The 101,056-nt window shown below is 41.0% G+C and overlaps 6 protein-coding genes, 2 long non-coding RNA genes and 2 other non-coding genes across 28 annotated transcripts; 6 read left to right on the top strand and 4 right to left on the bottom strand.

Annotated features, from left to right (window-relative positions):
• Nucleotides 1-2,675: 2,675 nt before the first annotated feature.
• Nucleotides 2,676-11,444, top strand: LOC111946283 (uncharacterized). 3 transcript variants are annotated; one of them, XM_023949635.2, is made up of 11 exons: nucleotides 2,676-2,819; nucleotides 4,164-4,269; nucleotides 4,573-4,674; nucleotides 6,157-7,693; nucleotides 7,790-8,143; nucleotides 8,226-8,297; nucleotides 8,369-8,440; nucleotides 9,231-9,290; nucleotides 10,148-10,210; nucleotides 10,526-10,579; nucleotides 10,876-11,444. In XM_023949635.2, the coding sequence occupies exons 1-11, from the start codon at nucleotides 2,809-2,811 to the stop codon at nucleotides 11,094-11,096; spliced, it is 2,652 nt and encodes an 883-aa protein (XP_023805403.1). In that variant the 5' UTR covers nucleotides 2,676-2,808; the 3' UTR covers nucleotides 11,097-11,444. The 3 variants fall into 3 exon arrangements, with proteins under 3 accessions (XP_023805403.1, XP_023805402.1, XP_023805401.1); XM_023949634.2 differs by having other exon boundaries at nucleotides 4,167-4,269; nucleotides 6,157-8,143; XM_023949633.2 differs by having other exon boundaries at nucleotides 6,157-8,143.
• Nucleotides 11,445-20,325: 8,881 nt separating this feature from the next.
• On the top strand, nucleotides 20,326-28,959 carry LOC144987892 (uncharacterized). Of its 5 annotated transcripts, XM_078937672.1 has the most exons (8): nucleotides 20,326-20,469; nucleotides 21,764-21,869; nucleotides 22,096-22,179; nucleotides 22,469-22,570; nucleotides 24,091-24,209; nucleotides 24,350-24,417; nucleotides 27,195-27,264; nucleotides 27,939-28,959. In XM_078937672.1, exons 1-7 carry the CDS (start codon nucleotides 20,459-20,461, stop codon nucleotides 27,224-27,226), a joined length of 522 nt encoding a protein of 173 aa, XP_078793798.1. In that variant the 5' UTR covers nucleotides 20,326-20,458; the 3' UTR covers nucleotides 27,227-27,264; nucleotides 27,939-28,959. The 5 variants fall into 5 exon arrangements, 4 of the variants coding, with proteins under 4 accessions (XP_078793798.1, XP_078793797.1, XP_078793799.1 ...); XR_013651579.1 differs by lacking the exon at nucleotides 24,091-24,209; XM_078937671.1 differs by having other exon boundaries at nucleotides 27,195-28,959.
• A 9,567-nt stretch (nucleotides 28,960-38,526) lies between these two features.
• Nucleotides 38,527-48,799, top strand: LOC101161116 (cerebellar degeneration-related protein 2). The gene is made up of 6 exons (XM_004084986.5): nucleotides 38,527-40,127; nucleotides 40,627-40,739; nucleotides 44,829-44,977; nucleotides 45,067-45,231; nucleotides 46,595-46,817; nucleotides 47,222-48,799. Exons 1-6 carry the CDS (start codon nucleotides 40,046-40,048, stop codon nucleotides 47,780-47,782), a joined length of 1,293 nt encoding a protein of 430 aa, XP_004085034.1. The 5' UTR covers nucleotides 38,527-40,045; the 3' UTR covers nucleotides 47,783-48,799.
• A 2,152-nt stretch (nucleotides 48,800-50,951) lies between these two features.
• On the bottom strand, nucleotides 50,952-61,734 carry polr3e (polymerase (RNA) III (DNA directed) polypeptide E). Of its 3 annotated transcripts, none has more exons than XM_011488307.4 (21): nucleotides 61,556-61,734; nucleotides 60,450-60,535; nucleotides 59,343-59,393; nucleotides 58,770-58,847; nucleotides 57,758-57,873; nucleotides 57,594-57,676; nucleotides 57,330-57,437; nucleotides 56,996-57,045; nucleotides 56,773-56,892; nucleotides 56,595-56,680; nucleotides 55,559-55,603; nucleotides 55,390-55,481; nucleotides 55,189-55,309; nucleotides 55,029-55,110; nucleotides 54,863-54,922; nucleotides 54,566-54,723; nucleotides 54,421-54,482; nucleotides 53,887-54,338; nucleotides 52,093-52,170; nucleotides 51,758-51,880; nucleotides 50,952-51,676 (listed from the first exon to the last, which is right to left on the bottom strand). In XM_011488307.4, the coding sequence occupies exons 2-21, from the start codon at nucleotides 60,486-60,488 to the stop codon at nucleotides 51,620-51,622; spliced, it is 2,061 nt and encodes a 686-aa protein (XP_011486609.1). In that variant the 5' UTR covers nucleotides 60,489-60,535; nucleotides 61,556-61,734; the 3' UTR covers nucleotides 50,952-51,619. The 3 variants fall into 3 exon arrangements, with proteins under 3 accessions (XP_011486609.1, XP_011486607.1, XP_004080514.1); XM_011488305.4 differs by having other exon boundaries at nucleotides 61,480-61,618; XM_004080466.4 differs by lacking the exon at nucleotides 61,556-61,734 and adding an exon at nucleotides 61,258-61,446.
• Nucleotides 61,569-61,650, bottom strand: trnal-aag (transfer RNA leucine (anticodon AAG)). The gene has a single exon. It is a non-coding gene; the product is annotated as a tRNA-Leu (tRNA).
• A 2,071-nt stretch (nucleotides 61,735-63,805) lies between the features above and the next one.
• Nucleotides 63,806-75,150, bottom strand: eef2k (eukaryotic elongation factor 2 kinase). Of its 11 annotated transcripts, none has more exons than XM_023949264.2 (20): nucleotides 75,011-75,150; nucleotides 74,485-74,738; nucleotides 74,024-74,071; nucleotides 73,108-73,208; nucleotides 71,850-71,910; nucleotides 71,733-71,770; nucleotides 71,030-71,201; nucleotides 70,279-70,428; nucleotides 70,067-70,199; nucleotides 69,861-69,988; nucleotides 69,573-69,768; nucleotides 69,432-69,496; nucleotides 67,779-67,856; nucleotides 67,382-67,438; nucleotides 67,173-67,238; nucleotides 66,577-66,708; nucleotides 65,498-65,686; nucleotides 65,304-65,428; nucleotides 64,544-64,722; nucleotides 63,806-64,331 (listed from the first exon to the last, which is right to left on the bottom strand). In XM_023949264.2, exons 2-20 carry the CDS (start codon nucleotides 74,731-74,733, stop codon nucleotides 64,222-64,224), a joined length of 2,277 nt encoding a protein of 758 aa, XP_023805032.1. In that variant the 5' UTR covers nucleotides 74,734-74,738; nucleotides 75,011-75,150; the 3' UTR covers nucleotides 63,806-64,221. The 11 variants fall into 11 exon arrangements, with proteins under 11 accessions (XP_023805032.1, XP_023805037.1, XP_023805033.1 ...); XM_023949269.2 differs by having other exon boundaries at nucleotides 74,563-74,738; XM_023949265.2 differs by having other exon boundaries at nucleotides 74,485-74,792; nucleotides 75,011-75,148.
• A 78-nt stretch (nucleotides 75,151-75,228) lies between these two features.
• Nucleotides 75,229-77,796, top strand: LOC110017218 (uncharacterized). Its single transcript, XR_002292543.3, has 2 exons — nucleotides 75,229-75,370; nucleotides 76,680-77,796. It is a non-coding gene; the product is annotated as an uncharacterized LOC110017218 (long non-coding RNA).
• trnal-uag (transfer RNA leucine (anticodon UAG)) lies at nucleotides 75,946-76,027 on the top strand. The gene has a single exon. It is a non-coding gene; the product is annotated as a tRNA-Leu (tRNA).
• Nucleotides 76,458-78,776, bottom strand: tha1 (threonine aldolase 1). Its single transcript, XM_004080467.4, has 7 exons — nucleotides 78,380-78,776; nucleotides 78,014-78,097; nucleotides 77,846-77,934; nucleotides 77,573-77,758; nucleotides 77,304-77,441; nucleotides 77,038-77,230; nucleotides 76,458-76,959 (listed from the first exon to the last, which is right to left on the bottom strand). Exons 1-7 carry the CDS (start codon nucleotides 78,672-78,674, stop codon nucleotides 76,658-76,660), a joined length of 1,287 nt encoding a protein of 428 aa, XP_004080515.1. The 5' UTR covers nucleotides 78,675-78,776; the 3' UTR covers nucleotides 76,458-76,657.
• Nucleotides 77,854-80,372, top strand: LOC105356572 (uncharacterized). Its single transcript, XR_910684.3, has 2 exons — nucleotides 77,854-77,975; nucleotides 78,704-80,372. It is a non-coding gene; the product is annotated as an uncharacterized LOC105356572 (long non-coding RNA).
• Nucleotides 80,373-101,056: the final 20,684 nt, after the last annotated feature.

The raw sequence follows: 101,056 nt of genomic DNA, 5'->3' as shown, positions 1-101,056 counted from the left end.
CAATGATTTGTGATCTTCACTGGTGTCCATGGATTACATGAAATCTTTCCACCTTTATCCACCTTTGTCATGGTAGGGAGAAGAGGTCAATGTAAGGGTGGGGTCATCTTAGATAGCACAAGGGTTAAACCTCCGACCGCTAGTTGGCACCTAGCCTCTTTGGGCAGCTGTGATGGTGTGGCTCTACACCCCACCAAACAATGAAAAGATCTCAGTGAGAAGCAACTTGTTTTTATGAGACATGCACCACGTTGACCACAGTCAACGTCACCCCCTAAGACGATGACATCACGGCCAGCGATCCCGTCAAAAAAATTAATGGGCCGAAAATCGTGTATTTCACACACAAAAAGATTAGTCTGAAACTGACGTCGAAATGTTCGTCTTCCCGAGGCCACCAAATCATTAAAGGGTTGCTATGGAGATAAAATCAACAGAAAAGCCGCCATTTTGAAAAATGTGGATTTTTTTAATCATGTGATGACATATAGCTCTCACCAATGGAGCAATGTCTTTTTCTGAGTCAGTTGATGATACTGATCCCTAAGCTAGCACTTTTAGCCACATTAGCATAACTGGCATTGTTAGCTTAATTAACATTTTGAGCAATGTGTTTTTCAGACAGAGGTGATGGTGCTGATCGCTATGCTTGCACTTTTTGCCACATTAGCGTAGCTAGCTTAGTTAGCATAATTAGCATTTTGAGCAATGTGTTTTTCTTAGAGAATTGATGATGGTGATCGCAATGCTAGCACTTTTAGCCATATTGGCATAGCTAGTATAGTTAGCATAATTAGCATATGCAGCTTTGACTAGCCTTGATCAAAGGTGGGTGGTGAGGGCGGTGAGGCTGGGGAGGGCGGTAAGAGCGGCGGTTGTGCTTAGAGTTGGGCTTGGAAGGCAGATTGCGTCTGCTATACAACGCTATACAACGCTGGTTGCGGCTTTAATTTTTACTTAGGATGGGCACCAAACCCATCCTACCATTGCAACAACACATCATCAGTAGGGTGGTTTGGGGACCACAGGATTTCCTCTCTGCTCTGTGCACATGATGTTGTCCTGTTGGCTTCATCGAGCCAGGACCTACAGCATGCATTGGGGTGGTTTGTGGCCGAGTGTGAAGCGGCTGGGATGAGGGTCAGCACCGCCAAACCTAAAGCCATAGATCTCGACCGGAGAAAGGTAGTTTGCCATCTCTCGGTGGGTGGAGTGTCGCTGCCCCAGGTGGAGGAGTTTAAACATCTTGGGGTCTTGTTTACGAGTGAGGGAAGATCGGAGTGTAAGATTGATTGGCAGATCAGAGCAGCGTCCGTAGTTATGTGGTCGCTGTATCAGTCTGAAGAGAGAGTTAAGCCAAAGAGCAAAGCTCTTAATTTACTCGTCGATCTTCATTCCAATACTCACTTATGGTCATGAGCTCTGGGTCATGACCCAAAGAACCAGGGCCCGAATACAAGTGGCTGAAATGAGCTTCCTCCGTGGGGTGGCTGAGCGCTCACTTAGAGATGGGGTGAGAAGCTTGGTCACCTGCGGAGAGCTCGGAGTATAACCGCTTCTCCTCCACATTGAAGGAAGCCAGTTGAGGTGGCTCATGCGTGTAGTCCGAATGCTTCCTGGACGCCTCCCTGGGGAGGTGTTCCGGACATGAATCACTGGGCGGAGGCTCCTGCCCTCGTGACCCGATCCCGGATAAGCGGAGGAGGATGGATGGATGGATTGATTGATGGATGGATACATACCGAACCGAAACTCTGTGCCATGTTGCTGCCAGTATCAAATAAAAACACAAACTGGGGATAAGAACGGGTGGAGCAGAGCCTCGGACCAGCAAATGCACGGAGCATCATCCAAAATGCTGTTGGCAAAGCCGGTCAAAGTGCAGACTGTCACGTAAATAAAGGATCTTAGGCACATTAAAGCACTCTCCTTCATCCTGTCATGCTGCCTCATCATCACACTTTTTTTTTTTCTGGAAAGAATTTATGTTTTTATTTTCCTTTATTTTTGAAGCACCGTTCAGGCTCCTGAACCGTTTAAAAGTAACAAACTAAATTAAGCAACGTTGAAAATAAACAGCATTTATTTCCTCAATCAGCCTTTTAGGGCCTTATTGGTTTAGCAACATCCATTCCATTTTTATTCTTACCATTTTTATTCTTTCTTAAAGAAGAATATTTTGTTTTGGAAATCAAACAATGTTGACTGTGCCCTTTATATATTTTAAGTTACCAAAATAAAAGCACTATGAATTTGCTTGGGTAAGAGCAACTTATATATTATATACAGTTGCAGGGCTTAACATTATGCTAATCAAATAAATTGAATTTTACACTTTTATTCTAATGAAAGATGTATTACTCTTGTTTATCTGCTTATTTAATATAACAATATCCTATTTTCTATTTGCGATTATGTAGGATTTGCTGTGTAAATTAGGGTTCTTAATTACTCTTTCATTTTACCCCCCACCTTAGTAGCTGGCATAACACATGAATTCTTCCCTGTGAGATTATTTAAGTTTGATTTATGCATTTATTTATAAACAAAACAAACTTTTTAATGATCACACAAGTGAATATAGGTGCTGTAGTACAGCTGAGGCACCCATATATTAAATAGTTGCCAGTTCCTGACTTTTCGGGTTCCCACCGTGACTATCCCCCTCCCCCACCAAGACTGAGAGAAGGGGGAGCAGAGCAAAGCCACACCCGTTCAGCTCCTCAGGTGCATGATCGTCTCCCTCTCAGCTCAGGCAGCAGTGCAGACAGCTAACCGACTGGAGTTTCACAACGGGAACGATTTTTCATGGAATCTAGGTAAGTCCCAGCAAAACTTTTAAAAAACAGACACTAAATGACTTTGAGACATATTTAGTCTGTCTAGGCATGCTTTTCTCTGGTGAAAAATGCTCGAGAGCCGAGCACATGGCGATGCTAGCTAGCTCGGTCCTTTGAAGCTAACGCAGCATGTGCTTGTGGGGAAGCTAGCTTTACAAATGATTTAAGGGAGGCTGTTACAGATCCTAAAGACGTTTTAAATTTAATTTATTGAAGTGTGGCCTTAAATGTGTTATTTTTATCTTAAATCCTGGGACTTGACCCCCCCCCCCCCCCCCTTCCTTCGCGCTGCGGCAAATTTGCTGTTGCCGTTTTTCTGTGCAAAAGTGTGTTGATAATCTTGATGCTCCTACAAAAGCATCTGTAGTCACGTCTGCATGTCTGGGATCATTACATCGTTTAGATATTCTTCGTACCGGGATCAAAGCTGGAGCCGGAGCTCCGTCTGAGTCACGTGACCCAGTCTCACTGTCCCGCATTAACCCGAGAGGGTAAAACTAGAATGGTTAGAGGATCTCATTTTTTTTCCTATTGATGAAATAATAAAATATCAAAGTTTAGGAGGCCCGACGGAAATGTTATGCTTCATCAGTTTGACATTTTCTTACATTAATGTTTGTATGTATGCCTGCTTAGATTAAACATGATGTTCATTGTCTTTGTAAATATGATTTATATATTTTAAAATGATCTTAAAAAGGTCTTAAAGTTTTAAATTTAACATTTTAAAATCTGTAACCATCTTGGCAGTGTTTATGTATTTTTTTTCATTTAAATATGCTTACCAATTTGATTTACTTAGTTTTTGTTTGTTTGTTTTAAAACCAGGATCAGCTCAGTATTTTGTGGTCTTGTTCTTTAGAGCTGAACAAAAAAATGTATAAAACAATGGTGCCCTGTTGTACGGTGGTCAAGTGATTTTGAAAAGTATTTCTGGTTCCAACATTTAGTAATATTGTGATCATGTCTTTTGTTTAAAACTCAGACCCTGCTTACATGTTTTTATACTTTTGCTTCATGGTTGGTTCACAGTGCAGTAGTAAATAATTGAGCAGATTCGGTAATGAGCATGTGTCTAAATACTTTAAATTAAAGGGTTAATTTAAAGTATTTAGACACATGCTCATTATTCAGGAAGGTCCAAAGCTAACGTTCAGTTTGTGAACCTCATCTGCAAAGACCCACTGCTGTGTCATGATTAGGATAATGGTGTATCGTAAACTGTGTTTATATAATAGTTTATTAGGAAGGACATTTTTTTAAGCTGAGTCTGTCTTTCATCTGAGTGTTTAATCAAAAAAACTTTCTGTGTTTGATTCGTAGCAGAACCTGCAGGTTTAAAAAGCGTCTGAAGATGCTTAGGGAGCATCACAAAAGGTGCCAGAAGAGGTACACAGAGGGCCTGAAGACCAAACATCTACCTGTGCAGGTAAAGTTTTTTTTCCACTGTTTTCAGTATAATAAATAAATGGTATTCTACTATTTATTGGGATCAAGTAACTTATATATTGTAGATTTCTTCTTTGTAACAAGATGATTCAAAAAAAGTCACATTGCAAAATAATTTATCCTCTCCTTTTTAATAATGTAATATCTATTAGTTTTAATTAATCAGTTAAATATGTTAAAATGTAGATATGTAATTTATTGAAAAGTTAAATCCAACATGTGATTAAACTTGTGTTGAACAAGTGTATCTTTTAATTTTAAAAAGTACAAATAATGTTTGAAGGAATTGGAACCAGACACCAACACCATTGCCTGTGTCCAAAGAGAAGAGTCAGATGCAGATGAGCCAGAGGTTCCTCCCCTGACAAGAACAGACAGTGTATTTGTAAGTATTTATCATGGAATCCAGCCAATATCAAACACTTTTGTCAATTTTTTATCAATAGGGCTCAGAATCTTTAGCATCAAACTTCACTTTAGACCAGGGGTGGGCAAAATTATTATTTAATTATTTAATTCTCACTCCTCGCATCTGCTCCTGGACCAGGAGCAGATGCGAGGAGTATTAAATAATATGAAATGTGGATGAAAACACTTTTCAAACAAAATTATATTTTAAAACATTTTAGAGTTTTTAAGTGAAATATTTTGTTTTCACTTAAGAGCCAATTACACCAACAGCTTAATGTATGTAGTGAAAAATTAGAGAAATGTTGCATTCATGTGGTGTTTGAATGATCGTAAGAATGAAAAACACCAAATCTTCCAACACCACATGGATGATAGAGCTGAGCCCCCAAACTTTTTCTTGTAAGGGCCACAATAAGTCTTTTTCTTTAAAACTTTAAACTTCTTTTATCTTTCTTTTATTGTGAAGCCCTATAATAAAGTTTTATTAATTCACGATCATTTTCATACAACAAATAACACTATTTATGAAATAAAAAATAACCAAATTACTCTCTCTGCGATTTTCAAAGACAAAAAGTCAGGAAACGATGTCATGATACATTAAAAAGAAAAAAACAATAAATAGTGGACCCCCCCCTCTTCATCTCGCTGAGACTTTGAGGCCTGCAGCTCCTGACACGTCTCACAGTTTGAGCATGTGTGGTGTGTCCTGCACGTCTGTTTCTCATCCAGTAATAAAGAAAAAAGAAAATTGCTATGTCTTCTGCTGCAGCTACGCATATGTCTGTTACCTCTTCACCAGTACAGAGTCCCTCATTTATTGCAGCAAGAGTTTCATTCTAAAAATAACCCGTCACCTGTGAAATCCATGGAGTTTGATTATTTACAGACGTTTTTTTTTATGACAGTAAAACGCCTCACTGACTAATTCTCAAACCTTCATAGAAATTTGGTCCAGGCAGGGTCTTAGAATGAAAACAAAGATTTCTGTAGATCTGAAGAGCTCCGCCTTTCTGTACAGGGAGACACGGAGGAGATTGATTGACAAGGTCTCCAGCCAATCAGGACACAGAACAGGGTGTGCTGTTTAAAAAACGCAGCATAATCGCTCTGAAAGAATGAGCTAAAAAGGGAAAGATTAACTGTTACCTAGAAAGGAAAAACTGTCTTCTGTTCTGTCTGACAGAGATTTTAGAGGGTTTCAAGTTGAAGTACAGACTGCAAAAGGGGGGAAAAAATGTCACGTTCTTGATAATATGGGCAGATAAAAAATAAATAAACATGTGTCTCTGATTTTGTTCAGAGGGCCGGACCAAACATGGAGGCGGGCCGGATTCAGCCCGCGGGAAATAGTTTGCCCACCCCTGCTTTAGACTGAACTCTTAACTTTTATAAAATATTATTTATGAAGTAGTGTATACCAATTTAAAATGAAAAACTTGTTTCTTTTCTCCAGCTCACTAAAGACTACTGTACCAAGCATGCCATCGTTCAAGATCTGTCAGACGTCCCCTCAAGCTGCATAGAAACAACAGGTGATGACGATGAGTACCTCCCACCAAAGATGCAGCACAGTAGTTCTGACGAATCAATAGATTTTCCAACAAAAATTCCATCTAAAAGGAGGCGGGGGAAAGCTCAGAAGTCATACAAAAGGCAAAAGCAGAGTCGTACCCCTTCTGATGACTCTAACCACTCAGAACATGAGGAGCCATCTTTGAACTCGGAAAAGGTTTCTGTATTGAAACTGAAAAAAAAAGGAAATGGTGGTAGAGTCTATAATAAACGACATTATTGTCTTTATTGTCCTGTTAGCTGCTATAAAATGGCAAGACATTTGGTCAGAAAGCACAGCTCCGAGATTGATGTGGCAAAAGCCATAAGTTTTCCTCTAAAATCCAAGCAAAGGAAATTGCATTTGGATCTCATAAGAAACAAGGGGAACCGGGCTCACAATAATGAAGTTCTTAAATCAGGGACAGGAACACTGATTCCAGGTCAGCAGTCGTCTAACCCTGGAAAACCAAGTGACTACATGCACTGCATAAACTGCGAGGCTTTGCTAAAAAGAAAGTGTTTATGGAGGCATATGTCACGATGCAGACTTTCAAAAAAATGCAGTGGACAGAAGCCTGGGAGAAGCCGAATTCAATCGATCTGTGCATTTGCTCAACCTGCCCCAGAGGGTGTGAGCGTTAAAGTTTGGGAGCTGATTAATGCAATGCACCAGGATGAGGTCTCTCAAGTGATAAAGGGGGAAAGAACCATCATAAGGCTGGGAGAGCTTTTATTTTCAAAACACGGACATGACAAGAACAAACACGAATATATACGACAAAAAATGAGAGAAATTGGAAGACTGGTTCTTATTTCTAGAAAAGAGGGAAAACTGCAGGGACTTGAGGATTTCTTCAAGCCGTCAAATTTCAACATAGTTGTTGAGATGGTGAAGAAAGTGTCAGGCTTCAACGAAGACACTAATGCATACAAAACTCCGTCTCTGGCTCTCAAGCTGGGCCACAGCCTGAAGAAGATTTCTGACATTCTAGAATGTGAGACACAAATGTCAGAGTCAATTGATGAGGAGTTTCTGGAGAACATCAAAAGGACTCGAACTTTGTTTGAAAAAAAATGGGATGTGTGCATTTCATCCCGTGCTCTTCAGACTTTAACTGAAGCCAAATGGAATACTCCTCATCTGCTGCCATTCACAGACGACGTCAAGAAAATGCACATCTACATAGATGAATGCAGGAAAGCATCCCAAAATAACATAAAAGACAATCCAAATAAAAAGACCTGGACAAGACTTGCTAATGTCACTTTATGTGAAGTTATTCTCTTTAACCGCAGACGAGAAGGAGAAGTGTCCAAAATGCCTTTGAGTGCATTTACTCTTAGAGACACCGCTGGTGTTCCATCTGACCTGGCGACCAGTCTTACAGAGTTGGAGCAGAAACTCTGTAAACATTTCCAACGCATTGAAATTCGAGGTAAAAGAAACAGAAAGGTTCCAATCTTACTTACACCTGAGATGCTAACGTCAATGGAAACATTGGTTTCTCTTCGCCGCACATGCGGGGTGCCAGACGAGAATCCCTATTTTTTTGCAAGACCTGAAGCGGATACACATCTTAGAGGGTCGGACGCAATAAGAGAAGTTGCCCAGGCGTGTGGAGCAAAGCACCCTGAAACGTTGTCATCGACAAAACTGAGGAAGCAGGTGGCCACGCTATCAACAGTTTTGAACCTAAAGGATAATGAGATGGACACACTGGCAGACTTTCTGGGACATGACATACGAGTACACAGACAATACTACAGATTACCGGAAGGAACGATGCAGTTGGCCAAAGTCAGCAAAGTTCTAGTTGCCATGGAACAAGGCCGACTCTCACAGTTCAAGGGGATGAACATGGATCAAATTCAGATAGATCCAAATGGTAAAGAACATACACTCAAGCACAAAATGTTGTGATTAACAGTATATGTTGACTTTTATTTTTGCTTATTTATGCGTTTTAGAGAAAGTGTCCGAATGTGCAGTCAGTGACGTCTCAGAGACGGAGGGCGATTCATCTTGGTGTTCAGCTGGAGGTGGGTCAACCCCATAATTTTTTTCCTTGTTTCACTTCTAATATTGACAAATAAATGTTCCATTTCAACAGGATCCTCGAGAGCCAAGACGAGCCAGCTGTCAGCTGATGAGGACTCTGATTTAGACGGCCTTCTAAACTCAGGTATTATACATATTAATTACAGGCCTTTTATTTTTATAACAAAAGAGGGCTCAAGGGTTCCTAAATGTCATATGTCTGTGTGTGTATATATAACAACTTACTCAGTATTTTCAGTCTGAAATTCTGTGTTTATATACTAATTATAAAAAAAAAACGACACAATAAAAGTAAGCAGATATACGTAAGGATGTAGTTTTGTGTGTAGTAATATTTTTATAGTAATGCATAATTATAATAGATGAGGCAGTTTATTATAAAAAGAACAGTGACAAAGGCGTTTCATGCTATGCTGTAAACCGTACTCTGGGGGAGTATGACATTTCCAAAGCACGGCTGGGCGAATGGCGGGCCCTGGCTCGTCTACAGAACCTAAGAGGCGCGTTTGTCCGGAGGACACCGGTGCCTAAGGGGGCTTCGAATCCGTGAGCGGGAACTGCAGGCCCACTGAAGGCCCAGCAGCAGGATGGCTAGGTTAAACAGGGGACATCTTGCTCACGCTTCCTATCAAGGAGGTACACGGGCAGGCCCAGGCCTTAGCAAAAACTCCCATGGGCCAGAATGGCCCCCTGCCAGGGACCCGGCTTGCAGCCTTAGCCTGCAGAGGCTTTTGGCTGGCAGACAGATAGTGAGGATAGTTATTTACTGACAGATTCTTTTTTAAATTTTTGTATTTTTATTTTTTGTTTTTTTTCTGATGGCCTGCAATCTACCCTGCTCATTACGTTGTGATCAATATAATGAACACTCAATTTTAAATTGTTGAACACTTGTTCTATTCTGTTCTTTACAGGGACATCAACATCTTCAACCAAACATCAAATGGAGTCAAGGAGTGAAGACAGTGAATCTGGTATTTCCCCCCATCTAAATTAAATATTTTTATACAAGCGTTCCCAGTTGAGTTTTAATCATGAAATTGACGATTTTAGCCAAAATCACTAAACCTATTTTGCTTTAAAGACAAAAACTAAACCTGAGTGAGAGTAGTGTGATGTCGCACACAGGGGAGCGTCATCTTGCCCTGATAGCTAAAATCTGGCTCAAAACTGTCTGGCCAGATTGATCCAATATAGCTTCTCATTATTTTTGCCCCACTAATGTTAGCGTGAGGCTATAAGCTCTTGCTTGCACATACGGCTATCTGTGACAGGGACGGGAAGGAAGCCAGGTTGTTTTGCACTAACAGGCCCACCCATGAACCAGGATTGTATTTCTAACGAACCACCGCCTCTGGTCTTAAAATATGTCTTACAAAAGCAACACAGCTTTTAGATCTTGGCTAAAAACTTCACAATCATAATTAGATCACTTTTAACAATTTTTACAAAAGAGTCCAGATAAGACGTTTCACCTCTTATCCAAAAGGCTTTGTCAATTCTGACAAAATGCTAACCCCACTACTATGAAAGAAAAAAATGTACAGTCAGGACCATTAATATTTCGACAGAGAGACAGAGAAACGGAATAGAAAATGAATAAATGAATGTGGTAATGTACAGAAACAAGATTAGAATGTGTCTCTGTCCAAATATTTATGGTCCTGACTGTAGTTGAAGCTGGACTTTAAGAGCTGCTTCACAGCGCTTCCATGGCTGTTCTGTATCTGCCATTAGGGCATGGGTCTTTAATATTGACATTTTTCCAATTCAGGGAAGACAAAAGTGCATGATTGTCATTTTAAAATAACCATATTGGTACAATGAACAGGACTCAGAAGACTGAAGAACGGACACGGTAGTGAAAAGTCTAAAAAGCGACCCTTACAAACAGGTATGCTTCCTACATGTTACACTTTAAAAGTTTCTTAAAAATGGCACAAACTATGTTCTAACAACCACTTTTTAAGGGATGTGGGAGGGGGTTGTTTGTTTTTTATTACATTTCTTGCTTCATTGCATATGTAGTTCAAAGATAAAATTTTACTAATAATTGTCATCAAAACTGTCTAAATCAGACTTTGAAACATCTCACTGTTAACATTGAAAGACTTGAGCTTCATGAAATCATCTTATGTCAGCTTTCAATGAAAATGTGAGGTTGTGTGGTTCATTGTTGAGTTTTTAATCAGAATATTTTCAAAAACAGAGCCCATGGTTTCTACACAGCAGAGAGACTCAGGCATCGATACTGCTGAGACGGGTAACTTTGCACAATACATAATCATTTCTAACCACACCAGCAACGTGGCTCTGATACTTTATTTCCTTCTTTCAACACAAGATGAGAAAATCCATTTGTGGGGGCTTCCTTTTCTAATGAACATCTGACATTTAGTTAATACTGTTACAGGTAGTCAGTCGTTTTGCTGAGATTTTGATATATACATAGCAGCATCTCCTTAGTTTTTGTAAATAAGAAATGCTCATTACTTTGAATCAGGTCTAATCACGTCTTGTATGTTAGCGACCTATAACATTTTTTCCTCTTTTTCTAAGGAGCTTCAAAAAGAAGGACCTGGTCTTCAGTGGAGTGCCGAGCAGTGGAAAAGATTTTAGGAACCTACATTGAAGGTGGGAGGGTTCCAGGAAAAAAGGAATGTCTTTCCTGCATAGAAGCTTCGCCGAGGGAGCTGGAAGGACGAACATGGCAGGCAGTCAAGTTTTTTGTTAAGAACAAAATCACAGCACTGAGGCGGGAGAGTTCAAAAAGACGTTAATTTTGTTAGTTAGAATGATTATGTAACTCAACCTTATTTTGTTTTCTTTTCTTTAAACCAGTGCTGGTAAATTTAAGTTCCAAATTTAAGCTTCAGATACATTAACTCATTTATCTTAAAGTGACCTTTTTTTCGGAAGTACTTAATTTTCAGATGAAACGTGTATAGGTCAAAGGTGACCTTTTAATTTCTGAAGCACTTATTTTGTATTTGAAACATTTGTATAGGTCAAAGGTGACCTTTAATTTATAAAACACTTCATTTTTATTTAAAACACGTAGGTCAAAAGTGACCTTTTAATTTCTGAAGCACTTTATTTTTTATGTAAAACACGTGTATAGGTCAAAGGTGACCTTTAATTTCTGAAGCACTTAATTTGTATTTGAAGCATTTGTATAGGTCAAAGGTGACGTTTAATTTCTGAAGCACTTAATTTTTATTTAAAACACGTGTATAGGTGAAAGGTGAGGTTTAATTTCTGAAGCACTTATTTTGTATTTGAAACATTTGTATAGGTAAAAGGTGACCTTTAATTTATAAAACACTTCATTTTTATTTAAAACACGTACGTAGGTCAAAAGTGACCTTTTTAATTTTTGAAGCACTTTATTTTTTATGTAAAACACGTGTATAGGTCAAAAGTGACCTTTTAATTTCTAAAGCACTTATTTTGTATTTGAAACATTTGTATAGGTCAAAGGTGACCTTTAATTTATAAAACACTTCATTTTTATGTAAAACACGTGTATAAGTCAGAGGTGACCTTTTTTTCTGAAGCTCTTTATTTGTATTTGAAACATTTGTATAGGTCAAAGGATACCTTTAATTTCTGAAGCACTTTATTTTTTATGTAAAACACGTGTATAGGTCAAAAGTGACCTTTTAATTTCTGAAGCACTTATTTTGTATTTCAAACATTTGTATAGGTCAAAGGTGACCTTTAATTTATAAAACACTTCATTTTTATGTAAAACACGTGTATAAGTCAGAGGTGACCTTTTTTTCTGAAGCTCTTTATTTGTATTTGAAACATTTGTATAGGTCAAAGGATACCTTTAATTTCTGAAGCACTTTATTTTTTATGTAAAACACGTGTATAGGTCAAAAGTGACCTTTTAATTTCTGAAGCACTTATTTTGTATTTCAAACATTTGTATAGGTCAAAGGTGACCTTTAATTTATAAAACACTTCATTTTTATTTAAAACACATGTATAGGTCAGAGGTGACCTTTAATTTCTGAAGCACTTAATTTTTATTTAAAACACGTGTGTAGGTCAAAAGTGACTTTTTTTCTGAAGCTCTTTATTTTTTATGTTAAACACATGTATAGGTCAAAAGTAACCTTTTAATATCTGAGGCACTTAATTTTTATTTAAAACACGTGTATAAGTGAAAGGTGACGTTTAATTTCTGAAGCACTTATTTTGTATTTGAAACATTTGTATAGGTCAAAGGTGACCTTTAATTTATAAAATACTTCATTTTTATTTAAAACACGTGTATAGTTGAAAGGTGACCTTTTTTTCTGAAGGTCTTTATTTGTATTTGAAACATTTGTCTAGGTCAAAGGTGACCTTTAATGTCTGAAGCACTTAATTTTTATTTAAAACACGTGTATAGGTCAAAGGTGACTTTTTTTTTCCTGAAGCACTTGATTTAATTTTGTAATTTTTTGACAGGTCAAATGTCATTGTTTTTTATAAAGCACTTAATTTAAGTTTAATAGGTCTTTTTTTCTGCTTAAATCTGGGCTTTCGGTGTGGAACTCCAGGTCTTTCGGGTTGACGTCCTTTTGGTTTTTCAGATCCTTTTGCTCCATCACATTCTGATCCGCTGCTCCGGTGATTCCAGCCAGTTAAAAGCAGGAAAGGGAAAATGTGGGGGAGCCCCAATTTTTGTTTTCCACCATCTCCTGCTTCTGATTGACTGAACTCACCTGGCCCAGTAGATCAACATGAAGTAAAAGAAGAAAATCTGTAAAAGAAGCAGGATGTCATGCCTCCAAACCTGGAGTTCAAGAGCCCTGCAGTAAGTGTGTGATAGAATAATTGAGCTCTCAAGGACACTTTATTCTGTCCTACAGCAGTTTATTTTTAATTTTGTAGATTGCTAACTATAAATAAATTGCCCTTGTCTCTTATTTGCTGTTCGCAGTTTCCTTCATAACATACATTTTGTGACAATGAACGATGCCTTGCATGTTTGGTAAATGACTTTATTAGTCAGGAAGTGTAAAATGAGTACTACACTCACAATTGCCTTAGTTACAGAGCTGTTAACCAAAGTTAGAATAACTGCAGTTGTATGGGTGGTCCCCATGGGAAACCAAAATTCAGGTTAATTTTTCATGTTAGTGTTTTCAGTATTTGAAGTGATAACACTCCTTGAAAAAAAATTGCATTATTTTAGCAGTTAAAACCATGTCAGAAAACCTTGTAGAAAAGGTGGATCCCACCAGGAGGGTCCTAGTCAGGGGACCTCACGGGGTAAGAAATACAGGTATGTGTGTGTGTGTGTGTGTGTGTGTGTGTGTGTGTGTGTGTGTGTGTGTGTGTGTGTGTGTGGGTGGGTGTGCGTTTGTATTTCTACCCTTGTGGGATCCGGGACCTGAAATTTCACCCACCTCGTGGGTACCAATTTTTTCCGTGGGGACCGAAGCTCGGTCCCCACAGGCACAAGCATTGGAATCAATAGAAAAAAGCCTCCTGATATGCCTAGTGCTGTTTTTTTTGCAAAGTAAAATCGGTCCCCTGGAGATGACTTTTCATGACAAGGTGTGTTTCACCATGACATCCTAGTGGTCAGAGTGGGTATAGCAGTGTGTGACGTTGGACTAATGGGGACATTTTCCTGACAAAGTGTGTACTTTTTCAATATCATATTTTATGATTACAAATATTGAAATTACTTTTGGAAAGTGACAATATTTGTATTGTCAAACAGATATACTTAGTTGACACAAATTATGTCATTTTTAAAGCCAGGATAACCTGGCAATTTCTACTCAAATGTCAAAGGTAAAAAAGTGAGGCTTGAGGCCTAGTCCTGAAACAACACCTTTTGGGGTCTTGTGAGGGGAAATGTGATCGTAGGAGCATCACACTTTGTACAGTAGCTAAGTACAAGGTTTTAACCATTACTGGTAAGTTTGGTAGTTCTCACTCTAAGCAGATCTGAGAAATTAAAGAAAACACCTCATCAGGAAAATCTAGGATGAGCTTATTGTAAATGTTTGCGTCTCCCTTGGTGGCCCAGTTTACGCAAGAGACTCCAAACTCTGGATGGTGCATTAGGGTAACAGCCTGATGTAATGAAAGAAGTTTCAGCCCCCCAGGTCAAAGCATTGTTCCTGTAGCCCCCTGTACCCTTGTTTCGGCCTACTCCAATTCAAGTGTGAAATCAAGATTAAAAATGCTTCCCTTTGGCCAATAAAGCCAATCTTTGACTATGTTGTATCATTCATCCCCCTGATGCAAAATAACTTTGTTGTTTGTTGCTAGCATGATGCTAAAGCTAACTATCTAACCAGGCAAACAAGCAATCTAAAATTTGGTGAACTTATTAAGCACCCCATGAGGGGCTCTCATGTGAATTTTCTCCTGTTTTTAAACAATATTGGCCCAAGGGGGCAGCTCCAAATACCTGAAAAACAGAAGTTCCAGGGTTCACAGTTTCAAAAATATATGTCTGATTGTGGCAAAACAGACGTCTCCCAGTTTGCAAACCCCTGTACAACATGTTAAAAATGTGGGTGCACAGAAACCCCTAGATATTTTTCATCCCCAAACTCCTTGGAAGAAAAATCAGGAAGACGTACACAGTTACCCCATTCTGAAAGAAAACAGCAATTCTCAAAATGTTTTTGGATGGATTTTTCCCCCACAGGCCCATTTGAACCAGTGACCAAAGCCTGGGTTAAAAATTTGAATGTAACTTAAACACCAAAGGTGTTTTTTTTCCCCTAACAGAAGGCATTTTGTTAATATCCATCCAAAAAGGGTTTTTTGTGTAGGTACAGAACACCATCCCTCCTAATGCATTAGCATTAGCATAATGCTAATGCTTATGCTAACGACACACTGCCAGAGCTCCACAACAATATCAGCTCGCTCCAGCATAAGCACCCGGAGGCATTTTACGTGGTTGCAGGAGACTTAAACCATGTAAACCTGACAGACACTTTGTTCAAGTTCCACCAGCATGGGAAATAACACTCTGGACTGTGTCCACATCAACAAAAAAGATGCACACAGAGCTGTCCCCATCCTCATTTGGGCTTCTCCGACCACATCGCAATCGTGCTGGTTCCTGTTTACTGCCCTTTCCCCAGACGCCAGGCACCAACACAGAGGACCATCACAGTGTAGCCCAATGAGACTGCCCCAGCTAACCAAGACACAGACTGGCAGGTCTTCAGAAGGCAGCTTTGCACTAGGTGGAGGAGCACCTGGAGGATTATACATCAGGTGTCCTCAGGTACATCAGGAAGTGCATGGAGAACTTCACCTGCACCATGACTGTAACGTACTATCCCAACCAGAAACCCTGGCTGAACGCAGAAGTGTAGTCTCTACTGAAAAACAGGAATGCTCCTTTCCAGTTTGGTGACCAGGTAGCACTCAGAGTAGTGAGAAGGGATCTGCACGCTGGGGTGAACAGGGCCAAGCATACCCTCAGAGGATCCAGCAACATTTTACGTCCAATAATCCCCGTAGTATGTGGAAGGGCATTAAGTGCATCACAGACTACAACACCAGAGTTGTTCCGAAGACCCCTTTCTACAAGACGCACTCAACCTTTTGTAGCGCTGCTTTGAGCTTTGAGGACTCCAACCCTGAAGAGTGGAGAAGTGAGGAAGACCATCCAGAGAATCAATCTTCACAAAGCTTCTGGACCTGACAACATCACTGGACGGGTCCTGACAGACACCAGCTCACAGAGGTGCTAACAGACATTTTCAACACCCCCCTGAAGCAGGCAGTGTTCCCTACCTGCCTGAAGACCGTAACGATCATCCCAAACTCCAAAACATCCTCAGTGACAGGTCTGACGGACTATTGGCCAGTGATCCTAGCTCCGATGGTCATAAAATGTTTTGAAAAACTGTTCATGACCCACATCACAGAATCCATTGGTGTTACCAAGGACCTGCACCTATATGCATACAGGTCAAACCGATTCACACAAGATGTCACTAGTGGTCCACACAACACTCACCCACCTAGAGAATAAGAACTCGTGTGTTTGCCTGCCCTTTGTGGAGTTCACATCAGCCTTCAACATAATCATCCCAAATACCCTCATCCATAAACTGCACACATAGGACTGTGCTTCACTCTTTGCAACTAGGTCTTGGACTTCCTGAAAGACCATAGTCTGTGAAGATCTGTGACCCCCCCCCCCCCCCCCCCCCCCCGATCACCCTCAGCACGGGCCTCCCACAGGGCTCTGTGCTAAGCCCCGTCCTGTTCACCTTGCTCACGCATGACTTCACAGCAAGTCACTCCAGCAGTCTGATTGTGAAGTTTGTAGATAACACATCTATACTTCGACGAATCACCAACAACGATGAGTCCAACTACAGGGAGGAGGTGGAGCATTAGGAGGGCTGGTGCAGAGACAACAACCTCTGCATCAATGTGAAGAAGACCAAGGAGATGATCGTGGACTTCAGGAAGGACAGTCATGCTCCTCCTCCTCCTCTTTACATCGGTGGGGCTGAGGTGGAAGTGGTTTTTAGCCTCAGGTATTTGGGTGTGCACATCTCCAACGACCTCACCTGGAGCACCAACCCATCCTGCCTGGTGAAGAAGGCACATCAGCGCCTCTATTTCCTTATTAGGCTCAAGCGTGCTGTGATTAGAATCTCAGTCCTGACCACCAATATGTGCATAGTGGAGAGTGTCCTGACCTCCTCCATCACTGTGTGGCACGGCAACTGTTCTGTGGCAGAGAGAAAAGCTCTGCAACGGCTGGCTAAAACTGTGCAGAGGACTGTGGTTTCACCTGCAGTTCACCACTGAGATCTACAAAACTGGATGCAGGAAACGAGCCTCCTGCATCCTGAAAGACCCCAGTCAGCCCTTGCACCCTCTGTTCTCCCTGCTCTTCTCAGGCAGGTAGTGACAGAGCATTAAGAGCAGGACCACAAGACTGAGGAACAGTTTCTTCCCAAAAGCAGTAAGACTGGTGGAGATTCGGCGATATTTGTATCGATTTTAAATGCTGTCAGGCTGATAATTATTTAATTATTTATGAGCGCCCTGCAGCGTTTAACTCTTGTTTTCCATGTAACCCTTGTGCTATCTTAGGCACTTTAACATTGGGAGTTGGGTCATCTAGACCCACTACATAGTGCTCTGAACCTTTTTTCTTCAATGATTTGTGATCTTCACTGGTGTCCATGGATTACATGAAATCTTTCCACCTTTATCAACCTTTGTCATGGTAGGGAGAAGAGGTCAATGTAAGGGTGGGGTCATCTTAGAATAGCATAAGGGTTAAGCCTCCGACCGCTAGTTGGCACCGAGCCTCTTTGGGCAGCTGTGATGGTGTGGCTCTACACCCCACCCCAATGAAAAGATCTCAGTGAGAAGCAACTTGTTTTTATGAGACATGAACCACGTTGACCACAGTCAACGTCACCCCCCGAAGAGGATGACATCAAATTAATGGGCCGAAAATCGTGTATTTCACACACAAAAAGATTAGTCTGAAACTGAAGTCGAAATGTTCGTCTTCCCGAGGCAACCAAATCATTAAAGGGTTGCTATGGAGATAAAATCAACAGAAAAGCCGCCATTTTGAAAAACGTGGAATTTTTGAATCATGTGATGACATATAGCTCTCACCAATGGAGCAATGTCTTTTTCTGAGTCAGTTGATGATACTGATCCCTAAGCTAGCACTTTTAGCCACATTAGCATAACTAGCATAGTTAGCATTATTAGCATTTTGAGCAATGTGTTTTTCAGAGAGAGTTGATGATGCTGATCTCAATGCTAGCACTTTTAGCCACATTAGCATAACTGGCATTGTTAGCCTAATTAACATTTTGAGCAATGTGTTTTTCAGACAGAGGTGATGGTGCTGATCGCTATGCTTGCACTTTTTGCCACATTAGCGTAGCTAGCTTAGTTAGCATAATTAGCATTTTGAGCAATGTGTTTTTCTTAGAGAATTGATGATGGTGATCGCAATGCTAGCACTTTTAGCCATATTGGCATAGCTAGTATAGTTAGCATAATTAGCATATGCAGCTTTGACTAGCCTTGATCAAAGGTGGGTGATGAGGGCGGTGAGGCTGGGGAGGGCGGTAAGAGCGGCGGTTGTGCTTAGAGTTGGGCGTGGAAGGCAGATTGTGTCTGCTATACCATGCTATACAACGCTGGTTGCGGCTTTAATTTTTACTTAGGATGGGCACCAAACCCATCCTACCATTGCAACAACACATCATCAGTTGGGTGGTTTGGGGACCACAGGATTTCCTCTCTGCTCTGTGCACATGATATTGTCCTGTTGGCTTCATCGAGCCAGGACCTACAGCATGCATTGGGGTGGTTTGTGGCCGAGTGTGAAGCGGCTGGGATGAGGGTCAGCACCGCCAAACCAAATCCATAGATCTCGACCGGAGAAAGGTAGTTTGCCATCTCTCGGTGGGTGGAGTGTCGCTGCCCCAGGTGGAGGAGTTTAAATATCTTGGGGTCTTGTTTAAGAGTGAGGGAAGATCGGAGTGTAAGATTGATTGGCAGATCGGAGCAGCGTCCGTAGTTATGTGGTCGCTGTATCAGTCTGAAGAGAGCTAAGCCAAAGAGCAAAGCTCTTAATTTACTGGTCGATCTTCATTCCAATACTCACTTATGGTCATGAGCTCTGGGTCATGACCCAAAGAACCAGGGCCCGAATACAAGTGGCTGAAATGAGCTTCCTCTGTGGGTTCACACTGTGGGGTGAGAAGCTTGGTCACCTGCGGAGAGCAGGTGACCAAGAGTATAACCACTTCTCCTCCACATTGAAGGAAGCCAGTTGAGGTAGCTCATGCGTGTAGTCCGAATGCTTCCTGGACGCCTCCCTGGGGAGGTGTTCTGGAACTGAATCACTGGGCAGAGGCCCCGGGGAAGACCCAGGACACGTTGGAGAGACTACATCTCAATGCCGCGGGGTCCCCCCAGAGAAGCTGGAGGAAGTGAGCTCTTTGTCTGGTTATCTTTGCTTAGACTCCTGCCCTCGTGACCCGATCCCGGAAAAGAGGAGGAGGAGGATGGATGGATGGATGGATGGATGGATGGATACATACCGAACCGAAACTCTGTGCCATGTTGCTGCCAGTATCAAATAAAAACACAAATTGGGGATAAGAACGGGTGGAGCAGAGCCTCTGACCAGCAAATGCATGGAGCATCATCCAAAATGCTGTTGGCAAAGCCTGTCAAAGTGCAGACTGTCACGTAAATAAAGCATCTTAGGCACATTAAAGCACTCTCCTTCATCCTGTCATGATGCCTCATCATCACACTTTTTTTGTTTTCTGGAAAGAATTTATGTTTTTATTTTCCTTTATTTTTGAAGCACCGTTCAGGCTCCTGAACCGTTTAAAAGTAAGAAACTAAATTAAGCAATGTTGAAAATAAACAGCATTTATTTCCTCAATCAGCCTTTTAGGGCCTTATTGGTTTAGCAACATCCATTCCATTTTTATTCTTACCATTTTTATTCTTTCTTATAGAAGAATATTTTGTTTTGGAAATCAAACAATGTTGACTGTGCCCTTTATATATTTTAAGTTACCAAAATAAAAGCACTATGAATTTGCTTGGGTAAAAGCAACTTATATATTATTTACAGTTGCAGGGCTTAACATTGTGCTAATCAAATAAATTGAATTTTACACTTTTATTCTAATGAAAGATGTATTACTCTTGTTTATCTGCTTATTTAATATAATAATATCCTATTTTCTATTTGCGATTACGTAGGATTTGCTGTGTAAATTAGGGTTCTTAATTACTCTTTCATTTTACCCCCCACCTTAGTAGCTGGCATAACACATAAATTCTTCCCTGTGAGATTATTAAAGTTTGATTTCTGCATTTATTTATAAACAAAACAAACTTTTTAATGATTACACAAGTGAATATAGGTGCTGTAGTAAAGCTGAGGCACCCATATAGTAAATAGTTGCCAGTTCCTGACTTTTCGGGTTCCCACCGTGACTATCCCCCTCCCCCACCAAGACTGAGAGAAGGGTGAGCAGAGCAAAGCCACACCCGCTCAGCTCCACAGGTGCATCGTCTCCCTCTCAGCTCAGGCAGCAGTGCAGACAGCTAACCCAGTGGAGTCTCAGAACGGCAAGGATTTTTCATGGAATCTAGGTAAGTCTCATCAAAACTTTTTAAAAACAGACAGTAAATGACTTTGAGACATATTTAGTCCGTCTAGGCATGCTTTTCTCCGGTGGAAATGCTCGAGAGCCGAGCACATGGCGATGCTAGCTAGCTCGGTCCTTTGAAGCTAACGCAGCATGTGCTTGTGGGGAAGCTAGCTTTCCAAATGATTTTGGTCAGGCTGTTACAGATCCTAAATACATTTTAAATGTAATTTATTGACGTGTGGCCTTAAATGTATTAATTTGTCTTAAATTCTGTGAGTTAACCCCCCCCCTTCGCGCTGCGCCAATCTTGCTGCTTGCCGTTTGTGCAAAAGTGTTGATAATTTTGATGCTCCAGCAAAAGTATCGTAGTCACGTCTGCATGTCTGGGATCATTACATCGTTTAGATATTCTTCGTACCGGGATCAAAGCTCCCGCTGCAGGAGCTCCGTCTGAGTCATGTGACCCAGTCTCACTGTCCCGCATTAACCCGAGAGGGTAAAACTAGAATAGTTAGAGGATCTCATTTTTTTCCTCTTGATGAAAATAAGAAAAATATCAAAGTTTAGGAGGCCCGACCGAAATTTAATGCTTCATCAGTTTGACATGTTCTTACATTTAATGCTTGTATGTATGCTTGCTTAGATAAACATGATGTTCATGGTCTTTGTAAATATGATTTATATATTTTAAAATGATCTTTAAAAGGTCTTAAAGTCTTAAATTTAACTTTTTAAAATCTGTAACCATCTTGGTAGTGTTTATTTTTTTTTTCATTTGAAAATGCTTACCAATTTGATTTACTTTGGTTAATTTGTTTGTTTGTTTTAAAACCAGCATCACTTCAGTATTTTGTGGTCTTGATTTTTAGAGCTAAACAAAAAATGTATGACACCATGGTGCCCTGTTGTACGGTAATCAAGTGACTTTAAAAAGTATTTCTGGTTCCAACATTTAGTAATATTTTGATCATGTCTTTTGTTTAAAACTCGAGTCCCGCTTACATGTTTTTATACTTTTGCTTCCTGGTTGGTTTATGGTGCAGTAGTAAATAATTGAGCACATTTAGTACTGAGCATTTATCTAAATACTTTAAATCAAAAACTCAGGAAGGTCCAAAGCTAATGTTCATTTTGTGAACCTCATCTGCACAGACCCACTGCTGCGTCATCATTAAGATAATTGTGTAAAGTAAACTTTGTTTATATAATAGTTTATCAGTAAGGACATTTTTTTAGCTGAGTCTGTCTTTCATCTGAGTGTTTAATTAAACAACCTTTCTGTGTTTGATTCTTAGAAGAACCTTCAGATTTAAAAAGCGTGTGAAGATGCTTAGGGAGCAAAAGAAAAGGTGCCAGAAGAGGTACACAGAGGGCCTGAAGACCAAACATCCACCTGTGCAGGTAAAGTTTTTTTGCCACTGTTTTCAGTATACTATTTATTGGGATCAAAATACTTATTTATAGTAGATTTCTTCTTTGTAACAAGATTCTTAAAAAAATTCACATTGCAAAATAATTTATCATCTCCTTTTTAATAATGTAATATCTATTAGATGTGAAAGCATTGGTTAACACATTTCTGCTAAACTGATGTAAATGAGTAAAGTCATTTGTGTCCCCTTTATAGCCCTCTGTATCCACTGAAAGCTGCAGCTCCTTGGTTGGATCTTCAGACATCCCAGAAAGAGAAGATGCTGTTGGCAATAGCTGGGTAAGTGTCAAAAAGAACGGTGTTTTTTACCCTATGTTAACTGTTATGAAATTCCTGCTTGCCAGAAATAAATAGCCTGCTAAATTCCTTGGGTGGGGGGAAAAATAAAAATGTGGTTAAAAGTAAAACTGCAAAGATTTAACTTGTAGAGTTTTAATTCATAAATCAGTTAAATATCTTAAAATGTAGATATTTAATTTAGTGAAAAATTAAATCCAACATGTGATTAAACTTGTGCAGTTTTAATTTGTACCTTTTTAATTTTAAAAAGTAAAAATAATCTCTTAAGGAATTGGAACCAGACACCAACACCACTGCCTGTGTCCAACGAGAACAGTCAGATACAGATGAGCCAGAGGTTCCTCCCCTGACAAGAACAGACAGTGTATTTGTAAGTATTTATGATGGAATCCAGCCAATATCAAATACTTTTGTCAATGTTTTTATCAATAGGGCTCAGAATCTTTATCATCAAACTTTGCCTTAGACCAGGGGTGGGCAAACTTTCTGACTTGAGGGCCACATTGGGTTCTAAAGTTTGATAGAAGAGCCGGACCAGGAGCAGATGCCAGGAGTGAGAATGAAATAATATGGAATCTGGATGAAAGCACTTTTCAAGCAAAATTATATTTTACAACATTTTAGAGTTTTTAGGTTAAAACTTTTGTTTTCATTTTAGAGCCAATTACACTAACAGCTTGATGTATGTTGTGAAAACTCAGAGAAATGCTCCATTCATGTGGTGTTTGAATGATCATAAGAATGAAAAAAAAAACACATATTCAAACACCACATGGATGATAAAGCGGAGCCCCCAAACCTTTTCTTATGAGGGCCACAATAAGTCTTTTTTCTTTAAAACTTTAAGCTTCTTTATTTTATTGTGAAGCCCTATAATAAAGTTTTATTAATTCATGATCCTTTTAATACAACAAATAACACTATTTATGAAATAAAAAATAACCAAATTACTCTCTCTGTGATTTTCAAAGACAAAAAGTCAGGAAACAATATGCTGATACATTAAAAAGAAAAAAACAATGAATAGTGGATCCTCTCCCGTCTTCGTCCCGCTGAGACTTTGAAGCTGCAGCTCCTCACACGTCTCATAGTTTGCTCTAATACTGAGCAGCTGTGTCCTGCATGTCGTTTTCTTATCCAGTAATAATGAAAAAAGCAAATTTATCTGTCTTCTGCTGCAGCTAATCGTATATCTGCGTTACCTTTTCACCAGTACAGAGTTCTTCGTTTTTTGCAGGAGTTATGTTCTGAAAATAACCGTGATCTGTGAAATCCACGGAGTTTGGTTACTTACAGACGTTTTTTTATGGTAGTTAAACTTCTCACTGCCTTAATACACTTTTCTCACACAGACATGAACATTTTCACCTTTTCTCTTGTTTAAATTCTCAAACCTTCATAGAAATTAGGTCCAGGATCTTAGAATGAAAACAAAAATTTCTGTAGATCTAAAGCGCTCTGCCTTTCTGTACAGGAGACATGGAGATTGACTGACAGGGTCTTCAGCCAATCAGGACACAGGACAGGGTGTTTAAAAAAAGCAGCATAATCGATCTAAAAGAATGAGCTAAACTGGGAAAGATGAACTGTGACGTAGAAAGGGAAGACTGTCTTCTGCTCTATTTGACAGATTTTTAGAGGGTTTCAGGTTGGAGCTCAGACTGCAGTAGGGGGGAAGAAAATGTCACTTCTAAAATGGGCAGATAAAAAAAAACATGGGTCTCTGATATTGTTCAATGGGCCGTACCAAACATGGAGGCGGGCCGGATCCAGCCAGCGGGCCGCAGTTTGCCCACCCCTGCTTTAGACTGAACTCTTAACTTTTATAAAATATTATTTACAAAGTGGTGTATTACAATTTAAAATGAAAAACTTGTTTCTTTTCTCCAGCTCACTAAAGACTACTTTACCAAGCATGCCATGGTTCAAGATCTGTCAGACCTCCCCTCAAGCTGCATAGAAACTAAAAAAGCAGTAGCCTGCAGAGACTTTCGGCTAGCAGACAGATTGTGAGGATAATTATTTACTGACGGAGTTTTTTTAAATGTGTTTTTAGCTTTTGTTTATTTTTCTGATGGCCTGCAATCTACCCTGCTCATTACGTTAATGAGCACTCCATTTTAACACTTGTTCTATTCTGTTTTTACAGGGACTTCGGGACTTCAACATCTTCAACAAAACATCAAATGGAGTCGAGGAGTGAAGACAGTGAATCTGGTATTACACCCCCCCCCTTCTAAATTTAATCTTTTTATACAAGCGTTCCCAGTTGAGTTTTAATCGTGAAATCGACTATTTTAGCCAAAATCACTAAACCTATTTTGCTTTAAAGACAAAAACAAAACCTAACAGAGTAGTGTGATGTCGCACACAGGGAGTTCCATCTTGCCCTGATGGCTAAAATCTGGCTCAAAACTGTCTGGCAGGATTGATCCAATATTGCTTGTCATTATTTTTGCCCCACTAATATTAGCGTGAGGCTATAAGCTCGTGCTCGCACAAACGGCTATCTGTGACAGGGAGGGGAAGTAAGCCCAGTATTGTATTTCTAATGAACCACTGCCTATGGTCTTAAAAAATGTCTTAAAAAAGCAACACAGCTTTTGGATCTTGGCTAAAAACTGCACAATCATAATTAGGAGATCACTTTTAACGATTTTGACAAAAGAAAAAAAATGCATGTCTATGAAGACTCTCATTTATCCAGGTTGATTCCATTTCCACATCATAGTACAGGGTCGGGCAATTATTTTAAGTCGCATTGGGCCACATTGGGTTATAAAATTGGATAGAAGGGCCGGACCAGGAGCAGATGCGTGGAGTGAAAATGATTTAACATGGAATGTAGATGAAAACATTTGGATTGAAAATTATATTCTAAAACAGAATATTCTAGAGTTTTTAGTTTAAAACTTTTGTTCCCATTTTAGATCTCTATTTTATTGTGAAGCCCTTTGGTACCTTCAAGGAGTTGTAAAGTGTTGTATGAATAAAGTTTCATTCATTCATGATCCTTTTAAGAAAATAAATAACACTATTTATGAAATAAAACAATGACCAAACAACACTCTCTATGATTTTCAAAGACAAAAATTCAGGAAAAATATACTGACATTTAAAAACAAAAACAATAAATGATGGATCCTCTCTCGTCATAATTCCTCAGAGACTTTGAGCTCATCTTGCGTCTCACAGTTTGGGCAGCTGCGCTTTCTGTTTTCATCCAGTAATACAGAAAAAGCGAATTTATCTGTCTTCTGCTGCAACTACACATATATCTGTGTTACCTTTTCACCACTACAGAGTTCCCTCCTTTATTGCAGGAGTTTCGTTGTAAAAATAATCGGTGAAATCCACGGAGAATGATTACAGACGTTTTAAATTTATGGTAGTAAAACTCCTCACTGCCTAAATACACTTTTCGCAGACAGACATGAACATTTTCACCATTTTCTCTTGTTTAAATTCTTAAACTTTCATAGAAATTAGGTCCAGGATCTTAAAATGAAAACAAAGATCTGATCACGATCAAAGATTTCTATAGATCTGAGAGCTGCGCGTTTCTGTACAGGAGTTGAGGCACGGACTGGGGAGATTGATTGACAAGGTCTCCAGCCAATCAGGACACAGAACAGAGCGCACTGTTTAAAAAAGGCAGCATGATCGCTCAGATATAATGAGCTAAACCGGGAAAGATGAAATGCGACGTGGAAAGAGAAGACTGTCTTCTGTTCTATTTGACAGTGATTTTAAAGGTTTTCAGGTAGAACACAGACTGCAGAAGGTGGAATAAAATGTCAGATCTTGATTGTGTGGCCAGATTAAAAAAAAAGTGTGTTCGGCGGGCCGGACCAAAGATGGAGGCGGGCCGTATCCAGCCCGCGGGCCGTAGTTTGCCCACCCCTGTCATAGTAGTAGGTTTAGGGGCTGTCATCTGGACTTGGTTTTTAAAGTTAGAAAACGTTTCACCTCTTATCCAAAAGGCTTTGTCAATTCTGACAGAAAGCTAAACCTACTACTATGAAAGAAAATAAATGTACAGTCAGGACCATAAATATTTGGACAGAGACACATTTTTTTCCAATTTAGTTTCTGTACATTACCACAGTGAATTTTCAATAAAACAACTCGGATGCCATTGAAGTGCAGACTTTCAGCTTTTATTCCATGGGTTGAACAAAAAGATTGCAGAAAAATGTGAAAAACTAAAGTTTTTTTTTTAAACACCACCCCATCATTTCATGGGCTCGTTAGTCATTGGACAAATGAAATAACTGAAAACAAAATGGTCATTACTAATATTTGGTGGAAAAGCCTTTGTTGTCAATGACAGCCTGAAGTCTTGAACTCATGGACATCAGCAGATGCTGGGTTTTCTCCTTCTGAATGCTCTGCCAGGCCTTTACTGCAGCGGCAAACAGTTGCTGTTTGTTTGTGGGCCTTTCTGTCTGAAGTTTAGTCTTCAACAAGTGAAATGCTGCTCAATGGGGTTAAGATCAGGTGACTGACTTGGCCATTCAAGAATATTCCACTTCTTTGCTTTAATAAACTCCTGAGTTGCTTTGGCTGTATGTTTTAGGTCATTGTGCATCTGTATTATGAAACGCCGCCCAATCAGTTTGGCTGCATTCACCTGGAAGAGATTGTGTTTAAAAAATGCTTTCGTTTTTCACATTTTCATGCAATCTTTTTGTTCAATCTATGGAATAAAAGCTGAAAGTCTGCACTTCCATGGCATCTGAGTTGTTTTATTTAAAATTCACTGTGGTAATTGACAGAAACTAAATTAGAAAGAATGTGTCTCTGTCCAAATATTTGTGGTCCTGACTGTAGTTGAAGCTGGACTTGAAGAGCTGCTTCACAGTGCTTCCATGGCTGTTGTGTATGTGCCATTAGGGCATGGGTCTTTAATATTGACATTTTCTCAATTCAGGGAAGACAAAAAGTGTATGATTGTCATTTTAAAATAACCATATTGTTCATACAATGAACAGGACTCAAGACTGAAGAACGGACACGGCAGTGAAAAAGTCTAAAAGTCTAAGAAGCGACCCTTACAAACAGGTATGCTTCCTACATGTTACACTTTTAAAAGTTTCTTAAAAATGGCACAAACTATGTTTTCTAACAACCATTTTTAAGGGAGGGGGGTATTATTTATTATTACATTTCTTGCTTATAGCATATGTAGTTCAAAGATAAAATGTTACTAATAATTGTGCACAAGAGGTACATGTCATCAAAACTGTCTAAATCAGACTTTGAAACATCTCACTGCCAACATTGAAAGACTTGAGTTTCATGAAATTGTCTTATGTCAGCTTTCAATGAAAATGTGAGGTTGTGTGGTTCTTGTTGGGTTTTTAATTAAAATGTTTTCAAAAATGGAGCCCATGGTTTCTACACAGCAGAGAGACTAAGGCATCGATACTGCTGAGACGGGTAACTTTGCACAATACAGAATCATTTCTAACTACACCAGCAACGTGGCTCTGATACTTTATTTCCTTCTTTCAACACAAGATAAGAAAATCTATTTCTGTGGGCTTTCTTTTCTAATGAACATCTGACATTTAGTTAACACTGTTACAAGTAGTCAGACGTTTTGCTGAGCTTTTGATATATATCGTAGCATCTCCTTAGTTTTTGTAAATAAGAAATGCTCATTACCTTGAATCTGGTCTAATCACGTTTTGTACGTTGGTGACTTATAACATTTTTTCCTTTCTTTTTCTAAGGAGCTTAAAAAAAAAGGACCTGGTCTTCAGCAGAGTGCCGAGCATTGGAAAAAATTTTAGGAACCTGCATTGAAGGTGGGAGGGTACCAGGAAAAAATGTCTTTCCTGCATAGAAGCTTCGCAGAGGGAGCTGGAAGGACGAACATGGCAGGCAGTCAAGTTTTTTGTTAGGAACAAAATCACAGCACTGAGGCGGTATAGTTCAAAAAGACGTTAGTTTTTGTTAGTTAGAAAGATGTGATTCAACTTTATTTTGTTTTCTTTAATTTAAACCAGTGCTTGTAAATCTAAGTTCCAAATTTAAGCTTCAGACACATGCACTTATTTATCTTAGTGACCTTTTTTTCCGGAAGCACTTAATTTTCATTTGAAGCACGTGTATCGGTCAAAGGTGACCTTTTAATTTCTGAAGCACTTAATTTGTATTTAAAACATATGTATAGGTCAAAGGTGACCTTTAATTTCTGAAGCATTTTATTTGTATTTGAAACAATTGTATAGGTCAAAGGTGACTTTTTTTTCCTGAAGCACTTGATTTCATTTTGTAATTTTTTGACAGGTCAAATGTCACTTTGTTTTTATAAAGCACTTAATTTGAGTTCAACAGGTCTTTGTTTTCTGGTTAAATCTGTGTTTACGTTGTGGAACTCCAGGCCTTTAGGGCTGATGTCGTTTTAGTTTTCCAGATCTTTTTGCTCTACCCCCTTCCGATCCGCTGCCCCGGTGATTCCAGTCAGTTAAAAGTAGGAAAGGGAAAACGAGGGGGAGCCCTAATTTTTGTTTTCCACCAACTCCTGCTTTTGATTGACTGAGCTCACCTGGCCCAGTAGATCAACAGGAAGTAGAAGAAGAAAATCTGGAAAACAAGCAGGATGTCAACACTCCAAACCTGGAGTTCAACAGCCCTGCAGTAAGTGTGTGATAGAACGTTTAACGGGTCAAAGGGAACCTTGTTCTGTCCAACAGCAGTATATTTAGTTTTATAGATTGGTAACTATAAATAAATTGCCCATGTCTCTTATTTGCTGTTCGCAGTTTCCTTCATAACAAACATATTTTGACAGTGAATGATGCCTTGCATGTTTGGTAAATGACTTTATTAGTCAGGAAGTGTGAAATGAGTACTACAATCCCAATTGCCTTAGTTACAGAGCTGTTAACCAAAGTTAGAGTAACTACTGTTGTATGGGTGGTCCCCATGGGAAACCAAAATTCAGGTTTATTTTTCATGTTAGTGTTTTCAGTATTTGAAATGACAACACTCCTTGAAAAAAAATTACATTATTTTAGCAGTTAAAACCATCTCAGAAAACCTTGTAGAAAAGGTGGATCCCACCAGGAGGGTCCTAGTCATGGGACCTCACGGGGTAAGAAATACGGGTATGCGTGGGTGTGGGTGTGTGTGGGTGTGTGGGTGTGGGTGTGTGGGTGTGTGTGTGTGTGTGTTTTATTTATTTATTTATTTAGGAGGGGGAGGCGTTGTCACTTCCTTTGTGCCAAATTCCTGGCACAGATTTCTGCCCCAAAGGTTTAAATGAAAAGCATGAAAAAGTCTTTCTTTAGATGCATAATGGGGAAGCAGGTGTTGGGAATGAAATCCTGTACATTTCTCTATCATGGCGCAAGCAGCTGCAATGAATGATTTTTGCAGGTAAACCGCCTCTAGAGCACATGTTCCTAACGTGTCCATCAGTGGTCCCACTTATGAGGGACCCCTGCTATGATTTGTAATTGATAAAGTCCACTGATCCATGCAGGATTGAGCTACTTTTTTTGGTCAGTTTTCCATCTTCAGCTAGCAGTCATGCCAAACAGTCCAAAACCCAAAAAATATCTTATAGGAGCCATCAGTTACCTGCTATAAAGCAACCTGTCTTATAAGCTGACAGGTGGATTCTGTCTTTAAATAGTCTATGGCCACTTATGTATAGGTATATAGCAAAATAAATGCTCTTATTGGAACAGATTTTGAAATAATTGAACAATTAAGAAGAACTGTTGACTGTCCTTTAAAAGGCAAAGACAAAGCTCATCATTCATGCAGACGGCAGAGAGCATGAGCCTTCTAACAGTATTTATTGATCAGAAATGTTGTATTTGACAAATAATTTAATTAAATTTTAAATGTGTAAAAAAAGCATTCAGTAGCATACAGTGATATTTAATGTCAACCCCTTGATGCAAATAAGCATCAAACCACCTCTGCTCCAAACGTACTTTCATTTATGTAAGGGTTAATGGCCGACGAAGTGTGCGGTTACTACTTTTTAACGCACGCCGTTCGCGTCGGACGGTTGCTTCCGCGAAGTGCGTTAAAAAGTAGTAACCGCACACTTCGAAGGCCATTAACCCGCTTATACCATGGTCACTCACAAAAGCAATACATATTAACCAGGTTTTAGTCCTTAATTCTTGTTTTTTTTTTCGATTTGGATCACTTTTCCCATAAACAGCGTACTATATGTTACGTGATGCGGCGCATCGCGCCGCATCACGTAACATATAGTCCGCGTCGTGCAGCACCACCGCTGCAGTCAAGATTCGGCGATATATATATGCTGATCGTCCCGATGGGTTGAATAAAGCATCAATTCAGAGGGAAAGTTAATCGCTTACCGCTTGTTTTTGCCCAGATGATGAAGCAAAAGGTTGTTTTACAGAAGCCGGCGCAGTGATACAAATCATTTAAGCTAGCCGACCGGAACTTCTTTTTTCACCGTGCGGTTATCAGGTTTTAACGCATACCCAGCAGCCAATCAGAATCGAGTATTCAACCGGACCATGGTATAAAATGATGTAACAATTAATTGACTTAATTAATCAATCTATACTCCTAAAACAACCAGATTGACCTGTCTGAGGCAAGTTGTTAATCCAATCAGGATAAATCTACTTGCACCATTTTAAAATAATTTCAAAGTGAAATAAATCCATTATAATCAATATTGGAAAATACCATTTGTATTGAGGCACTGTAGGTTTATTTTACTGTAGCGTAAAAACGATAATCACAGCAGGCAACACACATATGATGGCAGCAAAAACTGATCCATTACAGTCCAATGTGTGGAAACACTGAATTTTGCAAAGACAGGTGACCATACAGTGTGCTAGAATATTCTAATAAAGTTCACTTTGTGTGGAAAAACAACAGTGGGCTGAACTTTATGAAAATAAAATGTCAATGGATCTGACATTAATTCTTGTTTACTTGTTTGTTTGTGCACATATTTAATTTAAACTTGATTACCTTGCAAAAAATACAAAGAATCTGGAAAACTTCACCAGGTATCTTATCTCTGAGTCACACTGGTTAAAGTTTTGGCTAAAGATGTCCTGGATCAATTGTGGGTCAGTGGATTGTATCAAACCAGATCGTTCAAAATGAACCAATATTGACTGTGAATCATATTGTCAACTATAAATTATGATGTGAATCCGGTCGTTGAAATGAACCATTACGCCCCTAATATTTTTGTTACATCCAACATCACAACACTAAAAAGCATTGATATGATGATAAACAGCATAGTTTTAGAACCAGCACCTTTGGCTCTGTCCTGTGATGTGTGGCTCAGGGATGTTGGCAGCAGATCTTTCAGATCCCGCATAATCAGCTTTGTGAGGGAACATCCAGAAGAGAAACTGGCAGCAAAGTGGATTCAGCAAAGCAGAGATCGGGATCAAAATGAAAAACTTCAAAATAAATAAAAGACAGTACAGCTTTATTACAGCCTACGATTGTTGTTTGTGTATCCAGCATGTGATGCTGATCCACAAAGAAGCCCGTCCACATCAGAGTAGATAAAGCTGTTCGCTGATGAGATGTTTTTCTTCGCTCAGCAGTTGGGCTGCAGTGCAGAAAAATAGTCAGCTCAGGCTTTTTTTTAGTGGTTATTTAATCAGATTTCAAGAAATGGAAAACCACCAAGAAAATCTACAACTAGACTAGAAGACGCTTCATTATGTTTGTGCTCTTAACATAATTTAATATGCAAACAGATGCTTTATATTTTTTATCAAACTTGTCATTTCTGCTTGTTAGTTTGTTTTGTCTTCGATTCCCTGTCTTTAAAGAAAAGTGTGTTTTTGAGACCTAACAAAACGGCAGAAGTACGTGTTTGAAATAAACTGAGTGTTATTCTACCTACAAAATTCAAAAAGAAGCAGGTCAAAAAGGTCAACATAACACCAAATAGCTTGCTATCAAAGAATTAATTGACCTACCACCTGGAATCAGCTGATTTGCACTTCACTACTTTAAGGTGTTGCATATCAGTGCAATGGTTGTAATTTTTGTATTTTGGCAGAAGCACTCCAACAGTTGTCACCTTGACCTCCAGCTTCTTGCTGATGGTAATGTAATCCATTCCAGTCTTGTGCAGGTCTACAATCTTCTCCCTAAAATCCTCTAAAAGCTCTTTAGTCTTTTCCATGTTGGAGGGTTTGGAGTCTGACTGATTCTGTGTACAGGTGTCTTTTCTACAGGTGATGAGTTCAAACAGGGGTCTGGAACCTGCAGCCCTGAAGTCACGTGTGGCTCACTGGTTAAAGAAAAATGTTTTTTTTCTTTTAAGTTTTGGATTTTAAAAAGTAACTGTAAAGTAAGAAGTAAGCAGTAACACAAAAAAAGTTAAAAAAGATAACTCAAACTTGAACTCATTGGCATACAGCTGAACTACAGTACGAAATAAAATATTTGTACAGATTTTTGTTCATGGTGCACCACAGAAAATCATTTAGGGGTCAATTAGCGCAATCACAATTAAGGCACACCGGATTAAACCTCAAGTGTTTTTTATTTTGAACAACTTGAACGATTTTAAGTGCACCGTTATGGTTCAAAAATACAGTAAGGGTCACCTAATTAGCTCTGATGTCATTTTAGTTTGTTAGATTTACACATTTCTGTCTGGGAAGTTCTACAAATTGAAACATATATTAAACTGTTGTTTTTTTAAATCACTGCTATACTACATTTGGTACATTTAGATGACCCTAAGTAATGTAAGGTGTCTTTTATTTTGAAAGGCAGTCTGTCAAAAGTTATAACTATTTCATATTTGGGGGAAAAATCCTATAGTCCCTTTATGTTTATGTTTTATCTATGCCAAAAAAGAACAATTTATTTATATTTATCAAAAGACTTTGTAGCTCCTACTGGGTTGTTGTCAGTGAGAAATCAACCTGAATGGTGTTGAAGGTTGCAAAACTAGGGGATCAACTACATATTTCTGTTAATGAAATGCAAATAAATTTACAGTAGATACATTCTTTAAAGTCGATTTTCTATCCCTCGCCGTTCAAATAAACCTTCCATTAGGATGACAGACTGTGAGTTTCTATTTAAGTGGGCAATACATCAGCAAGAGATCAAATACTTATTTCCTCCATTGTACCATTTGCTGTTGTAACCTCTGAAATAAAAGAGTTTTCATTCACTATTAGGCTCAGTTAAAAACAGTTTTACTACGTATTTCTATCTTTTATTTTTTTTAATTTTTTACCAAATATGGTCAGTTAGCTTGGTGTTTAGTGACCTCCGACAGGGAGGTAACCAAAACCAGGTGTTTGACAGAAAAAAACTTTCACTGTGTAAATTAAGGTTAAAAAGAGCAGGAAAATATACAACTACTCCACCTTAGCAGAGAACTTATAAATTGCTGATTGAGTGCATGAACACTAACATATTATTGGATCATTATTCTAAGACCTTCATTAAATTAGCTTTCTGCTTATTCTGTCACACTCCATCTGTCACAGCTCCTCTGTTCAGCAACAACACCAGAAAAAAAGAGAATCAAGCATGTTTCATTTTCATTAGCTCAGAAAAACGGATGCCTGCCCCACTATAAAATAAATGTATTGACCCAGATCAAGAACCTGCTCTTTTTGCCGTGCCGAAGCTTCATTTCCCCCAAAAATTTGAAGTACCAAGCACACAAATATCCACTTGTGAATTTTTAAGGTCCCTCTGTGATCCCCTAAAGCTGTGCGAGAGAGATTAGCTAAATTCATCTACTTCACAGAGTTTTGTTTTACCCATGAGCCCTAGGGTGGAAGATGACTTATAAAATTAACTTTTTTTTTATTTCTTTAAAGTTTCCTGCCAAAAAAAGTCTTTGATGTGGCTGTGCAGTGATAACGCGAATCCAATTTCTCCTATCCTGATCGCCATCTCCCCCGTCTGTTATCTCTTTCTGTCGGGTATCTCGATCCAAATTTTCTGTTTGTTGCTTTCGTGTCAGTTACAGGGATCTTCATCTCCCCACCCACCCCAACGTACATATGAGAGGCTGGATGAGGGATGGAGTCACAGTGATTTAGAGAAAAAAATAACAACTAATAAATGCCTTGTTGTCATGGCAACGCAGCATCTCTTCTATGAAAATGCACCTCACAGACTTGGCTGTTTTTTGTCCACAACAAAAGAATTCCAGAAAAATAATGAGAAGACAAATGTAAATTTAGAATGACTGTTGGCTCACCGCTCGCATCCCGCCTTAATTCATTTCTGCAGAGGGCCGGAGCTTTGAAGATTTATTTAAAACAAGCAATCACTTAACTAGCACTTCCTAAAATCCTGTTTTCTCAACACCCCACTGTATTTTCCCAGAAGCCCATCCTCAAAGCCAACAAAGTTTGCATGGAAACAGACCAGAAAAAAAAATCCAAATCTGTCTTTAAACGACTCATTACTAGTTTCTGCTGCACATTAATGTCACTATTTTTCACGCTATATCAGCGGGAAACTCTATTTCCACCCCAGACTGCTTCAGGGATGTGGAGGGATGCGAGGAAGAGAAGATGAGCATTGTAATCGTTTTGTGAGCATGCTGGCCTGTAATATTTCAATTTCCTTCCTCCATTTATCTGACATCCCTTCTATCACAAATCCATTATTTGGCTGCCTCCCTTCTCAGAAAACACAAGTGGAAATCTTGTCTAATCTTCTCCTTTCACGGGGGGTTATGGAAGCACACGCTGTCCCACCCTGTTGTTCCGACATTTCACAGCCCATGAAATCCAAGAGTGGATGGAGGAAACACAATGTTTTGCAGAAAAAGATCACAGCTGTTGTATCACTCTGAGAGGCTGAGGCCCCGCGGAGAGCCCTCGCTTTTTTCAGTGCTTCCCCTCATCCCGCTGACAGACAACAACAGCGAGGGGAAGGATGGACGGGGAAAGAGGAAAGACACTGAAGGTGGAGCAAAGACCATAAACATGAAAGCACAGAGGCTGAGAGTCCCCCAAAGGAAAGGTTTGATTATACTGAAACAAATCCACAATCTGGCTCAGCACTCTGGCCTGGGGTTAGCGAGCCAAAGTCTCTTCTTAAAGAGAAACAAGAGGTGGATATCTTCCCTGATCTGCTTTCACTGCAGAGGCTGTGGTGTTCCTTCATGCAGCAGACGGGTAGTTAATCAGCTGCTCGCTGCAGCCCTCCTGTGTTTGGTGTTGTTTTGTGCTCATTCATTTCATGTGGCGGGTATAGTTTGTCTGCTTTTAGGTAGCTAAAACCCACAGTCAGATGCACAAAGTACCATCTTTGTCTCAGCTTACCTACTCGTCTTTTTAGTACATAAATCATTCATAAACCCTTGAATTTTAAGATCTCTAAAGATGACTCTGTCAGAAAACAGATTTCCTTTTTACTCTCAATTGCTGATAATTCTTGTGTTTTTGTCTTGGACAAATCCCAACAATAATGTGTCTTCTTCATGTTTTTTGAAGCCGTAGGCAGTTAGTTTCATTCACTGTCTATATACGGTCAACAAATCTGATGATCTTTGAGTTACAAACACAAATATGTACATTTTTTGGTATCACATGTTGTCTTTCCAGGAGTTATTTATGACTTAAGTATGAAATTGGAATATTTACTTTGTTCCTTAATGTAAATATTAATAAAATTATGCTTTAAATGGTGTACACTTATATAACGCCTTACTACATTCTTAGAAAGTTCAAAGTGCTTTACAGTCACACAATGGCAGCTTTTCTGTTAAACCCTGGCAAGAAATATATAACCATGAGGAGCAATATGGGGGTCAATGCGTTCTCTGCAAATCTTAGCTGTTCTAAGTCTTGAACTTCACTATTTACTTTTCTTTTTTTTTTGTCTAATTTTTAGACTATTTTTCCTGTTCTTTTGCAATCTCCACATTCGATCTATTCTATTCTATTCTATTCTCTCCTGTACAGAAACCCTTGTTGTGTTCCCAGTTCATTGGAAGTGGAAAGTTTTTAGAAGTAATCCTTTACATTCCGATTAACATTCCGATTTACATTTCTCAATTGAACAGACAATTTTAACTGATGTGACTGAAAACAAGAACAATATTCTAAAGCTGAGTCAGAGAGTCGACTCATTTTAGGTGGAATGTGAACATGAAGGTTTCGTTTGTCTACCTTAGTCACTGTAGAGGTTAAATCAAAGAAACACAAAAGTTGTCGTTTTAAAACCACAACACAAAATGTCGTGGTCCTTGCAATGTTGTGATGTACCAGTAATGCGTAAATCAGCATGTAATGTATTAAACAGGGACGTGCACTCATAGGGCCCCTTAGGGTGCTTGAGCCTCTGCCCTTTCTGTCTTGTAGTAAAAAGTGCTCTGGTGCCCTCTGTTTTTTTCTTTTTGTATCAAATTTAATGAATTCATGTTAGAGATACAAGACAAAAGAACATCACAACAAAATGCCGCCAGTCTTCTACTGAAAGCCATTTTCTTGTAATTCTGGGTCGCATTGCAGCTCAACTCGGACTCAGAGCCGCCAAAGAGCAAGAGAGCGTGAGAGACAGCGAGAGAAACTGCTGCTTTTTCACTGAGTAGAGACGAGACAGTGATGCGGCTTGAATCTGTGATGGTCTTACATATGGTTTACATGTCAGAAAAACGCTCAAGGAGCCCTTTTTTACTTTTGCCAGACATCTGAACACAGCGCACCAATTCAACACAGAGCAGATCATGTTGGGACAAGAAGTTTGGTACTAAGTTCAAAATAAAACAAGGAAGGAAATTCCAGAATAAATTAACCACACTTGTAGCTTCTTATGTACATGTCTGACACTACAGCAAATTTATATGTTTAATGAAATATTTCTGATTAGATTTGCGTTCTTTCAATTCTGTATCATACAGTTTCACAATCTTTTGTCATACAATCTTGCCAATTACAACAAAAACTTGTAGAGAAGAAGATGCAAAAGAAGTGAATCCCAACATAAAAGAGGAGTCACATTGGATGCAGAGGCGTAGAAGCCAAAATGCAGGAAACTGGGCTTTGAAGGCAGAATCCTTTAATAAATAAACCTAAACAGAACAAAAAACGTGGAGAAACAAAAATGGAATAAAGCAAATTACATAACAATGTAGAACTGAAAACTGGACACTTCTACTCACTGAAGACAAAGAACAGAAAGGAAGACAGCTGTAGATGATTAACATGAACCTGGAGTGACTGATAAAGGACAAAACATGACCAAAAACATCAAACCTAAAATCCTCACAGCAACATATGATTAATTAAATATTATTAATGATGTTAGCATTTTGTGCATAAAAGTTGGAGGAAAGTTGTGACCATCTGTACACTTGATGATAGTGATGATTATGTAAGAGTTAATGGCCGACGAAGTGTGCGTTATTAGTTATTAGTTTTTAACGCACGCCGTGGAAGCCTGAACCTTTGCTTCCGCTGTGGTTTTTCTGCCCTTTTCTGACTTTGAGCCCCTCCCGCTCTAAAATCCTGTGCACAGCCCTGACTTTAAAGGTTAATTTAGGGCTAGACGAGCATTTATTTGTGTTTCCATTATATTTCTTTTATCTTAGGAACTGGTTTGGTTTTCTATCACATTTTTATCGTATCATTTGATCTGAGGTAAACAGCTTTCTGCATAATGACAGTATACTTTACTACTTAAAAATGATTAAACTATAATAAATTGAACAATAAAATAAGTTTTATGGCCAGAATTTTTAGTCTACTTTTTTTTAGAATATTTTAAAAAACAGCTGTTTTTTGTTTAATCTGAAACTGAAAATCCAACTTTGCAAAAGCTTGACTGATGGTTTCTCTGTTGTAAAGATCCTGACCTCCTTTAGCATGTTCAAAAGACTAAGAGTCACCATTTCCAAACAGGTAGAGACTCATATTTTATTCTTAACTTTTAACTTTAGTTGGGGATGACTCTAGGATTTTGAGCTGAGAATCTTACACTGCTGTCATATGCTGGATTGTCTCAGGAGTATGTTTGCACAGCCTACATCAGAGACCTGCCTGGTGAGGTAGATCCTGGCCTCTGTGTATGTAGTATTACTGTGGTGCTATGATCAGAGCTTCTTTGCAGTCTTTCCGTTTTGTTTTGTCCACTGGTGGGATTTTCCGCCACCAGCCTCTGTTTCTGTCAGCTGGGGCTGGGATTTGCTTCCATGATGGTTCCAGTCAGTAACGTCTATCTACAGCAGCGCTGAAATGCAAATCACACCAACAATTCACTCAACTGAAAAATATTTTAAAGATCACAATCAAAATAGCAAAACAAATAATAAAAAATCTACATTGCGTTTTAGAAAACAAAACAAAAGGACTTCTTTGCAGTTGGCAGATTTTATTGTTATGTATTTATTTGCATATAAATAATGTAAAGAATCTACATTAAGGAAAGTCTGCCTATTTTTTATCTATGAGATTTTTAACAACTAGTTTCATAGTTGTGAATTTAAATGTATCTTTATCTTCATGGTTGTTTCTTGCTTGTGAACTTTTTTGGCTCTGCAGCACCCTCGTGTGGCTATAACGGGAATCTGCGCTGGTGTCTTTTTTTTTTGTTTTGTTTTTTGCAATTGGAGGAAGTCAGCAGGTGTACTGATGAAAAACTGACAGCCCATTCCGGAAATTCATTCCAGATTCTTCAAAATAAAAGTCCAAGAGTAGTTCTCTCCTCTAGAAAGAACTTGTGTGGCACTACTAGGAAGAAATATTGTGCGTGTTTGTATAAAACACAACATAATAATAATAATAATAATAATAATAATACATTTTATTTATAAGGCGCCTTTCTGGGCACTCAAGGTCGCCGCACAGCATGTATACAGTATAAAATACAATAAACAGTTAAAACAACAATTTAAATAAATACACAATTAAATAAAAAATATACAAAAACATGAAAAGGTCAATGTTAAAGTGAATAGGCCAATTGGGAAAGATGAGTTTTTATCTTTGATTTGAAATGTGGGAGTGTGTCAGTGTTGCCGAGGTCAGGGGGGAGTGAGTTCCAAAGCCGGGGAGCAGAGCAACTGAATGCCCGGCTCCCCATGGTGACAAGATGGGCAGAAGGGACAGAAAACTGAACCACAAAAACATGAACCAAAAAGGCTCAAAAATACGGATCAAATCCATCTATGATTTTTTTTTTTACATTCAGTTGGTTTGTCGAGTGTGAAATAATTTATTAAATATGAGTAGTATTGTTAATAATACTCAGGCGACTTGCAAGCTCTAATAATTTAAGCTTTATTTATTTTTTCATTTACTTGAACAGAGTTTAAGTAGAGGACGAACAGCAATTCAGTTACAATAACAAACAACCAGGGGAGGTTACTTACATAAAAACATTCATGCACATTTTCTTACATCTTTAAGGCATTTAGTACACTATGATGATGTTTGATTAATTTTACATTTATGGAAATAGAATTTCACCTGAAGAATTAATTTATTATTATTATATATTATTATTATTATTATTATTATTATTATTATTATTATTATTATTATTATTATTATTATTATTATTATTTTAATCTTACAATGCTTTTTTTAGTTTCTGAAAAACAAAGTTCATTTTCTCATCTTGGGTAATGTCATGTTGCGTTAACAATCCGGGACATTTATTGTGAAAGTGCAAACCGGAAGCTCATTCAAATCGCAGGAAAGCGGAGTTTCATCAGGGCAGAGCCGGCTGCTGACTGTCTGTCCCTTCAGTGATGAGCGCACCGGCTGCTGCGGGCGGGAAGGGCGCTCACTGACTGAGCCGTTGGCTGAGGTGGTTGTGGGTTTGATCGCGGCAGCGCCGGCTGGAGTGAGTGATCGACAGGAAGATGCTGACCGACATGATTGCAGAGGAGGAATTCGAGATGAAGGAGGAGGAACCGTGGTTTGACAAGCAGGACCTTGAACGTGGTACATACACATCTCCTTCCTTTGTTTCTCTGCGCTTATTCACCTTAGCTTGACATTTAATTACAAAATTGAGGCTTTGGTTTAAATGTGCATTCATGATATTTAAAAATATTACATATTAACTTAAAATAAATGTGAAATTTGGGGATAAAATGAATGTCTACAATCAATGCAAAAAAGGTGCTGAATGATTAGGACACATGCAGGAAATGGCAAAGTCAGCAAGATGCACACATGCGGCAAAGAGGAAAAAAAAGGAGAAACCTCTGCTGTGTGACCTCACATTCACTCCATGTAATAAAAACTCCATGGATTTTGATTTTAAATTATTTAAATAAAATAAATGAATTTCTTAGAAAAAGTGGGGTTGCTGGGCTCCTGCCAGGCCCAAAATAACCCCCTCACAAAGCTGCTTGTAGGTCCTCCTTCCTCCATCTGTGACACACAACCATGATCCATGAAGGCCGCCTGGCTCCTGCTCACCCCGTCTCTCCTGCAGACCTCCAGCTGGCAGCCGAGCTGGGGAAGACCCTCCTGGAGAGGAACCGGGAGCTGGAGCAGGGCCTGCAGCAGATGTACGCCACCAACCAGGAACAAGTGCAGGAAATCGAGGTGAGGACAAGCTTCTCCTGTATTCAAAACATCACCAAAGTCGGAAACGAGTCGATCTTAAATATTTATATTTTTAAAAAGATGGTCACATTGATGGGAGAATTTTTGAAAAGTTGCTGGATTTGAACATCAAAGTAAGATTAAAAGAGGCAAATAACTTATCGAGATAGCTGTTAATGTTAAAGCAAAATAAATAGTTTTGTTGTACTCTGTCAAATACATCCCATTATGCAGACAAAAGCATAAAGGGATGTATTTTCTAGATAATTATTATCTAGAAAATAGATAATAATTATTTTCTAGATAATTATTATCTAGAAAATAATTAGAAAATTTTTAGATAATTTTCTAATTATCTAGAAAATTAACAATGTATTATTCGTTCATTTTTTTCTGCAATTAGACCACACTGCATAGAGTTTAGGATTTGACTGGGTCCAAGTCTTTGTCCGCATGTCTCTGCAGACTCCAGCAGTTAATCTCTAAAGAGCTGAACTGAAGCGGTTTACGATTGATTACCATTTTACTGCCTCTCATAGCTGCCTGATAAACACAAACCACATAAAAACCCATCTGAATGCAAGTTTAGCATTTTCTAAACGATGGGGACGAGCCAATAAAATAAAAAGTTGAAAGTGTCACAATGTTCTGAGTGTGATGACTGATTAGATAAATCGCTGACAAAGACTCAAAGATGGATTCAATACTGGAGACAAAACGCTGTAAGATCTTTTGTTGCAAGACACACACCGCTTTTGTCTCCATAAAGGGATGTATTTATAATTTTAAAAATAAAAATATTAGATAAATAAAACTTTTTTCCAGAATTTTTTTTTTTGCTCTTGAAAGTCAAAATTGTGGCATGCATTTTCAGATTTCTGTTTTCCAAGTGGCTAAATGATCTTTATAGTGGATTGTACCCTTCCAAGAAATCTAATTGATTCTAATCAATGTAACTCTTTGTCTCTTTTAAAGGCGTTTTACGTTGGCCTACACAATACATCGCTAATTTATCGTGATAGCCTGTGTGACACACGCATTTTCTTTTCCGAAAGACGATGTAGACTGCAACAAATACGTACCTTAGATGTTTACAAACACGTTAAAACAACAACCTATTGGCTTGAAATATTTAACCAATTAAGTAAAGCCTCCGATTTGACCAATCAGATGGTTTGGTGTTGCAGTGAGGCAAAGAAGTATTTATTCAGCCACAAGTTGTACAAGATCTCCCACTTAAAAATATGAAAGGACTGTAATTTTCATCATAAGTATTCCTCAACTATGAGAGACAAAATGAGAAAAAAATCCTGAAAAATCACATTGTCTGATTTTTAAAGAATTTATTTGTAAATGATGGTGGAAAATAAGTATTTGGTCAATAACAAAAATTTAATATAATACTTTTATATACTTTATGTTGGCAATGAAAGCAGTTAAATGTCTTCTGTGGTATTTTGGCCCATTCCTCCATGCAGATCTCCTCTAGAGCAGTGATGTTTTGGGACTGTTGCTGGGCAACACAGACTGTCAACTCCCTCCAGATATTTTCTATGGGGTTAACATTTGGAGACTGGCTAGGCCACTCCAGGACCTAGAAATCCTTCTTACGAAACCACTCCTTCATTACCCGAGCGAGGTTTTCACTCAAAATCTAAGGATACATGGCCTTATTCATTCTTTCCTTTACACGGATCAGTCGTCCTGGTCCTTTTGCTAAAAAACAGCCCCAAAGTATGATGCTTCCACCCCCATGCTTTAAAGTAGGTATGGTGTTCTTTAGATTCTTTCTCCTCCAAACACGACGAGTAGAGTTCTTACCAAAAAGTTCTATTTTGGTTTCATCTGACCATAGGACATTCTCCCAATCCTCTCCTGGATCCTCCTAATACTAGCAAACTTTAGACAGGCCTGCACATGTACTGACTTTAGCAGGGAGACACGTCTGGCACTGCAGGATTTGAGTCCCTGGCGGCTTGGTGTGTTACTGATGGTAGTCTTTGTTACTTTGGTCCCAGCTCTCTGCAGGTCATTCACTAGGTCCCCCCTGTGGTTCTGGGATTTTTGCTCACCGTTCTTTTGATCATTTTGACCCCACGGGGTGAAATCTTGCAGAGAGCCTCAGATGGAGGGAGATGATCAGTGGTCTTGTACGTCTTCCATTTCCTAATAACTGCTCCCACAGTTGATTTCTTCACACCAAACTGCTTACCTATTGAAGATTGAGTCTTCCCATTCTGGTGCAGGTCAACAATTTGGTTTCTGGTGTCCTTAGACAGCTCTTTGGTCTTGGCCATAGTGGAGTTTGGAGTGTGACTGTTTGAGGTTGTGGACAGGTGTCTGTTATATTCAGAAAGTTACAGATCTGTGAGAGCTAGAAATCCTGAATCCTAAATTCTTTTAAAAATTGGACAATGAGATTTTCTGGATTTCTTTTTCTCATTTTGTCTCTCATAGTTTAGGTCTACCTATGATGAAAATTACAGGCCTCAACTTTTTAAGTGGGAAAACCTGCACAATTGGTGGCTGACTAAATACTTTTTTGCCCCAGTGTATACACCCGCCTCTTGTGTTGATGAGGGTCATTTGAAATATAATTTAAGTTTATGCTGACTTTTATTCAAACAAACTGAAATAGACATAATGTATTAGTTGCTCTTTTTTGTTTTGCCATTTATTCATTTATTGCAAATCATATTGGCATCACAATATTGAACACTAATATTGTACGTCACACATTTCCCTAATGCCATACTGGCCTAGTTTAATATATATTTAAAGCCGCTGTTTTTTTTCTTTTGTGTCCACAAGAATGAGACATATTACCAGTGATTTATGTAATTAGTTTAAACACTAATTAAAAAAAAGGAATAATGCCAAAAAAATAACCTTTTTTTCTCCTAGATGACTTTGCTAGCATAAAAAAAAAACATTTCAGAAAGTGTTGTTTGGAGAAAACCAAAGGATTCTACCTACAAGTAGTTGTTAAGCATGGTGGTGGAAGATTCATAGTGGTGTGTTTTTTTGTTTATTTTGTTTTTTGGGTTTGTTGTGACTAAAATATCTTGTAGGAGAAATCTTACAGTGGATTGCTCTGTAAATACGTAAACTTTGGACAATTGATGTCCGTTCAAGAATGCGTGTTAGTAGCAAGAGGCCTGGTGCGAAATGTCAATGTGGTCCAAATCTTGTGAAATTTGCTTTTTCTATCACAGCTCTGTTCTAATATATGACTGATGATAGACTTGGTGTCATCTAGGTCTGTCTGAGCACAAATCACAATTACTAGTTTCCCCTCCATGATCAATTTTTAAACGGTTAAATTAAAGGGGATGTCATCCAAACATCGCTACCAAATCAGAGTCCCTGATTGGTCAACGTTTGACCTGGTTTAACTAGCAACATGGGTTCAGTGGCCGTGCATTCGGTACGTAGAGCCTGAAAACCTAAAAACTTGCATAGCTACACGTGAATGCGCGAGATTTGGATGGGAAGCTCGAAATGCGAATTTACTCAGACTTTTCATTGAAAGAGGCTGCTTGACGGTGCGTTGCCGAGGGCGATGTGAACGTAACTTTAGGTTTTCAATGATTCATTTGGCTTTTTTTTCTTAAATGGCTACATGTTAAAAATTGTTTACTGTTACAATGTTATTCAATTTGAAATTTCTTCCTGAAGCTACAGAAATGAGTTCTTTCTTTTCCGCTGAAGTATTTATGTGCCGATTCGTGTAAAGGACAGAATGAATGGTACCATGTGTCATCAGATTATGTGTTTTAAATTCTGTGTCTTTGCCAACTCTTTTCAATAAAATGACCTTAAATACCATTTAGCAGAGCAGGATTGTTCTTCTCACAGTGGCATAACTTTTTCCCGGGAATTTTCCAGAAATGAATAGTTGTAAATCTGTTCAACTTTCAGGAAGGTCTGGATGTTCTTTGATTTTCTAAAACGTTTTCGTTCCAGCCTGAAGCCATTGTCACTCTGCTACAGCCTCTAGCAAATATTAAACAATTTCAATTTTATTTCACGCCCACATAGTCTTCCAGAAATGACATTTGCATTAGGGTTATTTTTTTGTTTTGACAGTACCTGACCAAGCAGGTAGACCTCCTGAGGCAGGTCAACGACCAGCACGCTAAAGTGTACGAGCAGCTCGACCTGTCGGCCAGGGAGCTGGAACAGAGCAACCACAAACTGGTTCTGGACAACAAGAAGGCCCAGAAGAAGATCCAGGGGTGAGGCAATGGAAAAGGCTTTGAAATGTTTTGGAAGACTCCTTTCTTACTTTCTTCCTAACGTTGGAGGTTTGGGGGTTTCCGTACAGGCTGACGGAGACGGTGGACCTGCTGCAGACGCAGGTGGAGGAGCTGCAGCATAAGGTGGAGGAGTTGAAGCTGAGTCAGTCCCAGAAACCTCCTCCGAGACGGAGGTCTTCTGCTCGCAGCGCTCAGAGTGTTTCTTGCCTGCAGGAGCTGCAAAACACATTCGGGTGAGGATGAAAAGATGCTGACGAACCAGAACAAAATGGTACAGGACAGACTGACTCTTTTAATGCTCCAAATCGTCTATTTAACTCTCAAAGCTACTTTACTACAATTTGGAAACATTTCCTCTTAATCAGCGGGATGTATTGATCTTAATTTCCTTGTCACAGATCCAAAAGCTCTTTGGAAGCTTTAAAAAAGGATAAAGGAATCCTCAGAGCTTTAACTCCTCTCTACTAATCCCCTTTCCATGCTGCGGCCACTTCCCCTCGGATGGCGGTGGGCAGCTTTATTTACTTCCTGGGTTTAGTCTCCGTGTGTAATGCGGTTTGAGAAACTCATGCGGGCCAGCTGCACGGAGGAGTCCAGGATAACGGCGTCTGAGCTGGGTCAGAGTTCAGTCTGGGGGACGAGGTTGGAAGGAGGTCAAAGTCTGAGCTGGAAGACGGCCCATGCAGCGATAACTCTCTGAGGCTGATTGATACTAATCTAATCGCCTTTGGTCGCAGATTAGAATATTTTTCTCTTTTTTTTCCATTTGATTTTGTCCACAAATAAATAAATACATTTCAAAAAGGCTTTCAGATCTCCGTTGGTGTGTAAAAACCGAAATAACTGCTGTGATGTCACACGAGCATCCCTCTGAGGCTAAACTAGGCTGATTATCTTTGACCCTCTGAACCTCCTGTGTGTTTCCTGTCACCTTTGACTTTGTTTTCTCTTTTTTTTTAGCACATGCGTCACAGATTAGCACACAGTTAGGTAACAGTAGTGAGGAAGAGCAACAGACTGTACAGATACGGGGGGGGGGGGCAAAAAAGTATTTATTGTGTGAGAGAGGCCTGTAATTTTCAGGCATGTCATTTCTACAGCTGGTGTGACTGGAAAACTCACTGGTGAATTCAGAGACTAATGAGGTTTTATCATTTTTAAAGTGTCATTTTGGGTTTTATAAATTTTACTATTTTGTTTCCATTTTTTTCTTGAATTTTCAAATGAATTTAGATTACTCTAGAGTTAAATGACTAAAATGTTTTTGCTACTTAAAGACAAGTAGCCAAAAACGATAAAGAAATTGTGGTTTAAATAAGGGTCAAGCCTTCCTACCAAACCATAAACTACTTTATATATAACAAAGTCTAAGTTTTATTATAAATAATTTAAACAATGAAAAGAATGGTCTCTTCTGACTTGAAATAAATGCTAATTTCTCCCCTTGTTTCAAACTTGTTTGTAAATTTATAGAAGCAGAAACTAATCTCTCAAATTATATGTTCTAAACCTAACAAACCTTAAATTACCATAATGTGCTCTGAGGTCGTTTAGTTCTCCTGGTTGGGGTTTTATGCACATTTTGTGTCTCTGCAGGTCTGACTGTGATGCTGAGGAGGCCTCAATCGACCTCGAGAACTCCTCCGTCACGTCGTGGCACGAGGAAGAGCAGGCGTCGCTGCGGCAGTCCCTCCGTGCTCTCCAGGTGCAGTTTGCCACTGAGCGTGCTCGGAGGGAGGAGGCGGAGCGTGGGGCTGACCTGCTCGTGCAAGAGAACGCCGAGCTGGAGCAACAGCTGTCACAGCTGGAGGGATCCCAGGTACGTCTGTGGATTTATTGAAGGATTGTTCATGTTTGAAAGAATATGTTGAGAGGCAGAAGACTATTTATGACCCACTTTGATTAAAAATGGTGTCTTTGATGATTTTTACTTGTTTCTTGAGGCATTTTTCTAATGGAATATATATATATATATATAAATGAAGAAAATTAAGCTTAAAATTGCAGAAGACTATGTAAACAGATGGATGACGGGATGTTGGGGCAGACTTTGTGCCAACAGTTTCACCTACAGCTCCTAGGCAGAAACTAAGTCCTACAAAACTGCCAAGTTTTTTGGATTTTAATTAAGATGTCATAATCATACTTAAAAGACCCATGGGAACACTTTTAAAAATGATCAAGATGATAATTTTTTCTTCTTCTTCCTTTCGAAACCATGAGGCGAGGGTGTCCGAGCTTGAGCGAGAAGCAGAGGAGCTCCGTCAGCTTTGGAAGTTGGAATCCTCGTCAAGATCTTTAAGGCCAGATTGCATCCAAGGCTTCCTGCTGCACCCAGAAGAGGAGAGCGAAGGAGAGCCGGCGGCGAAGAGCCCATCTGTCCTGAAACGCTGGGCCAGTGAGCGGCAGATGAAGGCCACACAGGCGCCAGACACCCCCAACAGGATCTATGACCACGAGTGCTCCTGCGTGCGGCGGGCTGAGGTGGTGAAATACCGTGGGATCTCGCTGCTCAGTGAAGTTGACGCCCAGTACAGTGCCTTGCAGGTGAAGTACAACGAGCTGCTAAACCGCTGCCGCCCAGGGGTGGAGAGGGAGGAGCAGGACGGGCATCACGAGGAGGAGCAGTCTGCAGATCTGGACCCAGCCCGGCCAGCTCTGTCTCAATGGGAGGACTTGAACGACGGCTTCCACCAGCCTGAGTACAAAAAGCTCTTCAGGGAGATCTTCTCCCGCATTAAGAAAACCAAAGAAGAGCTGAGTGAAAACCGAGAGAGGCCATGATGAGCCGGCAGCTTCTACTGCGTCCAGAAATGCTAGTTTAGATTGAAACTCCAACAGGACAGTTGTCATTTGCACAGACTCTTTAACAGCACTGACTGTAGCATCACCATCACAAACCTTTCTGGGGAAACGTTTTCATCAACCGTCATTTCATTTGATCATTTCTTATAGTTTTCTAGAAGGAAAAAAGACCCTTATTTAACCCTCTGGCTATTTGGTGCTATAAAAAAACAGGTCAACTTTCTCTTAGTAAATGTTAAAAAGAATGTAAATAAAGTTTTAAGTAGGCGAATACCACTTTAAATTATTACCGTCATTAATGTGACAGTTTTTCACTTCTTAGCACTTTTAAAATTCACTGCTCGGTTCAGCTGCTGCTCCTCAGGTGATTATCTTTGATTTATGTCCAAATATTTGACAAAAAATGCACATCAAAAATATATGTATATATATGTTTTTGCTTTAAGTAGCTCTTTCTTTCAAGAAAACAAAGGGAACCCCATAAGATATAACTTTTGTATATCTGAATCTGTTTAAAAGTCTTGTCTGTATGACGAATGAACCCATGCCTGACCTTCAGAGTATGTAGGTCATGGATGTGCTTAGATTTCACTGTAAATGATTTTTGTTTTTTGATGTTCAGTCGATTGTACGGTAGGTTAGTTGGCTGTGAATGTACTAAAAGAAGGTTTGTCTGAGCATGGATCCAGTGAAGGCCTGAAAAAAGGAACTCCTAGAAGCTTCTTTTAGCTGCAGTTTGGTCGTTTCTGCTGCCTGTTGTGTGTTAAGCTTAAAGTCTGTACCACTGTTTATAAAATCACACCGAAGTGCACCAAGCGGTATCTGGTGTCCGCTTGACACCGTTTATGGGGGTGGATGGTGAAGCAACGTGGGCTCTTTAATTCACATTGTAAACGTGGATGATCTGGACACCTTGACTGGATGTTTCTGCGTGAAGCCATACAAAACAGAACAAGCTGTGCATTTCATTCATGTCTAATAAACCTCATTTGTAAATGTGTGCCTCACTGTGTTGGGATTTTTGGTAAATATTGTTTAAAAAGGGAATTGCAAATGCAGTGTTGCAGTTACCCCTTCAGCAACAAATTTGGGTTCTTGTCACATCCTTGACATGGTTACATCACACAACGTTTTTGCTTTGGACAGGCTTTTAACCTGTTTTCACCCGGCACAGTCTGTTTCACGGTAAAACAAAAATCTGACTCAAAGTTTACAAATCAAGAATTAATTTTGGAAGCTAAATGTACCATCAACTACCTCACAGACAGGCCACAGTTTGTGAGGCTGCATGACTGTGTGTCTGATGTGGTGGTCTGCAGCACGGGGGCACCTCAAGGGACTGTGCTCTCCCCATTCCTGTTTACCCTGTACACATCAGACTTCACCTACGACTCCCACCACTGTCATCTGCAGAAGTTCTCAGACGACAGTGCCATTGTAGGCTGTGTATCGGGGGGGATGAGCAGGAGTACAGGGGGGTCATCTCTGACTTTGTTAGCTGGTGTGAAGTTAACCACCTGCTGCTTAACACCAGCAAGACAAAGGAGCTGATCCTGGACTTCAGGAGGTCCTCACCATCACAGTCACCGGTGAACATCCAGGGTTCAGACATTGAGGTCGTGGACACATTTAAATATCTGGGTGTTCACCTGAACAACAGACTGGACTGGTCCAACAACACGGATGCTCTGTACAGGAGGGGCCAGAGTCGCCTTCACCTGCTGAGGAGACTGAGGTCCTTTGGCGTGTGCAGACAGCTGCTGAGGACCTTTTACGACACTGTGGTGGCCTCAGTGGTCCTTTATGGAGTTGTGTGCTGGGCGGGGGGCAGTGCAGGCAGATACTTGAAGAGGCTTAACAAACTGGTTAGGAAGGCCGGCTCTGTCCTGGGCTGCACACTTGAGTCCATCGAGGAGGTGGCGGACAGGAGGATGTTAGCTAAGCTGACATCCATCATGGATAACCCCTCCCACCCTCTGCACCAAACTGTAGAGGCACTGACCAGCTCCTTCAGCACAAGACTGTTGCACCCTCAGTGTAAGAAGGAGCGCTACCGCAGGTCATTCCTCCCCACAGCCATCAGACTGTACAACACCGTGTCAAAGTGACACTCCACGGTCCCAGGGGTGTTTTTCTGTTTAGTCATTGATTCATTTTACTTTTGTTGTAGTTGTTGTTTTTCAATTTTAAATTGTTTTTTTTGTTCCTGAACTGTTGTTTGTTTTTGTTTTTGGTGTGAACTTCATTAGTTATTTCTGTATTTTGAAAAAATTTATGTTTTCTTTTTTTTTACAGTTTACATGTTTTGCAGACCGCATGTTTTTTACACTTTTGCAGCTGTATTTATTTATTTAATATTTATTTCTTTATTTAATAAGAATCTCATTTTTGATAATAACTTTTCATAATAATTTTAGTAATATTTTAAATTATTTAATATAAATGTCATTTGTGATGTCCTTTATTGATGTTATATTATATTGATTATTTCTGAATGTCGTGTTGCTGCCACAGAAATGAAATTTCCCCATTGTGGGATTAATAAAGTCATCTATCTATAAAGTGGAGATGACAGACATTCTTCTGTCTGCAGGATCTTTTATGAACCAAGATGGAAAACAAGTGAGGCTGTTCAGTTTCTTTACAGAAAAGATTTATAGTCTCACAGAAGTTAACTAAAGATGTAGTGCTTATGCCAGATTAAGAAGGGTTTCTGCATTTTGTAATGTCTCCATTTGTAAAATCAATATGCAGTACTTTCTAAAAACTGCATACGATTCCTTGATCGTAGAGACATGTCAGATATGTCTGACACGAGACATGCCATTTGCAACATGCTATTAAAGAACAGAGTGAAAAAAATCTTTACAAATTAACAATTTTTGTCAAAACTTGTATTTGTGTAATGGGGAGAAATGAAAAGTATCCCCTTACAATGACACGTGTAATTCAAATTCAACTGTATTCAAATAGTTCAAAGAATGTCAGGCCCAATGGTTGGCCCTCACATTTCCACACAATCTGGCCCTCTTTGCAAAAGGTTTGGACACCCCTGGTCTATCGTATGCATGCTATACTTCTAATGTATAAACTTTCAAGTGTTCAATTGTTGCTGAGGGTTCTCATTCGTACATTCGAGCAGAACACATTTTCTTGATTGCATCTTTATTGATTTATGTTGAAAATCAAAACTCACTCCCAGGAACAATTTTTAAAACCTACATATGCTGGGAAAAGAAAAAAACTCATTCATTTGTTTCAAAACTGACTAAAACACAGAACTGCAGGAACATTGTTTCCTGCTTCCCTTTTGAAATGACTTTACATAAGAAACTTCTAACAGTGGAATCAATTTTTAATCTTAAACTAAAATCTGATGCAATAAAAATAGTCAAATGAACCGTATGAGTGTTATTTTTGTGGCAGACAAACGTTTTGTGTTCTCTGGGAAAATCAGGAAAAAACAAAGTGACAGCTCTTTGAGAGCGATTGGGGCTTTCAATAGTAAACACCATCCTGATTTATTAGTGAGAAAACATCTGACATGAGGTCACAAATGCCAAAGTAAACTGATAAACCGTGTATTTTCAGCAGGTCTGTGGTTTTTTTCCGATCTGCCTCTCCTGCTAAGAAGGCGTTTATCTGCGTTAGCGCCTGTGTTCAGGTCTGGAAAAGTTTCTCGTTCTGAGCACACAGCAGACGTCTTCGCCTTCTGCTCCCACAGCCGGGCTGCGATTAGTTCTCATCTCTCATTGGCCCTCCCACTGGACACTTCTGAGAGGATCTGATTGGTTGGAGGCGACGACACGCTTGTGGTCAGGATGGTACCGTTCCTTTAAGGTACCAGCAGCCTGCGTGGCTGCTGCAGCACTCCTATAATGATAGACAGCAGGTTGGAATGATGAGGCACAGCTGGTTGGAGGTGGATGCTCAGCCTCGGCCACGCCCTCTTACTTGAAGAACTCTGTCGACATCGGCCTTCGACGTGTCGCCGAGCTCCTGCGACAGCTTGGTTTGAACCATGCCCCTCCTGACCCGGAAGTTTTTGGTGAAGAGGTCGTAGAGCAGCCGACGATGCTGCAGCGGGAAAACATGTTTGACCTTAATGGTTTCACAGAGTTATCCTTCAGGAAACGGCTAAAAAGTCAACTATAAAAGATTCCCTTTAATGATTTTAGATGAGCATTTACAGCCAGAAACTTATAATCATACAAGTGTTTGAGTTCAATCGGATTTCTTCTAGAGTTTATTTAAAGCAGAAATACACAAAGAATTGAAGGTGCTCTTACCTGGTCAAAGTTGTCTCCACTCTCCCACAATCCAAACACTTTTTGTTCATCAGGAGCTGCTTTGCTTTGTGCAGGAAACTAAAACATTGAAGAAACAGACAAAAAAAAAGGTTCATTTCTGATGATTTCCATTTCTAGACACAAAACCTACTAATCTGACAAATGAGTCGAGTCATAGTTATGGGACTATACTCGATGTACCTGAGGCAGAGTTTTCAGGATGCTCATCAACAACTAGTCCAGACATCCACTGTCAAATCTAGGAGAACTGTGTAGTCAGAGTCTGGTTTATGGTGTTTCAATAGATAAAAAAAAAAGCATTTCTGCATCAATTACAGCTCATTAACTTTATTTTATGGTCAGATAGGAAGTTAGACTGTAAAGAGAACTGGATTCTCTCTCCTGACAAGAATTCAATACGGATCCATAAGTGGTTCTTTTAAAGACGCACTTCGATTAAGATGGAGTTGTTGTTTTCTCATGTTCCTGTTAAACATAAAGGACATATATTAAGAAAATTAAGCTTAAAATTGCTTTTTTTAAATATTTCTTTATTTAAATCGTTGGGAATCAGGAGCAGACAGAAAAATGCCGTTTGAAAAAGCTTTTGGGTGTGATGTAGAACCTACAATGGCAACGCTTTAAAAAATGGATCAAAAGATGATCAGAGTGGAGCTTTAAGCGATAAATAAATGATAAACTGAGGTCTTGATCTGGTTGAGTTGAAGAAGACAACCTCCTGCAGTAAAGCTACTTCAGAGCTGTAAGGAGCTTTGCTTTGGGGCTAATCACCTGTTGCATAACAGAGACGGCTTTAGGCCAGTGTCTTAAAATCCTCCAAAACAGACAGTGTAGAGAAAATAAGACCAGAGTTCTTTGTTCTCTCTGAGCCATGACCCAAAAGAGTAATAGAGTACTAGAACCGTACACCAGCGTCAGATGGCCTTGATAGACCCTGAGAGGTTTACATCACCTGAGTGAGGCTTCTTCTTTAAAAGCAACTGTTAAAAGTCGTTAGTGAGAAAAGAAAACTGATACCAGCATTTGGGGGCTTTTAGCAGCTGTGGGAATCCAGAGCAGCGGTTCTTAATCCAAGCAGAACATGATAAATGCTTTAAAACATGAGAATAAATCAGAGCTAAAATGGAAAGAGGCCATTTACACTGAAATTAGCTCTTTGTCGGTTTACATGACAAAGGAGCCAAACCACCAAGTCCTCTAATCAGTCTGAAGATCTGTTTCACAAGAAAAGACTTGAACCGACAACCAGCCTGCTCAGCAGCACTGTGGTCCAACAGCAGGAAGCCTGAGACACAAATACAAATCATCTGCAACAACATCCAGACTTACTGCAAATGCCACTTAAACTATTTTACGATTGTGACAAGAGTTTTACTTAGTAACAGATTTTGTTCAGCAGCATCAGTGGTTCAGGTCCTGTTCTTCTAAAATGTTGATGGGCGGATGTAGTCTCTGTAGTACAAGATCAGTGGTTTCTATGCTTCCTGTTGTTTTGCATTCCGTACACAAAAGCTTTCCTTCTTTGAATCATCCTGCAGCAGTGTTTTTGGTGTTTCAAACATGCTCTTACAGCATTTTTCTCAAAATGGATGACATGAAATAAAGAAAATTAAGCTAAAAATTGCATTTTTTGAGGATTTCTCTTTTCAAATTGTTGTGAATCAGGATGCATCTTAACAATAATTACTTTTTATGCACAAACAGTAAAAGTTTATTTAAATTCTAGATCATTTTATATTTAAGGAGTTAATCAAGTATAACCTCAATACTCACAGGCACCAGGATCTGTTTGCACTGGCAGAGCAGCATGGCGTCTTGCAGCAGGTGATCAGAGACAGAGTGGAAGACACTTTGTCCAGACGGTAAAGACGCCAGGTGAAGGTTAAAGAGTCGCTTTAGCTCGTTCAAGGTCAATACAAAATGCTTCCGGAAAGTCTTTTTCACAAAGTCCAGCAGTTGCGGAGGCGGCACGCTCGCGGGGCTCCCCCCGTTGACCTGATCGAAGCAGGGGGAGGAGGCGGGGTAACCGTTCATCGAGCCGTTGGGGGCAGAAGACGAGGAGGTGTCCATTGGCTCGTCCTCTCTGTCGCTACTCTGCTCCTGCTTGATGTGGACGATGTTTCCTGCATGCTTAGCATCCAGATCCTTCTGCAGGGACGACTGGTTGGCTTTCGCCCGATCCTGAGCCATCTTCAGGCGCTGGTCCCCGCTGATGTGGACGGGCTCTGGAGCAGAACACACTGATGTCAGAAAAGTAAAGACAAAATCATCACCATTTTAAAAACGCCATGTAGAGCTTGTCCTCACCAGGCTGAGGGGAATTCTTGGGCAAAAAGTCTTCTTTACAGACATTAAACACCTTTTCCAACCTTTAAGGAAACGACTGGTAACTTTTTTTTGAAGAAAAAGGCAAAAAAGGAATTTTTTTTTCAGTGGCTCGAGTTCGTCATACTTGCTCTGGATTCCGAGCCACAGCATGTTCTGTCGGTGTGCTACGTCTGGATGCTTCCTTATGAAGTCCACGTCCGTGGGCAGCAGGAACTCCCAGCCGCGGTTGACCCGAGGAACGGCCACGTGCTCCAGAAACTCCTTCACGTCCTCCGGAGGAAGCTGAAGGGGGCAGAAGAAGAAGAGAAGCTGGTTACCCCACTGGACAAAAGGGAGATTTCAAGAAGGAAAAAAAGCAACAAATCAGCACAGCACACAAAAAATGTGTTACATTTAAAATCAAGACATCATTGGTTCTTACTTTGATGATGGATGCGATCTCCTTTCTCATCACAGAACGCTCCAGAGTGAACCTCCAAATCTTGAGGAATAAAACATTAGTTTTATATGTATCATGTAAAGCCAGAGCATTCACTTTTCTTTGTATTCATGCCAACAGAAAAACACAAACGGGGTCAGCAGCTCACCACAAAGTCTCTGCCGCGACAGAGCACTTCAGCCGGAACGCCGCTGTGAGCACTGCAGGTGTTTTTTGGATACAGAACATCGCTGAGGACAAAACATTGATGTGTTAGAGCATGAAACGTCTCTGGAGGGATCTCTTTCCTTTACCTAATCTAATCTCACCTCTTTACAACCCAGTTCCCTTGAACCAACAGTGCCACCTGCTGGATGCAGCGCAGCACTGCGGTCTGGTCCACGCCAGACGCCATCAAGCCCATTAGATTGGCAAAAGGCATCACTTTGACTGTAGATAACGGAAAACAAGTGAAGAAAATGAAATCAAAGATTCAAACAAATCGATACGTTTAAAGAAGTCTAGCCCACCGTTCTTCATCAACGTCTTGACCTGCTCTGCCAGAGGAAGCGTGCGGAGCTGAGCCATGGAGAGCACGTTACTGGGCCCAGCAGGCTTTGCTCTAACACACCAGAGAGACAACGAGGATCAGGATGCATCCCTGCTCACGTCATTATGTTCGGATCATCGGGTACTTACACTTTCTCCTCAGTGAGAGGCGGCATCAGCATTGCTAAGTATTCCCTAAAATGAAACAAACACCAGATGAAGGATTTTGTTCCGTGAGCAGGAACCCATTAAGAAAAGAGATGATGATGACCGAGCACATGAGCAAACAGGAAGTTTGCATCAATTAGCAAGTGTGATTTTGCACAATTGACGGAAAATGTATCGTCATCACATAACAGGCTATGCAATATGAATATTGCAAAAGATGGCGTTACTTGCAATAAATGGATACCTTGAATGTTTACACACGAGCTAAAATGATCTTAAGGCAGCTCTAAGTATTTATCGAATCAAATGCAGTCATTTATACATTTGACTCCTTCACATCGTTGACCAATCAAATGAAGGCCTTTCATGTTAAATGCTACGTCATTTGGAGAATAATTTAGGTTTATGTTGACTTTTATTTAAATCAGACTGTTGCAGTAAAATGGAAATGATGTATTTAGTTGTTTATGTTTTGCTGTTAGTTCAGGTCATCACAGCACTGATCACTGATATCTCACATCACAGATTTTCCTGACTTTAACCATTTAATACCAAAGATGTTGCAGAGACAGGAAATAAAACATGCTCTTTGACAGTTTACCAAATTTCAGTTATCCCAACTGATTTTGATCAGTGGTTTACGTTAATTGCTGCTTTTCTATGCTTCAGAATCCGTGGGTTTGTGTTAATTGCTAAAAACACATTACTAACGTAAAGTGTTGCATATTGCTAAACTGCTTTTCTCCTCTTAAGAATCTGTTGGAATTATGGAAATGTGAACAGTTAAAGAGTTACGGTACTTCAAATAACATCAGCACTGGAGCTAAAGTCCTGCTGTTTAAGGGCTCCAGACAAAACCAGGCTAAAAACTTTTATTTTTATTTTTAAAACGTGTCCAACTAATCGCACATTCACTCCAATAATAATCAGAGCCCATCAGCTCAGATAGTGTTCCCAAAGCAGAAATCACAGGTTTCTACTTCAGAGTGTTGAACGTATTGAAATCATTGCGACTCACTTTGGCGATTTGACCAGTTCTGAGTTTTCGGAGGCGTCCACAGACGGACAGAACAGGTACTGTTTTTCATGATCTGAGCGTCCGTCCTGTGGTCAAAAACAAGGTCACCAAATGTGTCCACAGCGGCCCACAGCCTGGCATACGATGCAGATTGGGATGGTTTTTCTTGTCCTTTCACCTTCACACCGTGGTACTGCAGGTGAACCCAGGGCTCCTCTGCCTGCTTCTTCTGCAGGAACTCGTACGACTGGATCCTCCTCCGCCGGGCCTGCTCCGACTCGGGACGAGCAAACCTCACCTGACAGGAACAAAAGCAGAACGTATTTTGGGAATGATGCGTTTGGAGAGCCGCGAAGGTTTCTCTTCCTTGAGCTTCATTGTGTGTTATTGTCAGTATGTACTGTAATAGCTTTGGCCTCCTCTTCAGCTTCATCCTGGGACGAGTCGCCACCTGCAGGCAAAGGTTGCAACGATTTATCCACATTTTCATGGAGGCCTCTTTTTTTTATTGGGGGGGGGTGTCTTTATTAGAATTCACAGGGACACGTTTGTTTTTATTTTGATAATCAAATAAACATTGAATAGCATGTAGGAATCGGTTAAATGAGAAAATGCAAACAGGAGGACAAAACTCAAAGGATCTTGGTGTTTATCACATAAGAACCTCCTGACTTTCCATCACTGACCCAAAGCAAACTCATTTCTCTGAATATTACATTTGGGAGGTAAACACACCTTCGTTGGCCGCCTCGCGCTCTCTGGTTTTGTTATCGGCCTTGTCCAGATAAGAGAAGCTGGGTCTCAACTGCAAGATTCCCGTCAGAGGAGTGACATGAAGCTCGCCTGTTAGCGGCAGAAAAACACAAGCAGGAAATGACACTTTCATCTGGCTTTGCAGAGTCTGATGGGGGATTATTTTGCATTTTACTGTTAAATAATTCAAAAAGGTTATTCTTTAGATTGAGTCACTTAAGCAGCATGTGGAGCATGGAGACAGACCTTTGCGGAACACACCAGCTGCATATCTGGAGGTGTTGGTGGTGGCCTGGATGGAGGTAAAGGTCTGTTTGTCCATCATTTTCCTGAAGAGGATTAAAAGGATGAAGAACTCAGACAAGTGTCAAAGCGCTTCAGTGTGGCGATTAAAACCAAAGGAGACATACGCGGAATACGTAGTGGTTTCATCGTAGGTTGTGCCGTCCACATTGAGAGCTATTTGTTCTCCTTTACTGCGACAGTAGTTTGGACTCATGGTGTCCATGGATATGTCCACCTCCACCTGGACAAACATGTGCAGGTCAGCAAACACAGCTTGACATGAACTTCAACTAAAATCCAGCTTTCTTTAAATGTTGACACTCAACACTCAACATTAAACTAACTTGTTAAGTCGTTGTTTATGGACAAAACGACTGGATTCATATTCAAATAAACTGAGACGTAGAAATATGTGAAATTTTACTTAGACGTTGCTTCCAGTCTGCAGCAGTTTAGAGAAAGTCATACATTTAGATTCACTAAAGTTCTTCTGATGACCACAAATGAGTGAAAATGTGAGCATTGAAAGTTTAAAGTATACCTGAAGAAAGTGTTAAAACAAAACTATACGACTATATTCTTGAGATAACGACTTAAGTTGCGAGATAAACACTGCTTTCTTAAGGTAACGAAACAAAATGACAGCTCATTTTCTCGAGCAAACAAGTAATTAAGTCAAAATCTGATGAAAACGGTTTTCTGTTTTCTTGGCATCATAGGATACGTTTAATAGAAACGCTTAACAGTTTGTCACAAATATGAGAAGATCTAGGAAAAAAATAGATTTATCTTTAACCTTTAATGGATTACTTTAGTTGTGATCTAGTTGTCGATCATAAATGAATTTGAAAACAGCCATTTGAGCAGAAAAATTAGTGGTCTCCAATAATAATCTACTTTTTAAAATGCTTTCTTGAGGTATTTCATTTTAAAGTCGTGATGAAGATGTAATTTAATTCTGTTATGTCCTGAAATCCGTTCTTTTTATTCTCGTGATAATGAGTTAGTAAGACTCTACTTCAAGAAATCAAACTGGAAAAAAAATGTATATGAGCAAACATGACAAGAGTGGGACTTCTGTAATGACCAAAACAGCACATGAAGATGAAAAAAAATTGGAGTTTAGAGCTTGTTCACCCTCTGTTGTTTGGGTTTGATCTTAGCCGCCAGATGAGTGACTTTGTCATAGGTCATAATAGCCGGCCGGACAGGATACTGCACAAAAAACGAAAGATTAAACGATGAGTCAACACAACAAGCCAGAGGAGAGCTTTTTTTCAACTATCAAAGTTTAGAAAAAATACTATTTTATTAATCTGTTATTAAAGATAAATAATTAAAAGCTTAAGGAATAAATGACTAAAAAAGGAACATTTTGAAGAACAAATTTTAACAGAAACATTTCATTAAAATCAAGATAATTGAAATGGGTTTGGTGCAAGTTACACATTTTCAACAAAACATCTGAAAGGGCAGAAAAAATGCTTATTCATTATGTTTGTGGCTCTCAAAACAGAAAAAGAATAATAATTTTGAATTCAATTTTTCCTTTTTATGTGTATATTTATGTGACTAACACATTCAACTGACTTCCATTTAACAGTAAAAAAAATAAATAAAAAAATAAAAATAAAAAGCATTGACCATGAGGAAAGTAAAAGGTTTTAAGCAGAATATAAAAACAGGCACAATAATGAAGGAAATGCTTACCTGGAAAAGATAGAGCTTATCTGCGAGGCTTTTGGCGAGGTACACGTCAATCTACAGAAACACACAAATGAAAATCAGACTTTTCCACTCTGCACAAATGACTCTGAGCTTCAAGGTTTTCAACGTAATATTATATGAGTCTTAACTGCATTTCTATTCATGTAGTTATCTAAATAAAATGTCTTAAAACATAATAAATAAGAAAATTGTTAAACTAAACATTATTTGTTTAGCACTTTACATACATAACGTTGCTTCCTAAAGTGCATGAAACATAAGTACACAAAAAGTCAATTAAAAAATAGTTTTTTTGAAAACATATTAATAAACAATACCAAAAAGGTTTTTCTGCCTATGAATACATCTGCCTCTTAAACACAACAACTTCTCTTAAACAATGGCACAAAAGGCTTCCTTGGGCATTTTGTACAAACCACCTGCTAATCTACACACTAAAACTCCCACACCAAGTGTAAACTGAAGGAGACATTTCCAGTTGAAAACCCCAAAGCAGCGGCACTCCTTTTTGTACATATGGCTCAATATGCAATCCTGCAGATCAGGTTATAGGAAAAATGCTGCAAAACTCAGAGGCTCTTCTTTTTTGGGGGGGTTTCCCAAAGAAACTGATGACCCACACTCTGATGAAAATTGTTTTTTTTTTTTATGATGATGGAGGACATGTATGTGAAAATTAACCACTCTAATTAAAATGCGTTTGGAAAAACCAAACCACTTGCCTAATACTGTTAATGTTGTTTAATGTAAATATGTGACCGATTTCAGAGGCTGTCAGTAGTTTCCATTCTCTTTAGAGAAGGTCACAGTGTAAACACAGATGAATTGTTAGACAACAGCATGTTGGATTGTTTTTCAATCGACCGCAGACCACAGAAAAACGTCTTCAAATTAGCTTAAAACAAACACTAATACATGCTAGTTTAATGGGAACTACATTTACCCATAAACATGGTCATTTCCTTATTTTTGAGATCAATAAAGTTTAATTCATTCATTCAAATACATATTTCTCATGGCTCAAAGTTGCTGCATAGCAGTGATCAGAAGAGGATTGAAACTTTATTTAAATTCCAGACGTAAACATACCTCCTCTATAATTGGATCATCTTCATCTCCACTGGCCATATCTATAGGATCAGGGGAGCAGCAGTGATATATCAGAGGACTTCAACCTGGACAAAATAAATGCAAAGCAAGAATCCGTCATTGATTAACACTGCTTTTAATATGCTACAGCAGGTAATCCAAAAGAACAGAAAGGTTTAACAGAAGTCCTAGTAATCCAGATGTACATTATATTTGTAAAAAAAAAAAAAAGTGTTTCATTGGTAGTTAAACGTATAACAAGTTACATTTCTGTATCTATATGCGATCTAAACTAATCTGTGATGATGCAGCATGTCAGATGATGCTTTCACGGACCCATCACGGCGAAACTGATGTAATAGTACGCAACCATCCAAAAAATTGAAGTTTTTCACTTCCCTAAATACAAACGACGTCCAGCATCCTTGTCAATCTGTGATTTATGTTGGTTACACAATTTTCTGCAGGCCCACAGTTCAGAAAAGTCAGATAGTTCTTGCTTCGTTAGCTTCATTAGCCTAGCAAGCATCAGCTCTTTAAATTACTAGCCACAGGCCCCCACAACAGAGACACTCAAAATAACATTTCTTTACAAATACGCGCTTAAGTAGACAGAGACGAACGACACTTTTAACTGTGGAGTTTTCTGAAAATTCCAAAACTGAAGGTAGGCTGTAGCTAAGCTAACCAGAGTAATGTAGCTTAGCGTGCTAACACACACATCAGAGATTTATGATAAACAAGACAAAACATCAGATTTAGCACTTTGGACATGTGGCATCCCCATAGAAACAGCGTGAGGCCTCACCTGCTCACCCCCTGCAGTTTAAATATATAACACGTTCAAGAACAGTCCATGAGTGAACTACTAGACTTGAAGCAAACTACCGGGCTTGAGGTACCATGATGTTGACGCTGTTTCAACAGACACGTGGGGAGTTGGACGTGCTCGTGCAAATAATGCTATTCGGACCAAACTGCGGAACTGAGCACTGTCACGTGTCTTTATAACCTATTTACTTTAACTTACCTTTTATTCACTAATTCGTTCTGCATGTGTTTTCTTTAACTGTTAGATCAAGCGTTGAGGAAAAACAACGACGTACCAAAAAGAATTCTTGGCAGCGGTGGGATTCGAACCCACGCCCCCGAAGAGACTGGAGCCTTAATCCAGCGCCTTAGACCGCTCGGCCACGCTACCGTGATGCATTGCGAAGGAAAATGTGTCATCATAGTCCATAGGCAGCTGAACGCTGCCTATTCATGTTCAATTATAAATGCAACCACAAGGCTGCACGACGCATTACCTGTCCCATGTCCGGCTAAAGGACATGGGACATATATATATACGTGCCGTATATGTATATATGAATTGTGTATCACGAAACAACAAGAACCGAGACATTCGGAAAAGTTTTTTTTTTATTTGGAAATAGGTAAGTACCAATGAAGAGAAACCTTTTATACCTGGGTTACACTAAGACTGGTATAATTTACTTAAAGAATAAAGAATCAATAAATACTTCCTACATTTAACACAATTGAGTGTCAATCAGTTGTGTTAAATTTAAAACAACTCATTGTCACTCAACGTCACCCTAGTGGTATCCAGTCGAGATGCAACAATTCACTTTCTCCACGATTTTGTTCAGTTCAATGGTGAAACACACGGTTCAATTTTAAACAGGGAATTGTGAGATGGTTTGTAAATACAAAGGGTTGTGTCATGAAGGGCACCCAGTAAAACCAAAGTCAATACAGTCGTGCAAACTACAACAATAAATTTTATACTAATCGTGGCAAAGGTGTAACAACAACCACCAATGGTACAGTCATCCACAGGGTGCCAATGGAAATTGGACATGTATGAGAGGTGTGAGGCAGTGGTGAGATGGTCTTCCTTGTTTGTGTGGTGATGAACAGACTGACAGATGAAGTTAGACAGAAATCTCTGTGGACCATGATGTCTGCAAATGACATGCATTGAAAGCAGAAAGGAAGTGGAAGAACAACTAGAGAGGTGGGGGTTTGACGTGGAAAGGAGAGGACTGAAGGTCCGCTGCAGAAGATGGGGAGGATTTCCAGTCTAGAACAACAGATTGGTTGTAGAGGCATATGCAGACAGGTTGTAATGGGTGGAGGAAGGTTTAGGTATGATGTGAGACAAAAGAAAAATGTTAGCAAGAATGAAAGGAAAGGTGTAGAAGATGGTGAGAGAGCAGCCATGTTGTTGGTTTAAAGCAGAGGTCTGCAACCATCAACACTTAAAAAGCCATTTGACCTTTTATGTGTTGGAGTAGTAGGAGCCACAAAGTCTTTAGGAAAATTTGATATTTGCTTTGCATTCATTACTTTGTTATTTTTGTAATAAATATGAATTACCGGTATATTAATTTTTTGACTTGAAAAAGCACAAATACCCCTTGTGCTATCCTATGGGGTCAAGATGACCATTGACGTGTTCTCCCTACCATGACAAAGGTGGATAAAGGTGAAGAGGATTTCATGTAATCCATGGACACCAGTGAAGATCACAAATCATTGAAGAATCTTGTGGGGTCTAGATGACCCAACGCCCAATGTTAAAGTGCCTAGGATTGCACAACGGATTCAAAGAAAAACTTGCGTTTTCTCAAAATGTGAAATTGTTTTTTACTTTTCACAGAAGCTGGCATGTTTTCCTTTTAAAATAAAAGACTTCCTGTGCCAAACCGGATTATCCTGGAGCAGCTAACGGACTCCTATAAAAGGTTTAAACAATTCAAGGCAAAAAGGAAATCTTCTCTTGTTATACCGTAGGTCTATTTTGGTGAGTCGTCATTATTTTTCTTACTTACTCCTGCTGTTAACCTGAACATAAACACAACTCAATTAGTTTATGATTTGATAGAAAGAAAAAGGAAAAAATTATGCAGCCTAAGAAAATATGCGATTTAAGCTCATAAACTGAGAAATCAGAAAAATATCCAACTTTTCAATCAATATATTTTAAATCAGTGCACTCTGGAGGAAGAGTAGAACAATCAAGGCCTCAGGATGTCAGCAGGAATATAAAAACCTTTACATAGTTTATCTTCTATCGTTGCACCTCAGCTATAAATTCATAAACTTAACTAATCTAAATTAAATCAATCAAGCAGATTGAGATGGTTTGTTGAAGATTTTGGAGTCCCAGAAGATGAGCAAAACAGAAGAATTATGGATGTAGTCCATGACTTTTTTTTGTGTGCTTTGGTTTTATTGAGGAAGATGAAAAGGAGAGATTTTATAGAAAATTCAAAAGTGGCTTTGTTTCTCACAGAAACTACAAATAACTCAATTACAAATGAAGGGAATGATCACAAAGGAAGCATGGCTCATATAAACCAATGCAAACTTTATTTTTAAATTCTTGTACATATTTTGCACATACATCTTTCAGACATAAATGCATAAACGTTTATTAAAGAAAGATAAGTAAACAGTCTTCTTTGTTCCATTTTTTTTGTAAATAACCTTTTTTTTTTTACACAACCGTATTCATTTAAATTAACCAAAGACAGGAAATGAGAGAGAAAAGAGGTCAGGATGATTACTTTCACATTTGAAGAGATAAAAAAAAACAAAACAAGAATGATCATCAGCGGCTTAGCACTCACTCACACACCCAAACCGGCAACAGCAAAAATTCTGCCATAAAATTTATATTATCCAAAATCATTCAAGCGTTAAGCTAAATTAATTAAAAAATAAGCGACAAAAAGTCAAACAGAAAATATTGCCACCTCTTTAGTTACTCCTCAACTTCTGCCCAGGCCTCTTCAGCTTTCATGTAGTACTGGTTGGCCAGGCGACCTTTCATGGCCGCCATGGCGGCTTCTGCAGCCTCTGTGAACAGGTCACCTGCAGAGACACAAAGGGAGGGAAAATGTTACAGACGCAGGTCACAAGACTGACTAAATGACCATAGCTATGAGTGGAAGTCTGTACATATGAAGCTTTGCATTCACACAGTAGCAGGGTTGTAATAACGTTTATTCTGTTCCCTTCAGATTGGAAATATCAAAGTCTCTCTAGAGTTTTTGATATTCTCCCTTAACAGTCTGGGCTCAGACCTGCTCTCTGAGGGTCTGCAGCCAGGTTGTGGCCCCCCTTCTGGTACATTTCCGCTTCTCTGGCCAGCAGCAGGTATCGCGGCTCATCCTGCGTGCCGTCGAACTCCCCGCCTTCGTCAAAGTCCGACATGTTCAGCGCACTGTCGTACCAGTGAATTGCTTCAGCCCAGTCTTGTTTTCTGCAGGAAAAAACAAAAATAACTTATTACAAAAAAAAAAAAGTGTGAAAGTATAAAAATCATTAATCATAAAAACTCTACAACCCCAACAGAGGGCAGTGTTTCACCACTTCTGTAAAGCTACATTCACACGTGTCTGCTTCCACTGAAAAGTCGATGTAAACGTGCATTTCGGGCTTCCGTAGCTAGAACCATTTCAGGTCAAAACACGCGGCCATTGAACGCACATTGCAAGTTAAACCAGGTTGAACTTTGACCAATCAGAGACTCAGGTTTGGAAGTGACGTGTGGATGGCATCCCTTTTAATTTGTTTCAAAATTGATCATGGAGGAAAAATAATAGTTGTGGTTAGTGTCTGACTGGAATTGAATCTTTCATGCATTGGAATAAACATGCTTTAGTAAACACAGAAAAAGGAAGGAAAAAAAAGGAAGCCCCTCCCTGCTAGCTCAGTATGAACACTATGAGCCAGGCGCGTGTTCAAGAACGAGCTAAATATGTTCTCTTGTTTACATTCCCGGTGTGTCCGCAGCTTCGCAGGACTCTTTTTCTTGAGTTCTGAGCATAAATCCAAACTGACCTGTCAGCCGACAGATTGATTCCACTATCAAAGGCTCTGGCCACTATGATCATGGAGGATCTGTCTCCAGCTTCAGCGGCCTGCAGCAGATATTTGAAACCTTTCATCCGGTTCCCAGCGTTGTCCTGCCAACAAACCAAACCTGTCAGAGCTGTAACCCCTAACAGGAGGCCCAGCGGTAAAATTCAGCTTACCTCCAACTCCATGTCAGGCAGTATGTGATGCGGTAACCGGAGGTAACACTGTCCTAAGGCTACGATGGCCTCCAGCTCCCCACACAGCGCCGCTCTCTCCAGGTGGAACATGGCGGAGCTCTCATCCCACTGCTCGTCCTTCTCGCAGAAGCGCCCCGCTTCGTGGTACCGGACCATGGCCAGATGGACCTGAGAGGTCAAAGTAGTAAAAGGTCAAAAACACTTTCAATCAGGATTTGACACAAGACTTTCTGAACAATTTTAACAAAACGCCGATTTTAACAGCTGGGTTTTAAATTTGTTTTTCTCCCCTCAAACGTCTTTGTATCATTTATAAAAAATATTTATATAAAGAATAAGAATCAGTTTGTGTTATTAATCTTTAAATTTGAGGAATTCTACTTTCATCTGTTTCTATATTAATAGGTACATTTGTTGATTTTATTACAAGGTGTTCTGTTTGGTGAGTTTGCTGTAGATGTGTGCGTCTTTAGACATTTGCCTCCACTTGAAAAAACATTTCCCATATTTACATTTTTAGTATTTAGTTTTCTTTCTTTTACGATTTTTGTATTTCTAATTTACATGCTGTTGTTTGCACTTTATGCTATTAATTCTGATCTGCTTAATGCGTTTTACATTTATTTTTTCCACTACAGATGATGGCATAGCCTTAACTTACTGTTGTGTCGTTTAACTAAAGTAGTTGCTAGGCAACCTCATTAAAATAGTAATAAAAAAATAACATTTGTTTGAACCATGCTGTTTAAATAATGCATAAATGGAAAACATGAACTATTATTCGATGAATGCTTTACAATACAGATTTTTAACCCCAACAATCCATTTTTACTTGAAATTTCTAGAAAATTTGAGCATTTCGATGGATCTTTTGGATTTGTTTTGCAACAAAAAGTTCATTTTGTTTGAAGGAAAACATCTCAAGATGCTCTAATGACTGTATATAACTTTATTTGAGATAAAAATAGAAAAAAATGCTTCGTCTTTTATCATATATTTGTTTTTTTTTTTGCAGTAGTATTTCCATCAGAGCTAATTGATTTTTTTCAGGCTCCTACCTTTCCCAGATTTGACTGTCCAATCTTTTTCTGCAGCAGAGTGTTGAGGCGCTCCACTTCTGTCGCCACACAGGAAGGGCGGTGGACATGAGAGCGAGACGAATGGAAGAAGCTCCATTTCTCATCTGTCAGCTGGAGTGAAAACAGATGGGAGAAAAGATGGAAGAAGATTTTTTTTTAAAAAGTAATCACCCTTTTTAGTCATCAGATAATTACATCCCACTCTGGGGCACACCCATCCAGCTGGAGCTTTAACAGAGAGATGACACAACACTTCAATCATGTGACATGAAGTTGTAAGCAGCATGACGCACAAAAAACACACAAAGCTGGTACCTGTCATTAAAAATGGAAAATTTGCTCAATTTGAGGTAGATGCTGTTTCAGCTCCAAATATATTTTGGTTTCTCTGAAAATTTGAATATGTTTTTTACAAGCTACAGATTGACAAAAGCTGACAAGGAAGCAGCAGCAAATCAAAAAAATAGTGTACATCTTAATGGATTTTCCAGCAAACATAGAGCTTGAGAGGAGCAAAATGGCACAGAGCTGCTTCCAAAGCAACTACTTTTAAAAGCCTCCGTGCAAATAATCACCGCTTCATAGATGGGACTGCATGAGTTAAAGTTTGCAGAGACTCTTGGAGGAGCTACCATCTTCTTCTGGTGAGGAGAAAATGAAAAAAAATGGGGAACTAAGTTAGAAGAAAAAAAGGCTTGAGGAGGTGATGAGGAAAAAAGGAACGATAGAAAGGTGATTGATGATTATGGCCGAAGAGGGAGGAAAGATCTAAAAACTTGTTTACCCGTCTGATACTGTCCTCATCCGACTCTGAGTAAGGTCTGTGGTAGCGCTGGTGCACCTATGACAATATATGACATGCATCACAAAAAACGTCCTGCCCTTAAAGCTGGTATGAGTTAAGAACCTGGAAAAGAGTCTAAAAACTTCAAAAAGTGAAGAAAAGTTAGCCTGACACAATATATTTTGATCATGTGGAGTATTTCTACAAGTTTAAGTAAACTTTCTAAATTAATTAAAAAAAATTAGCTTTAAATATACATTTAGGCTTTTCAAATGTCTTGATAAAAACAAATTCTACCATAAAAAAAAAGAATTTCAGTGCATTTTTGAGGTTCAGCCAGTAAAACCCCAGGATTGGTTCAGCTGTAATTAAAAAAAAAGGATGCATAGATGTTTACCCCATCCATGTGGTCGCTGGAGTCTGGTTCGCTCCTCCTCTCACTAGGGTAGCCGCTGTCTCCACCGCTTTCTGATTCCTGACAAAACAAAAAATGAAATAACAACTGAGAACTTGTAAAAAAAAAAAATCAAACATAAAACCTAATTATTATTAACCTAATTGTTTTCTCCTGTTGGATTCTTGGCAACAAACTCATACACAAAGAGGCACCTGTTGTTGCCATCTTCCGCCACTTGGTGGCAGTGTTTACAATTTATTCAGATATGTTACTACATGAAGGTCACATGAAAAAGAACGATGTAGTTTGCAACTGATATTCAGTGTTTTTTTTCCCTTTACGTTCAAAACGCGCCTCAAATAACAGCTTTATGCTTTGACAGGAAAATTATAAGACAGAAAGACACCCACAAAAGTAGGTTAAAGCCCCCACCAGATAACATTTTTGCGGTAGTTTTGTGACTCAGAAAGAGATAAAAGTCACAGCAGACAGCAGATTTGTTTTGTGTGAACAAAGTGTTACACAAACCGTGCTGCTGGCTGAGAGCTTTGTCTGCAGCACTCGTGAACGCACACATTGTTGTGCTGGCCTCATGTGATGACCGCATTTCAGCAGATTAGCAGGGGGCCTGTACGTGTTGTGCAAGAAGAGCAAACTGCTTGTTGGAGGAGTGTAAACAAATGGATCTCTGTGAGCTCGACACGGGTTGAACTGCCATAACCCCTTTGTTTGAGTAGGAAAAACAATGCAAATAAGAGACCGTGAACCCAACCTGTCACAGCAACTATCATTAGAATATTGCATCAAGGAACAGATTGCAGGATCCCTCAGCAAAAAGTAGTCTATTACATGTACTACAAGTATACTTAGTCAATACTAAAAGTGAGGCAGTATTCTTAAAGTTTAGTTTTTATATTTCATTTGTAAATTTAAAATGTGCCAATTTATTCTGTATTCAGTTAGTATTTTTTCAGTAAGTATTTTTTTCTACACTACAAGCACATGATCTATAGTATACTTGCTATGGTAAAAATGTAAAGCGGTCAACCTCCCATCAGAAGATTGATGGTTCAGTTCCTGCAACATGTGTGTTGAAGTGTCCTTTGGCAGGACAACAACATTATTCCTGACGGTTTAAGGTTTGCACCAGCATGAAGTCAGTGTTTGAATATGTGTGCATGAGTGAATGGGGCTGTGATACTTAATAAAATCAACTTTAAGTGTACTACTTATTCTTACGGAATGCAGTGAAAAACTTGCATGGGATAAACCTTAATATTTTGGTTTGCTCTCACAAAACTGCTATCTAAACGCACATGAAACCATTACTGAGCTCCAGTACTTAGACAAAAACAATTAGAATCAAACATCATTACTAATATTAAACAAAAATCATAAACTGCATTAAGTCGCCTTTTACAAATCGAGGCCTGACCAACAAAAACACTTCTTAATCTGACATGAGGGCAGATAATTAGTTTATTTTCTGTGAGATTAAACATAATTTTCTGCTGGTGGTTTGTACTTCCAGGAAATTCATTTCATTTTGTGCCTCCTTTAGTTCTGTGCTGTTTGTGAATTTTGTGCTTTTTAGAGTATTTTTTTCTTTTTTTAAAACCAGCTAAAAATCTCTGCAGGTCAGTTAGAACTCACCTTGTGTTCCCCTTGGTTGTTATTGCTGAATCGTTCATGTTCATTCATTCCAGTAAAAGATAAGCCTGGAAAATGCATTAAGGATTCAAACATTTATTCTCAGCTGGATGTGCTAACGCTAAATCACATAGAGTGACTCACCCAGAGATCCGACTGCTGTGAAGGGGGGATTAAGAGGTGAACAGGGGATGGACTCGGCGTCGCTCATGCTCTCGTCTGCAGATGACGTCTCGGACAGGCGAGAGAAGAGCGGCGGCGCCCGGCTGGCAGACCAGGTCCGAACTCGGGGCGAGCCGCACTGCTCCTCGCAGCCCCTCAGCACCGTCTGTGCGCTTTTCTTAAAACCAAAAAATAAAGAGAAAGAGAATTAACAAACCTCAGAACACAACCCACTGTTCTTGCACTGAGTTTTAAAACGTTTTGAATTACAAGAAGTTTGTTGGTGCCGTCCAGCTGGGACATTTCTTCCGGGGAAAGGTCGAACGGCGTCAGGCCCATGCTCTTGCAGATCTTGTTGCACATGTGGGAGTGGAAGAACAGAGCCATGCCCCGCACACCTGGAACACAGGTCTTCTCAGATCCCATCTTCCTGGCCCACTATAGTTCAACAGCAGTTTTCCCAAACAAACGGATACCTAGATTCCCATCTCCGAAGTCAGTCCCCTTCTCCGTGTGGATCTGGGGGTCCGTGTACAAATCTCCCACTCCCTGGATGTCCACCACGATCAGCTGGTGGCCCGAGCGCTCAAAGGTGAAGTGACTGAAAGCCTGCAAGACGGAAAAAAAGGACATTTCTTTTTAAAGCAATGTCATCTGAGTTCAAATGTACCAGGAGACAGCCGCTCACCTGTGGAGTGAGTCGGATGTTGTCGTCCCTGACAAAGCCAGAGTTGGAGTTGTATTTAATGTACTTGCCCTCGATGTAATGCTCTAGGTGGAACAGAGGTTTGCCGGGTCTGTTTGTCATCTCCACCACACACATCTGCATGATGTCAACCTAAAAAAATACAAACGCATAATAAATAAAAAGGCACAGAATCTGTGGGTTGTGTTTGCTAAAAAGGTTGGCACATTCGTTTTGAATAATAAAAGCTGAAATCTCTGATCTTTAGTCTGATTATGAACAAAAAAACTGACTGATTCAGGTTTAAGCGGTTCCTAAAAAAGAACATTTTCTTCACAGTCTTTACATTCCACAGCTCAAAAATGATGAAAAACAGCAAAAAGTTACATGCAATTATGTTGATCATAATTCATGATCTTTTTGACCTTGTCTTCCCGGCAAAGAAAAACGTCAAATGACTTGACCTGTTCTACAGGATTTACAGCACAAACGTTATTTATTTTTTTTTTTTTTAAAGATCTATTCCCAGGGGCGTGATGAGCCTCATCCAGTCTGGGTCCTTGGAAAGGTCCCATCGCACTACTGCCTAACTCTGTAGCCACAAGGGGGCCCAAGTCTGGGTCTCCCTGTGCCGGTCCCCAGCCCGGATAAAAAAAGATCCCTTTTCTAATATTTCACACTACAACATTACCAAAAAGCAGCAATTTGAAGTTGATTTTGCCCTCGTAAATGAGTGGGAACATTTCTCCTCCACCTGTTTGGGAGGTCTGTGTCGATTGTACTCCTCTCCCCAGAGTTTGGCCTCCATTTGCAGCCTGACGTCCTCAAAGTAAACGTCTCTGTCCACCTCCTGCATGTAACGCTTTGCCACATAGTTGGAAGCCGACTTCCAGTTGCTGCTGTGAGAAAAATTGGACAACTTCTTCCTGCAGGGACAAAGACGTCAACATTACCATGTTTTTTGTTCATTTGCCGTCACTGTTGAACTTTAAATATAAAAAAAAAAACGAAGCTATAACAGAAATAAAGATCTGAGATGTGTTTTTCTTTTAAGTTGCAACATCAGCTTGGAGACGTGGTGATCTAGTCTTCACAGAACAATTTATGCTCCAAATCCAGATGTGTACAGTCTGTGCACGTACACTGCAGAGCAAGATATGTTTGGGCTTGTTCAAGTCGAGAGCTATTTTTGTTCTCATCTGCTCATTTTCTGCCTTTTTTATTTGTGGAAGGGAATTTTGTTTACCAAAAAAAAAAAATCCAAAAAGACTGTCAGAACAAAAGGGGTTCCCAAAATCTGCTTTACCAAAAATGTAAACATCTAAAGTGTGGATTCTAAATGAAAACATTGTTAATTTAAAGCTAAAATGAGATAATTTAGGCTTGCATTGTTATTATTGTGCAGAAATAAAGCATTTTTCTTTTTTGAGATACAGAAAATAAATACTAAAACTTACGATCGAAAGCACTCTCTCATGGCTCCCTTTCCAAACGGCTGAAAGAAATCAAACAGTGGGAACATCAGACATCAGCTGCTAGTTGAGGAAAAAACATGTACTTTTGAGTTGTAATACCTGAGAACCCATTTTAATGTGGATCTGGTCTTGATGCCATTCCCCTGTGATGGCATTGTACCTGCAGAAATATTAAGTTGTGGAAAATCTCAATTATAAATGACAAAAATACCTAAATGCTGATAATAAAAAAAGTCCTAAAAGTAACTCTCATTTGCCCAAAATACAAATGAAGAATAGAAGAAAAATTGCTTGGATGTGTAAATAGTTATAAGTGTGGAGCTCATAGTACTGCAAACCAGTACAGTATAAACAACAGCCCCCTCCATATTGTAAACCCACTCATGCGTGGGTGTCACACTGCTGACTTCCTTTCCTTTTTAAGTTCACTTTTCCACACTGAACTCCCAAACTAAAAAAAAAAGGTTCACTCCCCTTTGCCAAGAGAACAGCTTTGTCCACAGCTCTCGTTCTTTTCAGGGAGCCACATAAACCACTTTGTTTTTACCACTGAGGAAGCAGAAATGGATGAAACAAGGACCGTCTGTGTTCTCCAGTTTCTCTAAAAAAGCACAATGACTCCATCTGTGTTTTATCTGGACCGTGGTTCTGCGATTGGGCCCTAAACCAACGGTGCTGTAGATGAGCTTTAAAGTGTGTGCTGTGTTCATGCATCCTGCACGTAAACAGATGATACATGAGCGCCTTTAGACTGAGAGCACGGAGCTCATTTTCCACTCATGCGCCCCAAAAAGAACGATCCAATTTCTGACCTTTCGGTCATCTCTGCTGCAGAGTCGCCTCGGACTGGGAACACGGTGTACCGAGGCTGCAATGAAGGGGGGGGCAATGAGGGGTGAGATTACAAGCGAGTAAAATTAGCCCACTAAAAGGGCAAACCAGGGCAAGAGTTCAAATTCAGCACACTCTTTGCTGTACAGCTATGAATGGGACGATTAAAAGGCCTCTTCAGAACCTGGCTGGTGTTTGTCAACAGCTACAACTAGCCAACATATGTGTGAGGTGGAGGGAAGCCTGCAGTCAGCTCATGCATATCTGTGTCGAATGTGCAAACATTAAGCCAACATGTGATCGCTTTAACGCTCTTCCTATCAGCTTTCCTGATAACGTGTCTGCTTTGTATTAGAAGCCTGCTGCATTCTAATGATGTTCAGCAAAATTAACAAAACTCCTACTGTCTGCAGCCACGTAACTACTAATAAATATCAATAATAGCTCAATCATATATCAGTATCAATAATGCTAAGTGATGTATTCATGGTCAGTCTGTAAATAATAATAATAACAAGTCTCCTACCTGTACCGCATGCAGGATTCTGTTGGAATCTCCTCCAGATGAAACTGTGCCCAGGGGTCGGGCATGGCTCGGGCCTTTTCAATGGCATTCTTCCACGCCGCCTGCGCAGACGCAGACAGTAAAAACCTCTGTTTTTACACTTGTTTCTGCACAAAAAGATGACAAGTCTTTTTTTTTTCCCCTCAAGGGGTTTAGCAGAACAGTAGGAGGGGAAGTTGTGCAAAGCTCTTGGGGGATAAATGCTTTTGAAGCTGATTTGCAATGGGAAAACAATCCATTTTAAGTGCTGAAAATGGTGTTCATGAAACCAAAATGCAACAAATTTGAATTCTGTTGCAGTCTTGGTAAAGCACAATAATATTTAGTAGCACAGATGCTTTTAATTTCATAACTTCTGCATTGAATTGTTTCTCCTTTGCAGAAACTACTGAATTAAATGAACGAAATAGAGTCGTGCAGAACTTTGTGGCCATCTGCAGCTTTGATAAACAAAATGCAAACAGGACTCTGCAGTAAATCAGCTGTCACACGGGGTCTAAATTTGTCAGCTGAGCCCGAGTCTGCCCCTACAGCGGGGAGCGGCACGTCTCCCTCGTATCGCTCGCCAGAAGACGTGCTTCTATTTTCAGAGACATGAGGAGAAATATGACCGGTCGTGTCTCCCACTGAGGAAAACATCACAGGACGGGTCAGACCTCTTGCAAGCAGCGAGGTCTGACATGCCCTGCAAATGCAAACTGGCCACAACGTTGCAATTGATGATGGTTGCAGGTGAGTTTTCAGCAGGAAGATGGATTTCAATTGAGTTTTGGCAGTAGAGTGATGGGGGGGAAGTGGGGAAAAAAATCCCAGGAAGGAAATGGAAAGGGGAAATGCAGAGCGGGAATGGAGGAATGCAAGTTAATTTGCAACATACCCGTGCGCTCTCAGACAAAACACTGTACGAATGAGCCTCTGCATCATGCTATTTGGAGAGGTAAAGAGAACCATCAGTTTATTGATTTATAGCATCAGCTTAAACATAAACTCTATGACATTTTTAATCAGAAAAGCAAAATAGAACTTAAAAAAGGCTATTCACCCCACAGGCACTGGTGGAGATAAGAAGCACTGAATCAAACTATTGTGCGGCTGATAATAAATCCAGGCAAAATGAAAACATTCATCTTCATCATATGGAGTGAAAGCCGCCTTCCTGTACTTCCTGTTCTAGTCCGATTGTATTGAAAGGGCGTGCAGCCAGCCCTCACTCCACACATACAAGTAATAAACATGCACGTGTGCAGCCATGCACACTCCTTATAAGGTCAAGACAAATGCAGAACTGAATGACATTATGGAGCAAACAGAATTTTTACTTTTGCACAAACATCTTACTTTGTACAGAAAGTTGGTTTTGGGCAGAGAGTTTGACAGCTGTCTGGTGTAACCCAGATTTTTCAGGTAGTGGCAAACCTCTTTGGCAGAGTCACCCAGGATTGGTGAGATGAAATGTTCATCATTCTCATCATCGGTGCCATTGGCGTCGCTGAGAGAGGAAGGTCGCGGTCTGATGCCATTCCTCTGCTCGGAGGTCCTCTGGGCACTGCCCTCCTCCTCCATGGTAAACATCAGGTCTTCCTCCATGTTGCCTATGTTGTTATTGAAGAGGAGAGTGTTTATGATTGTTGAACGGCCATGTTTACCTGAGGAAATGTTGCTGCATTATGATCGAGGTTAAAATATAATGCAAAAATCAATATTTATGATTATGTAGTAACATGTTTTTTTATTTTGATGAGCAGTTAATGCACAATAACCCGGAAAGCATCTATAAACATATATATTTTTAATGGTAAAAGTATTTTGGTCAAATAATATATTTACTTTTTCAATCCATCCATCCATAAATCCAACAACAAACCTGCAGATCAGATCCAAACAGACTCCTTCAATCCGGGCAGATGATCACAATGAACCAGCCACTTAGGTCCTCTTCCTTTTCTCGGCTTCAGCTCGAAGATAAATAAACAGGATTGCATTAGCAGCCTTTGAAAACCCCTCCCAGATGAAAGTGGAGTCCTCCTTCTTCTCCACACTGTCCTGAAGGTCCGGGGACGTGTTTGGCAGCTAGCTGTTGTACTTGTACGGTCGAACTGTCAGTCCACCACAACGATTATGCTCCTCGGCACGTTTCACAGCACCACTTCCCTTGTGGCCACACCCACTGGGTTTGCCTACTTCAGAAACTCTGGAAATGCCACGTGTTCCTCTAAATTTTGAAGTAAGTATTTAAAAATACAACATAATTTGTTCGTTTTTAATCCTAATAATTGATACAAAGTCTGATATTAAGCAAAAGAACCACAATTGATTTCTAAACGTGCAGATAATCAACAACAATAATGTTTACAACTATGAACGAGCACGTGAACGCAGCATTCCGTTGCGTTTAGCGCCATGGCTTTAACTGCACTGTGTACTAGAACAAACCAATGAGTTCGCGACGAGTTTTTGCACAGTGCCAGTAAATTGCCAATCATTCGGCTATGGCTACCACATGTCTGATATTTATTTTTAGCGGACGTTATTATTTACGTCGTGTAAGTCATTACGTAACCATCGTTTATACAAATGTTTATGTGTATTGCTTATATTACTTCGTATACTTAAGATGGCGTCGTTATTGTAAATCTTTTTCAATAATAACCGCTAGAATACTCTGCAATTCGACGTTTTTAAATGTAAAGGATAATTACAACAGAATCACAGTCTGTTTCCCATGGTAGTCCTGTCGTATTAAGCAAATCTACATCTATTTCGTATATAAAGTACCATTTTCCACTAATGCTGGTACACGGTAGCGTGGCCGAGTGGTCTAAGGCGCTGGATTTAGGCTCCAGTCATTTCGATGGCGTGGGTTCGAATCCCACCGCTGCCAAGTTTTTTGCACCTTTTCACTTCATTTTTTCAACAGAAACTTTATAATAAACGTCTAAAACTATACTTTAGAAAAATGTTTAATCTTCACTTAGTTTTTGTGCACTTGATGCCTTTAAGAATTACAAACTGACTCACTAGTGCCATCCTGTGGCCAAAAGTCAGTTTAGCAGTTTCAAAAAACTGTCAACACTAAAATATATAGAATCAACTGAATAGATTTAATCTTAAACAACTATTGTTATTAATCATATTTAGATAAAGGTATTACTGCATTTTTCTTATACATAATGCCTTAGCTGTAAACACAAACTATCATAATAAATAATAGATGTAAACCAAAAAGAACCTACAGTATTTTATTTTTTTTAAACTCTTTACCCCAGAGTAGACTGTAAACATTTTAGTACACTTACAAGGAACAAACAGTCTTGTCAGCAGGTAGAAATTTATTGTAAGTCATTTAAAAAGTAAAGTAAATGATTGATAGAAAGAAGCCAGTATCCAAAGTACCTTCTCTTTTATTTTCTTTTTTTTATTTTTTTTTTCTTATTTTGTAGTTGTTTATGAGATTCTTCTTATTTTTTTGGTTCAAATGGTTTCTTAAATATTTATGTTTTTTTTTCACTGTTTAATGACGGATTCCTGTGAAGTATCGAGAAGCCACAAATCGCATTTTCTGGATGGCGAGCCGAGTGTCCTCTGAGGATATCCCAAGATGCCACACAGCTCTGACAGAGTTCCCAAAATGGGGGTACATGAGAACTTGCACTCCCTGCCCCAGAGCCGCCTCCTCATCCTCCCCGACCTCACTCATGCGGGTGCAGAACTCCTGGGGGGTCATGGTGGAATCCTGCAGGGCGAAGCGCAGGATGTTTGTTTCCACCGCAGACACGTCCACAGCAAACAGAGGGGGCTTGCAGTCGAGCAGAGCTGGCAAAGAAATGGAGCACAGATAAGTAGATGGACAAGAACGACAGCCGTCTGGCACATTAGGTTGTCGGCGCTCACCTAAAGCGAAGGTTTTTGCATTGCGATGATCCTCCACTAATCTCCCGATCATATTCTCCAAGGAGAACCTGCCAGCTGCTGCTAGAATACCAGCCTGTCGCATTCCTCCACCCAGCGCCTTACGGCACCGCAACGCTTTGGAGATGAAGTCACGTGGTCCAGCCAGCACAGTACCAACCGGGCAGCCTAAACCCTGATGGACACAAAAAGAAACAACTTTCTTTCTTTCTCCTTTCAGAATTTACAAGTTTGTTGTTATGACTTACCTTAGAGAGGCACACACTGACGGTGTGTGTGTGCTGCAGAATAGTAGATGGAGGCACCTCCTGGGCAACGGCAGCATTCATCACCCTGGCTCCATCCATGTGGAGAGACACACCATACTGGTCTGCTAAAGCACGAACCTTAAAGAGCAAAACAAAGAGAAAAGTAGTACAATACCGGGATCCTTCAGCCTCGTATGTCCAAACTAAGATACCATGAATACATAGATTTACATATTTGTTTTGCATGTCAGTGCATAAATAAGCCACACCTCCTGCAGGAAGGGCAGCGGCAGCACACGCCCCCCCTGAATGTTGTGTGTGTTCTCCACACATATGAGGCGAGAGCGTGGGTAATGCGGATCGGGGTAACCGTGGCGGATCTTTGCCTCCAGCTGCTTCAGGTCAAATGTCCCATCAGGAAGGGTGGTGACTGTGGTGGAGTGGACTCCCGCCAGCTGCATCATTACAATAAACACACATTTGACCAAAATAAGACTTTTTTTTTTCTTCTTTTTTTTTTGCTGGCTGTGCAGCTCACTCACCTGCGCGCTCCCCCCTTGTTCGTAGATGTGCAAGTGCGAGAGATCCCCTACGATCATCTCATCTCCGCGTTCTCTGCAGTGCACCATCACTGCACCGACAAACGGCGGCACAATCAACCCTCCAGACAAGGTGAAAGGTCAACTACTTGAAGGTTTTGCGATTCTTACCTGCAATGAGGTTACTCATGGTGCCAGAGGGGACAAATATTGCAGCCTCCATCCCAAACAAATCAGCTGCAGTCTGCTGTAAATCTGCAAAAAATCCTTTCAGTTTTTATTTTGAAAAGTAGAGTTTTTTTTCCTGTTGCCATGTTTTCTACTTTTGAACGTTTTGCTCATACAACTCAGTCAATGATCAGCTGGTGTGAGTTGTGCAATTTAAAAGTTAAAAACGGTTTTCTTTTGCTCCTTTAAAACACAATTTTAAAACGTTTTTGAAAAAAAGATAGCAAAGTGATTGCAACACCGATCATTACAATACTTTACACGTTAAACTGGGTTAACTTTAAGACAACAGTATTTCTTTACTCCTACCATTAACTGTGGGGTCCTCCCCCATCACGTCATCCCCAACCTCAGCCTCGGCCATGGCCTGCCGCATGGCCGGACCGGGCTTGGTTACCGTGTCGCTGCGGAGGTCCACCACCCGAGCGTGGGACGTCCCGCCCGCTCCTCCTCGGGACCTGGGTTCACCGGCGTTGTTGTAGTAGCACCGGAAGGGGCTCCGTCCCAGGATGGCGGCGGTTGCAGCCCTGCCGCTGCGCGGAGAGCCGCAAACCACGGAGCCATATTTAAGAATTTGAAATAAAAATGTGTTTTTCAGAGCCATGATGCCCGTCTGCCTCTCATCTTTTGCAGGGGAGCTTTTTCGCTGAAGCAGCTGAACTTTGGATCACTACACCTGCAATCGATAATCATTGACTTACTTGAAGATAATAATCGATTACCGAGCTATCGATCGATATGCACTACACAAAACTGACCACCAGATGGCGCCAAACCCCCAACAAGGAGTAACATTGTTAGTGTGTCAATTATAAAAATTGTAGTAACACGGCTCTCTTACGTTTTCAGCTGTCTTAGCCATTTCATATAAACATGTCTTTAAACTCTTTAAACTATTCGTTTTTTATTATTATTTGAGGCCTGCCCAACTGATTTCATTTACTCAACAGCTCACATGTACTTAAAACAATGCTTTTATCATCAAATAGCACATTTGATGATAAGAATATTGTATTTTGGACAGATACTTTGAAAGAAACACTAGGCTAAAATTAAACAAAATGACAACAAATAACTGAAAGAAAGTGAGAAGAGGTAAAAGATAAATAGGTTTTCACACTCCATGCCCTAGACAGAATTTCTTACCACACCCAGTACACTCACTATCTATTATAGTCTATTATAGTCCTGTTGCCTCACTAACGAGGACACTTTCAGTTTCAGATACTCATATACACACATGTGACTACACACAGAAAGATACACACATAGAAAGATCACATTTTAAATATAAACACTGATTTGGGTCCACTTAAATCTTAGTAGCAGACAGACTCAAATGTTGCCCCACACGATTCAAATTTATCTTCAGAAATATTTACAGTTTTTTATGTTTTGTGTATGTACATATCTATCAATAATCATACTTCTATGTTTGCTGTTAGACTGTTTTATGTTTGGACATTGTTATAAGTGTGAATTGGTTCTGCTCCACAGCCTTGCTCCATATTTGGATACACAAAACACCAGAGGCTTTTGCCTTGTGTGCAATACATTTATTTTCTTTACTTTATGAATGTGCCTATTAATGGATTTTGGACTGGTGAACATGTATAAATAACTTTTTTTTTTCTTAATGGAAAAGACCAATTTGTCTGGGTGACCCTAATCTTTTGTACGGAAGTGTTTTAATGAATATGTATTTTCTTAAGTATTTTTATTTTGTTTGTGTCTACTTCATGTTAACTTTTATTTCTTTGTAAATTGTATCTTTAGATGGGCTTCGATAAGCATGACGCTTCAGCCTAGTCCATTAGATTCAGGATTGTAATCAAGCTACCTTCTCTATAACATCTGCAGAAAAATATAAAATAACAAATATAATGCACAATATTTTACATCTAGATGAGGAGTATTGGAGTGAAATACATCTAAAAATATTTATTTTTGGCAAAATGGAAGTATAGAACAGCCAGAGGACCAACCATCATATTTTGTTAGTTAAGTTAATTTAAAAAAAGGTAAAACAGTGAGCAAACAAAAAACCAGGGGCTTGTGTTCCTCATAAGAAGAAAGACTAAAACAAAAGTCACCTTATAAAAGCAGATTCAGCTCAACACAAAGTCTATGACAACAGAACAGACAAAAACTGGCTCTCAAATTACAGGATAAGAAAAGTGTTTGAATCTCTGAGTTTAACCGGTTATTTAGGTCAAAGAGGACACTCAAAACAACAGATTTTTATCAAAACCGGTTAAAAACATCACACATAATCTGTTTTAATAAATGACTGACTGACTCATTTCTGTCAGCCTTTTTGTTTATCTGTCCTATTCTTACATGTTTTAAGGTTTTGTGTATTTTTGTTTGTTTCTGAGGTGTTTTTTTTTTTGGGGTGTAATTTTATTTTTTAGTTATTTTTGAATTTTTGCCATTGACTTAAAAAACAACGGAAAGCTCAACCCCTCCCTTCTTGTGTTCCCGAATAAAAAGCACCATTGCTTCCTGACACGAGCACTGCCATGTTGAAACCAGTCGACAGCGATTGGTCCAAGTTGCTCTGAGTCATCGTATCTATGGCAACTACTGTTGCCATTGCCAATCGGACCAATCACTGTCGACTGGATGCTAGATTGCGGCGCCCGTATCAGGAAGCGATGGTGAGGGATCACGAGAGCTGGAGGTAAGGCCTTTTCTATGGGTGACGTCATTCCTCCATTCGCCAATTCTTTTTACCGTCTATGATTTCTGCTGGTCATCTCATTCAGAGGGGGCAGTCACCGCCTTTTGGGGGCATTGCGCCCCTCCTTGCCCATGCCTATATCCGGCCTTGCACTACTCCAGGGCTGACCAACCCTTGGCCCTTAAGAGCCACAATCATGCCTGGTCTCCAGCTCTCCTTGACCATCCTTCTGCTGTTTGGCTGACTCAAGTGATTCCACATCCTGATTGACAGAAGAAACCTGGTTTAGGAAGTCAGGATCAAGCAGTCCAGGGAGCGCTGGAAACCAGGCAGAATTGAGACTCTTGAGGACCAGGGTTGGCCAGCCCTGGAAGACTGTTCTATGGGAAATAAAGCTCTTGATCCACACATCCCTGAAGTTATGTCAATATTTGGAGAAAAAAGGCTTGTGGGAATCAAACCAGCATGAGCTGAGAGATAGACCGAGAGAGGGGTGAACTTGTGGGACACTAGTAACCACTCAAACGCACACAAACACTTGGCTTTATAAAGGCTGTGTGTACAACACATGCCTTCCTACACCTCTTTCCCACCGCTTCCTCTCGCTGTCTTGGCTCATTTTAATTACTCGAATAGAGCCCCAGTGTGTGTTTTGGGGCTGTAGTTAAAGCTAATACTGGCAGTAACAGAGCCAGGCTTTATGATCCATAACAAGTCGTCATTAAAAGTCATTAGCCAGCATCAGCATTGTAAATTGGCCACAGTGGGTCTCAAGAGTCCCGTAAGAGCTGTGAACAAGGAAAGATAAAGATGCATCAGTAAGCAAGGCAGATGGACGGATATCTGAGCTCGGAGAGGCGACCTGAGCGAGAGGTTTTTTACGGGATCACTGCTGTCAGTCTCGTCCACTCGGCTTCCTCCCAGAGGCCTGCCAGCATTCCTCGCTCGGGCACAGAGGACAGAGTGGTGTTTTGGAGAAAAATATTGAATTAGAGAAAAAGAGGGAGAAATGAAGGAGACAGAGAAATATCGACTCCTTCTGGGAAAGAGCAACGCCTTTCCAATAACCATAAACCCACTGGGCTGAAAATAGATGAGGCGAATGAATAAACGAATGTGTTCGTCCCACACAAGCTCTTCTCTTTCACGAATGAAGGCGACCCCCGCCCCTTTCCTGCCTCAGCCCCCTCTCTCACTCCTCTTTCACTGAGGCCATCATTTCTTCACCATGACGAGAGGCATTAACCGGAACAAAACAGGTGTTTATGGGAAGCCTTCCCCTCAATTGAGGTTGCTCGTGCGCAAGCAAACGCACACACACACACATGCTTCCCTTTGCACTGCAAAGGTGTTGACATCAGTGCCTGTGAAACAAGATTAACATCTGTTTCACATTTCACATTATCCCCCACTTTCATATGTAATGGGCCATGTGGACATCCATTACTTTACACACCCAGCACATACACGGCATGCTTTTCTTTGTGGGGGAGGTCAGGAACGTCATACATGGCCCAGAAATGTGCCTGTGCTGAACCAAAACACGGAGCTAAATGGAGGCATGAGGCAAGACTCGAAGCCAGAAGGTCCTGCTTCAAATCCCAGTCAGGCTCTTTCTGTGGGGTTTCTAAACTGCCCCCAAGTGTGCATGTGTGAGTGTTTGGGCCTAAGACAAACTGGTGACCCCCCTGCCTTCGCCCAACAGTAGTTTGGATAGGCTCCAGCAACCATGTGACTCTAAAAGTCATTTAGTGGGTTCTAAATATGGACGGGAGGCATTTCTAACTTTTGTTGTTCTTTTTTGGTTCTGATTAAAGTCGAACTTTCAGGACAATTCTGTGATCATTTCAAAAATCCGCAGGGCTACTTTTACACCTGATTTTTGCATTGCAACAGGTAAACTTCCGCACAACTTGTCTTCATTTTGGTGGAAAACAACATGAATTGTACCAATCATGTGGGGGATAATGGCAGACGAAGTGTGCATTATCAGAAATTCACGCCCGCCATGGAAGCCTGAACCGTCTGACACAAAGTGGAGGATGGTTGCTTTCACGAAGTGCATTAATTCTGATCTGCCCAGACAGACAAAGGTAAAGGTATCCTACAATCAGCTGCGCTGCTTGATCTGACAGCAGGCCCAATCCCAATGTGTCTGTGACCTTCACTACCGTATTAGCTACAAATCCCATCATGCAATGCGTCAGCTGCCTTGCCGAACACCCGTTTTTCCAGAATGGGCGATGTAGTGCCCGATGGGCTATATGCACAACTTACTTCTGCATCCGGTACTTGACCGCTCATTCATTTCCGGTTGGTGGAGTGGATGGCAGCACATCGTTGTTAACATGGAAATGAGTTTTTGGAGTTTAAAAGATGTCTTTTGGAGCTACCAATGGTCACTATAAGAGACGTTAGATGCATTGTTCGTCTTTCTAGCAAAACACCCCAAAATGCAAAAAAAACGCGAAAAGGATTTACTGTAAATTTCATGTGTCATGCTACAAAGAAAGCTCTAAAAGTAATTTGCTAATGCTAACTACCATGAAACAAATATTTAATTATCTTTATCTTTATCACCTGTTAGTTGTTACGTGTAAACGCCAACATACTTATCTTCAGAATTCAGAGATTGAATGAAATTGTTTAGGAATTGTACTTCAATAAAAACTGTTGCACAAGGAATTCTCGTGTTAGGTTGTTGAGAGAATTATATGCAGGGATGCAAATAATGTAAATATATACATCAATTCCATCTGTTGCATTTTTCACTTTAGCAAAACATGTTCACCAGCATGTTCATTTTTATGGGAATGACAGTTAATATACATATAATTTGTTATGGCCACACACAAAAAAAGAAGTTGAATTGAGAACATAAAAGCCTTAATTAAGAAATTAATTACTTTTTCATTAAGATTTGCTGCCCAGGCTTCAACTAGTGGCCAGTTTTGATAATTCACCAAAAGACAGCCAACAGCAAATAGCTGATTAATTTTACCAGTGAGTGAAAGGGGAATCATCCCACTGAAGAGTTTGTGTCACCCTTCAAATAATGCGCTCAACATGAACTCTGAGTCTTGCTGTGGACTGTGTCGTACTGACCTCTGCCTCAAACAGCTGGGTTTTGTTCTTCAGGAAAGCAAGAATGTGGACTTTGCATGGAACAATATCCTCCGCAAGGAACCCCTTGTCCACCATAATGGCCATTGACGGCTTCAGTAGTGACACCAGGCCGGACTGCTTTAATAGCTCCCTATCACTAATGCTGCCCTCATACAGTGGAGACACACATGTTACTGGACAATGAGGGGCCATTCCTATAAGTCCCTTAAATATATAGTGTGACTTGTAGCTGGAGAACACCTCACTCTGTAGAAGACGACAGTCTGGATTTTAACACCATTGTTCTGAGCAGTCAAATTCAATTTCAATTCAATTCAATTCAATTTTATTTGTATAGCCCAAAATCACAACAACAGTCGTCTCGATGGGCTTCGAAGTAAAACATGAAATCAAAAGGATCACGAATACAAAGAGTTCAATAGAAAAATACTAAAATGAACTAACAAACTGACTAAGCTATACTGGCATCCCTGCCCTTAGACCCCCCTTCGCGGTAAGGAAAAACTCCCAAAAAAAACGGATTCCGGAAAAAACGAAGAAACCTCAGGGGTGCCCACATGAAGGAGGGATCCTCCCCCAGGACGGACAGGCGATTTACCAGAACTCTTAGAGAAGAATTAACTTATCTAAATCTACAACTACATATATAAAAGTCCAGCAGACGAGCTTCATCCAGCCGTGGTTGTGGGGACAGTCAAAGGCGCGAGTCGTGCCGGAGACAGGAACCACAGCCAGGTGTAGGAGCAGGAGCAGAGACGAGGTACTCGGTCAGGTACAGAGCAGAGACGAGCCAGAGATGAGCCAGAGGCTGGATCCACAGCCAGGTGTAGGAGCAGGAGCAGAGACGAGGTACTCGGTCAGGTACAGAGCAGAGACGAGCCAGAGATGAGCCAGAGGCTGGATCCACAGCCAGGTGTAGGAGCAGGAGCAGAGACGAGGTACTCGGTCAGGTACAGAGCAGAGACGAGCCAGAGGCAGGATCCACAGCCAGGTGAAGGAGCGGGAGCAAAGGCGAGGTAAACGGTCAGGAACTGGAGCACGGATGAGCCAACTGGAGTCTGGAAGCACTCCCACTCCCCAGGAGGGGAGAGGAAAAGAGGGACAATACATGAATCGCACTGCACCAAACAGAGGCATGGAGAACTAAATGATAAATTATGATCAAGAATAGAGGAGAGGAATGGTAGAAGTAGAAAAGAAAAGAGGACAGAACCCCAGTGCACCATAGTTACCCCAGCTTCAACTTCTAGCAGCCTTTTAAAAGAAATAGTTTTTAAGTTTAATTTAAACAAATTAACATTAAGTTAAATAATCTCTGAATACTAACTAGTCTGACAATAAGCCTGTCCAAAGAGGAATGTTTTCAGTCTAACTTTGAATGTAGAAACTGAGTCGGCCTCTCTTACATGAGCTGGGAGTTTATTCCATAAGACAGGGGCTTGGTGGCTAAACGCTCTACCTCCAACCGTACTTTTACTAATTCTAGGAACCACAAGCAGTCCTGCATTTTGCGAGCGAAGTGTTCTGATTGGTTGGTAAGGGACTATGAGGTCCTTAATATAGGACGGGGCCATTCCATGTAAGGCCTTATAGGTTAACAGGAGGATCTTGAACTTAATTCTAGAATCAACTGGGAGCCAATGGAGCGAAACTAACACAGGAGTGATGTGATCTCTTCTGCTGGTTCCAGCTAACAATCTAGCAGCTGCGTTCTGAACAAGCTGGAGACTTCTTAAGGAACTCTTAGGACACGCTGCTAACAAGGAGTTACAGTAATCCAGCCTCGACGTAACAAATGCATGGATGAGTTTTTCAGCATCACTCTTAGAAAGTATATTTCTGATCTTAGCAATATTCCGCAGGTGAAAAAAGGCAGTTCTACATGCCTGAGATATGTGAGCCTTAAATGATAAATCCTGGTCAAGTAAAACCCCAAGGTTTCTAACTGTGGAATTGGGGGCTATACTTATACCATCCAGGGAGACTATCTGAGCAGACAGAGCATCTCTGAGGTTTTTAGGACCAAGTATAATGACCTCAGTTTTTTCTGGGTTCAAGAGGAGGTAATTAATTGTCATCCAGGTCTTGATGTCACTGATGGAGGCGTTCAGTTTCTCTATCTGGTCATTCTGGTCAGGCTTCATGGATAAATACAACTGCGTATCGTCGGCATAACAATGAAAATTAATGCTGTGTTTCCTGATTATGTTTCCTAGGGGTAACATATAAAGCGTAAACAGGATCGGCCCTGTGGGACTCCATAGTTGACTCGAGTGCACTGAGAGGAATGGCCATTTACATTAACGAACTGATACCTATCAGACAGATAGGATTTAAACCACTGGAGAGCAGATCCTCTGATCCCTATGTCCTGCTCTAATCTATGGAGTAAAATACCGTGGTCGATAGTGTCAAAGGCTGCACTGAGGTCCAACAGGACCAGAATAGAAAGTAGTCCCTTTTCTGAGGCCAATAACAAGTCATTAGAGACTTTAACTAGTGCAGTTTCCGTACTGTGGTGAGGTCTAAACCCCGACTGAAAGTCTTCAAAGTGGCTGTTGTCCTGTAGGTGGCAGTAAAGCTGCTTAACTGCAACTCTTTCTAGGATTTTAGAAATAAAGGGCAGGTTTGATATCGGTCTATAGTTGGCCAAGATGCTAGGATCCAAACTGGGCTTTTTCAGAAGAGGTTTAACAACTGCATATTTAAAAGACTGTGGCACGTAACCCATTTCCAGAGAGGTATTTATCATTGTTAATATGGGATCATTAATTAGGGGAAAAGTTTCTTTAAAAAGTCTAGTGGGAATTGGGTCTAACAGACACGTTGAGGATTTGGAGGACGTAATAATTGATGTTATTTCCGCTTGATCCACAGCAGTGAAGCAGTCTAATGTTACAGAGGTTTCTATGGATGCCTCCATTTCTACCGCTTCAGCCTGTTCTGGGCTGATAGTAGGAATAACTTGATTTAACTTATGTCTAATATTTGAGATTTTACTATCGAAAAATGTAAGAAAATCATCAGAGCTGAGAGAAACAGGAACATGTGGTTCTACTGAGCTCTGACTGCGAGTTAATTTAGCTATAGTGCTAAAAAGAAATCTTGGATTGTTTCCATTCTCTGATATTAAGGTTGAATAGTACTGGCTTCTAGCTCTACGCAGAGCTTTTTTATAATTTAATAGGCTATGTTTCCAGATATCCAGAGACTGCTCTGAACCGGAGCGGCGCCATTCTCTTTCCAACTTACGGGTTTCTCGTTTAAGAGAACGAGTTTCAGCGTTAAACCACGGTGCTACTCGGTTTTGTCTAACGAACTTAGGTTTCAAGGGGGCAACAACATCGAGTGTACTCCTGAGGGCTTGTAAGGCATCATTAACAAACTGGTCATTTATATTAGGACTGATACTATGGGAGCTGGTCTCAGAGTATTTTCTCAGAATATCACTAAGTACTGGCTGAACTGTGTGTTTAAACTCAGACACAGAACGGTCAGTTAAGGTTCTTCTAAGTTGTTTCTTATTCACTGGGGCAGAAGGATGTTCCAGTGTAAGCTGGAAGGTAATCATAAAGTGATCAGAAATGATGGGGTTAAGAGGAAGGACACTCAGCTGGCTGATCTCTATACCATGGGTTAGAACAAGATCCAGGGTGTGCTTATGACAGTGAGTGGGTTCATTCACACTTTGGGTGAAACCAACATCATCTAATAAAGCTGCAAAAGCCGTTCCTAGGCAGTCACTGGGGTCATCAACATGAATATTAAAATCCCCTAATATTATAATTTGATCAGAATCTAAGACAATAGTCGATAGGAAGTCGGAAAACTCAGTTAAAAATTCTGAATATGGGCCGGGGGGGGCGATAAATAATTATGAGTAAAACAGGTTTTCGAGTTTTCCTGTTTGGGTGACTTAAAGACAATATGATGCTTTCAAATGAATTATAAGCATTTTTAACTTTAGGGCTGAGAAGTAAGCTAGACTGTGATATTACTGCCAAACCACCTCCTTTACCTGAAATCCTGGATTTCTGATAGTTAGCATAAGTGGGGGGGGTTGCTTCATTCAATCTAACATAGTCATCCTGTTGGAGCCAAGTTTCTGTTAAGGCTAAAAGACTGAGGTTGTTATCAATGATTAACTCATTGACTAAGAGGGACTTGGAGGAAATGGATCAAATGTTTAATAAACCGCATTTAATGACATCATAATTCTGCTTGTGAGAACTGCTGTCTGTCACTTTAAGGTTTCTATGACGCGCTCCTTTCATTTGTCTTTCAGCACATAAGCTAAAGCTAGGACCTGCTTGACTTTCCCTGCATGGGTTTTGCACCGGCACTAACCCTAAGGGAGGCTCAGAGGAGCGTTTTACACTGCTGCTCTGCGCCCGGGTCTCGTCTCTGGATTGTCAGGTTAACAGACTAAGGCTAGCAGAAATGTTTCTAGAAAGAAGAGCGGCACCGTCCCGGGTGGGATGGACGCCGTCTCTCCGCATGAGACCGGGCTTCCCCCAAAACGCGCTCCAGTTATCCACAAAACCAATGCCGTTTTCTGGGCACCATCTAGAAAGCCAGCGGTTAAATGATGAAAAGCGGCTGTACATTTCATCACTGACTAAGTTCGGCAGGGGACCAGAGAAAATTACAGTGTCGGACATCGTCTTAGCCAGTTTACACACGGAAGTTACGTTTAACTTAACCATCTCTGACTGTCTCCGTCGGGCATCATTACCGCCTGCGTGAATCACGACTCGACGGAACCTGGACTTACTCTGAGCTAACATCCTAAGGTTCCCCTCGATGTCACCAACTCTGGCCCCCGGATAACACCTGACAGTAGCCGCTGGGAGCTCCACGTTTCTAACTTCAGAAGAGCCTATAACCAGAGTTGAGTGTTCAGCGGGTGTGTCGCTGAGGGGGGAGAACCTATTACTAACGTGGAGTCTCGGGTGCTCTAAGTTTTTGCGTTTAGCACTATGTTTCCTCCCAACCGGTACAAACCCCTGACTGTCTCCCGGCTGTTGGGAGGGCGCTGGGGTGCTAGCTAAGTTAGCCCTGGTAGCGCGGCCCGCGCTACGAGTAACGACCTGGCTAGCCGGCTTAGCTTCCACTGTGCGGAGCCGCGCTTCTAACTGCTCCAGCCTGGCCTCCAAGACTACACTTAACACACCTACCCCTATCTTCACTAAAGGAGGCAGGATCATCACTAAACATATGGCACATGGGGCAGGAGAGAGGAGGAGAGGCGGAAGGAGTGGTGGTGGCCATACTAGGTTCTAAGCTAAGGCTAGCGGTGTTTAAGTAAAGAGAAGTGGTTTATTTAGCAAAATGAGAAAAGTGAACAGCAAGCGGTTTAACAGTGGTGAATTCGCTAATAAAAGGTACTAGATGTGAATATTAACCCAGATAACCCTTAGAGTAAGCAATAGTAGTAAGGCTAATGCCAAACAAGAGGACAGCAGTCACACAACTAGCACTGGGAATAGCTCACCCGGAAATGACGTCAGAGCTCTGGCTATATCTGAGTGTCGTAGCACTGATAGAAAATCTCAGGCATGTTCTCTTTAATGGTTTTCTCTTCAAGCCTGTCACGGTGCCTAGCGGTCTCTTCCCCCCTCCAGCTCTGCCCTAATGTTCCTGATTGCCACCAGCTGCCATCACTCTCCTCATCATCTTCTGTGGATTCAAAAGGAGATCAACGCCACTACTCGACGCCAGTTTGTTACCCCTTATGGTGACTGCTCTGGTTCTAGCCTCGTTACAGCTTTGTTCCAAGTCTCTGGCTCTAACTAATTCTTTGCTCCCTGTCTCAGGATCCTACCGCTCACGAGTGACGGCAGCACGGACCTTCCATTCTACGCCTCAGGAGCACGGAAACTCTCGGCAGCCGCTAACCGCTTCAAGACCCTCCAGCCACGCCACAGCCACGTCTAACCTGGACACTCCTCAAACCAGCCATCTTCACATCTGGAACAAACAATAAATCCATTCTCATCCTCCACTTACCTGTCTTCCTTCTGGGTTGCAGCATCTGGGTTCCTCATCCTTGTGAAATCATGACAGAACAAACTGGCCAACTTCCGGACCCAGCTGATCCAGAGGGACTTCGTTTTGCCGTCAGCCAGCAAGGCATCGCCCTGGGCCGCCAAGCCGACGCTCTGTCGCAAGTATCCTCTGCCCAACAGGAACTTTTTCGGCGCCTGGATGGTCTAACGCAAACTTTGATGAATTTAACTGTCCAGGGGGCTACCCCCGCACCATCACCTCCCGCTTCCAGCATCGCCGCAGTTTCCGCTTCCGGTCCGTCACCTGAAAACTACCGACTGCAGCCGGAACCATTCTTCGGCGACGTCGAAGCTTGTGGAGGGTTCCTGCTGCAATGTAGTCTCCTGTTCCAGCAAGCCCCGAGGTATTATGACTCCGACCTCAGCAAGATTACCCTGATCATAAACTCACTCCGCAATAAAGCGCTGCAGTGGGCTCAGGCTTTCCTGGCCGCCAATCCTGTCACCCACCTATCGTACGAGCACTTCATTAATGAATTCAGGCTGGTTTTTGACCAACCCCGTAAGCGGGAGGAAGCCTCACGAAAGCTTCTGGCTCTTAAGCAGCGAAGTCGCTCAGTGAGCGACCACGTCATAGACTTCAGAATCCTGGCGGTGGAAGCCGGCTGGACGGATCCAGCATTGAGAGGGGTCTTCTATCAGTCTTTAAATGAAGTCATTAAGGACCACCTGTGTTCGCAACCAGAAACCCACTCTTTTGAGGAGCTCGTCACGACGGCTCTCCGTTCGGACACCCGCTTACGTGAACGACAGCATGAAAGACCTCAGCCTCCACGCAGAAGTCCTGCTAATCCACCACAAGGTACGGCGGCACACATTTCTCCTATAACCCAGTCTGAAACCTCTCGCAGTCAGACCGACGAGCCCATGCAGATTGGACACTCCAAGCTTTCCGCAGAGGAGAGGCAGCGACGCCGGATCGAAGGGGCATGCTTTTACTGCGGAAAACCAGGACACCAGGTACACCAATGTAGCCTGCGTTTAAACTCCAAAACCCCCCGCTAGAGGACAGGCCGCGGGCGGGTCAAGTCTTGTCATCTTCTAAAGATTTTCTCCGCATTCCTGTCAAGTTAAGTCATGTTTCTGAAACTCTGGATCTCCACGCTTTGATTGACTCCGGCGCTGAACAGAATCTTATAGATCACAGCCTAGTTACTCGCCTGTCCCTGCCTACAGAGTCCCTTCCTTCCCCTATTAGAGCCGCTGGGTTGGGGGGTCAACACCTTTCGGTGATTACTCACCGTACGGAACCGGTGTTATTAATTACTTCTGGTAATCATAGAGAACTCGCCCGGTTCTTCGTAACTCAAACCCCCCAGAACCCCATTATTCTGGGGTACTCTTGGCTTCGTCACCACAACCCGCAATTTGATTGGGTCCATCGTCGTATTATTGGTTGGAGCGAGTTCTGCCTCGCTAACTGTTTGCAATCCGCTGTTCCACCCGCTAATTCTGCCTCCGTTAAATCTCCTGAGGAGATCGATCTGTCTAACGTGCCTAGTTGCTACCACGATCTTCACACCGTTTTCAGCAAAGTTAAGGCTGGTGCCTTACCTCCCCACCGGCCTTACGACTGTTCAATCACTTTATTGGACGGCGCTCCTCTCCCTAAAAGTAGGCTGTTCAATCTCTCTGGCCCCGAGAAAGCCGCTATGGAGGTTTACATTCAAGAGGCACTTTCCTCGGGGCACATTCGTCCTTCTTCCTCCCCTGTCGGTGCAGGGTTTTTTTTTGTCGAGAAGAAGGACAAAACCCTCCGACCGTGCGTAGATTATCGAGAACTAAATCAGATCACGGTAAAAGACAAGTATTCCCTTCCGCTCATCAGCTCTGTCTTTGACTCGATTCAGGAGGCCCGTATCTTTTCCAAGCTTGACCTACGAAATGCTTATCATCTCGTACGGGTCAAGGAGGGTGATGAATGGAAAACCGCTTTCAAAACTCCTCTCGGTCATTATGAGTATCTCGTCATGCCATTCGGGTTAACAAACGCTCCTGCCGTGTTCCAGCGCCTCATAAACGACGTTCTACGGGACTTTATCGACCGCTTCGTTTTTGTCTACCTTGACGACATACTGATCTACTCTAAACATCCTGATCAGCACAGAAACCACGTTCGTCAGGTACTCCAACGATTGTCTGAAAATCAGCTTTTTGTCAAAGCCGAAAAATGTCTGTTTCATTCCACCGTCGTCCCCTTCTTAGGGTACATCTTCGAGGCAGGTAGCATTCGACCCGACCCCGCTAAAATCGAGGCTGTCTCCAAGTGGGAACCCCCTACCACGCGTAAGAAACTTCAGCAATTTTTAGGGTTCGCTAATTTCTATAGGCGGTTTATTAGAAATTACAGCTCCATCGCGGCTCCCCTCACGCGACTCACTTCCACTGTTCGGGCCTACCAATGGAACTCGGATGCCCAAGAAGCTTTTGACACTCTCAAGAACCTCTTCGTTACAGCCCCCATACTAATACAACCCGACCCAGCTAGACAATTCGTGGTCGAGGTTGACGCCTCCGACTCAGGCGTCGGGGCAGTATTATCTCAGCGGGAAGAGTCCTCCAACAAATTGAAGCCCTGCGCTTTCTTTTCTAAGAAACTGACCCCTGCTGAGCGCAACTATGATGTGGGCAACCGTGAACTTCTCGCTATTAAATTAGCATTGGAAGAATGGCGACACTGGCTGGAGGGTGCGGTTCATCCATTTATTGTCTGGACTGATCACAGGAACCTTTCATATCTTCGCTCCGCCAAGAGACTGAATTCCCGTCAAGCCCGCTGGTGCCTGTTCTTTGACCGTTTCAATTTCATCATAACCTACAGACCAGGAAGCCGCAATATTAAGCCCGACGCCCTCTCACGGAAGTACTGCTCCTCTGATGACCAGGACGGCACCACGAACCCCATCATTCCCTCCACCTGCATCGTTGGAAACGTTACCTGGGACATTGAGAATAAAGTGATGCAAGCTCAAGGTGAGGAACCCAATCACCCAGAACCTCCTGACGGAACACTTTATGTACCCCGATCTCTCAGGTCCGACGTCATCACGTGGGCCCACGCCTCACGTCTTGCCTGTCACGGCGGGGTCACCAGGACTCTCTGCCTCCTCCGTCGGCGTTTTTTCTGGCCCTCCATGACTAAGGACGTTAAGGAGTATGTGGCTGCCTGTACCACCTGCGCCCGCTCCAAGACCTCCAACTCACCACCGTCTGGTCTCCTCCATCCGCTGTCCACTCCCGGGCGTCCTTGGTCCCACATTGCCCTGGACTTTGTAACCGGTCTCCCTCCTTCTCAGGGAAACACGGTCGTCCTCACCGTCATAGACCGCTTCTCTAAATTTGTCCTTTTCATCCCGCTCCCACAGTTGCCCACGGCCACCGAAACCACGGAGATCCTGGTCCAGCATGTATTCCGTCACCATGGTATTCCTGTGGACATTGTCTCGGATCGGGGCCCCCAGTTTGTCTCCCAGGTTTGGAAGGCTTTCTGTGGGGCCTTGGGGGCCACAGTCAGCCTGTCCTCAGGCTATCATCCCCAATCTAACGGCCAAGCTGAAAGAGCTAACCAGGAGCTCGAAACATCACTGCGTTGTCTCGCCGACCGGAACTCCTCTGACTGGTCCAGGTATCTGGTTTGGGCCGAATATGCGCACAACACTCACCCCTCTTCTGCCACAGGCCTGTCCCCGTTCGAGGCTGCTCTGGGGTTCCCGCCTCCGCTGTTTCCTTCCCACGAGTTAGACCTCGCTGTCCCCTCTGTTCAGGACCATCTCCGCCGATGCCAGAGCATCTGGCATCAGACCAAGGCTGCTCTGCTCCAGACTAAGGAGACCAATCGCCGTACGGCCAACCGTCATCGTGTGGTGGGTCCTACATATCACCCTGGTCAGAAAGTCTGGTTGTCATCCCGTAATATTCCTCTTCAGGCCACCTCCCGCAAGCTCGCCCCCCGCTTCATCGGTCCCTATACTGTGGAAAAGGTCATCAATCCCACCTGTGTCCGCCTCCGCCTCCCAGCGGCTCTCAAAGTCCATCCCACCTTTCATGTCTCTCAGGTCAAGCCTGTCGTTGACAGCGCGCTTTGCCCGCCATCCGCCTCCCCTCCACCCGCCCGGCTCATCGATGGTGCCCCGGCTTATACGGTCAGTCGGATTTTGGATGTCCGCCGCCGGGGTCGCGGCCACCAGTTCCTCGTGGATTGGGAGGGTTACGGTCCGGAGGAACGCTCTTGGGTCTCCCGTTCCCTGATCCTGGACCGTGCCCTCCTTGCTGACTTTTTCCGTGCCCACCCGGATCGGCGTCCCGGACCGCCTGGAGGCGGTCGTTGAGGGGGGGGTACTGTCACGGTGCCTGGCGGTCTCTTCCCCCCTCCAGCTCTGCCCTAATGTTCCTGATTGCCACCAGCTGCCATCACTCTCCTCATCATCTTCTGTGGATTCAAAAGGAGATCAACGCCACTACTCGACGCCAGTTTGTTACCCCTTATGGTGACTGCTCTGGTTCTAGCCTCGTTACAGCTTTGTTCCAAGTCTCTGGCTCTAACTAATTCTTTGCTCCCTGTCTCAGGATCCTACCGCTCACGAGTGACGGCAGCACGGACCTTCCATTCTACGCCTCAGGAGCACGGAAACTCTCGGCAGCCGCTAACCGCTTCAAGACCCTCCAGCCACGCCACAGCCACGTCTAACCTGGACACTCCTCAAACCAGCCATCTTCACATCTGGAACAAACAATAAATCCATTCTCATCCTCCACTTACCTGTCTTCCTTCTGGGTTGCAGCATCTGGGTTCCTCATCCTTGTGAAATCATGACAAAGCCAAATGCAAACAGCTCCCAAAACTGCATGGAGGAAGTTAGCCCAAGTGGGGATGATTCGGTTAACCGTGGACTATAAAGCTGTGTGCCAGAACAGCCAACATCCATTGCCTGGTCTTCACAGTCTTCATCTGTTGCGTTTGGCCGCTTTCTTCGTTGCCAGATGACAGAACGTGCTGGAGGAAGCGAGTAGTTGGTCCACTCAGACAAAGTGGGCATCTTAGGTGCGCCCACCAGGATTTGAGGGCTTGATCGGATCTTCAGGAACAAAATGACGACTGCAGACCCTTGTATGGTCTGTCTTTTCAAAGGGATCTCGCTGATAAGGAATCACCCACTTCTTACATATGTCACCATCTTTGGGAAAAGTGGGTAAGCTTACAAATGAAATGCACTTAGCTGTTACGGAGCATTTTGAAACACAGCAGTGAAAGCTTGTGGTCTTCTCTGCTCATTTAGGGAAGCCAAACTTTCCCTTTTTGGATGTTCACAATGACAAACTAACATAAACTCGAAGAAATGACAAAAATCAGACAATACCAGAAATATTGTAGTAGGTTTAGGGGCTGTCATCTGGACTTGGTTTTAAAGTTAGAAGACGTTTCACCTCCAATCCAAGAGGCTTTGTCAATTCTGAATTAGCTGGTCGAAGAGCTGGTATATATGCGCTCATGGGGGAGGAGTCAGACCTGAAACTGGATGGTATTGTCAACTTAGCCTACATGGTTTCGGGTCGTTAAGAGTCCTTTGTCCTTAGCTGGGGGTTGGGGAGCCAGTGATTCCCTCCCCAAACTGGTCATCTCTTTCAGCTGTTAACGACTCAGGTGGAACTGGTTTGGTTTGTTTAGGTTTCAAAACACTGCCGTAGATGGATGGAAGAATAAACCTGAGACCACCATTCTTATTAAGAGAAGGTTTATCCTTCTTGACAAAGATGGCTTCTTTCACTCCTCGCTCAAACCATCCTTTCTCTCTGGCTAGAATTCGGACTTCACTGTCCTCGAATGAGTGGTTTGTGGCATTCAGGTGGAGATGCACTGTAGACTCAGGTCCACTTGGGTTGGCTCTGCGATGTTGGTAAAGCCGCTTGTGTAGAGGTTGTTTGGTTTCTCCTATATACTGTTGATTGCAGTTCTCTTTGCAGTGGATAGAGTACACAACATCACTCTGTTTGTAGCTGGGAATTTTGTCCTTTGGATGAACCAGTTTTTGTCTGAGAGTATTAACTGGTTTGAGATGAACTGGGATATTATGTTGTTTGAAAATCCTTTTTAGGTTTTTCAGACAGGCCTGCGATATAGGGAATTGAAATGCTGTTCCGTTTCGGCTCCAGATGACAGCCCCTAAACCTACTACGATGGAACCAACCTGGATGAATGAGAGTCTTCATAGACAAATACCAGAAATAGTACACAGATTTGCTTAATCGCTGTATAAAGTTAGCTACAACCTGAAGAAAAAGAGTGATCTTATTTTAAATACATCACACAACTCAGTGCTCAGAGTCCATTGGGGGTTTTAGATTCTAAATTTGCGGTCAAAAATAGCTTTGAGTGGGTGGACATCATTTGCGGGGGTTTGGGTTTGGGTTAGGTGGTTCCTCATTCAAACAGCAGGACCATGCAGCCAGCTCCTCACCTACAAACTATCCTCTCCATCGTGAGGAACTAATAGTAAAATACAAACCATTAATCTGTTCTCTAAATGTAATTTATATGAATGACTTTTAATCATTTTTAGCCTCAAAGTTGCTTTATTATGCGTGTTTCGTTTACAATTACTTCGCAGACCTTCAAGGTGAAACAGCGCACGGAGCGCAGCCTCGATTGCTCGACAGCTAATATGCAGTGGATGAGTCAAACTGTAATCCCAACTCTGAAGGAAAATTGCATCCTTTATCTTGAATTGTTTGATCTTTGTCATGTTCTGGTTTTTGTGTCACTTTCTGGTTTCCGGTTTTTCAAGTCATTTAATGTTTGTCATCCTTTTTTTGTTTCACTCTAGTTTTATCATGTTTACCTTTACTTACCAGAGTTGAATAAACCTAATTTTCTTGAATAAAACTAATGTTCTTATGGATTTGGGGCCCTATTCCCCCCATTTCGGACACTGTGACCATCTAATAATGCCTAATCCAGAGTTAAATGTGTTTAGCCTCTGATAGGATGAGAAAGACGGCAAAAATTGCAGTGTTTTAGACATAAATTCATCATTGTCAGAAGTCAGAGCTCTGTCAGAAGTCAGAGCCCCTCGAGTCACCAGTGGGAACCATCTCCAAAGTTCTAGGCATACTACATCTCCCAGCAACCCCAGCACACATTTCCTGGAGGCCACAGACCAATCACAGCATACTTAAGCACCGTACTGAGCCTTACTCTGTGCAAAGTATTGTTTGTGTCACTCTTCCTTCTTTACTGAGTGTTATGTCCAGGCCTGATTTTCTGCTTTCCTGACCATGTTCTGCATATGACTGTTTGTCTGCTGCCTGCCACGACTCTCGCCTGGATCCTGACTTCTCCTGCTTCTCCTTTGATGCTCCTATGCCTGCCTGATTCTGATTTAGCCTAGTGACTTTTAGCTGAGCTAAAAACCCTGCTGCAACTGGAACCAGCCGTCTGCCTGTTCCGGTGGCAACAATAAGACTATTGATGTCTAACAAAGTTTCAAAATGTTGATGTTTTAACATTCATTTTGCAAAGATGATGGAATTCTTGTACTTCTACTTAACAAATAAGCAGCATCACCATTTTGTTCCAGTTAAATATCTATCCAGTAAGAGTTCTGGCCCGGCCAGTTCAGTGTTTACGGAGTAACATCCACCCTCAAATCAAAGCAGACTAAGAAATGTTGAATAAACTCTGTTTGCCAACATGCACTAGTACATCTAGTCAGTCATTAACCAGCATGTTATACAATGCTGAGAGCTTTTTTGGCTTTGAAAAAACCTCAGTAGGAGGGGATGGAAATGGAAAGCCATTTTTATAGACTTACTGAAGATCCTAAAGACTTTTGCCAAGTTAGTATCGCCAGTAATTGGGAACAACCCACACAGCAAAGAAAACCAGTGTTCCGACAAGCAATAAACATCTCAGGCAACTGTACAGTGATTGCTTCTTATCAGGTCAGCTGTTGTAAAATGTATTTGCATAGAGTGCAATTAAAAAGAAACTAAACAAAACAAACACTGGAAAAGTTTTACTATTCTTTGCTCTGTCAACCGAGGAGGTGTCGTTGTTTTTCAGGCAGGCCTGCCGCGTGGAAACTATGACAGGTGTGTCCTCTCTGTTGTTCCATTTAGAAGGCATTAAGCAACATCATTTGCTTGATTGTGTACTTACTCTGTTATTTTTGCTCTGACAACAGAGTTTTAAAGACGCACTCCGATGAAAACCATGTTTTTAACAAGTTCTGGCATGGTAATTTTCTCATACTGAAATATTAAAAAAAATTAAGCTTAAAATTGCATTTTTGAGTATTTCTTTTTTTAAATAATTGCAAACCAGGAGCAGACAAAAAATGGCATTGGTGTGACATACAAGTTACTATAGCGAGCCACAAGCTCCATTCTGATGTATCCACTTGTAAACAACTAGATCAGGGGTCGGCAACCCAAAATGCTGAAAGAGCCAAATTGCAGGAAAAAAACAAAAAACAAACATGTCTGGAGCCGCAAAATATTAAAAGCCCTATTTAAGCCTTATACTGAAGGCAACACATCCAATATGTATCTATATTAGCTATATTAGCCTACTATCAAAATGACTAAGTTGCTACAAATACATAATGAGCATTAACGATTAAATGTTTATTTGCCCTGCAGTGCATTCTGCGGAGAACGACGCGTCACGTGACTGCTCTGTTGTGCAAGTTTAACTTCATTACAATATCAATGAATTATGTTTCATTGCTTTGATAAAATTGAAGAAATGTAATAAAGACATCAGATTTTTTATGTCATTTTTATTTTGAGGATTCGAAAACAAAACAGTAAAATGGAACGTGCATGCCCCATGACAGTCAGCTTGTGCTCGAATGACAGAACACCTTCAAGCATTTGCCTGCGCCTGGAGACTTTCATTCAGCTCGTTTAGGTGGCTTGTCACAGTCATATCCACCAAAAAGTGCAGCTTTTCGAGCCACTCAGTATCTTCCAGTTGCGGGTAGTTCAGGTCTTTGCTTTTCAGGAATGTTTTCACATGTTCGAAACAGACGACAAAGTGACGGAAAACGTCACCCCTGGACAGCCATAGGACTTTGTTGTGTAGCAGGAGGTCAGAATATTTGCTTTCAACCTTTCAACTTCATCAAGCAATGCACAGAACTGACGCTGGTTCGATTTACATCAGCCACCTGCCTAGCGGTCCGCTAAAAGTTAAAAAAATAAAAATAAAAAGCCCTGCTGGTAGAAACGTGTGTCGCAGGCTATGAAGCAAATTTTCGTTGACAGAAATGTTGAATTTTAATATTGTTGTGGCGGTCATGTGCATTTTAGGTCTGTTAGCAGCAGGGGATTGTGGGATTCGGTCTCCTGATCTAATTAGTGCTCAGCATGAGCGTTTCTGTTTGCCCACGTTTCTTTTCATATGGCAGTTTTGTTGTTCCACCTTAGTTTATTCTTCCTGTTATGTTGTTTCTTTATGTTGCACCATGAGTGAGCAGTTGTATTTATCCATGAAGCCTGACCAGAATGACCAGATAGAGAAACTGAACGCCTGCATCAGTGACATCAAGACCTGGATGACAATTAATTACCTCCTCTTGAACCCAGAAAAAACTGAGGTCATTATACTTGGTCCTAAAAACCTCAGAGATGCTCTGTCTGCTCAGATAGTCTCCCTGGATGGTATAAGTATAGCCCCCAATTCCACAGTTAGAAACCTTGGGGTTTTACTTGACCAGGATTTATCATTTAAGGCTCACATATCTCAGGCATGTAGAACTGCCTTTTTTCACCTGCGGAATATTGCTAAGATCAGAAATATACTTTCTAAGAGTGATGCTGAAAAACTCATCCATGCATTTGTTACGTCGAGGCTGGATTACTGTAACTCCTTGTTAGCAGCGTGTCCTAAGAGTTCCTTAAGAAGTCTCCAGCTTGTTCAGAACGCAGCTGCTAGATTGTTAGCTGGAACCAGCAGAAGAGATCACATCACTCCTGTGTTAGTTTCGCTCCATTGGCTCCCAGTTGATTCTAGAATTAAGTTCAAGATCCTCCTGTTAACCTATAAGGCCTTACATGGAATGGCCCCGTCCTATATTAAGGACCTCATAGTCCCTTACCAACCAATCAGAACACTTCGCTCGCAAAATGCAGGACTGCTTGTGGTTCCTAGAATTAGTAAAAGTACGGTTGGAGGTAGAGCGTTTAGCCACCAAGCCCCTGTCTTATGGAATAAACTCCCAGCTCATGTAAGAGAGGCCGACACAGTTTCTACATTCAAAGCTAGACTGAAAACGTTCCTCTTTGGACAGGCTTATTGTCAGACTAGTTAGTATTCAGAGATTATTTAACTTAATGTTAGTTTGTTTAAATTAAACTTAATAAAAACTATTTCTTTTAAAAGGCTGCTAGAAGTTGAAGCTGGGGTAACTATGGTGCACTGGGGTTCTGTCCTCTTTCCTTTTTTACTTCTACCCTTCCTCTCCTCTATTCTTGATCATAATTTATTATTTAGTTCTCCATGCCTCTGTTTGGTGCAGTGCGATTCATGTATTGTCCCTCTTTTCCTCTCCCCTCCTGGGGAGTGGGAGTGCTTCCAGACTCCAGTTGGCTCATCCGTGCTCCAGTTCCTGACCGTTTACCTCGCCTTTGCTCCTGCTCCTACACCTGGCTGTGGATCCTGCCTCTGGCTCATCTCTGGCTCGTCTCTGCTCTGTGCCTGACCGAGTACCTCGTCTCTGCTCCTGCTCCTACACCTGGCTGTGGTTCCTGTCTCCGGCTCGACTCGCGCCTTTGACTGTCCCCACAACCACGGCTGGATGAAGCTCGTCTGCTGGACTTTTATATATGTAGTTGTAGATTTAGATAAGTTAATTCTTCTCTAAGAGTTCTGGTAAATCGCCTGTCCGTCCTGGGGGAGGATCCCTCCTTCATGTGGGCACCCCTGAGGTTTCTTCGTTTTTTCCGGAATCCGGTTTTTTTGGGAGTTTTTCCTTACCGCGAAGGGGGGTCTAAGGGCAGGGATGCCAGTATAGCTTAGTCAGTTTGTTAGTTCATTTTAGTATTTTTCTATTGAACTCTTTGTATTAGTGATCCTTTTGATTTCATGTTTTACTTCGAAGCCCATCGAGA

Source organism: Oryzias latipes, chromosome 19 (assembly GCF_053564925.1).
Source record: "Oryzias latipes strain Hd-rR chromosome 19, Olatipes_Hd-rR_3.1".
In the NCBI taxonomy this organism is placed as follows: domain Eukaryota; kingdom Metazoa; phylum Chordata; class Actinopteri; order Beloniformes; family Adrianichthyidae; genus Oryzias; species Oryzias latipes.
This window is presented reverse-complemented; position numbering and strand designations above follow the sequence as displayed.

Coding starts and splice junctions, on each gene's coding strand:
- polr3e (XM_011488307.4), bottom strand. CDS start 60,488: ATGGCCAGTGGAGATGAAGATGATCCAATTATAGAGGAG. Junction 55,310..55,389: donor CAAGACGTTGATGAAGAACG/GTGGGCTAGACT, acceptor CGTTATCTACAG/TCAAAGTGATGCCTTTTGCC. Junction 54,483..54,565: donor TGGCTCGGAATCCAGAGCAA/GTATGACGAACT, acceptor GTTTCCTTAAAG/GTTGGAAAAGGTGTTTAATG.
- eef2k (XM_023949264.2), bottom strand. CDS start 74,733: ATGGAGGAAGACCTGATGTTTACCATGGAGGAGGAGGGCAGTGCCCAG. Junction 69,769..69,860: donor ACGGCACCAACAAACTTCTT/GTAATTCAAAAC, acceptor TTTGGTTTTAAG/AAAAGCGCACAGACGGTGCT. Junction 65,429..65,497: donor TGCCTGACATGGAGTTGGAG/GTAAGCTGAATT, acceptor GTTTGTTGGCAG/GACAACGCTGGGAACCGGAT.
- LOC144987892 (XM_078937672.1), top strand. Junction 22,571..24,090: donor CAAGAACAGACAGTGTATTT/GTAAGTATTTAT, acceptor TCTTTTCTCCAG/CTCACTAAAGACTACTTTAC. Junction 24,418..27,194: donor GAGTGAAGACAGTGAATCTG/GTATTACACCCC, acceptor TACAATGAACAG/GACTCAAGACTGAAGAACGG.
- LOC111946283 (XM_023949633.2), top strand. Junction 4,675..6,156: donor CAAGAACAGACAGTGTATTT/GTAAGTATTTAT, acceptor TCTTTTCTCCAG/CTCACTAAAGACTACTGTAC. Junction 8,441..9,230: donor AGACGGCCTTCTAAACTCAG/GTATTATACATA, acceptor TGTTCTTTACAG/GGACATCAACATCTTCAACC.
- LOC101161116 (XM_004084986.5), top strand. CDS start 40,046: ATGCTGACCGACATGATTGCAGAGGAGGAATTCGAGATGAAGGAGGAG. Junction 40,128..40,626: donor CAAGCAGGACCTTGAACGTG/GTACATACACAT, acceptor TCTCTCCTGCAG/ACCTCCAGCTGGCAGCCGAG. Junction 40,740..44,828: donor AACAAGTGCAGGAAATCGAG/GTGAGGACAAGC, acceptor TTGTTTTGACAG/TACCTGACCAAGCAGGTAGA.
- tha1 (XM_004080467.4), bottom strand. CDS start 78,674: ATGGCTCTGAAAAACACATTTTTATTTCAAATTCTTAAATATGGCTCC. Junction 78,098..78,379: donor GGAGGACCCCACAGTTAATG/GTAGGAGTAAAG, acceptor GATTTTTTGCAG/ATTTACAGCAGACTGCAGCT. Junction 77,759..77,845: donor AACAAGGGGGGAGCGCGCAG/GTGAGTGAGCTG, acceptor GTAATGATGCAG/CTGGCGGGAGTCCACTCCAC.